The sequence below is a fragment of the Enoplosus armatus genome, chromosome 5 (genome assembly GCF_043641665.1).
Source record: "Enoplosus armatus isolate fEnoArm2 chromosome 5, fEnoArm2.hap1, whole genome shotgun sequence".
Taxonomy (NCBI): domain Eukaryota; kingdom Metazoa; phylum Chordata; class Actinopteri; order Centrarchiformes; family Enoplosidae; genus Enoplosus; species Enoplosus armatus.
In genome coordinates this window covers 16,048,580-16,192,321 of record NC_092184.1, presented here as the reverse complement: position 1 = coordinate 16,192,321, position 143,742 = coordinate 16,048,580, and the positions used below count along the sequence as shown (strand labels likewise).

Below are 143,742 nucleotides of genomic sequence, written 5' to 3'. Positions count from 1 at the left end.
CTCACTCCTCGAGCTCTTACTTAACACCGCAGATGGAAGCAAGAACTGGGCAGCCTCCTTCCTCAGCCTGCCTGAAGTACATCGTCTTCTTTTTTGACTACCTTTTTAACGTGGTCTGGCTCCCACCTTCCTGTCTGTGTCCCAATCTCCTTATCTTCTTGTCTGCTACCTCTCTGTCCTTGTGCTTGGCAGACCTCTTCCTTATCCCCCTCCACCCCCACAATCCTCCATCACTCCAGTGACACACACACACGGGAAACATTGACATTGGATTATTCCACTCTCCCTCCTGTACATCCTCTTCAAGTAGCACTGCCAGTACCTGCATTAATGTGCCATAAAGGTGCATAAAAGGGTCACGCCTTGACCTTGTGTCTTGCGTAGGTTAGCTTCAGGTCAGTGGCTCGCCTGCCTGATCCGCTCCCAGGGAATCTGCCTGTGAGTGCATTAAGAGATTGTGGAAGGAGGGGTGCGTGAGGCTTGGAGGAGATGCAGTAAGATGAATCCACCTGACCCAACAGGATGGGACCATTTTTCTTTCTGGTAGCATATATTTGAATTTGTGTGTGTGCGTGTGCGTGCACCCCTCTCTTCCTTCCTCTTTCCAGATGTGCCACACCCGTGCCGCTAGACCTGGGTGGCCTGTACCAGCTGTTGTGCCAGCTGTGCAGGGTGAGAACAGCATCACAGAAAGAGGTGAACAGACAGCTGCTGCAAACAGAGAGACGGAGGAGCATCATCAAAGGAGGACTGAGTCAATCATCAATCATTATATATTTGTTATTAGCTCACAGTTATTTTACAGCATAGAATTTATTATTAAGTCCAAACCATTTAGAATTTTCATTAAGGCCGCGTAGTTTGTTTTATAACTATGCTGTAGTCATACACACCTTAAGAAATGTCTTATAATTACAAAAAATGTTTATCCCTTTTCGGCTTTCGTGACTTCACACAATAGCTCCACTCTTGATCAATGAAACAGCTAATTGTGACCCATTAGCACCACATTAGGGCCCTGGATCTCTCTTCTGAAACATCATCAAAGTAAGAGAAGACATGGGCAAAAACGTTTCACAGTATTGTCTCAAAGGCTACATTACATTTGAATACTGTGTAAGTACTTTGTTTATATGGACATTTATCAGCCATCTTGCATTCGTTCAGACTCACATGTCGGGAGCTGGACTACAGCACCAGGCTTATGGACTTACCTAACACACTTCCTGTTCGGAGACATACATTATACTGCCAGAGGGAACATAAACAATAATCTTCTTAAGGTGTGAGCTGCTCTGTGAGCGGCAATAGCAAGTCCTTACTCAAGCAATTTACTGTGTCTGAAGAGATAGTGACTAGTACCACAATGTGTCATTGTAGTGCAGTTATCTGCTCAGTCAGTTGGCACTTAACACGGACTAATCATGATGTTTTTGTTGATTTTGGTTAAGATTAATTTCTGTCTTAACCTGCACACTTAATTCACTTGAATAGCAGAAAACAGGCTCTTTACAGTGTAAACTTTGACTTAGAATATAGAAAAGCACAGGTGAAACACATTAACATTAACAATGGCTCTTTTAGGTGTCACAGTAAGCTATATCAGTAAGTATTCATTGTACTATACTATATTATATATTATATTATACATATAGTATTATTGATTACACTTTTCATGCTATGACATGTTAAAATGTCCACAGCGCAAAAGGTCTATTGTCCATCAGAAGATTGCTGTTTATTAACTTTTTCACTCTTGCAGTCTTTTCATCAACATCAGGCAGGCATCTGCTGAGGGTTAGTTAGCGCACGAACAGCTCAGCAGGCTTTAATCTCTCTTAGCTGTTGAGGGGCTGCTTGAACTCAGCGAGCGATAAGAAAGACGGAAAGAGGCTGAGGAAAAGGCGATGGTATGATTTTTTTTTTTCACACATTTGCATTGCACAAATAATTTTCCAAATATGTAGCCAACTTTTCAATAGATCATTTTAAATGGTTATGACAGCATTATCTCTATTCTGAAAATTGTTTTTGATTTAACTTCAACCTGAACTCCAAGCAACTCCAAAGTCAATTAAAGTGTGAATGTACACTTATATTAAAGTCGTGCAGAAGTCAGTGTTGTCTTTATTTCCAAAACAAACCATGTTAAATGTTGACCTGCTGTGCTATCAAATGCCAAAAGTCAGAGCTTTGCTTGGAAGTAGAAGACTCACTGAGGCAGTCTTTCCTCCAAGGATAGGGTTGCCGGTGCCCTTTGGAATATGTAATAGCAGTCACATATTTGCACAGCATGTATAGACATCAGGCCGTTGACTTTGACCCCTAGCTGTTAGCAGATTAACTTCATCTGTTCAAGTTCCTCTGACCCTCTCAGAGAAGGTCACAGAAGTTTCCGACAGTCTTTTCAGGATGATAAATCTGCTCTCTACCTGCTGTAGAGATATTATCCCTCCGGACATCTATATAAGATCTGATCTATGTTCCGTATCAGTTCTCGTCTCGTAGTGGTGCTTTCAATGTGATGGCTAATGGAGGCTACTAGCGAAGATAAGCGTTCGAAATAGAAAGTCAGAGAACAAAGCACTAATGGACAAGATGCACAGATCCTAGATATTTAGAAGTCACAAGGGTTGTTTTGTTTTGTTTTTCAGACTGAAGTATCCTCTGGTGTGGTGTCTGCTGCACAGCCCTTGTTCAGGAAGAAGCTCCAAGGCCAGGTCTGAAGAGGTTTACAAACCTCTCCTAAATTCTTCCCTGTGGGTAAAATCATGTGAAAGCTGCTTAGGCAGATTATCCCTGCCTCGACGGCAGCTGGCAGTGAGATCCTTGGGAGTGCACCTGACTCAATACTGGTGGTGACGCAACCGCAGCCTGTGGCGCAGCGTGCCGCCGCAATCCTCCGTGATCTTTAGCCCCGGAGGGAAAAGTGCATCTTGCGGTCCAAAGCAAGCAGGAACTCAATCAGGAGATATCACACACACATTACACTAATGCACTAATCAACATACAATCTGATTACACAAAATTTAGAAATGTTTAATCTGTTACAAATGAAGCATGATAATCAGTCAATCGGATTGTTCAGGAATGTCTTTTAAGTAATTTAAATGTAATTATGAATAAATATTGAAATACTACGATTGTATGAGTGGTGCCTTCGTTTAATCTTACATTTTACTAAACACATATTTTAAATATTTAGAATTTCCTGTATTATTGAATAACAATTGAAACAATGAATGGATTTCGTATTCGGTTCTGGTTTTAGTTTATTGACAACATTCAAATATTAATATTTACTTGTCAGGGATAAGGATGATAGTTTCCTGGACTTAATTTCATCATTGTCCCTGGTGTTTACACAGTCCAATAACCTTTATCAAGACAGAGACACACATCCGATGTCTGACAAGATAGATTAGAAAATTCAAACAAAGAACTAGAAAGCTAAATCTTACGAACAAACAATAAATAAATACATTTTTAAGTATCAATGACACCCAAGAAATCACATCATAAAACACAACAGTTAGAAAACGTTCAAATGCAAATATCAATAAAGGAAAGAATTCTATAAGGGATACCATCCTGTAGCCGCTTCATGCACTGTTCTGTTTTCCGATATGGGAGGAAATGAAAAAATGTCCTCTCTACTGAATGTCTTTGGATACCCGGGCTGCTCCGGCTGATAAACAGCCCATTTGGAGTTGTCATCAGGTTTCCCCTGACGTAAACTAATCCTGCAGATTTGTAGCAGTGCACTGTGATAAAGTTTACAAAAGAGTAGACGCTACTGTGCCACACTAAAGTCAAAGAGGATTTTTTTTTTCTATATTCACTCATTTTCTAGCATGACAGACAAAATCAAATGTGATTACGTGAGTATAAAAGTGGAATGTAATGGTCTCCAGCTCTCTGCCAGCTGCTGTCACTTTTGATGCTGACGGGTATGAGAACATTATCGTATGGTGAGTCTGTCAACTGTGCTGCATTTTGTCCTCAATGTCATAAGACATGAAAAGTCTGGATTTATCTGTGGCAGCTGCTTCAGAACATTTAAAATCTGGTCAAGTGGGTTTTGTCCATGTGTGCTCAAATCTGTCAGACACTGGCAATTTAGACGGAAAGTGTCATTTTTCTAAATTAGGTGAAGGCATTAGTAGAAGAATAGTCTCTTTCCAAGTATGTTTTAATGAGATCCCAGGTGCACCGTCACCTCATGAAAACACAATGCTCTAGTAAAATCCATGTCCTATCACACTCTGTTTTATTAAAAATGAAGCGACTTCAGTTTCAGTGCTTCACACAGGAGCCAAGAACAAAATATCAGTGGCAGAGCGACGGTTTGCTGAAGGGAGAAATGCGTTTTCTTTTCAGCAGATGCAGAGGTAAACTATGGTGCTCAAAGGCGTCTCTTCATTCTCGAAAAACTACAATTTCAGGGGCCATTGCACAACCCACAAAGCTAAATATACCAAATGCACTGTCTAGACGACAGCTGTCGTCTTTGATTTGAACACTTAAAAAAATATATATATTTTCTGCAGCGAATTACAAAGTAAAAACAGAGAAATGCAAAGAAGAATCATTGTCTCATTCCTGGCAGGCAAGATGAGTAAGTGATAGAAGAGATGTGACTGGGTGCCAGCTGAAATGCTTAAATTTATGGAGTCCAGGTTCATTTTGGTAAAATTTCAGCACAAACTCAGTTATAACTTATCATTTTGTCAATTTAACCAAATATAAAGCTGCCAGGAACTGAAAATACAAGAAAAGTCACACAGGCGCCCATAAACATTTGCAAATCCTGAATAATCGCTGTTATATATAACAGTTCAAGGTTGTAAAAAAGTACATTTACTCAAGTACTGTACTGTACTATTTTGAGGTACTTTAACATGCAACATTAGTGATGCTTACACATCAATGCATCAATAATTATATCCAATAATATAATATATCTGATTTTGAAATGGACCATACTGCATGACGAGTACTTTTAATTATAGAACTTTAAGTATATTTTGACACTAATACTTTTCTACTTTTGGAATGCAGAACCTTTATTTGTAACCGAGTATTTCTTCAGTATTTACACTGAATAAAGTGTACTATAAATAAAACATGCTCAATGTGTTCACCGATTAACAGACTGCAGAGGGTTTTCTCTGTTTTGTGGAAATACTTCTGAGACAAACACATTGATTTAATAGTAGTATTCACTTACTTGATGTAGCAAAATTTGTGAAAGGCACAAAAATGTCAGCAACTTGCTCATGAGAATTAAAGAGTAATTGTAGAAATGTCAGCAGCTGAAATGTGGTGAGGTCTGGTTTTTCTCATGCTGTCTTTCTTTGTGGTTGAACAGTCTTGCACTAAGACTAAATGTGGGGGAATTTATCACCATGGTCTTGTCTTTCATTTCATCCAGCTGTTTTATGGGGGGCTGCCCAGCTTTGATAAATGAACACTAAATAAATTTATTGAAACAGTCAATTACTGTCTTCTGAGCTTTTTGTCATAGTTAACTGTGTAATGGACCATCAATCATATGAGGACCTACAGTGTAAGGAGCGCATTACTGGCACTCGTCTCTGCAAAAGTTGTTCAGCCTTCATATAAACCTAAAGCAAATGAATGTTGTTTTTCATGAATATGTTGAATGTGGAAACACACAGGTGAAAATCCAATCAGGGATGAGTCAAAAAAAAAGAAGGAAGTTGAGCAGAGGTTGGATTTGCACCAAAATTCAGATTTTTAACCCTGCATATCTAACATAATACTTCTCTAATGCCAAATCAAATAAGAAAATGTCATTAAATGTGTCACAAAAAGGTTTAAAATCTGATTTTAACAGCCAGGGATTGAGAGATTATACAAAGTAGCCTACACCCACTTACCACTGTGCTTAAACCAGAACGCATCCTGTCTCAGAGGGGCCCCTACCCGTGATGTGTTCTACACATTGCAGCCGATACTTGGCCGGCGCCGAGCTCCCAAAATAGATGGTAGTTCCAGATAGGTGGGCTGTGAGGCGAAAGAGAGAGAAAGTGGGGAAGGCAGTGAGAGTGGGACGCAGGATAGTGTAACAAAAGGAAAGAGGGCCGGTGTTGTGTGTCTGCAATCTGCTGCCTGCACCCTGCACTCCTAATTCACTGTGTGTGTGTGTGTGTGTGTGTGTGTGTGTGTGTGTGTGTGTGTGTGTGTGTGTGTGTGTGTGTGTGTGTGTGTGTGTGGTGACGTCAGTAAAGGTGCTCTTGTCAGTCTGGTGTTCTTCACTGAAGGCCCATTATGTAATTCTTTGGAAAGTCTGACCAGTCGTGGCCAGACAGCCTTGTTAAATGTCTGTGATGGGCACACACACACACACACACACACACACACACACACACACACACACACACACAGACTGAAACATGTAGATAAAGCCAAACACAATTTAACAATTTAGCGTCACCCTCACAAACACAACCACTGCGACGTGCTCCCCTTGACTCCACATAATAAAGCCGAACACAGAGGCCCATACATGTCTATGCGCTGGAGTGGGCTGTAGAGAGTGGAGGCTTACCCAACAGAGTTATAAATAACTGGACGGCCTGCACCTTAAGACGGTTTTGTCTGGGTGGAGGGCGCTCAGAGTTCAATGTAACCTGACAACTTAATCCCTTGTAAGAGAGAGAGGCAGACTGGTGATCGTGGGGCCGTCTAGCATTTCCAAGCTACTGTTGCTTATTAGCACTGAGAGAGGAACAAACATCAGTTCTTTTTTGGATACAGTTCAGCTTGCATATTCACTTATAAACAGATACACGTTGTTCTGCTATACACTCACCCTCACATTAACAGGTAGGTTACCGTTTGAGTATATGTAACATATTATGAGATTAAAGAAATTGTTTCGACGTTTTGGAAAATGTGCTTATTTGCTTTCCTGCGAGAAGATTGATGCCACCATGGAGTCTCTGCTGGTTGCCTGGCAACCTCACGGTTATGACTCCAGGAAGTCACTGCATCCAGCCGAGAAATAGTCCGACACATGACCCCTGTAAAACTGCAACTTGGTGTTTTTAATCTATGGTTTTAATTTAAAAAATACTTTACACAAATACGATTTCTCGTATTAATTAGTGAGCTTAAGAAGTGCTGGTAGGTACATTTTTTACCTTCAGACAGAGCCAGGCAAGCTATTTCCCCCTTTTTCCAGTCTTTATGCTAGGCTAAGCTAACCAGCTGCAGGCTGTAGTTTAACATTGATTGTCAGACTAATAAATAAAACCTATCTGAGCTAAATAACTGAATAGTACATTGTTGGAATAAAATATATAAAAAAAAAAATAAACACAGCTTATAAAAAAGTATGTGGACACAAACCCCAGGTCAGTGTTGCTGTGTGGCAAATGCAGACTTTGTGTGGCTGCATGGGGATATGCAGTGGTGCTGTCTTAGAATAAAACATACTGTAAGCCAGTTTGACATTAAGAGATCATTCATAAATCTGAAAAAGCATATTTAAATGTATGCAAACATACAGTACTGTAAAGATATTACAATCTTTCCTCTTACTGTAAGTAGTGAATGTAGGCCACCTCCAAGCTTCCTCTAATTTTACTGAAGTGAAACAGTGGAAACTGAACTCATCCTCTAGTGTCATCCTTTGGATGCATGCCCATAACCAGAGGCAGCGTTTGGGTGCTTTAAGTGGGAAGGTTCAGCAACCAAGAAGCTGTAACCAGTATTTTCTTTTCTTTACTTACATTCAAGACAGATAGATAGATAGATAGATAGATAGATAGATAGATAGATAGATAGATAGATAGATAGATAGATAGATCATGTAAGAGCAGGCTGACCTTTGATTTTAGCTGCATGTACCAACCTCACCAGGACGGAAAAAGTGTGTGTGTGTGTGAGTGTGTGTGTGTATCTGGGCGTGTCCCTCTCTGTGTGCGTCTCACGCATACTTGAGGAAATTGTCGATTGTTGCTCACGAAGACCAGGACCCAGCTCAGCCCCGGTCCTGCCCTCTGAGAGCACATGGTCCACATTAAAGCCTGTCAGATGCTGCCATCTCCCACAAGGGCGTGCTCGCCATCAGGTTCTCCAGTCTGCCTATTTCAGTGGTCGCCCCTTGGTGAGGAAATGACATTGCATTTGAAATAGGGCTTCTGAGTGGATAATCTCTCCTGGGAGTGTTAGCAGAAACTTCCAAGTTCACTGGGTTTGTGTTCAGTCATGCAGCGTAACAGTGGACTGTGATACTGTAGGGCTGGGATCGATGCATTATTCACATAATTTGCTCCAGAGCTCCAAAGCAATACAGCTTAGTCTCCTCTTAGAGATATACAGTGCGCCTCAAGGCGGCAAGTTAAAATCCAACTAAACTGTGCAGAAGTCAATCAACAGGTTGCACATTTCAGAAAGTACAAGCTAATGATCGCTCGTGTTCTCATTTTATAAGTCCACATGTACTGCCTCTGTAAGTGCAACTATGGCTGAGAGTTTAACATTAGCCCCAAAAGATAGCTGTATTATTACTACTATGATTTACTCATTTTTAGGGGGTAGTAGTGTACATTTTGTTGAGAGTTGAGCCAAGTTGCCAGGTTGCTACAGAGGGTTTAACTGATATATAAAATATGTGTCCATAAAATAAACACTGTGCATCATTCCAAGGATTATGAAGAAATAGAAATGTTTTACTGCACTCCCAGTTGTGCCTGTTATAAGTGAAATATCACACTTGGCTCCTGCATCTTTCTGTAGCTTCATCCATCTGCTTCTAAACAGGTAGACGATTTGTCTTAAGGGCTGGGCCAGGTTAAGTGTATTGAGGTCAGACAGGATGGCCGCTGAACAGCACCCGTTTAATCCCTTGACCCGGTCCAACCAACAGATTAGGCCAGCTTGTTGAGGGAAATACTCAGGTCGATCCTGTCGCTCTCTGTTGGCTGCACTTCAATCACATTCAATGTCTCGCTTCCCCCACTCATATCCCCACTGGCGCAGCAGAGAAGGTCAATACGGCACCGTCACATAGCCTGACCACAGCGCAGGACTACTTTAAACAATGAGCAGGATTTTGTAATGTGATGACGTCATGGCATTTAGTACTGCACAGAAACCAGAAAAGAACAGGTAACACCGTAAGAGACAATGAAACCATAAGCCAGACCAATTCCATTAACGTAATCAAGCTGGCTAACAACAGAACATGAACACTGAATAACTATTTTCCTTTGTTAATTTACCGGTGACACACCTGCTGTTTGCATAGATTGCATACTGACTGTCAAGTCAAGGGTAAAACCGTAAGAAAGGGCAGGGCAGGCAAATAAAAAACTGTCCAATAAGTTAACTTAACATTGCTTAAAATGCTTTAAATTATTTTTTATTAAGACTATTGTCAGTTTGTAACTTAGTAAAAAAGATAGATAGTTAAAGTATAATACATGCAACTTTTAGAGAGGTGGTACAAAAGAGAGCAACTTTATTACTTATTTTTGTACAAATCTAATGGTTTGGGGGTTTTGTCATTGAGAGAAAAAGCTGTGTTCTGTGTCTTACGTGAAAAAATAGAAATCTGATGTCATGCGTCTGGTATGTCTCTGGTGTTGGAAACGTCTGGGTGCTGCAAAGAATTTAGTTGGTACATAAAGTGAGTTGTATTGCCTTTAATGTGTCTGCCTTTGCATGCTACGAAATGAAAAACAGTCAAATAAATCAGGGTTTGTTGTCGTGCTACTGTGGCAGCAATGCCATAAGGCTAGAATTCAGAAATTAGGGTAAATTATATTCAGATTCACTTCGCACAACGCAGTGTGGGCGCGATTTTTAATGTCTTGACCTGTAGATTATCTTGTTTGTTTTGCATTGGCACCAATTATCTCAAGAGACTGTCCTGTGATTGATGTTAGTTTCTCTATCTGTCTGCAGGCTTCTTTTGCATTTTGATTGTCATGCAATGGTTGAGAGAGATATCTCATTGTCTTAGTTGATGTCTTAATAGTGCCATGAGCCCTTGTTGAAAGTAAACAGAAGGATTAAGTCTGCACAGGGCTGTGCAGGGCTGTAAAGTCTATAAGGTCAATTAGCTCGATTAGCTCGCAGCATGGGCACAGGAGGATTTGCCTTGTCTTTTTTAGTGTCTTATCAAAACTATACTGTCAATTACTACTAACACCACTGACAACTTCCAACCACCAGGATATGAGAAGTTACAGCAACAGATATTCATTCTCCAAATCAACCTCTTGACCTATAACCCTGCCCTTAAAATCAAGAGGTTAAGGAGGCTAAGAGATGATGTTTTAAATAGAATTGTTTTAAAGTGGAATGTAATACAGTTTTTCCTACACTAATAGGTACGGCTGGAGATTATTATTTAAGTACTTCTGGTCTCTGAGACATGTTCATTGTATAGGATCCACTGATTTTACATGTTAAAGTCAATGTACTAGTCACAGGGAGTTCTATTCAGCCTGTGAAAAAAGTATAATGTGTTTTTTATTATTCTGAAAAAATAACCCAGTGACGAAAACTCAGTTTGGCTTTGACACTCCATTTATCAAATAGAGACCAGGCGATTGAAATATATTAGCAATCTGCATCAGAGGATGTGTAGAGTCCAGTGTTCTTTCTATTGTTATTGTGTCTAAGTTCCCCATTTTAATCTTTTAAGGTTGCATCTTTCTAAACAAGCCAGCATCACCTCTAATGTGATCTGTTGAGGTTAGTTTGTAATGAAATATAATGTATCGCGTTAAGGACAATTTCAGCAGGGTATTTATGTTTTCTTGCAAAAGATCAGGACTTCATTGGTTCGTGAATACTGTGATCTAAAGCAAGTATTTTGCAATTTATTACTTATCTTTATTTTATAAGTGTGTAATGGGATGGCCATCATTTATCTATCCCAGAATATTCCCCTGTGGCCAACTGGTAACCCAGCTCATGTGATTGTGTGAACTATGAAGATGGCTGTGTCAGTGGCCATGCCGTGAGTGTGTGTGTGTGTGTGTGTGTGTGTGTGTGTGTGTGTGTGTGTATGTGTGTGTGTGTCTATGTGTGTGTGTGTATTCACATGAAGTTATTCAATCTATACTCTCACAGACCTAGATCCAATATTTCCTGTGCCACAGAGGACGCCTTTCCATTAGTGCGTGCATAAGAAACAGGGAGCCAGTTCTTACTGTATGAGCGTGTTTATGTGTTGTGTGCATTTGCCCCTTGTCCTGGCTGCTATGTATTCTGGTATGTAGCTAAAGGTCGGGGCCAGGCGGAGAGCGGGACGACAGGGGCCCGGTCAGGGGGAGCTGTGGCTGGGAAGAGCCACGGAGCCAAAGGCCAGCAGCTCTGACGAGAGCGGGGATTAGGACGGAGCAATGGATATTAGAGCAAAACAATGCAGATCCTTGTGCACACGGCTAAAAGATTACAGGTTATAGAATGCAAGAGGAAATAATCAGTTAGTGAGCTATATATTTCTAATTTCCCTCTATAGAGACAGCATTAAGTGAAACGTGTGGGTAATTTAAGAGCAGCAACTGATGTGCGCACCTCGGGAATCTGATCTAATGTGTCATTCCAGAAACTTCTCGCCTGTCGTTACCCACTGCATGACTTCACAAGACTCCAGTGCAGGCTGTTCCTGAGAATTTTGCAAGTCAGGACAGCTATAGCACACATACACACACACACACACACACACACACACACACACACAGATACGCACACACACACATAATGAGCTATCCAGCAGTACTCCCACTGGCCAGAAGAGGTACTGCAGGGTCAAAAGTCCTCAAAAGTCTCAATGGTTTAGAGAGCAGTGACTCTGACCTCTGACCTTTTTGCTTTGTATTGTGGCCAACAGTCTGCTTTACACATGTCAGACCTGTGTTTTACTGAATAGACTGGATTTATCACAAGAAAGAGAGAATTAAGTGTTGTGTTAAATATGGAAACGCTAATAGATCTGTGTTATGCAGGGCTACATACCTATTTTGTTACGTTTGTTCCTGTGTTAATCCATAGCCATAGAACAAAATCATCATTGTCTTGTTGACTCACAGCAGAGAGGCATTGGTTGGGAGGCTGCCATTTGTTATGCAATCTTTTCAGATGTGTGGCCTACAAGGAAATTCAATCTTAGAAATATGTGCTAGTGGAACATCACAAGAATTGCAAACTATGTCATGAGCACCTGTATGATCTGGTGATGAGAACTATAGATATAACCATGTGGATACATACAACTAAGGACCAGAATACTCTCATTTAACCATAACTTAGCAGACACATTGTTAAGAGCTTAGGCAAGCTGGTGATTGTTCAAATTCCACAGACATCTGTAATCTATGAGTTGTGTGCACAGCTTTCCTCCATTTTGGTCACTTTGATAAATAAGCCATACACACAGTTGAAAAAGTTGAATAGAAAATCCAAATATGAAATCCCCTGAGCTCCGAGGATATGACAGGCTTGATTGAACTGCTGCCATCTCGCTTATTCTTTTCAAATCTTTGGAGGAAATATGAGGGATGGACTGGAAATCTTAACAATTTCGCTTCCTCATCTGGTGAAGTAGAAGAGTAAAAAAACTTTTGTTGTTGTCATTCATCCGTTTCTTTATTAGTTGTCTTTATGAATGACACAGTTTGGTGAAGCCTGGACATTCACTCTGCTTAAGCAGAACATCACTGATTAGTAAACTCGTACTGATTAATTTGATTTGGACAGATCTGAATGTGCCACTCGCTTGTGTATTAATGCACTGCCTCATATGACTGCAGAAGCAGCGTCATATCAAAAAGCTGGAAACTGGAATTGGAAGAAATTGCATGACAACGATCATTGACTTTTTTGGATCATTTGATAGTACACATTTGTGCACCACATATTTGCATTGCATTGGTGCAGGTTGAATAACAACTGTGTGCAAAATGTTGTATCATTTACGTGCTTCCCTTTCTCTTTTCAAATGAAGAACTGCATTGTGTTGTACAGGTGTTGCTGCTATTCAGTCCATCCTTTTGTTTCTTCACCTGCTCAGGCAAGCTGTCATTAACTTATGATTAATGGCATCATACTGAATGGTATTCAGTGTTACAGCCATGACACACGTACGTCAACATGAAAATATTGCTGGATGACTTCCAGTTACAACATTTTTTTTGAGTGCGCCTGCATGCACAAAAGGACGAGTTTCTTTCCTGTCAACTCAGTTTTTGCTGAATAGTTTTAGTCTACCACTCAAGAGTCAATTAAGTCTAGTCACATACATACCAGACCAATCAGTGAACTTTTGGATAAAAAATAAAGCATGCTCTGCAATTTCTCCCCCCACATTTATTCAGAAGCGGATTTTGTTCAGTTTCGGAGCAAATTTTTGTTTGAAGAGAAGTTTTTCCAGATTGAAAATTGGAGGAAAAGGCCAATGACAGCATGTAGTGTGTGTCCATTCAGATAGGGTTCATACTGATGTCTAACTGAAGGAGAAAACCGTCAATCATCTATTCTACAGAGTCAGACTCCTTAAAATTACATCTGTCTCCAAGTATTTCATCCATGGCCTTCCTAGACCAAAATGAGCAAAATGAAATATCTTTCCAAGGCTATCCCAAACCAGCAAACAATCAAAAGCATTAAAACTGATTCAGTGAATGATTTTTCAAGCGAGACATCATCATTAGTGTAGGGAGTGTTGGAAAGCATCTGTAGGCTGGAAGTTTCTGATGTTTTCCTTCCAAAGTCAGAACAGATGAAACCTCTGGCAAAATGTCTCCTCTGAAGATGTTAGGAATTCTGTTATACACATTACTGATGTGCATGTGTGTGTGTGTGTGTGTGTGTGTGTGTGTGTGTGATCCATGTTTCCAGCTGATGGTACAGCCTCTGAGCAGCACAGTGTGCGCATGCCTGTGCCTCCTTCTCAATGATTGTGTTCCTGGTGTGTGTGTGTGTGTATGTGTGTGTGTGTGTGTGTATGTGTGTGTGTGTGGCAACAGGGCGGGGCTGAGAGTGTACAAAATATCCGTGCACAGTAGGTAGATTAACCATACCAGTTGTGTGTCTAAGAATGTGTGTGGGTGTATGTGAGTGCGGGTATTACTAATGTTGTGGGGACGTAAATCTGTTTACACAGTCACATTGTGGGGACTCACCTTCCTTATGGGGACAAAATGCAAGACCCAATAATGTAAATCATAAAATTTTAGGGTGGTTTAAGGTTAGGGTAATGGTGTGTGTGTGTGTGTGTGTGTGTGTGTGTGTGTGTGTGTGTGTGTGTGTGTGAGCATCTCCATGGAAGTGGCCAGGGAGGCTGTGATTCACCGTGTAGCCCTCTACCCTGTCACTTCTCCTCAACCTGAGACAATGCACACACGACACGTACGTACACAAACACAGAGGAGATGGATACTTACTGACATGGTACCTTGGTCTTAATCTGTGTATGTGTGTATCAGTGGTGTCTCTTAGAGACAAAATGAACAGAAAATAACTACCTGACTCTGCAGCTCCTCTCAGCTCCTCTTAGCATCTTTCAGCTCATTGTTTTGGTTTTACGGCACGCAACTTTACTGTTTTGGTTCACTCTCATCAACCTTGTTTCCAGCCACAGCAGGCAGCTGTTTTCAGTGAAAAAGCTCTGATAGACCCACTGCACATTACCTGCTCAGCACCAAATAGCAGACAGGCACAGTTAGAGACTAGCTAAGTGAACATATTCGATCATTCGAACATATTTAGCAGCTAAAGAGCCAAATATTTCTCACAGGAGCTGATGGAGATCAAAACCAGAGCTACAAGGAGAGTGAATATTTGACTTACATTCATCAGGTCACCAGAAACACTGTTTCCAAACAAATGCTAATGTTGCTCTGTGTCTGCTGGGTATATATAACATATATATGTAACTGTTTGCCAACACATTTGCCATAACAACTTCATTAGGTGATAATAGTTTATAGTTTTATTTCAGTTTCATGCTAAACATTGAGCCCATCCCACATGGGACTACAAGGCAGCACTATTTATCAAAAATGAATATGTCAGTGTTGTGGTTACGCTTATTACGCTGCCTCCAAGTGGCAAAAACAACAATTACAATTAAGTAAAGTAAGTAGTAAGTAAGTAAGTTTAAGTAAAGGTAAAATGAAGTACAAATCAGCAAAATCTACTTAAAGTTTCAAAAGTAAAAGCATTCATTATGCAACAGAAAGCCTCAGTGTTAGTTGGGTTGTATTTGTTGATAATTTAACATGCAGCATTTTAATTTTGTAGCTGGTCAAGGTGGTGCTGTAAAATACTGTTGTGTGTGTTTTATCTTGCTCATTGTAGGTTTAAAGATTTCAATCTGCAAAATACCAAGTAACTGCATCTGCCAAATACATGTGTTGGAGCATGTCTCCCAACCTTAGTGACCCCACACTGCTCTTCATGCATGTTCGTCTTCCTTTTAGATCTGCAGGGTCAGCTCTACATGTCAATCTCACAGCAGCGAGAGAAAGAAGGACTTTCTCCCTCTCTCTGTGGTTCACTCCCTCACTCTCTCTGTGCTTCATTCCCACAGCAGAAGCACAAAAAGGTTTACACATTCATAAACATTATGCTATGTACGTCTAAGTTGTGCGTCATGGAAGGAGCCCTCCCCCGTGCGTTATGTATATGAATGAATGGTTTTACACAGGGAACGGCTCCTTCCCAGGAAATCCATGACTGTACTTTCCAGAAATAGAGGATGACTTGCTTAAAGTGGAACTAATGCATCAGCGACGTGTTTCCAGCAGGGCTAAATATGATGGAGACCGCGGTGTACCTCCTGCTATCAGGACTGCTTGCAGCTGAACTTGTTCTCAAAGACGCGTGTGCATGCGGTTCGGCAAACGGGCACATTCGATTTCCCACGCTACAATGTACATGATGTACATGCTCGTATACACACAGAGAAATGCACTCAGACACACATAGGCAGAGCAGTAGAGGAAGGTGTAGGTGGTGTGACGCAAGCATTACTGTATGAGTCACCCTGACACAAAGCCTGTTACAACACACACCATTGTCACAGTATTATCTCCCCAACAGGTTGGATGGACTGCTGTTCTCTCCCCTCACTGGTAGGTGAAATGACCAGAGGTGAGGACATCGACACAACTTTAAATCACAAAACCAAGACCATTTGCAGCGTAATTAAACAGAGGGGTCCAGCAATGAAGATTAATCACATGTCTTTTCCTTTTCTGTGAAACTCACAGATATGATAATGACGTAAAAGGCTGTAACTATAGCAACACAAACCTGTCATCCCGAAGAAGCACCCCACCATATGCCCAATGTTTCCACAGAGAAGAACAGAGGAGCAAAATCCAGAGAGAGGAGGAGAAAAGATTATTTAATTATTTAAGTATACTGTCATTAATGTCATAATGATATTGCTCATGAATCCACCACCTCACTCTTCTACCACCTCTGCAGGGTGTTTGTGAGTGTTATGAATATATTTTGAAGCCCTGCGTCACAAGTCCAGTGAAATTAAGTTTATTTGTGTAGCCCAGTATCACATAGAAATGTCTCAAAAGGCTTTACAGGTACACGTTAGCAACATTTTCAAAATCAGGCCCAATATGATCAAGAAGAGGACCAACCCCTGCTGCACTACCAGCCACTTCCACAAGAGAGCGTAAAATCTGTTTATTGCTGGTGCTTGAAGAGCTGCCAAGTACATACCAAACTGTTGCCCAATCCTGTTTGTCACATCAATGGAAAAAAGTCAAACTTAGATAGTATGTTGCAGCACTTTCCAAGGATATAGAGGTCCTGTTTGAACAGAGATTAGACAGCAACCTTGCCTGATAAATCATGGTGAAAGATCTATTCCTCCATGTTGCTCCACAGAGGAAACATAAAGCTGTAAAGTTATACAATTGTGAGCGTTGCCAAGGTGCAGTTATGGGGTTTTCTTATTTGTGCAATTAGTACAAAATAAGGCATTAACACTGGGTAATGTTTGAGAATAATTGCCTCCTCAAACTGCTTGCAGACTTTGTTAGCAAAAACTGCAGTCTTGGAGCCTTGGATTACTCACACACACACATATACACACACTGCCCAGATGGGAGACAGATGTTTAATAGACAAGGTCAAGGAGTCCATACAGTAATTGTCTGCTCCACCATTTCTCAGTATTCTCTGCATTGTTCAGATCACCACATCCACATAAATCCAGGAAATTTCCTCTGGAATGGAAACCATGTCCTACTCTCACAGACCTATTTGTGTTTATTTTCTTTCTTCCTCCTACTTTCTCTCTCACACACGCACACACACTTTCGTTCTGGTCTCATGGTAGATTCAACAGGGTTGGATTCATCACCCACACAGACATCGACTCGTTCACCTAAGAAAACAAAAAGCCCCCTCCATATAAACCACGCATTCCAAAAAACTTAATCCACTTCACGTTTCTTTCGTTCTAACTCTCCGTTTCTCCTCCTTTCTGGATGATTCTGGGGTCTGACGGGATTCAGAGAAAGTGCTGATGATGACTGATACACAAAGCGACAGAGAGATGATGAAACATAAGGCGAGGAGGAGAAGTTTCTAATCTCATTATCCCAACCTAAACTAATCCACCAAGAACAACTCCTCCAAGTCATCCATACCCTTTACACATGTTGTACCCCACACATCATACCCACAGACTTAATCATAAGATTCTTATATATGCACGGTAATATAGGGTGATCCGTACCAACAAACAAAATGACGGATATGCAGGATACGCTGTTGCTGGGCTCAGAGGGAATCAAGAAAACCATCCTGTATGGAGGGACCGGAGACATCCCAAAACTCATTACTGGAGCAAAGGTACTGTTGGCCTTCTGTACTTTATTTACACTTTCTGATCAATCACTGATAGGCACACACCAAATGTCTTTACTTTCACTTCTAGCCAACTTAGCTTTCATCCATTACGGACTAAGTTGTCCACAGCTATTTCACTATACAGCCCATCTAATGTGCAGTTAATAAATCTAATTGAAGTCATATTTCAGATAAATAGCAGCTATGTATAGTCCTTCTATTGGACACAAATACATCTCACAAAGCTTCTTTTAATGTTCTAAATCTAATTAGAGGTACTAATAGAATTTAACATATGTAGTTAATTATAATACTGTCACATGACCATGCATAGACAAGACAGAGCAACAGCTTTTCTTTGACTGTGGTAGAACAGCTGCAAAGCATAAAAAAAAATTGTCCAAAGAATGTCCAAACAGAGGCGTTATTTTACACTCCTGTCTGTGACTATTATATAGACTTGATTTTAAACATGGCAGATATATTATTTTTCTATCAATAAATTATCTAATATAGGTTCAATTCAGCTGCGTTTGTTGTATTTCCTTGAGGGTCTTTCTAAATATGCACAAGGCAAAAAGAAGCAACAAGTAGTTTCCAACCAACAAGACTGTTATTGGCCTGTTGAAAGTATGATCGTGAAATATCCTGTGAAGGTCTGAAAGGGTGTTTGTTTAACGTGCGTGCCTTTATTACTTGAGATTTATGGATTTAATTTTCCTGCCAATTTCAAGCCGTTTCAACTGAGCTTGGTGGGTGACAGAGGCACATTCATGTGGTCCCACTGGTAGCCAGTAGAGGATGATAGAGGACACATATTACTCAATGCCCCTTTAATGAGAATATTTTCAGGGCTTAATCAATACACTTTGAGCCATCTGCATCAGGTTTGACTAAATTTGAACCAAACCTAAAGAACGCCGTTGTGTAATGTGTGTGTGTGAAATTATCTTTCACCTCCTGAGAGACTTGTTTTTCACATACAAAACCATTCTTGAATTTGAAAAGTGTGTAGCCGTGCTGTTTATACCAGCTGCTCATGACCTAGGTAGCTTACTGACTCAGTGTTATAGTTTCCTGCTTTTTTTACATATATTTTTTCCTTTTTTCTGTGAGTGGAAATCTAGTCTGTCCTGCTGCTGAAGTATTGAAGTTTAGTACCTTTAGTGAAGGTACCGTATATGAGGTCATGAAAGAGCAGCTTTTGCACCACAGTTCTGTTAAATGGTTTCACTTTCCTTGGGCGTTATACAACCATGCAACCTTGGCACGTCTGTCCTTCAGTCTGCCCTGTTGAATAACTGAGCTGTGTGAAGCTCGTGACATAACATTTTTGTTGAGACTGATGTTCAGTTGTGTTTACTCCCCTATTTCAACAAAACATGAGAAAACATTTCCTTAACGTTATGGTATTTGTGATCACCTGCATTTCAGGCACCAACTATTTCTGACAATCATGTCACTCCAGCTGCCTCGTGTTACCTGAATAATAGTTTTCACAAGCAGGCTTCATGTCGTTCTTCTCTCAACATGGTTCTTCTTTTCCATTTGTATTTTAACTCCAGGTGACGTTCCACTTCCGCACCCAGTTGTGTGATGATGAACGCACAGTGATAGATGACAGCAAAGTGGTGGGGACGCCCATGGAGATAGTGATCGGCAACATGTTTAAACTGGACATCTGGGAGACCCTGTTGTCCTCCATGAGGATCGGTGAGGTGGCTGAATTCTGGTGTGACACCATTGTGAGTGCTGAAAAACATGTTCCTGCTTGCTTGTTTTTAAGCTCAACACATTATAGTCTGTTTGTACAAACCTCTTCTGAGAAGTTTGACTGTTGACTTTATTCAGAATGACGTCACACTGCAGGTGTGGAAGTGAAAGACTCTGCTTTCAATAACAAGCAACAAAACAACACAATAAGACAAGTGTTATGTCCTCCAGTTATAACTTTAAAGCCATAAACATAAAGAACAAGCCTCCGTGGTGGCTCTCCCATTCCTGAAAAAGAAAATGAACACAGGAGCAGTCAGATAATAACAGAAAATGTATCACTCTTAGGCTGCACAGGGCAAGCAGAGTGGGGCGCTGACAACTTTTTAAAAACTGGATCAACGGGCTACCTAAAGTAGAAACACTTAGATAATAATAATAGATGCACTCATGTATTAAAAACATCAGTTTAGTTTCACTTTCCCTGCATATTTTCTTTGTGATTAATATTTTGTCTTTATGAATGTTGTTCCTGCCGCTCATATCATACATACATATATATGAATATGTGTTGATGTATGTGTTTCTTATGTAATCTTTAATTTGTTAAGTCTGGTCTGTGTTTCTCTGTGTGTGTGTGTGTGTGTGTGTGTGGCGCACACTGTCAGAGACAGATGGGTTGAGGCATACTGTCATTAATCTGCAGCAGCCTCACTTTTCCCTAATCGGCTCTGATTCCTACTGAATCAGCACTACTGACTCCCCTCCGCTCTGATTAGATTTGATGGGGCTTAGAGCATTTATTCACTCCTCGGAACAACACGGCTGCACCGCACACGTTGCTGCATATGTGGTGCAGTATCACTCCCATCCAGTGGAGGGCAAACTTGCCATAAAAAAACTGAGGAGATAGACAGCTCATTTCGTGTAGGTTTAAATTACAATTAAGCTTTAATAGGTTTAATGTATCATTATTATTATCACATGTTTCCTGTGTAGGAGAAGTGTAAGCACAGTATGAAGGGTATGATCTATATCACCATGTTACTCTTAACCAAGCAAGTCTATTCACAAGTTTCTTTTCTTGCTTTCACTGATTAAAACTAATAAAATGTCACAAAATGCTGAATCCATTATTCATTTCTGTTGTGCTTGGAATGATCATTTCAATGTGAAAATTACTTTATCAATACCAGAGTCAAGTTTGTAAGAGAAAAGATGAGGTCAGAGGTGAAATATTGTGAAATGTAACAAGATTAGAAGAATTTGAAAGCGACAGTGAGGCGTTAGAGGCAAGTTGTCAAATATCAAGACCTCTGCAGGCCATTCACAGAGAAAGTTCCTTATTACTGAGTAATTCTGTATTAAATGTTGACTCTTGAGATGCTCTCTCCTCTCCAGCACACTGGCGTTTACCCTCTCGTGTCCAAGAGTATGAGGCGCATTGCAGAGGGCAAAGACCCAGTTGAATGGCACATCCATACGTGTGGCATGGCCAACATGTTCGCCTACCACAGCCTTGGCTACGACGACCTGGATGAGCTGATGAAGGAACCAAAGCCCCTCTACTTTGTCCTGGAGCTGCTCAGGGTGAGAGAGAGAGAGCAGAGATGACCATGCAAATTTGTGTGGATGAGTGTCAAAGTGAAACTTCCCCAACAAGGGAGTGACACATTAGTGGGGTTTACTGTACAAGGACAATCCCATGCCAATAACCACAGTGTCTATCTCCCATATATATGTGTGTGATTGACAGGTGCACCAGCCCAGTGAGTACGACAGGGAGTCGTGGGCTCTGAGTGACGCGGAGAGGCTGAAGGTGGTCCCTGTGCTGCACGGCCAGGGGAACAAGCTCTACAAACAAGGAAAGTACCAAGAGGCCACACAAAAGTACAAGGAGGCCATCATCTGCATCAAGAATGTTCAGATGAAGGTGATTACATCAAATAAGTGGTCCAAAACAGAATTTTATTTGCTTCTATAAAACAGCGTGTAGAGACATGGCTCTGAACTACTTTCCTCTTCAGGAGAAAGCGTGGGAGGCCCCGTGGCTGAAGCTGGAGAAGATGGCCAACACCTTAACGCTCAACTACTGCCAGTGCCTGCTGCGCATGGAGGAGTACTACGAGGCCATTGAACACACCAGCGATATTATCAACCAGCACCCAGGTTTGGCACTGACATAAACTGATAGGATGTGTGTGACTCTACCGTGATGTAGATCATTTTTAAAGCAGAAAAGGTATATTATCACATTGCAGTGTGTGACAGCCTCACAGTTTATCCAGCCTTTAACAAGCTGGGTGTGTTTTTTCTGTGTGTTTTAAAGGCAGCTGTAAATGTTTGGTTCATGTGTCTATAAAGATCTGACCCTATGAAAGATCTGGTGCTTGTGCGTCTATACTTGCATGTGTTCATAGATGCACATGTGAATCGAACATGTATGTGTTCGTGTTTGTCCACCAGGTGTCGTGAAGGCCTTCTTCCTGCGAGGCAAGGCCCACGTGGAAGTGTGGAACGAGGCGGAGGCCCGGCAGGACTTCAGCAGGGTGCTGGACCTGGCCCCCGGCATGAAGAAGGCCGTCAAGAAGGAGCTGACTGTGCTTAACCTGCGCATGGAAGAGAAGAACCAGGAGGACAAGGACAAGTACAAGGGCATGTTTTGACCGGGTGGACAATCAGAGCAATGATGGGCTAAAGAAGAGTTAAGATGTTAAATCAGAAATCTCCATGTTTTATTTTACCTTTGATTCCCTGCAGTGACTTTTACAAGAGCTGTGAGGCACTCCCAGGAGTGTGAAAGCCAGTGTCCAATAATGTTTATTAAAACAAATCGTTCTTTTTCCTACAAACCATGATTGATACATAAGTTAAATTTAACACCTTTACAATCTTATTAAATTTGATTAATATTTGAGTGTTTAATGGGCTGTTTGTATTGTATTTATATTATATTCATATGTTTAGCGAGGCCTACAGATGGATGCTTTAAGTGATTTAAGTGTCTACAGAGTTTGTTTAAAGGTACGCTTGTTCGCTTTCTTGCTGAGAGTCAGATAAGAGGATCGCTGCCTCTCATCTGACCACTTTCATGTCTGTACACTAAATGTGCAGCTGGAGCTAGCAGCCGCTTGGCTTAGCTTAGCATAAAGACTGGAAACAGGGGGAAACAGCTAGCCCGGCTCTGTCCAACATAACCCACTGACCAGCACCATTATAACATGTTAATTAGTGAGCTTTGGAGGTGCTGGTGGGTAGATTTAGTTACAGTTGGACACCATGTTAGTTCTCTAAGTCTTGTAAGCACATTGCCCTTCCACAAGGGGGGGCTCTGACCCCAATTATTCTTCTGCTTCCACCTGAACCTTGTTGGAGAAATGATCCAGAGCCTAAGTAGCGTTCTCATTTTCATGAGGAGTCTAGGGGCTTGTAAAAATAAATGATCTGGGTTGTACCTACTGCTTGTCTCCTTCCCTTCTTCCCTTTGTACATCTTAAAAGAGCTTACTGCAGAGTGTTTGTTCCAAAGTGAGGAGAGACGAACCTTCAGAGTGAGAAAAGAAAAGAGATGGAAGGAAAGGAGGGAGTTTAATGCAAAGGGGGGGTTGTGACTCATCAGGGAAATGCCCTGGAAAAACCCATTTAATTGCACTCATTTGTTTGTGTGTTGACATAAAATATTAGATCAATAGTATGACATCACACTGAGAGCTCAGTTTCATTCAAGGAATCCCCTCATCACTATCTGCACCAGTCCGCCCCCCCACCACCACCACCACCACCACCACAGGTCACAGTGCAGTGTAGCAGTCACTCAGGGAAATGAGCCTGACGCTAATGCACCAGTCTAATGACGAGGAAAATCAATAGGAGCAGATCAAGGAAAAGAATACCCTCTGAGGATCGTGATTAAACATTCAAGCTATAGCGTCCAGCCCTTTACATATCCACAGTGGCTACTTAGAAGATTGACTCAGAAAGAGTTGAGACGTCTGGCTGTGCCACAGGAAACCTGAAAACACCGGGCTACAGGAAATTCTGCATAGCAGCACAATCCGCCGCTGGCTTTCCTCCATAAACCACTGGTGCTGATGTTGAGAAGAGGGGAAGAAAGGGAGGAGGAGGAGGAGGGGGAGGAAGAGGGGGAGGAAGGTGGAAGGATAGGAGGGGGGAGCTCCGCGCCAGACTGCCCTGCTCCATCATGAGATGCGTCAAGCTCGCCAGAGAAAGCCACTTATATACCGGAAATACGATGATCGTGCATTAAAAATAAAAACCTATAAAAATCATCATTCAATCACCATTTAACTGTTTTTTAAAGTATGTATGTATACCTCATGTACTGTATATGTTTTAAAATGTCCTTTCTTTTTCATTCTTGTATACATTTTATTCATTTAGCAAACGCTTTTATCCAGAGAAACTTACATTTTTCCATTCACATAGCTTACAGTGGGAGTAAGTGGGGTCCAGTGTCTCACTTAAGGACACTTTGACATGTGGACAGAGGGAGCTGGATTTTGGACCAGCTCTCCTGTGATTACCAGCCAACCTTCCCCTACCATCTGAGCTATATATGCAGAAGCCGGCTGTATAAGCAGGTTATACAGCCAACATTAATTTAGAGTATTTGACAATACTTTATGTTATTTATAATACTTTATGAATATTTCGTCATTTGTTCATACAGTATGTTGCCTTAGAAATGAGCACAAAAGTGTGTTTTCCCAAAAAAGATCCAAGAATTCTGTATGTGGTAAATAAGACACACCCTATTATGTGTTGCATGAATTATATATATGGCACTCTACTGAGCACATATATAAATAATGATAATAATAACATACCAACAACAGCATATAATAGAATAAATACAGTGCAATTAGGAAATAGAGTCAAAAGCGAAAAGTATTTTTAAAATTTTAAGACAGGAAAGATGCCTGATTGCCTATTAAAGGTTATTCCAGAGTTATGGACCCCTGACAACCCTACTACTCACAAAGGCTTTAATAAGAACAACAATTATTATATTTCAATTACACAAACGATAAATGTTAAATAGAACACATCATGTAGGTAATTTACTGTCACCGACTATATATTCAAAAGCTCCCTTGTTGGCAAATTAAGCTTTTATTTTGTGTTTCGTCACCGGAAGTCTGCTGTTTCAATGTGGGTGTCTTGATGATGGTCCCAAGTTGAGTACAGTCGCTGTGCTGCTGCGGCGTGGAGACAGACAGTGAGAGGAGAAGAGAGGAGGGGAAAGAGGCTCATTTGGGGGGTCTGCTTCGAGAGAGACGCCTCGCCTTCATCCTGCTGTCTTCTGAAGAGGAAGAGTTTAGGCTACTTTTCAATGAACAGACAGACTTAAAGGAAAGTGGTGGGACTGGATCAAGGCGGGCGCCAGGAGCTCCTCTGCGACTAAATTGTTTGGATGTATCAGATCTGAGCTCCCCTCGGAGATGAGTCAAACGGCGGATGTGAAGGAAAGTGATTGAAGAGGGAGAATGATATCTGCAGGTATCGCGCTGCTCTCTGATTTTATTCTTTTCTTTTAGAGGGTTTGACCTGTTAGGCCTATTACACCCGAGCTTTTTACAGCGCATCCCCTTTCAGATAATCTAATCTGTATGCACCCACCCCAAACTGATCCCAGTTTGAGAGATCAGTTGTAAAAACTTGCGCTCAGTTGTGTTATGGGATGTCGGTGTCTCCTGGCTTGTAATCAATTCTAAACCAGTTTTTAAAAATATTAATTTTCTGATCTAATTTGATATAATTGAGACTTGAACATGGCCATCAACACGGACACCGACTTCCTCAAGTCCAACTTGGGTGAGGGTGGAGGAGGCCCTCCGCCCGCGGACTCCCACGAGACGGAGAAACTCCTGACGGTGACCACCGAGCCTGGGGGGAATGGGATGAAGATGTCCACCTCCTTCACGGTCAACATGGACAGCGACAAGGGCCTGGAGGCCGACCAGAACGGCCACAGCGTCGGGGTGAGATCGGGCTCCGCCGGGCAGCTGGCCGCCGCCGCCCCCCTCTCCCCGTCCAAGGCCAGTCTGAGCCGCTCCTCCACCGGGAACGCTACAGTCCAGGAGACCCCGAAGCCCAAGGATTACCTGATCCTCGTCATCATGTCCTGCTTCTGCCCAGTCTGGCCCGTCAGCATTGTCGCACTGGTGTACTCCATCATGGTGAGTATCACTTTACTAAACTGCCCCTGTAGATCAGCAGAGCTACCGAAAAACACAAGTCTATTCCGGAAGCAGCAAAGATGGACGTGTGGATGAAAAAAGCGGTTTTGACAGTGTGATGGACAGACAACATGCTGATGATATGAACAGCATCAGCTCAGTGCTGGATGATGTGGAGGAATGGCCCCATATCTAAATCTGAAGTTCAGTTGATGGAGAAATCAAAAGGAGAGTCATAAATTGTCTCTAGTATAAAGTCTGTCATTTCAAACTTTAAAAACGTAGTAAACAGGGATATTCATGCAATATCTTTGTTGAACATTAAGTGTCAAAATCTGAAAATAAGTTGATATTTAAATAGTCATCAAACTGCTTGGGAGGGACATTCATCCTCAACAGATAAATATCAGTATATCAAGAAATATATTGTACTTTTTTCTGGGATTGACCAATAAAACAATATACCAAAAAAAAAAAGAATGACTAATTGCCCATCACAAGAGCTCAGGGAGACATCTGGCCAACAGTTTGATTTACAGTAATATAAAACAGATAAAAGCAGCAAATCCACTAATTTGAGAAGCCAAAACGGACAAATATTTAGGGTTGTTATTGGATAAATCACGATCAATGATTAATCGTTTATCCAAATAGTCACTGATACATTTTTCTTCTTCTGGTTGGGCTCTCTTAGAAATGTGCCGTTTTATTGTCTATCCCGCGTGAAAGGCATTCATTTAAACAGACACCAGAGGGACTGCAGCTGCCCAGCATTTAAGTGTAAGAATCAGATTTCGTTGTTCGAGGGCTACATTTATTTAAACATGAAGAGAGTTTCTACGCAGTTCCACCAAAACCAGAGAGGCCGTCAGATGCAGTTAAACAGACCTCAACAGAGCAGCTGTGTCAGTTCAATTCAGCGCGTCTTATCTGAATATCTCAAAATTCCTCCAAATGTTGCATATTTTACTGAAAGAAAATTGTCCACTTCTGTAACTGCAGTTGGTTCTGTGGTCCCTGATAAACTCCTGAATATCACACACACACACACACACACACACACACACACACACGAAGAGCTCAGTGCATCATCAGCTTTCCCAGTGTTGAGGCTTTAAATGATCTCAGGTCTGCTGCTGCTGCCACTCAGACTGCTGGTTGTTTTCGAGGCGCTGACACTCGATTAATCCTCTCACTGAAAGTTTCAGGATGCAAGAAATGCTGATACGAGATGCAGCTATGACACAGAGGCCGCGTCGGGCAGCCGCAGATGCTCGGTCTACAACACTCTTTTGGCCACTTTCTTGTTGTTATTGAGGGCCGTGAGAGGTTTTACATTTGGATGTGTAAAAATACAAACGTGGTGTGAAGGTCAAGTGTAACCTGACAAGCATTGAAGACTTTATGGCGCATTTGAATATATTGTAACTTGTGCAACATGTCAGCAATATTGCAGCAGAGCTTAAAAGCATCACATTTTTGATATAATAAAACATCCTGCGAGAGGAAGCTCCTACAAAAGCTGCAGAGGGCATGATTTAATTTAGGACTGTAATTTACTTTATGTCAGTATGTCCCTCCTCCCACCCATCTGATCTTGACACCCCTCCATCAAAGGAAGACTCAGACGTGGAAAGTTGAGCTTGGAAATTCACAAAGTCAATATGTGAAATAAAAACATGTCAAGGTTTTACGGGATGAGGACTGCAAATGGCTCAATATTTATTTCAATTAGGTAATTACAGACATAACTTCAGGCCCGGTGATCAATACGTTGTTTGACATTATGTACTATACGGTACTGTACTGCGCGCATAAGGTCGCTGCACACACATTTTGTTACACAGACATACTGTACATTCACATAACAGGAGACAGCAGGACCTTCTCCACAGCTGCACCTCTCAGTTTGTATTTGCCTTAATCTTCAGTAAAAAGGTCTTTAGCTGACTGACACCATTAGTGACAAACATCCAGGCCTCTGTGTGCTTGTCTGCCGCGGTATTGAAACTGTGCATCAAGTCAAATCCCCTGCTGAATCATGCAAAAGCCATTTGTCTTTTATTACTAACAAGGGCCTGCAGTTATGTATGTGTGTACTTGAACTACCGACTCCTTCAATGGGATTATGCTTCATTACAGGTCAGAGCTATATTGGAGAGTGTGGATATTTAGAAACAATCAATTCATTGTCAAATCTGTGAGATGAAGCGCCAAGTGCTACATCGCTTAAAAATCACTACACCGAAATGGGGTGCTATTTTAGAAGAGAACGTCGTAAAGGTGAAGGAAATTAAGCCAGATCAAATCATGAAATATGAAGTTTTGTGGAACAACAACGGAGAATTCAGTTTGGTTGCTAAAACCCTTTTCAGCACTTGCATTCAAGACATATTAAGCCTGAAATGAGAAAACATAACCATGAACACACACAAGCTGATCGTGTTTAAGGCTTGTAAACTACAGGAGTGATGAATGAAATATGACGCAGTGTAGGTTTGTTTACGGCAAATTTCAGTCTATAAGCAAGACTTTCCTTTCAAAATTCTACATATTTGTAATTGATTTACTCACAAAAATGAATTCGATGTCACTAAAACATTTAAGCAGAAAACACACTACTACTTCAGGCTTGGTTTATCTGTGTGTATGAGGTCTGATTCAGGGTGTGTCACCGTCACTGCAGCTAGTTAAGTGTGAGTGGCTCAGAGAGGCAGTGTTACATCTGTAGGGAGTTTCTCAAATATTGAACGCTGCCATCGTGAGATATCTAGTTCTTTTTCTTTTTTTAATTGGAGAGCATCAAAAGCCAAAGAAACCTTGCAAACAAAGCTGGCAAGGGAGTTGGAAACTGCAAAGTATCATTTGGGCTTTATGATGTACCTCCACTCCCTAAATCATTCTCTCCTGCTTTGTTTTAGCACAAATAACTGCAAACACAATAAAGGCTGTGAGCTGCACATTCACTTTTTTCATTTGACAAAAAACAGTGGATCATCAAGATCATTAACAACCAAAACAAAACCAAGCAAAGTGTCTTGTCAGGTGCAAACCTCCGTGTGTTTGAGCCGGGAAACAACAGCAGAGAAGGCAATCCTCTGTAACTGAGCAGTGTAGATAAATACGGCTTTTGACTGACCTTTGCATTAAGTATCTGGCAGTATTCTACCAGGAGTCTTTCAGCAGCATCAGTAGTAACTCTGTTGTGTCAGGATTTTAACTCCTGTTGGCTGATGGCAGCTTGGCTGCTATTGGCACAATCATTTGTGTTTTTAGCGCACTTTACTTCTGACACTGTAAAGCAGCCAACACTCAGATCCACAGAGAAACAAGGCAAAGGCAATGCAGTAAACCCATTAGTTCTGTAATATCACTCCTGTGGGCACTACACACCAAAGGGAATATCAGGCAGTATCCATGAGACAGCCTCTACTTCCCTGAGCCATCATCATGAACCCACTGACATTCACAAGTCAGCCGCTTGCTAATGGCGCGGAGAGAGAGAGAGTGTGTGTGTGTGTGTGTGTGTGTGTGTGTGTGTGTGTGTGTGTGTGTGTGTGTGTGTGTGTGAGAGAGAGAGAGAGAGAGAGAGAGAGAGAGAGAGAGGCTTTGACAGAGGGCAGAAGAAAGAAAAGTGAAGGAGGGAGAAACTGGAGCTGGCCACTAACTCAATAATAGAAGGCGAGAGAAGTCAATTTAGTTTCTCTGCAGAGGGCAGATTGCAGCAGTTAGCCAACTCTGTGGCAGCGATCAACATCCTCCCTCTTTCCTGGGTGTAAGGGAAGGGGATACGGGCCTCACAAAGCAGATCAAAACATAATTTGCTACGAGGGCAGATGGGTGTGAGAGGGACAGCAAATGGCTATAAAGTAGTTCCTATCACTGGAGTAGAAAGGAATCAAATCAGATACAACAGTGATGCCAGATAAATGCAAGTGAGCCGGAGCAGGAAAACAGAGATTTACAACACTCGCTGTGAACAATTGAATCAAAAGTAATGTGGTTGATACCACACGATATAGCCCTAGAGTGCAAGCTCACTACTAAGTGCTGATATTCTCCTTGCCCATGTGAAATGGACACTTCTGGACAGTTGAACAGAAAAAAAGAAGCTGCTCAACTGCTGTTGAAATGGCAAGAATGAGGGGAGGTCAGAGGAAACAGTCCAGACTCCAGAAAATTGTGAACAGAAAAGAAAAGAGGAAAGAAAAAGATGATGATGAAAATTATGAACTTGTGTCTTTTTTTTCCCAAAGTAAACAGCAGTGTGACATGAAATGCCACAGTAGTGAATAGTGAGTTTGCTGTGGTTACATTGCTGATGAGTGTGTAAAGTTGTCTTCAACATCCATTGACCTGGGATCAGGTCTCAATTCATGCCAATAGGTTTTTTCTTATTTTTATTTATGTACTATTATGTACTACCTAATATATTACGCACTATCATCAATTTAAAGCTGAGCACAGTATGAATATAACCTTAAAGCTGCACTAATCAATATTTTTTAACAGATCAAATGACTGTGTAATATGAAAACGGGCACTTGTAGTAACAAACAGAGAATTATCTGATCTCAGATTCCCCTGCAGTTCTATAGCGCATTTTAATCTATTTAGGATCATTGTTTTGTTGGCCTACAACTCCGCTCTCATCAGCCCTGCTTTCAACAGCAGCAGGCAGCTAATTTGAGCAAAAAAGCTCACATAAATCCACTGTACACTAACCTGCCCAGCACCAAACAGCAGATAGACAAAGTTATGGACTGAGCAGAGAGCTCAGTGGAGCATTTAGCGCCTGAAGAACCAGATATTTCCCTCAGAAGTTGGTGGAGACCAAATCTAAAAGAGCTAAAAGGAGAGAACATTACATTGGTCAGGACACAAACACAACTTCAAATGAAAGATGATATTGCTCCATGTCTGCCTGATGTGTCCTAACAACTATATAAGGTGCCAGTAGGTCAATGTTGTGTTTTCAGGTTGTTCCCAAGTGGCCAAAAAAATCAATTTATGCAGCTTTAAACTTAACCAAATTATTTTAGTTGCCTCAAAATGACCTGAACAATTCTGTCACCTGCTCCTCTCATTGTGGTGGTGACAGACACGAAACATCAAACAACGTGACAGGTTTCCATGTTTTAGTCCCATAAACGACCAGAATGAACTATAATTAAGTCCAATCTGTCGAGATCTCATTTGGGCTTGTAAAAGAGTCAGCATCTTTCACAACAGGACCGCCAAAAGTTACATCCATCATCATCCGCCACCACTTCCAGCGGCAGGACCACCTAAAAGCCAACTTCCAGCTGGCTGCCGCCACAGACCTCTGACAGATGCTCTGGTGGGGAAGGCTTGTGGCTGGCAAACACGGAAGATGTGCAGTCAATTATGGGGATTGGAGAGGCAGGGCTTTTTACTGCCCAGACCAGCCTATCCCAGTAATGGGAAGGCCCAAACTGCAGGAGCGTTATTGCGTGCTTGGCAGATTTGCCTGTGAAATATGGACTCGCAATGCTGCACTGGATGGAGGACCGTGTATGTGTGTGTGTATATGTGTGTGCGTAGGCAAATGACTTCTTATTAGCAATCTAATATAGCAGACGTAGTGGGAGAGTGGCTCATACTCTTGTTGCCAATTATATGGAGCCTATGAGAGAGAAAACTGCTCATATTATAATAGAAAACTGATTTATTTATTATCTGCAGTGTTAAACCTGTGCAAGTGATGATATTATCATTCCACAGTGTATGAGAATATATGGAAAGCTAACACTGTCGTGTTGGGGATACAACTGATGGTATTAGAGCACCACCCAGCTTCATGAGGCGTGGGGGACGGGTGCCGTTGGCCATATAGCAGCTTTTCTGATACTTAAATATCATAAAAAAGATACAGAAATCTTCAAATCCTTCAAGTAGGGGCTTTGATATTAACATTGAATGACAATGTAATAGTACCCCAACAAAATATTTATTTATTGCTGCATGTTCTTCACATTTCTTCTTTTTATTATTTTTGTTATTAGTCATTTATAACACATAAAGTAATATGGACAAATGTAACAGAAATATGTGACACTATCTGTTGCTCTTTTGGGGCGATTTTGAGATGCAAAGTACATTTGTATACCCAAAGTTGATGGCTATAATAAGTCACCAAAAGCCAGATAGTGCTTATGGATACAAGTTCTCTAGAGTGCAGTATTTTTTCTATTCTTTTATTGTTCAATATCCCTGAGCTTAAAGTATCCTTAAGTGCATGTCAATCCTTCATGCCTTCATGTCATTTGGTTTTTAGCCACTTTGCTCGCGGCGTGGCTCTAGAGACAGCAATGTTAGCCAACCTTTTTGGTCCAGACTGAAATATCTCAACAAATATTGAATAGATTGCCATGAAATTTGGTTCACACATTCAAGTACCCCCCCCCCCCCCCCCCCCCCAACTGTTATAACTTTGGTGATCCCCTGACTTTTCATCTAGCATCATCATTAGGTCATTTTGATTTGTCCTGTACTTTAGTTTATGACTAAATACCTGCAAAACTAACGAATTTCCCATCAGACTCAGCTGTACTTCGTGGTTAGTGCTAATTAGTAAATGTTAGCATGCTAAGGTGCTAAACTAAGATGGTGAATATGGTGACAAACACATCACTAATAGCAGCATGTTCCGTTAATCTTGATAACAACATAATGTGCTATGAACTACATAGTGAAACTTGGATGATCTAAATAAGCCGGTCTGACAGTGGTTCACTAATTACTGATGTGCTAAATGGAATAAGGCATACACCATTATGGCCTTGTGTTTGTGTGGTGCTAACACTCATTTGAACTAATTTGAACTGTTTGAACAAGCTAACAGAGACATAAATACAATTAAAATGTATGAGCTGCAGCAGCTAGAATGCATTTTATAGCACCAGGAATGAGAGCTTTGCCATCATGGGTCTGACAGATTTGACCATCTGACTGCATTGAGTGGTTTGCAATTTTAATGGTGATTCAAGTGTAACAACACTAGAGTTTAAAAGCCCTGTTAGCAGCCCCTAGAGGCTGTGATGCTTCTTACACCCAACCAGACCAAGGTGGTTTAAACCAACAGATTGAGAGGCCGACCAACAGCCTTGTTCTGTCTCTTTTAGGACTAAAAATGACTACAATTACGAAATTATAAATGATCCTAAACCATGAATTTTGAAAAACTTTTTTGAATTAAGTTTAAAAGCAGGAAGTTTAAAAGTTAAAAAGTACAATTATTACCAAAATGGGGGATACACCGTTAAGATGGATGCATAAAATGAAAAGTATGAACAAAAATGAACAAGATATGAACGTTTTATAGGAAATAATGGGTGTAAATGCGAATAAACAATTTGACTTTGATCAAAATGGCCAGTCTCACAGACATAACTATACACCAGCTCCTGGTTGTACACTGTCCGCCTCCACCAGGCCACTGCTGCCTCTCCATTATTAATGACAAGAGAGAAAGGGAGCACTTACTGACTTACTAGCCTCCACCTTCCTCTGCTGAACACGTGAACTACAGAGTGGTGTGTGTGTGTGGCTGGTGTGTACACATGTAGCACAATAAACACTGGACAAGACACTTTGAGGGTTGAATTTCCCATTCAGAAAACAAATATGACCAGGCTTACTCTCGCTGTGAATGAATATAGACATTCATCAGCCAAGGGAAGGGTGCCTCCCACCAACCACACACACACACACACACACTAAATCTCTTGCGACCCCTGAGGCAAACACCAAAAAAAGGCTGGGTGTATTGAACATATGTTGACATAGAAGCCTGCCCTTATTTTTGTCTCTCTTGTACATTACCATTTTTTTAAATCTACCTTTGTTTCATTGATGTTTTGTCTCTAAGTCGGCTAAAGAGGCAGCGAGTTCTGATTTAATTTTTCATTGATTTAAGCTGATGTTGCTTTTCTCTGTGATGTGAGTCCGGATCAATACAGGCTCCACTGGGACTGGGTTTGTACCATATCTTCACATTGCAGTCCTGGAAGTGTGGATAAATGACATTAACCAAATTGAATTAACTGAACTGAAGAGAGACTACTTGCCATGACACCACAAACCCTCTTACGTCTGACATTCAAGGGAAATCTCTTCTTCAACAAGCAGTGAAGATCATATTTAGTGTATGCTTCTTAAATAAATATGCAAAGTATTAATATTCCCATAAGAAACCTTTAAAAATCGGGCTATTAAACGGTAATTTTATACACACTTTTAAATTATATATACTGTTTTCATAAACCAGATTGTAATATCAGTGGAACACCTCAGGTCTTGCACTGTCCCCACCCACCAGCACCAAGTGCACTGTGGGACAGAGAGGCTCATGGGAGTGAGAGAATGAAGTCCCTAGTAGGAGATCGGGGGGATGGAGGGAGTGCTCGCTCGCTCGCTCGCTCTCTCTCTCTCTCTCTCTCTCTCTGCAGTGAAATCTTAGCTCACACTGAGGCAACCCCAACTCTGCACCCTCAGTACTGACTGAGTGAGCGAGGCAAGAAGACACACACAACATATTGTGATTTAAAATGTTTCTTTTAGATTGTTTTTGTGAGGTGATCCTGGGGAGTCCCCTTTATCTCTGAGTTGAAATTTAAGGAGCAAAAAAAATACTTATAAAAAGCAAAATAAAAGTGTATTACATTACGCTAAAAAACACTTCTAAAAATGGAATTTCATTACATTTTTCATTAGGCTGAAAAATGTTGTTTCAGGCATGTTTCAGACATTTCAGGCATGTTTTTCCACTGAAATAACTTTTCACGCTGTCTTTCCTCCATGTAAAGTCCTTTCTAATTTCACCTGTCCCTCTGTTATGCCTTTGGTATGATTTTTCATACCAAATATATATATATGTATACATATGTCATTTAATGTCAGCATAGGGGTAGTAATTATTCCGTTTACCACCACACTATCTTTATGGAGAAAAGCTCCCACCAAAAAATAATTTAATATAGATGAGTGCAGTGAGAGGTTTCCTCCTGTACTGCGCAGAACCAGCCTCTGGTTTAAAAAGACACATTCAGCACCACGGACAGCTCCTAAAGTTTCCGTCAGGCTTAAAAAGTAAAGGACGGTGCCATCACAAGAGCAAACAAATGTCCATTTTTATAACACAGAACATTTGAATGTAGAACATGAGCCTTGGATCTCTTCACCTTCTCTCTTTAACGCAGAGTATGAGTGACACGTTTCTAATACTGTTTCCCCCCGAGTCTGACCTCTGAACAGTCTCAGTTTATCAGAGCATGGAGTAGTTAAAACCACCACACAGGGATGCGGACCCAGGCTGACTCACCCCAGCTGGTCCTGTGTATATATCTCAAGTAGCTCTGGATTGAAATCTAGTGAGTGGACAGGCCATTGCATTATGTGATTTCACTGTTTTGTTCATTCATTCCTGGAAAGTACTGACTTCCTGGCATGGTGCACTATCTTGACAGAACTGACAGATGCTGGCACTGATGGCACAAAGGGACGGTCAGAAGTCCTGTAGCATTCAAATGTTCTGTGTTATAAAAAGGGACTCAGTGTGTGCCATGCAAACATAATCAACACCATCACACTACCGCCAGACTGCAATGTTTTCACTCTGCGTGATGGATGCATTGAGTCACACGACCAGAGTGAGACAGCAGGGAGTGGAATTCATCAGACCAGGCAATGTTTTTTCAACTCTCCAGTGTCTGATGTTGTTGTTCTGTACCTCAGTACAACCTGTACTTCTTGTTTAGTGCGGAAGAAACACATTATGGGTTTTCAGCACCAGTGCTGCACCCACTTAACCAACTGTAGACTTCCTCTTGGCCTATTTTAATCTCCAACCTGACACGTAGCATCATGTTTATTCACTTCTTCAATTCAAATCAATTTTGTCTTATCAGGTGAAATCAAATAGGGATTCTCTTGACCTGATTCACATAGTCCATCTATTTTGAAGGAATAAGGCAGGGAGGGTTTCTATATGTTTCTCATTGTCAACAAATCACATCACAACCAAAAGTAGTGTAGTTTTTAGAAAATGTTACTCAAACAGGAGTAAAGCGTTGGGGACTATTTTCAGCCGCGGATTAATACACATTTGGGGAGCTAGTGAGTATATACGGTAGCTGGATGGGCTTGACTCAAAATAAACTACAACAAATCAATTCATTGTTTTGTTTTGATTTGTTGACAATGATAAAAATATAGAATATCAACTGGTTTATCATTTAAGGAAAGATCGGCTTTTCAATTCTGTAATGAAAAGTACACTTTTTCATATAGTGTTTAATTTAAAGTAGAAATACATTAAGTAGCAGATATAAAAGGAGTTAAGATTTAAAATATTTAAAAGACAACAAATTGTTAAATAATAACTTAAAAAATGATCCTTTGCTTCACAAGAAAATCAATGAAAAGATGTCAAGAGCCAAACCGTGTGCGTGTGTGTACACTTATGTTTGTATCATATGCGCCATGTACAGTAGTATGTGTTTAACAGTATCACAAATTAAAAGCAGCCCAAATGAAATACAAACTGAGGATGATGAGAGGACACTGACATCAACTGCGTGAGGTTTGTTTTGGGGCTCTCACACGTAAAAGCAATGCACAATGACTGAGGATCCATCCGTCATGCCTCACACACATACACATAAATCACCCACATCTGCGGCATACATAAAGCAATATACATACAACATTAAGTTGATCTACAACCCCTTCACACTGCTGCACTCACCTACTCCATCCAATTGGCTATGCGAGTCACATCCTTCCATCAATCCCAACCTGCCAATCTGAAATAGACAATTTCAGCGTTCACAGCAGGGAATACATTGTTGTTGGCATTTTACCTTACGGGACTCTAGCAGCATTACTGTACTGTATGTGTGTCATTTCCCCTTTAAAATAACTCGGCTGTCTATTAACGGAAACGGAACGGAAATAAATATTTTAAAGTCTAACTCTGAGAGAGATGCTGGAGAGAGTCAAGTTCCTGAACTGTTGAGTGAACTTTCTCTGGGTTATATATGGGGGACCTGAACTGCACGTCCCTTTAGTTTCTGGTGTTCCTTTTTATTTTGTACCCATAGTGTCAGCGTGGTTACCGCTGATCCAGCTGAGACTGTCTTCTCTGAGTGCTTCTCTCTCACATTTTCACTGTCTGTCATGGAAATATAAAGCTTTTCTTTGTAGCTGGTTGCTTGTATTTATAAATTGAAGCTCACTGGGGAGTTGTACTTCACTGTGGAAATGTGAAATATGAATGTCACAACTGTCTACAGACTTAACTTAAGATAGAAATGGTAAGCCAGAAATAGTCCAGCTACTGTAGAGGAGTGTGGTGGTATTGTTTGGGTTTTTTGGGGGGGTTTTTTGCAACTTTATTTTTATTGAAGTGGTTGGACATGGGCTACATTTTAATGCACTTATATGTAGTCAAATTTTTTCCAGTGTTTAACATATTATCATCATCAGGTGGAGGATTTTAAGCAGATATTCATCCTGAGCCACGAGTTTGTCTGGGGTTTTGCCCAGGTATGATATGGCAAAAGAGCAGTCAATTTCTAAACTCAGAGATATTTAAGTCCCATTTAGTCCCAAATGAGTCCCATTTAAAGTGAAATCTCCTTCACAAGTCAGCTTTCGGAGTTAAGTTATAAGAAAGTCTTATGTGCGTTTAACTTAAACCCTGAGTATGTGCCTGACGTATCTAGGAGGAACAATTAGGAATACTTCTCTCTGGATTTTCAGAGTGAGCAAAGTATCATCCACAAATAAGCATATCTTCTATTCAACATCACTAATTCAGAAAAGTCCAATTACTTATAGCCTGAGCTAACAGCTCATTGAATAATGCAAAAAGGGTGGGGCTAAGTGGGCAGACACCCTCTTTCTAACTTGATGGCTTGGGAGAGGCGCCCATTGATTCTTATTCTAAAATCAATGGGAAGAATCTATTCTGTCCTTTGGGGGATGAGTAGAGTGATCTAATACATTTTACTGATCTCTCATTAAAGCCAAATCGCTCTAATACCTAGTAGAGATAACCCCACCCAAAATTAACCGAATGCAGTTTCGAGACTCATTAGCGTAGCACTGATCTTTAATCACATAATCAATCAAGTGCAGTGTTCACCTAATATTATTCCGTGTTTGTGATCGAGGTCTAATATGTTCAACCCTTTTGGCTATTATTGGTGCAAATAGTTTGTAGTCTGTATTTAAAATGGATATTGGCCTATATGAACTGCACTCCCTCTTATGCTTGCCCTCTTTAGGGATTATTGATATTATTGCCTCACTCCCATGAGCCTCTATTGCCATGATTGGGGTGTTTATCCTTCTTTAAGGGTGGGGGTGTGGTTAAAGCACCTCGGGAGCATTGCTGTTAATTCAGGCTTGGATTTCTTTCTTTATAAATAGTCCTCTCACTCTGTTGTTTGTGCTTTTGTGTGTCTCCAGTCCAGAAACAGTCTCCAGGTGGGGGACATCGACGGAGCCAGGAGGCTGGGTCGACTGGCTCGCCTGCTCAGCATCGTCTCCATCGTCCTGGGTGTTGTCGTCATCGTCGTCTACGTCTCAGTTTCAGGTACAGAAACAAAGACAAGAGGGACACATTTCATAATACAATGATGTCAACGACATTACAACATACAGTATATGTCAACACAGCACAGCTAGTTTTGATGTGACAATGACTCACGTTTACATACAGTATTTGGTGAAGCCTCCAGTCCTGTGTACTGTGCATAAAAAGTTTCATGTTTGTAGTATATAGCTTACGAATGTGCAAAGGGATATCACTTGATAAAATAATGTATGGTATGTGTGCATGTGTCCACTCACAGACACACACAGGGCTTCGACAACAAAGAATACCTACTGCATTACGATTAGAGGGTGATATATGACACTACCACACAAACATGAGATGTGTGTTTTTCTACATCCAAACTCAGCACATTTCCAAGCCTAGTGTGCGTGTGTGTGTGTGTGTGCAGATTGATTTGGCACTGCAGCGAGTGTAGTGGGCTGACTGTGCAGCAAGGGCGGCTACCATCCTGCTCAAAGCCTTTGACAGTTGAGCCACACCAGTCAAAATAATCAATTTGAGCCGTCTTTGTGTCCAATCTGACTTTCTCTAACAATGCCACGCTTCTCTTCTTCTTTCCTTTACAGTAACCCACTGACATGGAGAACCTGAGGGGAAAAATGAACCGTGGAAGCCAAACCACGGATGCAACAAGGAAAAAACACAAAAGCCCATTCCAAAAAAAAAAAAGAAGAAATACAATTCCTAACTTTATGCCACATCACAACCATCCTCAGAACCATCCTCAGAATGCAAAAAAAAAAATAGGCAACTCATGAGAGTAGGTACTGCAGCAAGTAAACAAATGAAAAAATCATTCAGAGATGCATGCATTAGAATCCAGTAACATTTGCTTGACAAAAATAACGAAAAAAACCTGATGTAGAATTGTTCGGGTTAAAACAGAGGAAAAAGAAAATGCAGATTTGTATGTGGTCATGAGGACTCATAAATGTTTCTTTTTGGAATAATGGACTTCTTAAAATGAAGAGGATGTTCTACGTATGAGGCGAAAGTGAACAATAGACGTTTTCTATGTCTGGGACGGGGCTCCTTTGGACTTCAAACTTTGGACAGCTGCATATAATCCTCATATATTCCTTACTGAACCTCTTGCATTCGAAGCATATACGGCTACAAATATATTTGAAATATGGATATATGAATATATATATATATATATATATAGATGTACATTTTATAAAATGTTTGTATGCCAAGTGGTGCTGGGTTTGCTAAGACTGTCACAATGGCTGCTTTGTCAGCACTTGGATTATCTGTGGAAATTCAAGGGTTTGTGAAAAGGGGCAGGGAACACATTTTGTTATTTATTATCATTTTTTGAACTAAAAAAAAATTTGAGACCAACTGCATGCCTGAATGTAGATAACCAAACTTCTGCCTTCGTTTTGACTGTTATTAGTTGTCTCTTTTAAGGAGTCAGAGAGGCTAACAGGTTTGCACATGGAAGACTGATTTGTGTACATTATGTGAGTCTAGCCACGGTAGTATGTGTGAGGACTGATCTAACCCTCGAACACCACCCCCCACCCCCCTTATGTTTCCAATATCTCTTGAACATTGCCTAGCTCTGGAAGAGACTGAAACGCATGCCAAACTCCCGCCATCTTTGAATTCCTTCTTTTCCTTTCACATCCTCTAATTCGTTTACCACAAAACCCGATTTAGTGGCTGCTCTCCTTCAGTTCTCTGTTGTACTCTTAAACTCCATTTTACATTTCACCTTGTACTACCTTTCTCCCCATTTTCCATTACCATTCTTACATTGTTATACATTGACTGTTAAATGCCATTGTTTCACTGAATGTTTTTTTCCGCTCCTTGTATTGGTATGAAATGTATTTATATGGGAAAATATATATGCAATATGTACGCATGCTATGGGCCAAACAGGCTTACACACGTTTATTTTTTGTAAATGAACAGGTCTACGAGTTTGAGTTTGACTGAGCAACAACAAATAGCATTTAAATAATCTTTCTTTCAAATCCAAGCACGACAGGTTGTCTGTATATGTCACTTTATCTGAGAGAAGTCACTGTATTAAATCCCTTGTGACTACACAGGACTGTTGTATTGACACATTACAGGCTTATGCTACAAGCACAGGTAACATCACTGTAAGACCATGTAGCGTTATTTAAATCCATATTTTCTTTGGGCATTTGTTTATTTTTATCTTGTGCAAGTTAAATAAGGAATCATTTGGACAAAGTCCCTTTCAAGTGATAAAAAGTGAAGCCATTTGTTGTCTGTTTAAGGGCTCATCCAAAGTGAAACAGGACAAACACCAGCTAATTACAACTGACGAGAGATAATATTTTTCATGACTATGCAGTTCTAAACTCAACATCATCAATGTAAGGCTGAACAACTGCGATCATGTCAAGTATTAACACTATATAGCACAATGTTTTGTGCAAAATGGGTTTTTATCGATTCCATTCCAATTCATAGTTGTACATAAAAATCACATTCTTTATCCAAACATCTGAAAGCAGCAAAATCCAAAGAGACCCCATGTTTACTACAAAACTAATGAAAAAACATTACATCCCACAGAGTGTAGGCTACTACTTTAGTGTTACTCTCTAACATTCAAATTTTCCATCTCTGAAACTGGTGTTTAAGAGCCAGCTGTCTAGCCTATAAGCTCTGCTCTGTCAGTAAAACAGTTCAAACCTTCATTTCATTCCTATATATTACTGTTTCTTTTCCAGTATACTGTATGTGCCAGTTTTCATCTCTGTGGTGTACATTTTGCATGTCTGGAATAAATGTTACCATGCATGGTCCAAGTTTTGCCTTTTGATGTTGCTGTTTATGAGGAGTAGTGTGTTGACGGCCAGAAACAGACTTTACAGCTGTGCAGCGACATGTTGCTGTAAAGCAGGTATAATGTTTACCATGGTCACCAACTTAGTTTAGCATGTTAGCATGCTAACATTTGCTAATTAGCACTAAATACAAAGTACAACTGAGGCTGATGAGTGTATTTGATCATAAACCAAAGTATTGGACAAATTAAAATGTTTACCTGACGGTGCTGCCAGATGAGAAGCCAGAGGATCACCAAAGTTATTACAATTCATCCTGATGGGAACATGAATAATATTCTGAGTCAAATTTCAGAGAAATCCAATATAGTTGTTGAGACATTTCATTAAAAGCCCAAAATATCAACCTCATGGTGGCGCTAGAGGTGAAGTCACCAAAGTCCATAGGATTCATCCTCAGAGGAACATGAATGTGTGTACAAAATTTCATGGTCATCCATCCAATAGTTGTTGAGACATTTCAGTTTGGACTGACTTTGCCACCTGCGAGTGAATTTCTTTCACTTACCTCACATAAGGCTGCAGTCTGCTGTGCGGTTGTATTGGATTGCACTATATTGTACCACAGTGGCTTTTATTATATCTGAGCCCTGTACATACAGCAGGTCCTGATACACAATTGTGCCTCAGAGCACACAAACACCATTTATCATGGCTGTCACAGCTATGGGTTATAGATGGCCCTGGGAGGGGTAAAAAAAAAAAAATGAAGAATTCATGACAGATTTTGCACTTTTAAAGCCAGCACCCCACACCTACACACTCTGTAGAGCAGTGGCCTGATGCAATCCTTACAACACCACAACCCTGACACACTGCATTCTTTCTTCTACCATTGAAGGTGATTGCTTTTTCTGGGTTTCAGACACAAATAGTCAGTTCTTTAATTTGCCCACAAAAACTGTTTTGCTATAAGCTAGAACAATGCCCGTCTTGAACTTCACACTCCAAAAAAGCCTTTTAACTCATCAATAAACATCTACAGAGAAAAGTGATACAGGCCATTACGTCATCAGACGAGTGAAGCATCCCTGATGTTTGTTTTCACTGCTGAAAATAGCCGTCTGATTTCTTCAGAGACACAGAGGACCAGACTTGTGTCTTTCATTTCAGCTGCTGTGAATAAACAGGCTTTGTGTTTGTCAGAAGTTACTATAGCACGACCCTTCTAAGTGAGAGGAGCTGGTGCTTAGTTCTGCTTGGGTGGCGTTCAGTTTGAGTGGCTGAAATATTCAGGAGTTGAACACATCAGCACCTCTGCAGTCTGCTGACAGCGTGTACACATGTCTGAACCACATTTAGACTCCAGCACAGGGTTTCCCTCCGAAAGGACGCGAGCTTTTCAGGGAAAGTTGGCAATGCTTGTCTGGCTGCTGTAAAACAGAGAAAAGGCATTTAACTTCCGTCTGCCAAGTGTTCTATACTTGTAGTGTTTCTAAGTGAGGATGGCATCAAACAGAGGGAAGAAGACAAATTTATCCTCTTCTTTACCCTTTTTTATTTGGATTCCAGTCGAGTAACAGCCTGAAGCTGTGAGACAAAAACACATTGATGTTTCTCACACAGCTGCCTTGCTTCCACATTCCTACACCCCCAACAACAAAGTAAGACTTTAATCTAAAGAGTCAAACCCAGCCTGCGATCATTCCCCTCTCAGATGAACGCTTTAGTTCCCACTTTCAAATGCACGTCGCTTTGATGTTTCGGGTGGATTGATATCAAATAGAGGTTCATGGTCTCTGCCAGGTACGCTATACTAAGAAATGTGCAGAATGGTTGACTCATTTAATAGCTGATCAACACAGTAGTGTTACGTTTTCATTTCTCTTCTATAGAAACCTAGAAGTAGGCCACTACAGGCAACAAAACTGTCGGGTTTGGTGTTGGAGATATTTCACCACTCTATAAAAGAGATTCATCCAAGATGCTTATTTCACATTAATGTGAGAATTCTGTCATGGCTGCCATAATGTGACCTCAACAACTCTCAGTGAAGTTATTGGAAATGCAGATATGAATGTAAATAGGACAATTAATGATTGTTTTCATTATCGATTCACCTTTGGATTATTTTTGTTGATTAAATCGTTTGCTCTATAAAATGTAAAGAAATAGTGAAGAAAGTCCATCACAATTTCCCAGAGCCCTTTCTGACTTGTCCAAATTGTTTGTTTCATCTAACCAGCAGTCTAAAAGTCAAATATATTCAGTTTACTGCATTTTAAAACAAGGAAAGGCAGCAAATTTCCATATTTGAGAAGCTGTTTGGAATTGGTTTGAAAAAGTACTTTAACAATTAATAAATTATCTAAATGGTTACCGATTAATTTTCTGTTGTTTGTCACATTGATTATATCAGAGAGTGGGCGCCTTGCTACCCTAGGAGGTTAAGGTGCGGACCATAAACCATAACGTGAGTAACATAAGTAAAAATGATTTATACGAGCCCTGCTGTGGCATCCTGGTGGGAGAATTTTCAATACACTTTTCAGTAGAGTTCAAATCATATATTTTTTAAAAATAAAATATTTTAAATGCTCAGTATCTAGTAGTGTCACACACTTTTTTGCACATACTGATATGAATAATTTATTAATTCACATTTTACAGCCCACAATCCATCCCACTCCATCAATTAAAAATGACCATTCAACTAAAAATACTTCAAACTGCATCAAAAACATTATGCATCACACATTCACAGTCTCTTCACACTTTCCTCAGTTTCTGTCCAAGCGAGTTATCAATATAATTATTTAAAATCTTGTCTTATTTGTAGTATTTGGTCTCCCTTCCCTTGTTGGCAGGACAGCACCAAACCACCAGCCCTCCATCTGTCCCACTGCTAAATACGAGTTCAGTAGTTCATGTTGGCCGAATTTGTTCCCGTCCAAGAACTGGACCAACTGAATGTCCTTCTGCTCGGGAGCCTCTAGGGTCCTCCAATCACTGAGCTCAGTCTCTTGGGGCTCCCACGCTACAAAGAGCAATCCTGTTCCCTTGAAGACTTCACCGGGCCGGGCTTTCAGTGAAAAGCATAGAGCAGGAGGAGAATGGTGCAGACGCCGATCACTGTGCCAAGGATGAGAGAGTCCCGCCTCTTCCGCAGGTTGATTCGCTGGATGAGATTGTTGATGGTTGGGAAACGGTCTGGGAAAGTCAAAAGCTAAGGAAGATCACAAATATTTCAATTCCTGAATTTCCAACCTGATATATAAGAAATAAAATAACAAAAAACAGCTTTATTTATTTATTTATTTATTTATTTAAGAGCACTGTGATTTGAAAACTAAGGAAACGACCTTAAACCCTATTATCGTATCCTAACTCTAAAGTTCTGACAGAAGACATCTTACATTGGATAGCAGGCATGGATGGAAGATGTCAGGACCTCTCACAAACAGAAGGATTCCAATTGGGGCTTAAAAGGCAATTACTAATAGACAAGACATTTGCTGTTAGTTAAAAATTACTTGAGGGTTGGTCTGGAGACCCTCTTCAAACTGCTGCAGCTCTTTAAATCAGACCTTCTTGTATTATTTGGCCTATACACAGTCAAACTTTGGTGTAGGACCAGACTGCCTATGAATCTTGATAACAAAGAGCTACTTTCCATCTTAGAAAAGCAATATGTGAGCATTGATTTCTGAAGGACCAGTAGTGATTTCATACCAGGAACCCCCCCACACACACACACGATGCACATATGCAGCATAAAGGATACTGGCCAGCGTGTTGACCCTGCTCTGTATGGATTTCAGCATGCCCCTTTGGGAGGTCACGTTCTCCTTGGTTGCCATGGCAATACTGAAGAGACAGAGAGAGAAGAGAGTTGAGAAGTGACAATATACTGTATGTGGTTAGTACTGTAAAGTGCCCTTGACAGCAAGCGAGTTCACATGATTAGAAATTCAATTCCACCAGGGGATGTATTTGGAGAAATGAGCATCCAGTTTAAAGGATAAAAGGTGGTGAAGTTTAAAGCTACAAACTGTCAAGGGGGACAACAGAACCACAGAAAAAATAAGAAAACATCCTATAATCTAAATTAGAGGTCTAATTTAAGTCAAATTGTATCTCACTCCAGTCAGTCAAATTTATCCAAATTAAGTGTCAAATATCAGATATTCAGCCTGCTGAGAGAGGTTACATCTGTACAAGGAAGGGAATCGTTCTGGGGTGAAACATAAGTCATCCTATCGCGTTCTCCTTCAGCTTCATGTGGGTGCCTACAGCGTGTGTGCAAGTCGCCCAGGCTTGTAGAAGGAAGGTATAGAATTGCTGTGATATTGTACCTCTCTTGCTCTCAAACTTGGGCCTCAGCAACTTTCAGTGCAGGAAAGTGCAGCTGGGCATTTGGCAGGAAAAGTTTCAGGCTCTATGTTTGCCCTCTGTGGCATCTGCTTACACACAAGAATCAATAGCAGCTACTGTGCCCACTTTAGAGCCCTTCACTGTAGGAGCATTTGAGTAAAAGAAATCAGCTCCCCCAAAAACCACTCAACAAACGAAAAACACTGACGCAAGTTTAGTGTTAACACACTCAAAAAAACAGATGGTACAACCGTTTTGTTCTTCACTGCACGTAGCATTATGTAACTCTTGAACAGAAGGTGACAACCAGTAAGCACTGGCCACAGGGGACAAACTCCTCCCATCCCAGAGTGGCAGAGCCCCATAGGAGGCAGGTCAAAACAAGGTAAATGAAATCACCACAGTTGTTTACTCTTTCGGCAAGTTGATGAGCAGCGGCCCTAGAGCGAATGTGTGTGTGTGTGTGTGTGTGTGTGTGTGTGTGTGTGTGAGAACTTGAATATGGGTTTTGTGCGAGTAAAGACAGAATTTGCAGTGTGTAAGTATGAGTGTGTGGGTGAGGTCATGGCATCTCCTGATAGCCCGCAGTCTTGGCCTGGAGCAGTGTTTTGGGGATCATGTTCTCCTCAGTCAGGAAGAAACACTCTGCTGACTCCAGCAGCCTCGACAAGCCTTTATCTCAATGTTAACCAGCTCATGAGAATCAGAGCTGGAGGGGGAAGATTCCCTTCACACACTGTATCGTGGTTTAAAGTGGTCCCAGGTTGACAAGTAACCTGTCAAGTCAGTGGAAGTCAATTTTATTCATATAACCCAAAATCATAAATCTGCCTTCAGAGGACTTTGAAATTTGTACAACATACGATATCCTGAGAGAGGCCCATTCAGACAAGAAAAATTGCTTGTGAAATTAAGTACTGTTAAAAAAAAAGGTTTTCTGTGTGAAAGCACATCACAGCATTTGTTTTTAAGGTGGATTGTTTTATGATATGGAACACAGAGAAAAGGAAATTAGGGTCTGAGTAGTTAAAGAGGTTACCACAGGAAGAGGTCACTCCACAGACGTTTCGTTTTAATAATCACCTAACAAAGCAAAAAGGTAGCAAATCCACAGAAATGCTTTTAACTGGTATAACATTCAAATTGCAGATAGAGAGCTATATGGATAAGACCATTTTATTTATCAAATAGCTATGATTTGACATGTGACCAAACCTGTAGTCTAATGTAAATCATAATCTGGATATGACACACAAAATACCTAGTCACATTGACACAGCAGTTTACACAGAGTATAAATAAAACTGGCATGTTAACCAACACTGAACTGAACTCCTTTACGCATTACATCTCTCTGCTTCACTAATACACCCATGAACAACCACAACCATGCCACAAAAGTGCCACTTCAGATTGTTCACATCTACAGAAAATCTATAAACTAAAATGAGCAATTAAAGGAAGGAAACAAAAGTGGAGAAAACTCCCACAGCATCCTCCACCGTTTCAGAGACAAAATCCACCAATCAGGCCGCTGTTCAATCCAAACCCCGGGCAAACATAGCTTACAAGACGCAAGGACTGGAAATGCAAAAGCCAATGTGTCGGATGGGACCAAGGGAGGAAAATGAGAGAAAAGAGGCTGGAAGGAGGGCAGGGAAATCCTAAGCAACATATTTGTCATTTGTCCAGGCCTGAAGGGAGAAAAGGGAGGAGCGACTGGTAAAAGATGGATGACGCCTATAAATCAGTGAGGAGAGAGGAGTTATTCTGGGCATCCCGGGCCGTTCATTTTATGCACAGATGATATTATGTGAAACAAAACAATACACATAAAAACTTTGGGGAAGAAGTCAACCATAACTCCTACGGAGCACTACAGTAACAAACATATTAATTTAGCAAAGAAATAAAGAAAATGGTTTCCTGCACTGCTAATGGCAGGCAGAGATTTAAGGTTAAGTATCGTAGAAGTGTGTGAATGCATTCAGCAGTAAACTGATTCAATTTCAGATTCCGGGTTCATTATTAATGAATTCAGCGGCTATGGTTAGGTGTTTTGTCCGGACTGCAGCAATAAAACATGTTGAATTTGTTGCAGCTCTGTTTGGCAACTCTAGCTGGCTAGCTAGTATTTTCCATAACAATAGCTGCCGAGCCTCATGGGTTCAGTAGTATTTAGAGACTTTTTCCATACCAAACAGAAATGTCTTGGAAATTAATCTGAAATATTTATTATCATTGAGCATAACATAACACTATATTATAATTAAATTATCCAGGAGTTACCTGTGTTTCTATGTAAGGAATGTTAATGTCATCATTAATATACATTTTTCAAAAGTGAACGTAGAGTGGGAAAAACAACTTAAAAAAACTGCAGCACTGCCCACTCTTTTACTTTGCTTTTCAGATGACAAAGGCTGAGATGTCAAAAGGGTACTGCTCACACCTTTTTCTTTGTCAGGAATATGTGTCCTTCAGAGACAAAGAGTATATTCATTTTATTTTCTTATATTACTGAAGGATGAGGCACAATAAACAGCTTTTGGTCTGGGCTCAAGAGGACCTGTTATGTTTGACATATCCACACCATGTTAAGGTCCTTTTTTTTTTAAGTCAGGTTCAGCAGGTAGATAAGACAATGGAGAAGAGGGAGTGGGAGCTGTCACATACGCAAATATATGTCCTCCCATACGCACAGGACAGAAAGCAGGTCTTACCTTATTGTATCATCCATCAGCCGGTCCGAACTATAACAGACAGTGGGAGAGGGGGGCGGGGAGAAAAAGAGAAAGAGAGGTTAACTATTGACATGAGGCAGTGTAGTAAAAACATGGAATGGTAATAAACAACTGACGTGGGAGCAACCATCGCTATCAGTTTCAGATTGGCAGTGATCAATGCTGAATTCTGATCACGTTCTGATCAACACTGAGCTAGACAAAGAACTGAATTTAATTTCATTGGACTGGATTTCCTTTTCTTCTCTTCATATCATATCATCATATTAACTCCCACACAGTGACTGACTGGCATTCAGTCTGGCAGAACACAGCATAAAATCATTAGGATCTTCCCACATCACGTCTCTGTATGTGCTTCTTGCTTCAGTGTTGTTCATGTCCTTTGCTTGTGCTAATTGACACAAACAGAAAGTCTTATTTGTAAAAAAAAAACTAAATTCAGCTTCTTTTTTTTTATTCAGCCTTTTGGTGAGAGCAGCCTCCTTTCAGCTTTTATCAGAATGACTCAGAATGTAAGTCAATGAGGAATCTATGCCATTGGTCACCCATTGCTCCCCTAATCTGTAGTAAATGTAGGAATAAGTACGAGGACAAATCATTTGGCAACTGAAATTTAAGTTTCAATTCCAAGTAAAACTGCAAACAAATAATTAAGAAATAGCAAGAAATAGCATGACTGTTTAGTTATTTGTTTGGTTCACCTTGTCCTTATGGCTGATTCCCTAAATGACAGGGAGTCTGGACTAAGTAGACCCAGAGAGGATTCCACCTCAGAGATCCTGGAGCTTAATCTTCTGCATAGCTACTTCAAAGAGGGAGTGTGAAATGTTTGCTTTTGTCCTACAGTAAACACTGGAAGGTACACACACACACACACACACACACACACACACACACACACACACACACACACACACACACACACACACACACACACACACACACACACACACACACACACACACACACACACACACACACACACACACACACCTTATGTTGTAACGCCAGTTTTGTGTCTCAGGTTGCTGATAAACAACAATGCTCTCAGCAGTTTATTCCCTAATTGGAATCAATTTGGATAATGTTCCAGAGAGCTAAAGGAAACCAAACAAGCAAAACTGCATGGGTTGTATTTCATAGCTCAACATCCATTCAACAACTCCACATCCTCATTGTCCTGCTCAATGTGGGGTTTCCATTAAGCTTCTAACATGCTTATATATCCAGATAAAGTTACAGGAAGAGATGGACAGTCTCTCAAAGCTTCCTACCCAAACTTTATCCACACCAAACCCTTACCTTAACTGATCCTATACACCTGTTCTAAGTGAGACATTCATACATTCTGATCAACTTGTTTTTATTTTGGCCTTGAGAGAGCCATGTCTCTTTTTATCACATACTTTAATTTGAAAGTAGTCATTTATTTTATCACATGGTAAACTTTCAGAGAAAAATGGGTGAGTGTGTATAGGTCTCCCTCTCTGCGCTGCAGTTTTTTTTTTTTCATTTTAAGTGATGAGAAAACATACCACCATGAGGCTCCGCATGTGCACATGCATTGTTGGCAAGTATGTGTGCTGAGATAACAGTTTTTTTTCATCTAACAGATGCTGGGCAACCCTCAAAGGAGTTTCAAAGATTCAGTTTATCAAAAACGATGAATTCAGGAGAGACCTAATAATCTCAAAAGAATAGCAAGGTGATTATTACAGAAGGAGCACTGCAAAGCTCAAGAAGCAAAACAGCTAAAAGGCAGCTCAAGCTTTGATTCAGGCAGACCAAAAATGACAGTATCATAACTACACGACCAAGTAACACTATCAAGAGGTTCTAACTAAATTTGATTGTGGGCCACACCAGTGACCTTGTCCAGGTCAGTGTGGTCAGTATCAACCAACTGATCTCTCAGAGGACAGACAATATTCTGGGTTATATATTGACGTAATCACTTTGAGATTGGTCCTGCTAATGACCTGTGAGGTTAGGGTCCTTCTCTTTGCTGATGGGCCAAATAGGATTGACCTCAACCAGTAAATGTGGATGAGTTTAATTGCTGCAATTCCAATTTTTACCTCATCTTAACCTCATTTGACCAGTTTATCTGAATTTTCACTTGTGAATGGCACATACATATATCTAATTTCTTCCTGCAGAATTTCGTTTTGGTCTACATTTAACAGTTGCTGAAAGGTTAGTGGAAAGGTAGGAGGGATTGCCATGAACAAAGAATGCCAACAAATGTCAGTGGAATGGAGCACCACTTATACAATCACAAAAGTGTTGCTCATGAAACTAGACACCGCACCGCCACGGTGTGTCCTGGACTGCCTTCTGTTCTTGGATCATAGCTCGCACGCAAGCACCAAACTGCTATTTGGCAGTAGTTTGTAATATCATATCTGTTGTCTTTGTCACACTGAAACAAAATCATTTACAGAAATCAAATAATTTGGTGAAATGGGAAGGTAATTCAGAATGAAGGCTGGCAGGCAAGTCTGGCTAAAATGGATTGTGGGAGCAGGTGGCTGCAGCAAAGAATACTGCAAGTAATAAAGCCCTAACAAAGGCTGTATGTCTGAATCACAAAAAAACGACAACTTAAGTAGAATGTCGTTAGGGCAAAGGCAGACAAACAGCCACATGACCCTGGTCATGAATGATCATGGTGGACAGACAAACGACTGACAGAGAAAACTATAGCCTTTAACTGTCTGCCAGCAGACTGTGTTCACCTTATAAATCATGAGCTGAGGAGCAAAAGAGAGAGTGCCTGTAAGCTGAGGTGAGCCTTGATTCATGGAGTTTTTATATGCAGAGATGAGATGGGGCAAAAGATTTATGCTTTGTTCCCTCCATCACCAAGACACAGCTGTCATGGTGAGGTTGATTGTGCCATCACGTTCATGTATATGCGGCCTTCTGTGGTTTCAGCTTTGAGTGGGTTCCTTCCATTTCCCCTGGTTAGTGGTGTTTTGCTGCAGTCATTATATCGCTCATTAGCTCCAAGCTAATTGCTTTTCCCAGTGTGATGAATCAACCCCCCCCCCCACACACACACACACACACACACACACACACACGAACACACACACAATCCATTTTTTGTTTGCATTGAGAACTGGTGTACAATGAGTGTTATGTATGTTATGTTATGTAATGGCAGTGTTATGAAGGTATCACTCAAAGCCTAAATCACTACAAAGATGAAAAGATAATCAAAATGACGACTGACTCATTTTTTTTTCTGTTGACTCATCAATTATTTGAAGTGGCATTCTAAAAGAAAATACTTTCCAGTACTTTCTGTGATTTTGGGATGGCTTTTAGAGCAATATGAAGCAACTAATAGAACCAGCCAGGTAAACTGAAACATTAATTACTTTGCAGAGGAAACAGTCTTGCAAATCTTGGCAATAGTTGCATAAAGCAAACTGCATCAGAAAAGAGGAAAAGTGGACACAAATCAAAGCTCAGAGCTGATTCAAAATCCACTGCTATATACTCAGCATTTTTCTTCTCAGAGATGAACATTGTTTGAATGGGAGGTTCCTTGGGCAAATAAAACAATAAGCAACCAGAGGACAATCAGCACATACTGGTAAGCAGCAAAACACTTGAAACCCGCTGAAATCAATGTTAAAAAAAATGGCGTCTTCTTTCATAGCAAAGTGGCAATAAATGGTACACAGTCTTAATCTTGATAATGTCTTTAGGAGGAAAATGCACTTGTGATAGCTCATAATGGACTGTTCAATATGAGCAGTGAATATGGGGGATTGACCTAACAAAAGCTGTGTCATTGAGGTGCTTAGGTCCAGCTCTATCCAGCTTATCTTTACAACAAAAATGCATCAGACACTTTCACATTCTTGTTGGGTAAACCTCCGATTGAACCTCTAAAGTTTCTGAACTGAATCTGAACTTAACTGTTTGGATCCCTCTGGGGAGCCAGGGAGAGAAGGGCAGCACTTTACCCCGAATCCCCAGAGCTCTCCTCTACTGATTACATTAGCATAACAGGGACCTGGCAGCGCAGACAAAACTTCTAAAGATGGGCAACAGGCCAGGCAGACTAAAAGCAGGGGTCTCAAACTTGGGGACAAGAAAAGACAGAGAAGGAAAGGAAAATAGAGAGAACAAGAGAGAGGCTGAGGCAGGTGGCCACTGTGGCAGGTAAACAGATGGTTTAAAATGCTAGGGAAAAAACTGTTGGATGATGAAGCACCCACAAACATATCTATATTTTTGATTTTGCCAATTGTGTCTTTTTCATCTGCAGCACTGCTCCACTATGTACCACACTTGCAGCACAACTTGCTATACCGTTTCAAATGACACTGCTTTTACATTATATAACAGTTTGTTTCAAGTAAGACCTTGCACAAAGTGAGGCAGATTGGAGAAGTGGGTAGGGTTATATTGGCCATCAGGGTTCTGGAAGTCCAAATTATTTTCTTTCATTCATAACTTCTGTTACTGGCCAGTTGAGAATTTCACTCTTTTGGATGGGCAATAAACTGTTCTGGTTTAATCATAGCTACTGAATTGAAAAAAGTTCTGGTTTATTGGAGAAAAAAAACGGGTACAAGACTGTATACATAACAACTTCAGAAATAAGTCAACCAAGACAGCTGAGAACTGTAGTTAAAGATTAAAGATTCACCCCCACTACATTTCTGCATCGCCAAATAGGGCTTTCAACAACTGGTTTGTACGATCAAGCAGGCTCAGATGTCCTCAGACAGCGTACAGTGCCAGGAAGCGATCCAGCCTCTAGAGGATTGTTGAGTCCAACTTTCATGCAAAGCCAATGGAAAGATGTAGGTTGATGAGAACAGACGCAGATTTGCTGTAGGCAGCATGAGCTGAGGTGAAGACTCTTCCTTTATGAATGTACAGAGCCAAAACGTAAAAAGAAGAGCACCTGGACGAACATTACAGAAAGAACTGAACTTCCTGGAGAGTTTTGAACTAAGCATTTACAGTCGGTGGCAAATAAACACAGCCAGCAAACACATTCACATCAAATGTTTGTCAATGTGAGGTGTAAATTTGCCTCACTTCACACTAACACCATTGTGGTGTCAAAAAAATATCCTATGTTTGACAGGAAGTCCTTATCAGAGTGACCACTACCATTAGAGCCGTTCCAACATGAACTTCCCTCCCTCTAGTTTATTCATGAACACTGACCTTTACGGCAGAGAGAGATGGAAAAACAGATAGAGAAAGACACTCACCAACAGCGACAGAAATATCAACAGCACATAGAGTAACTCTAAAAATGAGACAGCATCAAATTTAAGTTAAAGTTGCAACAATTGCTAAAGTAATAAAGCGAGCAGCTGCCGCCTGGCAAAATTGATGTTCTGTTGAATCGGTGGCAGCAGGACCCCTCGCTGTAGTTTCTGTGGTTACTATGGTCACACAGCAAGCTGCGGTGGCAAGTCAAAAAAATTGAACACAATGGCAAATAGCTGTGTGCGCAGCCGCCCTCCCTCACCTTGCCACTGCTGCCCGCGTTTGCGGTGTTTACATAGAAAACAATCGAGACGACAGCAACCGCTCCCTGTCTGAAAGCACCTTATACGTCACTCTTATTTACCATCATCTCCTGCAAAAGCTTTTTAAACGTAAAATTTAGGCAGGTCTGACTGATGTGGAACTATACAAGGTTAATCAATACCCACAAAAACTAGAGAGGAGGCTATCTTAAAATTTAATCAAGGTATGTCTATCTGTCTAATTCTGCTGAGAATTAATGCAGGCTGGCAAGCACTCCACCCACTGCAGTCATTTGTGGATTAATTGGAAGGGACTTGTTTAGTTTATTTTACGTTGGAAAGTGATTAGTCTTAGCTGATCAGTTTGGCAATGCTTGTACCATCACTTGCCAATATATTATACATCAAAACACACACAAACACTATACAATGCCTCCTACACTGTTAGTGCAAATTTATAACCAATCATACATTAGATTATCTACCCTAAAACCATTGTAGAGACAGAAGATTTTAGTCCTCATGTAGGCTCACTTGCCTAAGGTAAAAAGGCAAGGGCACAAAACAGGGCCCAACTTTGGTTGTATCACAAGCTGAGCTGCAAAATGACAACTCTATAGACACCTCTCTATAACATAGCTGTACCATTAAATTTAAAAAATATGTCAGAAATGTTTCTAGATCACATACGCTCACATAAGGGACACCTCATTATTCATAAAACTGCTTCTGAAAAAAGAGCATCACAGACTGTGTCTGGAAGCATGAAGCATGAAAAAGATTAAGAGCAATTTAACTCAAATCTCTCCTCTTTATCGAGTATCCGTGCTCTGCCTTCAGACCATTGCTCTGGCCACTAACACATTTTAGTCATTTTCTCTGAAGGCCCTCTTTCCTGTTTTATGGCTCTAATAGGATCAATCAAGCGTAACTCGATCCTCATCTCCAATCTCCTCTTTCCCCTCCCATCTCTGTCAACGGTCTGGGGAAGCCCTTTAATATAGGTTGTGGTTTAATAAGTAATTTTATTATCGATATCCTGATCAATTGTGCTGGATTGGCACAAGAGCTTGACTGCTGGGAATGCACGTGGCTGCAGCAAGGTGGAGGAGGCTCAGCACCATGCGTCACTAGCCAATCCTGTTCTCATTTCACATTTCTAAGATTACTGTATCGTCAGTATTCAGTTTGGTTATTTGGAGCGCAGTTTGAAGAAATTACGAAAGAGAGGATCTTATCTTCTATTTCTTGAAAAACCACATTATCTAGAAAAAAATCTCCACTTCCATTAAGGGCCACTCCTTTAGTGACAGGACAGGAAGAATGATTCTCCCTCTGCTTCGGTACTTCAATCCATTAAAGCTTTCATTTGGGTCTTTCCTAGTAGTGTCATAGTATCACAATAAATTGACACAATGTTGGACTATCTATGTGGCTCTTGAAAACCCTTGTGGAGCTACACAGACAGAATGCTAATGCAAACTAAAACTAAAACTAAAACTTCATTAATAAATTCAAGAAGTCATTCTGCAGCTACATCACTCTTAGTAAACCTCTTTCCTCAGAGTCCTGAACCTTTGTTTGTATATCACTTTGCGTGGAACGCAATCGTTGTAAACCATTAAAAGGCATTTGCACTGAACTGCCGATGACTACAAAAAGATGGACTGGTGAATCCTGGTTGGTACGGCTGCAGGAATCCTTCAAGGAACATTGAGTTGAAATTATGTGGTCACCAAATCCACCAACTACATGAAGAAGGGCTTTCTGCACAGTCAGACAGAGATCACCATACACTACAGATCCCTTGTTATGTTACTGTCACAGCATGGCAGCTGTTATAGAACCAGGTCCAAATAGTGGACTTAAATGGTCCATGACAGGGCTTTTCTAAGTCATATTTCTTTCAGTTGAAAATGTTGATTTTGAATAATTTTAGAAGAAAATTTCAGCCATAAAATGAAAAACCAAATTACAAGGGCCCTGAAGATTGCAACTACTCAACCCTAAAAGAAAATAGGATAATAAACGGTACTAGAACATTGGCAAAATAGTTTCTGGAACAATGCAAAATCACATTAGTGTTTTTAAATGTTTTTTACATTTTTGGGAATTTTCAAACACTGCCATGGGATTGCAGGATTCTTTTTTTTAGACTGCACTATATTCTAACAGTGTTAATGTTGTTTAACTCCTGTATATGAGCCACTCTATAAACACCTTTTCATTTCATACATTGAGAGATAAACATTAGCCATGCCACATCGGGTACAGCCTTAATTAATTAAGAGGTCTTTGATGAATGAATAATTGAGGCATTATTCCTTTGAGAGGTTGAAACAGGAAACAAACATTTAGCTAAAGGGAGAATCAATCAGATCAGATGAGATCCTCAAGCCTGGGCAATGTTAAAAGCTCTACTGTGGTTTATTTGTGTTTTGTTTGAGCGTGTGCTTGTGTGTGCCCTGCTGACTTCCAATTTTACTTTCCACACAGGGTACCTCTCACACCTCATACACACAGGTACACACATACAGATCTCACAGTGCTTGAGAGTCAGCCAAATGATAGTGGGACGTTAATGTGGTTGCTGGCAGATCATGGTTTGACCTACTGTGTCGGTATGAAAAGTCTGCCTAACTTTTTACAGCTTTAAGGTGCAAAGTTATGCAATAATGTGTGTTATGAATTAGCTTAGCTCATGTGGTGAGACAATAAAGTGTAAATCACCGACAAATAAATCTAAACCTGCCGATATTTTCTTTCCAACAAGTAACGCACAAAAGGTTTTTGTCTCAACTAGCCAGGAAAGCACTCAGATCCGATCTACATTTTTCTCTATCCTGAATTATACAACAACAAACGTGAGATTAATGGATGCAACTTCACGAAAAAATGGCCTCCCATCTGGTAGAGAATAAAAGCATAAAGAGATAAAGTGCCACAGGGTGCCAGGTCTTGCAACATCAGTTACCAGAGTTATTCCAAATGGCTGTGCTGCACCATCAATATGAGTTATCCCAGCTTTGATTTCTGGAAAGCTGAGGCTACTGCTTTGCCAGGAAAGACTGTATAGCTCTGGGAAAATGGCAGGGAAAGATAAACCAAAACAAACTAATAAATATCCTTAAAAAGTTGGATTCTTTATTACTTCAAATTCTTCAAATATGGCAAAGAAAGGTGATGGGAACTTACTTTCTCAGATGCTCATGCTCCTTTAGAAACAGCTCTGTTCTTCTGTTGTTGACCCCGGAGCCACTCTTGTATGTCCTGGAAAGGGCATGCAGATACACTTGTAAAAAACAACAACACTGTCACTCAGAGAAGTTTTTCATCACCACCACAACCTTTCTGTCTACGCAGGCTCTTTGAAGCCGCTTGTCGATGGTCAAGACCCTACATTTGCACGTATATTGGATGTACCGATTAGGGACCTATTGGCATGGTAAAAGGCATTGCTCACCTTAATGGTGTGGTGGAGCTTTGCTGGTTCACACAAACTGCAAACACATGTGGCCTACAGCTCTTTATCTAACTACTACTTCTTCTTTTACTATTCCATTTAATCAATTTAATCTGATCACTGACAAAAAGCACTGGGGTAACTGCTGTGTAGACCAATTTTTATCAAATAGCAGTCGGCGCCAATACCACTGCATTCCTTGTACCTGCTTTACAGTAAAAGCCTTCTTGTGGTTCACCAATGGAAAGCTTTAATGTGAAGCAAGCAGCAGCTGCAGGAAATATCCGGTTTGTATCAGTCAACTTAACACAGCAAATCAGCAAGCACCAGTGTGGCTGTAGTGGAGCAGATCAGAAAGCAGACTGCTATTGGTTGGTTGAAAGCAAGAGCAGGATGGTATGAATGAAACAAACCACCATACGTTACACAGGAGCTTACCATGGCGAAAGCTGAACAAAGCAAGCCTTCTCTCTAGACACCTGAATAGCCACGCAGTTAGTTTACTGCAATAACAACTTGGAAGGGCAGAGATGGCCTTCCTGTTCCAAAGCAGGGCCATATATAGCAAGCCAGCCTGGTTCACCCCCTGCTATGAAGCAGCAATAGAAATGCCTAAAATCACAGCTCAGCATGCCACAACACAGCTAAAAATGCCCCACTGGGCAGTGGTAATGTGCCAAAGGAGCTGCTTGGCCTAACCCTCCTGTCAACACTGATTGATTTTGTTTACTATGGCTTACAATTCTTATGCTACTCTGTGCATCGTCTATTTAAGAGACCACTGAAGCCATGGATCAGAAATGAAGCAGTGTGCTCCATTACTGAGCTATCTGGTAGCAAAGCAGTTAAAGTTAATGGATGGGTTGTTATACCACTCACAGAGCGTACACATCACACCTTTTCTCTTTTCCTTGATGCCCCTCTAGCTATCAGCATCCCTGAACAGCAGACTCCCAATGCTCTCCTGGGTTTCTGGTCATTTAACACAGCACCCCCCCCCCCTCCATCCTCCTGTTGGGCGACAACAAGATAAAAAGCAGGGGAAGAGGGGGAACTGGGAAACGTATAGTATGCACACACATACTTATCCTACCCAACCCAGCTAACTGCAAGCAGTTCAAGAACAAATGTGCATACTTCATCCCCAGTGTGCCATCCAAAGCCGTTGAATGGAAATACTATATTCAGTGCACACATAGCACACTCCACAGCATGCTGCCTTGAGCCCAAGCTGGCCACCCCACCAGCAGAGCTGATGCCTTTGTGGGGGTAGAATTGCCTCTACTGACAGCCAGCTTCATCACTCCAGCAAGGCTTTTTAAAAGGGCACCAATGTAAATCACAAGCGAGCTGTCATTTTTGTTGCTGACATTTAGAATCAAAGCAGGAGCAGAGGGAGCGTTAGGTCTGAGCTCAGCTCTGCTCCATTCTACTGTTATGAATGACACAGCTGTGTGTGTGTGTGTGTGTGTGTGTGTGTGTGTGTGTGTGAGTGACTGAGTGAAAATGTTTTGCTGATAGTCTGCAAGCACACTGAAAGATATTGATACAGTGTTAGATTCTTCATATATGTTTGCATAAACGAAACAGTGTGCACGATCTCTCTCTCTAATCAATATGGATTTTTTGGGGTGTGCAGTGTAAACAACACCGATACACCTAAACAATTACAGTGAACAGCGTCCTGTCCAGGTTCACTTCATGGCCAAGACCTCTACTGCCCTCTACCTGACAAAAGGGACATAGGGCTCAGCTGCAGCAGAAACATCCATCACTGTATCAATGGCACGAAACAAGTTCATCTGCAATATATTACATTAAAAAGTTTTAAACACTGTGACTATTATCACTTTTATTATTATGCTTTTGTTATGATGCAAGTTCGAAATTAAGCTGCTCTAGCCAAGAACAAAATATTGGGCCCCCGTTTTTTGTGATTTGGGGAAAATATTTGTAGTTTTTATTTTTCACTTTTACTTGACAACACTACTGAGTAAACTTAGATAAAACTGCGCTCATTGATTTCCCCCATATCAAGTCCTGAAAAATAAGAAGCTAGCCTTCCAGCTGTCCAGGATACGACTGCTGTCATATGTTCTCAAGTCCTACCATATCACTTTTCCGTGCCCCACCTGCAAAGGTCAATAAGGCAAATTGCTCTTTAAAAAAACTGTCTCATGTAAAGCATGATTCGACATCTCATTGCACTGTGCCATAGCAGCAGCAGCAGCAGTAGTTGTAATTCTCCTACCTGTAAGCTCAGACAGTTCCCTCATTAGCAGCCCCTGGGCACATTAGTCATCGTTAGGGTGAGCACTGGGTCAACAACACTGGCTCATTTCTATGCATTAGATTCATCAGCACTGAGCCTATTAGTAAGGTCAGTGAGACTCCTTAGCAATGTGATCTAATGAGAAGATTGAGTAAACTGTTGCATGTAGTGCTGACCTCATAGGATGTTACTAACTACTACTAGTAGATATACAGTTATAATTTGATTGCTTATGTGCAGCGTGACTACAAATTATCATTAGAAAATAATGGTTTGGTGGTGCATTGATACAAGTGGTTTTAAAATAGGTTAACTTAAAGAATACAATTACTTGTGGTATAAGAAATAATGCACTATCACGACAAACAATTGTACTTTGTTCATTTACGCAGAAAGAAAGAAAGAAAGCTGTTTAGGGGAAACGTGGTGTCTTCTAGAAATGAATGCAGATACAACAACAGCATAATTTCTTAATCTTGATATCAATGGGACCTTTCTTACTACAATAATCATACCAATAACAGCAGCAGCAACAACAACACCAGCGGCAAGCTACTTTAGCCACTATCTGTGCATGTCCCTGTACGTATATGTAGTCCCATCAAGTCAGCCCCAAATCCAATGTACAAGTTTGTCTATGATTACACTAAAATAAGATTTTACCCGTAAAACCAATGAGAATTATTTAGTAATATGGAGGACTGACAACCCTATCATGAACAAGACACGCCTTCAATGGGTTTATGTGTGAAGATACTTTCAATATACAGATAACCCCAGGAGAAGACATTTAAATATTGCATTATGAGAGTTTAATGATAAAGAGTTATGATATAGAGTGACTGTGAGGCCTATGGAACATGTATGAGGCATCCGCAGTCTATCTGCATACTAGTTGGATGGAGGGGGATCAATAGGAATCCTGCAGTGCTCACCATATGCTCACTGCTGCGTCTTACAGATCAATAAGCCATTACAAAAAAAACAAAAAGAGTCATGGTCTAGGGGAGCCTCCATCTCATTTCAATACACTCACTCACAACTGAGCCAATCTGAGGAGAGGACACACTTTCTCAATACAAGGCCAAAGAGGCCATGAATCTTCTTAGGTTTTAATGGCCAACATTTTTCAAGAGAGTGCCAAGTGGAAGTCAAGGTTCAACTATCCCTCTATGGAATAAGGTCTACAACACAGGAGCACTGTGAATAATGCTTGGCAGTTTTTATTCCTCCACAGCCATTAAGATCAAAAACAAGCAATGCATCACATGACAATACTATTTGTTTTGTATGCAGTGCCGTGTACAGTTTCATGTGAGTGAGACAATAAGATGGTATGAGGTGGCTCTGACCACCCATTTACTGTAGCTTCACCAGTCAATACATTTTATCACTCATCAATCGTTATGTGCATTGGAAGTGTTTTTACAGTGTGAATAACAAACTACAAAGACCATATAATAAACTACAGAGACCATATTCACATAACTGTGAACACAATGGCCAAATTAATCATGAGGTGGTGTGACTGGGTACTCACTCAATGTCTTTCCTGACAGACCCTAGGAGGTCTTCCCTTTCCCGGATGGCCAAGAAGTTGCCTTTGGTTTTATGGAATTCATGTGTGTAATCCTGCATAGAAAACAAAAGTCAAGATGATGGAGGGGTGGTGGAAGAACAAACAGTAAACACCAAGAGGGCAAAATGGAAACACTAAGGCATGTGTGCTTCATAAAATAGTTTTATGGAATTTAGTAAAATTAATTTACTTTTTCACAGAAATGTATAGTAAAAAACATAAAGAATATAGAAAATAGATGAGGAAGAAGAAGAAATTAAAACAATTGTGAAGAGTAAGGGGGCAAACCTGTAGGATGTCTCTGTGTCTCTGGAGCGTGTGCATGAGCGCAGCATTGAGAGAGGCCGTACCCGGGGTGTTGGTGTACTCCGCCATCTTGTCATTCACTGCTGTCAGCTGACAGAGAGATGGAAAATGAATGGATGGACAGATGGATGGTCTGCCCCATAAGTAATGAAAGGAGTATTACGAGTCTTACATTTTTGAGCAGAACTGAATCTAATTAATTTAACCATTCTCGGGTCTGATGGAAATCCTGTGTAAAACTGGAGCCTGCAGTCTGCTCTTTCCTTGATGAAAGACAAGAGCCTTGGCATAAATCCAGGCCTGTTCCTATTACAGTCTTTTTGCTGCCCTTTCACGGGCCACTGGTCCATGAGAATTTACTTACTTTGGCCAGCAGCTGTTCAATCTCCACTGACATGGTGTCAAACATCCTGTCCTGGGTAGAGTTGTTTAGCAGTGGGGTGGTGTCTGACCTTGAGGAGGAAAAACAAAGAATGGAGAACAAACAGAAAGTTGACTGAAAGTTGTTTGGTTGTACAAAGTTTTAAAAATCTTGCATCATTAATCAGAGTTGTTTTCCTGATTAAATGATACACTGGTGGAATAAAATTTTAGGTTCAGCACAAAAATCACAGTTATTACAGTGAGTAGGCATGCCCTACAACATTCCTCTGGGAAAATACACTACTCACTCCATTCACAGATCAAGTGTGGTTGACATTTTTTAGATTAAATTACAAGGGTAGTTATGGGTGTCTTAGCTGGTAATGGTTTAGTGAATGTCCTATGTAAGGAAATGTGTAATAAATGTGAGCTGGTTGTTGCATGGGCCATATGTTAGACCTCAAAGTTTTATCCTTACAAGTAAAAAAAGAAAACAAAAGGTGCACTGATAGTGTTATAATAATAAGAACCATGGGGAAGTTCTCCTTCATTTGTCACCTTCCAAGGATATTATGGCTAGTGAACAATACCCTTGGAGTTGGTATGGATTAAATGTATTGTTCAGACCCTTCCTTCCTGCAGCCAACACTTTCCTGTGCAGGCAAGCCTCCACCCACATATCCAGGCCCTCTGACCACTACAACTCTGGCCACATTTGCACCTTCATGATCCTTGAGATTGTTAAATAAATGTTGGGATAATATCCTTTGCGTGATTGTGACCAGAAAACAGTTTTTGACTAGTAGCTATTTTTGTAATTCTCACCAAATCAAGAACGTGACCTACATAGATTATTCCCCTATTAGTAGTTTAGTATTATGCACGCACACCTTCACTAACACAAGTGAGAGGGAATTTGGTCCATTAGGGCTGCAACTAACAATCATTTTCATTATCAATTAATCTGACAATTATTTTGTCTTGGTCTTTAAAATGTCAATAAAATAGGGGAAAATGTCCATTATTATTTCCCAGAACCAAAGATGCTGTCTAAAAAATTACCATCAATCCAAAACCCTATGACATTCAGTTTACTATCATATATGGCAAAGAAAAGCAGGAAATCCTTAAATTTGAGACGTCGAAATCAGAAAGGTTTTTGTATTTTTGTTTGAAAAATGACAGAAATTATTAATCGATTATCATAAAATTCCTTCATTTTCTTTTGATTGACTAATTGATTAATCTACTAATTGTATCAGCTTTAAAATGACTATTTTAACCATCACATCAAGGGAACTCAATCTATCAATCCAAATCAGGTCAAATATGTTCTTGCCTTGGTTTACGTAGTAGTAGTCAGAAGCAGTTTGATTCGCTGTGTAGTGTGTAGTCGCCAGTCAAGCTACCCATATACTTCTAAATATCCCGTGACCTATATGACTGAGAATCTGTACAGACTTTTGCCTTAGTCGGTTGTTAACTCTGCATGTGTGTCAGGACACTTGATCTTACGTGTCTCCCCGACGTCCATCCCTGGAGCTGCTGTAGCTGGTGCACAGTTTACTGAAGGAGACCAGCTTCAGGTCAAGTTCATTCTCCAACTGTCTTGCCTGCTTTCGCAGATCTGTAACACAGGCACATACACACACCCAGACAAACCGTTGTAACACTCAACAACGGCTCATTTTAGTTGGCTGCCAAAGCCAACGTAATTACAGCAACGCTCATTAACTTGCACTGCATTGGAGTAAACTGAACAAGCTAACTAACTTCAACATGATCGGAGAGAAAAAATAAAGAAACGATTTCTACCGATTACCATTTAATGAGTGTGACGTTAACGGCTGGCACAACTGACTCTCATTGTGTCCAGTTGATAAACCGTTTAGAGTGGCGACACAGATTCAACGGCTTAAGGAATAACGTTAACTTAATTGGCAATACGTTAGCTAGCTTGAAGACAGCTAGTCGCTGTAGAGACACGTTAGGTTATGTGTTAAACCATGGCTGTATGAGCCAAACGCGACGACAGTGACACCAGCAAATGAATAGTTGACATTATGAACACTATACTAGATGTTGCTGCGAACACAGTTTACTGTAAATTGAGTCAAATTTTGCTACTTTACCCTCCCAGTAGTTGCTGCCTCCTATGCCTGCCATCTTTGTTGTTCTGCGACGTCACCAAGTTCCGGGGTGTGTCACGTGCCGATAGAAGACGTCTACTTACGACCCAAAAACATTGAGAGTTTTTATCGCCCTCCGCTGAGCCTCTCAGGTAGCACACCACCCAGGCTCCACATGGCTCCACATGCAGCTCCAATAATATCAACAGCGTCGCCTAGAGGCGATTGGGGTTTCCACAATAAGTTTCAACAATAAAAAAAAACAGTTACGTCAAGAAGCGTCATATTGGTTCAGAAAAAGCAAATCTTGAACATGCAGATACACAATATATTATGTATTATATTATGTATACTGTCAAACTGTGTGATTTTAATGTTACTTTTGTTTTGTTGTTTTTTTATAATGTAAAACTACTAAAAGAAATGTTAAAGGTTAAATATGTTAGTATTGCATCATATAACCAGCAGTGAATAGCAAGAGCAGTTTGTCAAAAGACTACAGCAGAACCAATCATTCTTTTATATTTTAATACTAATATTTTTGTGTATGTGTGACTTTGCACACACACCATTGCCCAGATGGTCCAACAAACAACATCAACATTTCATTAGTGAATGTTAAATGTTTCAATCAATTTCAATTTCATCACACCTTCCTAGCAGGGCCTCTTTCTTTTCAGTTGCTAAAATACTGGCAATATCAAAAGGATTAATATAGAAAAAATATCTATTCTGTTACACAAATTCAAATGTTCCTTTCCTTCTTTACCGCTAGACGATCTGTTGCACAGAAGTGTCACAAAAAATGAATAGCAGTACCAAACAATGCAACACAAAAGCAAGAGAGAAGTTGTGAGAGGTTTTATTTTATTGTGTTTAATCATGAGGTTTTGTGCATGTCACACGGAGGTTCTTATGAAATGTTTTGTTGAGTGTATTCATGGTTAACATGAATCACACTTATTTTCCCCATTCACAATTGGCAAACATTATTTACAGTTGACTCCAGTTTATATAAAATCTTCTCACCAACACTGCGTGACCCTGACACACGCTCAACTTTCAAAACTCATACACACACATTCACAGATACAGAATAAGAAAGAAAAAGGTAATATACAAAACCCGTCTCTCTATACAGATATCAGGTTTCACTTTACTGATGACAGCTGCATTTGTTCAGAGAAGGAAAGAATCTCTTCTCAAAGTAACTGGAAGGCAAATTCTTTAGTGAACACATGCGTTTATGTATGTGATGAAAAACATGCATAGCATCCCCAATTTAAGACCTGATTTTAATAACCCAGTGCAACAATTTTAATTCAGTTAGGAATGGTTACATGTGGATGTCTAGTGTAAAGAAAACCACAATTTTGGTTTTTGGCAGTTCACCTGATTTGCTTGAAGATGCTGAAAGTTAAATTCTATGGCATGTTGGACATTCCCGCACAGGATTACCAACACAGAGGTCTCCACACCAACCTGCCTTCATTTGTCCTTATACCCCACTTCAAATGTTGCAATCCGATGAGTAATGGGCACCTTTAACATATGAAAGAATTACTGCATTATCATTTCACACCAGACTACATTGTTCTTTACAGCCACTAAGGCAATCTGTCAGTAGCCTCTTTTTCATAGTCTCTGACAACAGGCTGAAAGACTGAGTATCTGTATCCTGCACATTAAACCTCAAAGCAAGTCAAATTTACACCACAATGGTAGGTACGTACCGAGTACCTTTAAACTTTTGTGTGACAAAAGTCTCAACTGTAGGTTTATTTACTAGCTTTTCCTCAGCTTTCAACCACATCTCACAGTCAAATGGATTATGATCTATCTATAGTTTGAAAAATATGAGTCTGTTTGCACTGGACCTTTAAACCATGTAGAATGGGCTGGCTCTGACATTTATTCTTAGACCGTGATCATTAATGGACGGACAAACTTGGTATGACTTTTTCACTCCAAAGTATTGTTTAGTGGGGGAACAAACACAAACATATTCAAACGAAAACAGAATTGATATTCCTTATTGTGAGAAATTATAGACAAATTAAATTATAGACTGATCAAAAATAGGGTGCAGACTCTATGTGACATGCATGAAAATCAGCAGTAACTTTCCATGTACAGACAGTTTGGAATTGTCATACAACAAAGCTATAGTTTAAAAAAAAAAAAAAAAAAAGGGAAAAACAACAAATACATTCTTTTCATGATTACATATTTAGAGGTTCATAGTTAGTTTTTTTTCCTGGCCTATGATATGGGACAATCCTTGCTCACCATTTAGTGCAAGTGACCTCATGCATGCATTAGAGCACCCTGCACTTACTGGGAAGGGTTTCATTCAAGCATTTCATTGGTAACAGATTCTCCCTGATGCTTTAAAGCTTTTGAGAAGCTTGCTCCCATTATGATTTTGGCCACAACATGGACTCCCTGGAAAAATACAAAACTGAACCCAGGTCGGCCAGCCTAGAGTCATCTGTGCAGAAACAGTGCAACATTGGAATTCAGCAGTCCATAATTTCTCTCTTTTCCTACCACCTGAGTATAGGATGGATCAAATTCCAGCACGGACCAAGTATAATCTATTCACTATGTTGCTGCGTTCTGTTACATACTACAGCCCGAGCGGACTGTAAACTTTACAGAAGCCAAGGCACAGTATTGGATTCAGTCTCCCGAAGGCTCGGACACTTCCATGTGGCAATGCTGTCATGGATAAAAGAAACATATCATTTCTAATTTCCTAGCTCAAAGCAGTTTTGAAAGAAACGCATGATATCTGTGGGGAGATTGTGTGAGATTAAGCACATCCATCCAGACTTCATTACACATCCACTAAACAAGAGTTTATTTGGACTTATCGACTGGAACCCCTCAGCCAGGCAGGACAGGTAGCGGTCTAAAAGAGCGCTCTTGCGTGGATCGGAAATGAAAAAGCTGCGGGACTCAAAACCTGGACGGATGACGTCCACAGTGGACCGAACCTTTATTTCTCTCTCCCTCTTTTTTTAATCACCTTCTCTTTGTCTTTTTCTCCTGATCCAGTCAGGTAGAGATGGAGCAAAAGAAAGCCAGCCCTTCAGTCCAGACACCAGCAGGATGCTCTTTTAAGTATTAATTGTGTAGCACTAATGACTGAGTGACTGGAAGTGAGCCCAGCTTCTTGGTATAACAGAACAAAGTGTCTTTATCACTCATTTCTCAGTCACAAAGACAGACGGAGATGCTGCCTGGAGTTCAACCTGTTCCTTGTTGGCCAGGGGTTAAATTAAAAGGGGGAGATCAAAATAATATATTGAGCAGTCAAATTAGTGCAACAGTTCTCAGATTTTGTTGGCATACAGTGTCTCCTCATCGCTTTCACTCTCGTCCTGGAACTCATGGGCGAGCAGCGACTTCTTGGAGCCCATAGAGGTGAGCCGGATCTCATCTTCGTAATCATCTCGGTGCTGCCGCAAACGGTGGAAGCCATCTTTTTGACGATTGGACTTGGCTGCGCACACACACCAGATGATGCACGCCGTCACCACCAATGCTGTCATGGAGGCTGCTGCAAGAAGGACGAGAAACACACAACTCAGCATACACACAGAACATTAAAAGACTTGATATCGATCAAACACCTAACAATGGAATAATGTGATTATGTTTGCTTTGATGATTAAGTTAACTAAACATACAATTGTACTCCTCAAGTGTCAATGACAAAGATCCTGTGGGAAGACAGTGACTTCAGTGTCGACAAAGAAAATGTCTTATACTCAAAGCTCTTGGTTTATTTAAAGAGTTCAAAAATGTCAGAGTACAAGACTAGCATACTAGATGGAGTCAAAAAACATTTAAGAAGAGCAAGAGTTGCTTCAAAAGAGCTGCAAAGCATGGCAACTGTTTTAGGTTTTTAGCAACCTTAAATCAAAACATCAACATGAAACTACAGGTTGGAATACTGTTTTAGCACATCACAGTAGCCAAAGTACAAAATGATATGCGATAGAGGCTTTATTTTTATGTGAACAGGTCACATAACGCATATACTCAACACTGCTTACCTGCACTGGCCACCACAAACTCTCTGGGCAGGCCAAAGATGCTGTTGTCCATGTCAAACTCAATGATGATGGAGCTAGCAGCTTCATAGGAAGACACCACCACCTGCAACACATCAACAATTCTTCAGTAAGCCTGTGGGCATTCCTGAAACATGGTCTGATTTCATTACAGTTTAACAGCAAACATTCCTAATGGGGTGTGTGAAGTGTTGGACACAAGAACATCAGAATCTAAACGTTTCTTCTGTACTTGTTTTGGGTGTGGTAGCTGCTGAATATAAACTGCAAACTGCTGCAGTCAAGGTAAAACATAAACATTTTTAAAAGTAGTGGCAATGTCAATCATGGTTCTTAAAAATACTTGTTTCTAGAATTTCACAAACACTTAGTTAAAGTTTAATAATAGTTTAAGTCTGTAGCTGCTCTACCGCATCTTCTTATCCATTCTGGCCATTTCTTCAGATGGAGGTGAAAAGCATTTAGCCGTCTGCTAAAGCTCCCTACAGAAGTGGGGTTTGTTAATGACCTAATTAGCAAGCCTCATTGGCAGGTGTGACTGCTTAGTATAATCTGGTGCAGGTTGTCTTGTATGTCTACAATAAGATTTGAGTGCTGGCTCATAAAAATCCAAAATGATTCAGCTATCTTCTGAGAGGTAAATTACAAGGATCTCAGAAATCACTTTTTGTAACTTGCTTGATTTTTCTGGAGAAGCTAGAGTGTCTCTCATATATTCAGTGTCATTATGTAAGTGCAGTTTTAAAAATGTGGAAGCTAGACTCAAAGCTTGGGGAAACAAGGATTTCAAACCATGCGGTTTCAGACCTGATTCAGTAATGTGGTCTGAACACACACCCATAGAGTTGTTGCCAAAGAGTAAGTGCTCCACCTAATTTCTTTTTCTTATTATCAATATAGTTTGCTGGCAGTTTTCTGACAGCAGGACACAGAAAACCTACAGAAGCATCCGAATCCACTGAAACTAATGTCACATTAATTTCCAGAGGAATGAAATGCGTCCCTATGGCCTAAGGCGGAGTATTCGATGTCCTAAGAAATATGGGGAGACTATTAAAGAGAGAAAGTACATGTTGGCTCCATGTTACGATCTGGACCTTGTGTGTGAGCAGAGTGAAGCAGACCCCCAGAAACCCCTGGATGACAGGTATGTAAGGAACGCTGCTGTTCTTCCACATCTCAAACCACCGCACAGGGACGGAGCCCTCGCTACTCAAGAGAGGACCTGCAGCAGCGGGTCAACTAGTCAGCCGGGACCTCTGATGATCCACGGCTTCACAGTACCCGAGTACCAGCAGACATATCATTCAGTGGTGGATCCCCTGCTCTTTGGTCCATGTGGAAAGCTCACAGCCTACAGTCTGGAGCTGGGGCGTAACATTAAGGAACATCTGTTTAAAGAGCTGGCCTACCCCACGCTTCAAATTTCAGAGCAACTAAATGGAAAGGTGGAGGTGTTGGAGAGATTTTGTGTGCTCCGCCCTACACCTTTCATAGACATAGACAATAAGGGGGAACCAGAGTGATATTCTCCCACAGACTTTCTATGACATGAGTGTGCTGTTTTTGTTTTTGTTTGTTTTTTTTGTCTCGTGATATTTCATTGAGACACTTTTTTTATTTTCCTTGTAGTAGCTGGATTTATACTTCAAATCCTTATTGAAAAAATTTATGTCAAAGGTTTGACATTTTGCAATGAAGCTCCTCTTTATAAACAGTTTAACAAAGTCAAATTATGCAAGAGCTATGGCGCTAAATATCTGTGAATGCTGCAGTTCTAATTGGGGTTTGTATCTGCTTGAACTCCAAGTCCAAAGTGCTCAGCTTATCAAATAATTTGTTTCAAAGTTTGTCAACCACTAAAATAATGTATTGTATTGTATTGTAGTGTGTGTGTGTGTGTGTGTGTGTGTGTGCGATCACCACCTGCTCAACAGAGAACATGTGGTAGCAACCGGAGCACAGCTGATTTCTGCTTTCCAACATTTTGATAAAAATCAATAGTCAAAACTGTTGTAAGCCTCTTATTTCACTCAGCATTATCATCCCAATTAAATTCTTCCTGTGTCACATCTTCAAAATGTTCATGGCTTAATATAAACTTACATTTACTAGCCCGTATAATACATGGTATGTATATAACTGTGTACCTCTTGACGTTGTTGCTGGTAGCCATCAGCAACAGCTTCAATGTTGTGGTTGCCAGGAGCCAGCAGCGCATGGAAGTAGCCGCCCTCGGCAGTAAAGACTCTCACTCCCCCATTCAGTACAATGATCGCCCCAACAATGGGCTTTCCACTCTTGTCCCTCACCACGCCACGCACCCCTTTATGGACCTGAATGAGGTAGAAATTAAGGGAAAATTAAGACTGTATGACAATTGGAAAAATTATCATCTTAAATAGTTTAATTTGAGGATTATAAGACGAGCATAATATTAATTGTCTTTAAAACACCTGTTTAAAGCTAGAGCACTCACTAACTTCAAGTTTCCATAATGCTGCATTACTTTCTGAAAATATCATTTAAAATTGGTTACAAAAGTCATACAATTGTTAAAAATCTGTATGTAGCAATGTTAAACAAGTCCATTAAAGGTCTCCATGTCGCCGAAAATCTTGCATCATACCTCCACCAACATGCTAAGGAGAGCCTTCTTGTTCTCAGCCCAGAGTGTGGCCAGCTGCTCAACAGGTGGGAACAAACAGCAGCCAGTATACACTGTGATTTCTGGACAGTGGCCGAAGTCCATACTGAAGTCCTAGGAGGACACGTAGACACAAGGTGACACATGAGAAATGCCCATTTTTGGCTTTCACTTCTCATGTGACTTGACGGATCTCCAAACTAACATGCCTTTTCATTTCAGATCATATCTTGTTAAAATACTACGTATGTACGGCAGCAGGTATCGACCTTACCTTCATGCTCCCCATGTGACTTTGTCTCTCTGCTGCCCTCATAACTCCATCTGGGATGTTGCCCACTGAGTAACAGAAATGTTCCATTAGCTATTAACCACTATCATCTTATTAATGACTGATATTCAATAACAACATAACCAGGAATTATTTATAGTACTTAAATTACATACTCTGACCATTATTTGAACATCCAGTGTCCCCGAGATGCATCTTAGGGTGGTTGTTGGCATAAACACTTGCCAAGTACTTCAATGTGCCCTCATTTTCAACTGAAAAAAAAGCTTAAATATAACCACACAGCCAAACTCAGTTCTATTGAGTAGAGTTTCACAGCAGTGTGGAGATGGTGTATCATTTGTCCCACTCAGCAGATTGCTGTTATATAACATATGTTTAAAAAAGAAAAAGAAAAGCTTGTGAAGTCGATCTGTAGGATGTGAGGAAAAGAATATCCACACTAAGATTTTGCAGCAATCTGGCCACAAGTTGTTAAGGTAATTTGCTCTCGACTGTGTTGGATAAATGGCCAGACCCTGGCCACTGGCCTAAAGGGGGCGATCTTAAATGTGTGCAATCTTAAAAGTGGTTCCATTTCTCCATTTCGAATGTTAGATAAACTGATTTTAAAATATTAATGAGCAAATACACCATACATTATATAACAATTATCTAACAAGGTATATTCTTTTTTTTGAATGATTCAAACAAAAAGCAGTTTTCTGCATTGTGGTTTTACCAGACTGGACAGGCTTGTCATAAGGGTAGGTAGCAACAAGGGAGCCTCCGTCGAAAGCTACAGATAGAGTGTAGCTCTTGTCCATAATCAAGTCCATCATTGCTCTGGTCTCTGGTTGGGCCTCCACCACACGCTGTGATGCATTGCCTAAAAAAGTAGGAAAAGAGATGGTGGACAGGAAGAGTTGTTAGAGCATGCTCAGACAAGTGTTTGTATAAGCAATGATATTTATTTGTTACATTCACACCACGTTTGACAATTATACTTTGAATAAGTAGATCGTCGCTGCACACACACAAATCCATACAACTGACCAAAGAAATCTGTGTCCAGATCCTTCCCATGAGCATTGCTCAAGCCCTGTGTGGAGGTGCACTGATTCTCAATAGCCTGTTCTCGTCCATCTGGGTTGATAGAAGGCACAATGACAATCCGGGTCTCATTGATCAGCTTGGGAAGGGAAATAGAGAAGGAACAATTACAAACATGGCTGAACCATACACGGTATTGACTGGGACTGGTTCTTTCCAGTCAAGACAAAATTACAGTATACACTGAACCTAAACCCAGATATAGATTTCCTAGAGAGCAAACAAAGACTGTTGTGTATTCCTATGAATACTACTTTTTAAAAGGTTCCATTAATGCTTGCTGAACACAGATGATACATATACAGCCCAGGCTATCAAACACTATATTTCCTGGGGGGGGTTCACTCACCCTGGTGATTGCTGGGTTCTCGCCATAGTTGATACACAGGAAGGCAGCAAACTCCAGCAGCAGGTCTGTGCCCACTGGGGCATTGCCATGGATCCCTGCTACAAAGCGGATCTTGGGCTCAGATGGTTCAGCTTCCCCTGGTTTGTTGGAGATTTCCAAAGCCCAAATGGTTCGAAACTCTACACTTTGGCCCAAACTGGACACAAGAGAAGAAACCAGAATATATGTCAGTATTATAATAAAAGTAACTGATGTTATGAAATACAGAGAAGATCTGGATAGCATTGATCTTAACAAACCTAACAGCATTGACTTTTGGCACACAGAGGATGAGAGCTATAGAGGTGGGATGTCAAACATGTATCCTTAAATGAAAGTTATGTTGGCTGGTTCAGATACAGGGTTTGGGGAAAGAAAAAGCCCGCCTACCTGTGCAAAGAGGTAATTTTGGGAAAGTTAAGTGTGAGGCCTCTCACAACGCCAGACAGCTCTTTATAGCGTCGGTAACGGAACTTGTTGTCTGCAGCCGTGTTCCTGACTAACTGCTCCAAACCCTGGCCTAGAGAGAGGTCCTTGATTAAGCTCTGGAATTCCATCTCAGATGGGTTCTGTGTGGGTTGGGGGCCCTCGACAGACTGGCCATTAGAGTCTGAGTGTACACGTTTCAGTCTGAAGTCCACCACCTCTACTTTATCCTTTGAAACTGTGGCGTATGTACTCATAGGTTTATACCTGGACGACAAAGACAGTTAATTAAAGTTAATAGCACTGGAAACACAACATGCGTATAGAAATAATTTGGTCTTCTTCTGAAATCCAAAACTTACCCATGGGCAATGGCAGTGATAGAGTAAGTCCCAGGGTTCAGTAGTCTCCAGTAGTCTCCAGTACGAGCCGTGGTGACGTTGTGGTCTATCTCCTCCACACTAATGGTGGCATTGGGAATTACTGTACCATCCCTAATGTCAGAGACTGTCCCCTTTACTCCACTGTGGACCTATAAAGACACATAAACATAAAAATATGAGTAGATGCAAAACTGAGTATAGTGAGGAGAGTGCAGGGTAATGTTAAGATTACCTGGTGCATAAACTGAAGCAAGGCTCGTCGGTTTTGTTCCCAGTACTTTGGCAGGTCATTGGCCATGGGGTACTTCACACAGCCCAGCTCGATGGTCACCTCAAAACAGTTGGTGTTTAAGTAGTTCCAGTCCTGCATGCCACCTGGAGGAAAAAAGCTTTTTAAAAACGTTCTCTTAAAGCCACTATGTGTAGAGGCTTTACGTGATTATAGCATATATGATGGGATACGTTTTTCTATGTAGAACAATTAAACAATCTCAGTGAAAGGGGGTGCAGTTTTTGTGTTGCTTTCAGCAGTGTCCCCAAGTCTGACCTGATCAAATTCAACACACAACGGCTTTAGTTAAATGTCGTGATCAACTGAACACAGACAGATTGATTTGTCTGCAAAACAATCATCAAAATTAAGCTACTGCAGTTGTAGGGTTCAGTGTGGACACAATATTGCAACATAAAGGTCAATTAAAGGCTATTAAAAAAGTTTGAATTGCCAAAATAGGTGTGGGCCAAGCTTATATTCTACAAATAAACAACTTTTCCAAAATATATGAATACACAAAAAATCTCAAATATGAATGGGCGCTTTGGCTGATCTCCTGTGGAATAAAAATGAATGTGGTGAGTGCCAAAGGAGGATGAAAGGTGCAGGCATACCAGGAACACTGTACCAGTTGGCACCATTGGTGATGCCATCCTCAAAATATTCATTAGGGTACAGGTCCACACAAGGGTGTCCATTGTGCATCAGAGGGTTCTCCTGCACACACATCACACACACAAGTGAGAACTCAACAATGAGCACTATTGTAGTCAAGTTTTTTGTCAGGCTTTGTATCAGTCCTAACTCTACGTTTCTTTCTACAACATGAAACCACAAGCAGACATTATTCCCAGCATGAAACAGATCCGACAGTGTCCAGTTACCTGTGAGTAGGCTCTAGACAACTGCTGAAATAATTTGTCATCAGGCGACTGGCTGTACTGACTTGGGGAGTTTTTGTCATCATCATAGGGGTAGTTGACCACCAAGGAACCTAAATTCAACAACACAAACATAAGACAGAGCTAACCAGCAAAAAACATCAGAATTGGTGGTTAAAATAAACTTCAATATGCATAACTGGTTAACTTTTCGTGAACTAGCCTAATATTTATATTTACGCTGTGGATCTATAGCAGTAATCCTTTAAAGTTATTTTAAAACAATTACAATTATATGTCTTGTTACTGTCTATTAAAAAGAAAACAAACGCGTAAAAACATACACAATATTTTAAACTGTAAATAGGATTAAGACCATAACTAGGTAGCATTGACAGTGACAGACTACAATCTTAAAAGCTCAAAATAGGACCGTGCCTCCATGTAAGTTGGCTGACAGGACAAAGGGGATGCTCTTCAGCCAGTTCATCACAGCTATAGTCTCTGGCTGTCTGGGCTCTGTGATGTTGGTAAACTGGTCAGGGAAGTTGCGGTTCAGGTCAAAATTGTTGCTGTTGTTGCGCCCTTTGTAGCCCTTTACATCACCTGTGAGGAAACAAGTGCTAGTGATGAGTCCCCTACATGTATCTCTATCTGTAACCACAGCATGTTCCTGCTTGAAGATGCACACAAACTCAGCTCCACCTCCTCTACACTTCCTGTTCCACATCAGCAGCAGCTATTGGCTAAAAGATATTGGTAGATAGAGGAAGTGCTTTGTGAAACCCTTACAAGTGTTCAACCTGCCGTATGTAATAGTAAAGATATGCTATTTCACAAAGGAATTGTCTACCTCCACGTATAAACATTTAATTTACACAGGGCATATCTCCCCTTTTCTTTGTGATCACTGAAGATTTCCCCTGTATATGAATGTGGTCTGGTCATCCTGCAAGCCCTGTTTCATTTTCAACGGCTGTAAATGTGATAGCAGTTAGCAACGTACACTCAAGCAATGTTAGTCGAGAGATCAAATTACTGTCCTGTAATGTTACACCTTCGCTCATGTATCCAAAGCAATATATCTAACACCTGTGTGACCTCTATACTAAAATATTTGCCATAATAAGTCTTTCATATTTCATACAGTGCAGATAGTGTTACTTTGGTGTGTCCCTTTCTCTTACCTTCATTGGCTACTTCATAGCCGTCGGGGTTCATAGAAGGCATGATGTGAATGCGGGTATTGTTGACCAACTGAGTGACCTCTGGGTTAGTACCATAGTTACGGCACAGGTACTCAATGAGGTTGAGCAATAACTCTCTGCCGACCACTTCATTACCGTGCATGTTGGCTATATACTTAAACTCTGGCTCGCCTGACATGGAAACAAAAAGAGGAAGTCAGAGTTAATAATAATAGATAATATAAGCTCATTAATAATAAAAGCTAATAGTAGATAACATTAACATAAAGTCAACGGTGCTAGAATGCACACATTACCACTCAGATTATTTAAAGGGCAAAGTATTAATGACATGTAAACAAATGGGAGTATCCCGTTAAGACATACCGTGCTCATGGACCGTGGGGTTGTCTGAGATGACCATCACATAGAGCTCACGGTCTTCCACAGATCGGCCAACCGAGTAAAGATGGACAATAGAGGGAAACTCGCTATTGTACTTGCGTAAGAACAGCTCCATGTCTGCGTAGTTGTGGTGACGGAATTCCTGGGGCTGGATGGGCTGGTTTTCAGGCGGAAGCAAAGGAGGACTGTTTTTGTTGCCTCCAGAAGAAACCACATGGGTCTGGGTGGAGTTAGAAGAGTTGGCAGTGGTGGTGGAGATGTTTGTATCATTGGTGGATGGCATCAAAGTGGTGCCAACTGCAGCCTCACTGACCACAGGTGCCAAAGTAAAGTTAAGTTCTATGGCTTTGCCCTCCATGACCTGGACACTGTGGACTGTCATTGATGTATACCTGTGCACAAAAAACAGAAACACATGCACCAAAAGTAGATGTCACAGACACCATACCAAAAAAAAACACCAGTGCAGTTTCCTTTTAATCCGTCTACAAGGAAGTCACTTACCAATGAACTTCTTAAATACATTTTTCTTCACCTAAGTAACAAAGAGTTACTCTGTAACTCTAAAAGGGAAGTAACTGATGTTACGCATTTCTTTAGGGCAGAACATGTGGGAAAATTTGGCTGGGACATGGACACTAAGCTTCATTGTCTGGGAGACCTAACAAATATTGCATTGTTCATTGTGATCAGGCAACAATCGATTGCATTTCGCTCTGATTGTACCTTGAATGATTATATGTGACAAATAAATTGATTGATCAACAGGCAAAAAGCAGCGATGAACATGGTATTTTTTAAGTGTTGTTTGAAACACTTGTTTTTGAAAACCTGCTATGCGAAGGAAGAATCAGAACCAGAATCAGAATCAGAAATACTTTATTGATCCCCGGGGGAAGTTCAGTGGTATTACTCACCCTGGGGCCACAGCTGTGATGTTGTATGTTCCTGGGAGTAGGAGGCGGTAGTAGTCCCCATATTTTCCTGTGGTCAGGTTGTGACGAATGCCTACCACCTCAATGCTGACATTAGAGAGGGCAGCGCCATTGATGGCCTCTTTCACATAGCCACGGACACCTATATGGACCTGGAAGACAACGGTATTGTTAATACCAATGACATCTTGCTGAACTGGAGCAATAACATACCAAAAGTATCAGGCAGGCTTTGATTGTGGCATTATTCTTTCAAATAAACAAAAAACAGAAGGTACATAATAATGAATGCTGGTGTATCATTACTCCTTTAGTTATGAGCTCTACCTTTTCAATGTAGGCTAGTAGGGATTCCCTGTTCAGTTCCCATTCCTTATGGAGCTCAGTAGCAAAAGGATATTTGCAGCAGCTCAGCTCCATGGTGATTTCCAGACAGTTTCCATAGAGGTAGTTGTAGTCCTGCATCCCTCCTAGATAACAGGCCAGCAATGTAATAAACCAGTCATGCTAGATATGGCATAACACATTCAATCATATATTATATAAAAGAGAAAGATATGTCTAAATCCAGGAACTAAACTGATGTGTGAAACACGTCATCATAAAGTAAATTCTTAAACATGCTCTCCTTACTAAATTTGACGCCTACTGGTGCCAGGCAAATCGATTAACAGAGAAAGAAGCTCTGTCTGGAAAGGCATGAGCTTGCCTTTGTCTCTTCAATGCCACAGTTTAAAGATAGTGTTTAATGTGGCAACAGGCCATGACATCTGCAGTTTGCCAGCCAACCTAGCCCTGCAGTAAGGCAAACAGAGAGACACACAGGAGGGCAGGCTGTTCGGCTGGCCTTCCCACTGGAGCGACAGCAGGCAGCCAGAGGCTCCCAGGCTGGAGGGTTGCCATGACTGCCTCAGGCCACAGGAACCCAATGAAACAGCCACCATTTGTCACCTTGTAACAGTCAGTGTGAAAGGCCTCACACACCAAACACTAACAAATAACTTAATAGCAAAGCAACCAGCCTCCCACCAGTCTCAATGAGGAAGTCATCAAACACACCACAACAGAAAATGCTGGTCTTTGCACACAAGCTTTAGCTATCTGTGAGGCACAACAAAGACCAAGCACATTCTTTGACTTATGATTCCAGAGGTACACGTAAATGTATTTACAATGTTTTACTGAAAGTGGTACACAAAACACCCGATATCCAGAACCCCAAGACTTAACAATATTCCAACACCACAGTGCTATATGGGGCTTTTTATGCATACAGCTTTTTGCAACCTATTTTATTAAAATCCTTTCTCTTGTATTATCACTGAACAAAATCCAAGTGTGTTGCCTGATTATGAGATCACCCTGAGAGTCACATTACTAACTTTGGATGCAGTAAAAAAAAAAATCGCAATGCAACCCTTACAAGCTAAGGGAAAAAAGTGGTACACGCTTTTGCTCTGAGGGCAGGCGTACCAAAATATACGCCACAAGCACAAGTTCTTCTGAGTCGTCCCCGGTCAACCAACAGCTGTTCAGCTGTCTGAAACTTGGCAAGGGAGACTGGCTGCCAGGTCATTCACTAGAAACTATAAAGGGCAACTTGATGTGATAAACTCTTAACAACTCATCGGAGTTTCAGACGTTTTTTTAATTTGTCCTTTACGCATTGGTCTGACAGAACAGATTCATTTTTAATAAATACAGGAGAGGCATCCCAATTGTATGCCATCCATCATCCATCAATACTGAACTGGTGGGTACAAACATTCACACAGGACAATAGGGACCATGCCCTCTGAGCGTATTTGAAGATGGGTGGTATGTAGAGATGTGTCGGGGTAATTCATTAGAGGTTTTACCCCCTGTGGTGGCAGCAGAGACAGCAGGGTGCTTTGTCAACCAAAACCAAACTACAGCTTTAAGAAATCTCACCTGCTAATGATGAGCAAATAACACTAGACCGTGTGTGTAAATTCATACTTGGCTGCAACGACATGACAAACAACATAAACCCCCTTTTCTCCGCGTCACAAGACTTCAGGCGTCGCCCTGTGCTGAGTTACTGTAAGTAGTTTAAACTGAATCAGGTACCATTCAATTAAAGTCAACACCTCTCATATGCTGAAAGAGCATGACAAACACACAGACAGACTATGACAGCCCCAACCTTAAATATCCTGTCTATGTACCGGATCCAGTGACACACCTTGAACTTAGCAGGAAACCACTGGCCAGACAATGGAGCCAAAGTCAGAGCTAGTAGCTGAACTTGCTGTGTAGGACACAGGGATACCTACAATACAGGATGACTTTAGGGGTTAAGTGATAAAAAAATATATATTTTTAGTCAAACATTTAAAATGATAATCCAGGAGGAAAAGCTATTTAAGAAAGTATTACTGTCATATGACTGTCAGCAGTTTACAGTAATGCAGCATGGAAGTATGGCTATCAGAGGTCTGAACATTCACAGGCACCTCCAGGGCCTCAGATTATAACTGCAACAGAGCTGTATTTCCATAAAGTAAAATGATATTCTGAACTTTGTTCTCTTGCATGTCTAAAGGCATTTAGACATTTTCTTTCAACACATATGAGATTACCGTAACCTAGGCCTACATCTTTGAACAAATGACCCATCTTAAACAGTTTAGATTCTGAAACAGAGGACCATTAAACAAACAGTTCAAAAGTAAAGGCCGTCCTCCCGAGAATAGACTGTCTCAAAAGATTATGAGTCAAGATAATATGTTATGATGAATTATTATTTCAAGCCTTGACTGCCACACAAAAAATCTCCTGTTTCTGACTCCTGGTCCTGGCGCTTTGCCTGGCCCACTCATTATGTCACACAATGTCCTGGCCGTTTCTATCATCTGCCATTAGCCCAGTTTTAGCCGTGACGTTTCGTCCACTGAGACATATCAGACAGCCACAGGCATTGTCCATTCAACTGTTTCACTATCTTCGTCTTGAGATACAGACATTGTTGCTGCTAAGAGCTTTAATAACTGGCTATTACAGCCTGAACCTTCTCTGCCTGAATACTGGCTGTTTTAGTTGAGAAACCGCAACAACAACAAAAAAGTTAATCTTCAGCTAACTAAGCTTCACCTTGAATTGTCGCTGTGTGTCTAGTTTCTGAAGACAATTAAAGCCAAGATTTACACAGAGTGTGTGCTCAAAGCTTTGGTAATGATTTACAGCTCCAGTTCCTTCTGGTGGTAAAGGGACAGTGTGACATGTAATGACATAATACCAAGCTTAAAGTGACCTGCAACAGGGACAAATACTAGTTTTTTTAGGAATCCTGAAATTAGTGTCAGTTTAAAAGTGCCATATGTAACAATATGCAATAATTGACTTTAATTTCGATCTGGCCTTGGTTGCTTCGTAACGTTAGTTGATGAATAACTTGCAAGCCAGTTTGTATCACGGAGCCAATGGTCCAAACTAAATATAGGAACATTACATATAGGAACATTACATATAGTAACGTTATTCTTAATGTGATTGTAAATCAGTCTGGTGTATGTCACTTCACTGTTTTGGCTCACTCGCCTTCAGACAGCAGGCACGAGCAACGATGCCGTTCACTTCACGGACACAGGTGTCGTTAAAAACAAGCTTCTTAAAAACTCCATACAGGACCTTTAAGTACCTACGTTACAAAATTTGGGGGTTAGTGTAAATTCAATTAGCAGGAAACCAACTACTGAGCCTGTGGCTTTCTCCCAAACATTTGGTCCAAACAATCATCATATATACATACGATCATCATACTGCCACTTCATAACACCACAAACTCAGAATTACACTCATACTTAAAAAACATGGACTCTAAACTGATTTAACATTGTCCTGATAGATCAGTCAAGTTTGAACTGAATTTTAATTACCTAGTTGTAACTTGGGAGCAACAAATGGTACAAGCACATGGAGTAGGCTCCCCTAATGATATCAGGATATATACACACACTGAACATCTGACACACTTGAAAAAGCGAGGTAGGGAATAACATGAGAGCAAACAAGGTACTAGTTCTGGAGAGCTACGGTTTAATCAAGCCAATTCATGTGACCAAGGCAAGTGCATGCTAATCCATGGGAAAATCACCAATCTGAAGATATTCTATCCTTACCTCAAATTTACTACAACAAAGCACATCTCAACTGAAAAAGCAGTGTGGTAACCTGAAGCTGCCGACATTTCACATCACTGCCTCCCAGCCCCCCCGGACAAACCAACAAAACAACAGCAGAGAGTGTGCTGATCAAGTTTCTGACCAATTATTGAGAAAACATGGATGATGCATTTATATGGTGAGTCAAATGATTAAACAGACCATAAGTCACCATATGCCCAGAGTGAGCTGTAATGATAAACCCCTCTACTGTTCTAACACCTCCAGTAATTATAGGCTTTAAACATGAGTAGTGCACTCTGAGCTGAAGTGTTTACTCTGTTTCAGCATTTTGACACCTGGCAAACTCAAAAAAAAAGCCACACTATTCAGCGCTTCAGTGACGGAAATAACTAAAATCATTTTTTGGGTCATATCCAATTACCAATGTTGAGTATGAAGAATCAGTCTATGTAGCTCTATTCACAAAACATTGAAACTGTATATAACAAGTTAGGCTCACACTAGGTAAAGTGAAACAGTACTAACAATAGCAATGAACTGCACCTGACCTCACCAACAATAAGATGTCACATTCTTGGCTTTCAGATGAGGAGATATCAAGCAGCAACACAGGTTAGACTGTCGCCATAAGTCTTTTTAATAGGAGCTGTACTTGGCTGCTGTCCACAACTAATATAAAACTTTCAGCAAATGAGAGAACACTGACTGGACAAACCATCCTCTTATACAACAATAGGTTAATTCAAAGACACAACACACCTATTCCACTTGGCCATCTCCATGGCAACACACAGCCTAGATGTCTCACTTCAGAAAGTTACATCTTTTAGCTCTATGAAAAAAAGTCAGAAGTCCATATTACACACAGGATGTGACCCCCAGAGTTGAACTCGGTCTTAAAACTCACTCCTGGATGTCCTCACCTCCCAACTACAATGATTAGTTCTCAGTCATTAAACTAGGCAAAAATGGATCGTCTTACCAGGTACATCATACCACTGCGCCCCATTGGTGATGCCATCTTTAAATGTTTCATCCATGGCATCTGGACAGTTTGGCTCACCAGTCTTCATCACAGGGTGGTTCTGGGAATACACCAGGGCTAAGTAGCGAAACAGACTGTCGTCCTCTGACTTGCTGTAGCGGCCCTGACGCTGGTGGGAGGCTGAGTCATCAAAAGGGTAACTGGCAACCACAGTGCCGCCATGCAGGTTCCCTGACAGCACGAATCTGGAAAGACAATGGCATATTTAGAAGCAGCCCTAAAGCATAGGTTCACATATGTATGTATATGTATATGTCCATACAGGCTGTGAAGCAAAGAGGAAATTGGGCACTAAACTTGGGAGATACCCAGTTCATTTGCCTAAATCAGACTGCTGTTACTGGATGAACATTTGTGTGCATGCAGGGTTGAAGTTAAGTCTTCCAAGTAAACCTCAGTCTTACACACCCAGAACCGCAGCGCTTCCTGACTTTAGTATGAGTCACACCTGATACAACCAGAGGCCCTAATAAACAAGGAAACTGAGGAGGAACTAAGTAAGGGCTGCAGCTAACCATTATTTTCATTAACAACCTGCCAATGCGCATTAATTATTAATTATTTGGTCTATAAAATGAAAATAGTGAATGTCCACCACGTCCTTCTGAAGCCCAAGGTGATGTCAGCACTTCTTGACTTTAATATGAGTCTCAGCTGCGTACCCCCTGAGGTCTCAACAAAGGAGACAAAGAATTGAGTTGCTCACTGTGACATAAACGTGTGTCACTCTCCAAATCCTCCACTGTGAGATACACATTGACAAATAAGTGTTTTGAGATCAGTGAAGTTTACTGAAGCCATTCCAGTCTGCGCTCTGGGCAACACAACCTCAAACAACTGGATCATGTGTGCTGGGGCTCTGAGGAGACTGTTTGTGTGTTTAATAGAAGAGGGAGACTCACTTTTTCTCCTGGATCCATCTGATCACAGCCATGACCTCGGGGATATTATCTGGATTGACCCTCGTCCCATCATACTGGTCAGGAAAGCTTCTGTTGAGGTCGTTATTTTGGGCATTATTTCGACCCCCGTTCTCGCCGCTGCAGTCTCCCTCTCTGGACCTCTCAAAGCCGTCTGGGTTCATGCTGGGCATGATGTAGATATCCGTGGTGTTCACCAGCTCAGTAATATGCGGTTCCTCCCCGTATTCAGTCAGCAGGTACTCCACGAGGTACATCAACACCTGCCTGGACACGGTTTCGTCGCCGTGCATGTTCCCAACGTACTTAAATTTGGGTTTCCCCGGTGTGTCTATGTTGGGGTCCTTTGTGATCCGCATCACCCAGAGCTCCCTGCCCTGCACGGACTGACCTATGCTCGACAGGTTAGCAATGTGAGGGTATTTCTGGGCTAAGGACTGCAAACGCTCGGTTAGCTCAACATAATTGTAGTATTTGTTGTAAGTTTCTACCGTTTCCTCAGGCGAGGGGCTGACGCTTCGTGTCCGGTGCAGCCTCGCGTCACCATGGGAGACAACAAGAAAGAGAAGAAAGGCGAAAAGTGACACCCATAGTTTCGGCGTCGTCGAGAGGTGCTGCCAAATGTGTACCATGTTGATGTATCTTCTACTTCCAGACCATTCGGACTTTCAAATCAAAGAACAAACACCAGGGTCGAATGTTTTATGAGTGTTTGTCTCCCGAGCGTCAGACGTATTTTCGCTGTCAGAGCCAGTCTGGCCTGTCTGTTTCCATCTACTTCCGTTCATCTCACAGGAGGCGGGGCTTTACCATGACGTCACATTTTAAGGTGGACCCGTGGAGTTGTTTTTTTGTTTTGTTTTTTACCTTTTTGCCTGAATTTCCACGTTGACAGCCACTAAAATTGACCGCGGTAATCGATTTGAATGTGTTTATTCCCTAGGAGTACAATCTGAGTGTGTTTTGTCGACTTGAATTCCGTAATCATCCACACTAACATTTAGACAGTGAATCCTTAATCAGAACATCAGATGTTGACTTCTACGTGTAGTTAACAAGTGTCGTTAAAAACTTAAAAACGTTAAAATCATGAGAGATTAGAAACATTGTATGTCTCCTTTTTGTTTTAGGAGACATTTGGCTTCATGTCATAAATTCAGTGTCATAAATGACATAATTTCTAGCACCCCTATTTATTTATTTGTTTGTTTTGTTCTTTACCTATTATACACCTGCCTATACAAAAGATATCAGCTTTTGCTCTACAGTATACACTCAGTGGCCGCACAGTGTAATGCAGTCCAATAAAATTTCAACTCTAATTTTACTTTAATTTACTTAGCGCCAAATCACAACAATATATGACACTTTACAAATAGAGCAGGTCCAGACCGACCCTTTCTAATATTATTTACAGAGACCCAACAGTTCCCACCATGAGAGGCACTGTGGAGACAGCTGTTATTTCACAGTTTCCTTTTATATCTCTATAATGTTCTGTTTCTGTTGGCACTGTCATAGAGGTGTGATTTCAGTTTCATGTTTTAGCATTGAGGTTATAGTAAGTGATAGTTTCTCATGTCCTTCATATTTACATTCATGAGGGGAGCAGAAACACCTCTCAGTATAATGTAGTCCAGAATAACACCACCTTTAACTACAACTTCAGTTTTCACTCAACATAAACACCTTAAAGGTAGAATTTATAGCAGAGCTGTCGTATTGAATTGCAATAGATTGCACACCTAATAAAGTGGCCACTGAGTGTATTCTCAGACATTAGATGTTAATGTTTCTGATGTGCCTTGTTTTAATTGGCTTACCTGAATTTGTACAATGCCAAATTGTTTGAACTGTTTGTTAATTAAGGACACATATGTGTAAAGCAACACCCTGGGGGCTTTATATTATTAGGAAATATACTGCTGCTGCTGATTAGATGTGATTTTGTATGACTGTGGGTGTCAGATTTGCTTTATGCATGTTTTAAGACTCAAAACTCTGAGATGGTTTCCTGATCTGAACTGTTTGCTCTAGTCTTTTCCTATGGCCTCAGGGCACAACTTTCAGCCATTTTCTGTTGTATTATTTTAGTTTGAAAATGGTAAAAATTTAAAATTTAAAATTAAAAAAAAAAAAAAAAAAGGAAAAGTACTGATATCTCACAAGCTTGACAAGTTTTGTGTTTCTCTATGCTTTGGAGACAATACCTAAACACATATGTTGCTATTAATGTAGCAGCAGGTATATGCCAGTAACTCATCAAGTGACTCCACAGATGGACCACAGTTGACTTTATCAAAAAACACCCAAAGCAAACTCTCTTTCTTAAGGGAATCTGAGTTTTTGTTCAGTTTGAGTATTGCATTCTTTTTTTCTCTTTCCCTCAAACAAACATTAGGGACCTAAGTGAAAACTAATGTGTGTTTTTCTTTATCAATGCTATGCCATTAACTGTTATCAGTAGCCTTTGTGCAGTGGCTTATATTGTGTGTACAGGTGGAGCAACCACAATACATCTAACTTGATAGCATTTTGAAAATTATGTTTTAGTTGTTGATTTAAGTATTTAAGTGGTTATCCTCTGTGACAATGATATCAGAGGGTGGTATCCTTACAACCAGTGGCACTGACTACATGTTGGAAATGTAGACCAGACAATACGAGAATTATTCTAGTTTACACTGCTCAGCTGTGGACTGTTCATGTGGACTTTTGAGCCCTTTTTATGTTTTTGGTATAAAGCAAGGGGTAACCAACATTTCATGTGAATACAGCATATCTTGACTGTAAATGGTCCCAATCAAATAGAGATGGCTTAGTGTAAATGTACAGCAACATAAAACTTCCCGAAAGCGAAGTATGAAAATAAATCACAACTGAGCACCATGGAGTTTAGCAGCAGACTCTTGTATTTCTGTTTATTTTATGTTGCCCATTCCGTCTTTATTGATCACTGGTAGCACCTCCCACGAATTTGAGGAGCAATGACTCTGAGTGACATCACCACGCTGCCACCATGAAAGCTTTAACTTCCTCCTCTTCTCTTCTCAGTGGGGCATCAGTCAGGAGCTTCTCTTCAGTGGCGTTTCTTTCTTTCTTTAATGCTTTCCATCATTTCTCTTTATTTTCATTTGGCAACAGAACATAACAAAAGTGCAGTAAACATCTTAATTGTGAAGCACCAGGAAGTGTCAGCCTTAGTTCACTAAGGTCTGACAGATCTGGCTAAAGCTTGGAATGACTGGGTGAAGGGAGGAGGAGGAGGAGGAGGAGGAGGTGGAGCTGGAGGAGGTAAAGAGTGAGAGGTTGGGAGAGGAGGCTGCAGGTCTCATTGCTGGATTCGACGCAGCGACTGCACCTGGAAGGACTGAGCATGGGAGCCCCACTCTCTGTAATGTTTGTACTCGCCGCCATGACGATCACACTCCATGATGTACTGGTAACCACGGTAACCTGGAAACTGGTAGCACACCCAGCTGGAGGAGGAGGAGAAGAAAGCAGTGGTCAATGATAAACATATGGTTTACACAGTAAGTGAAGCCTACATGACATGAAATGCATTTAGATTAAGACTAACATCGCGTCAAAACTGTGTGAGACAAAAGCAGCAGTTAAATACAGTCAGCCTCTTTAAAACTGCTATTGTGAGCATGTCGCTCACTCCATCGAACAAAGTGGAATATGAAAGGTGGACACACAACGTCAGGTTAGGATAGTCATTTTAAATTGATGCATTTTGACTAAATATGCTACGAGCTTTGTTGGAGTTGATTACAATCAGAAAATGGTGTCATCTATGTTGCACATTTGATTAAATATATTATTATCAGTCAAGTGAACAAGACTGAAATGGGAACTACTGTCAATCATATTTTTTCTTAAAGGTTACGCTGTAATAGGATGGGTACGTATAAAAAACGATAAGTAACCTAGAATCTTATATTATGAGCATCTACACTATATAATATAAACCCTGAAAAAATACTGATATAATACATTTGACACTTAGCTAAAAAAGTGTATTGTTGAGACACTAATAATCGCAAATAAAATGACAAAATGAAGTTGCAATAAACAATGAAATACATCACTTGCACCTCAGGAATGGGTGGTTAAGGTGTGTCTGCAGATTGGTTGTGTTCGCCTTGTTAAGTACAGTTTTTGCTCTTGTAACAGCGAATATCTAAAGAACACTGTCCTTTGATTTATTTATTTTCTATATCTTTTTCTATATTGTGCCATATGGGGTTTTAATGTAGCCTTTTGGTTAATGCCATCCTGTAACGAGTGGTCCACCAGAGTGCAGAGGTCGAGACTTACGAGCCGCTCTGAACTTGCATAGATCCAATCTCGTTGTTGCCCCAGCCCATGGCCTGCAGAGAGGGGTAGTCATCGTTTATCTCCCACTGACGTCCCATGAAGTTCTCCTTCTCAAACAAAATCATCTTGGACTCCTTGTGGTTCTATGTGCACAGGACACAAGGAAAGGCAAGCCAGTCTCTGTCAGAGTTATTAAACACAAAACAACACCAGTTATACTGTATTTGTATTGTAGACTACAGAGGGAGCAAGCTAGCAAGCTAGCAGTGATGTTGCTCATGTCACTGAACACAGTAATATACCAAGTCAGGATTAAATGTTTGTTCAGTCGGTGATACAAACACTTCTTAAGCCATTCTTCACAAGGTAAGGCCAATTTGTTTTCTACTTGTATAATAGTAATAAATCTGTACGCATTCATTTCAAATACGGAGACGTTGAAGAAGGCCTTCCCGGCAGGAAAAAAGTTATAGAATCTTTATCATATTCATCTAATTTATGTGGGATGTCCAAATTCTCATAATGCATAAGATCCACACTGCAGTAGTCTATTTTGAGCTGTAACCAGCAGCTGGCACAAGTCACTCTGTTGGCTCATCACACAAGAAACCAGGGTTCTAATCCAGAGTGAGTCAATTTGACGAGTCAAATTTAGTGCCTTTTAACACTTTTCTGGAGACACATGAGAAGTCAGATAGAGGGTAAACAGAAGCCTTTGGATTGGGACAGAGACTCACAGCAGAGCAGATGGGGCGGAAGGACATCATCCTCTCAATGTGGTAGGCGTTGCTGCCGCTCCACGACTCCCAGTGAGGATACTCGCCTCTCTCCAACACAAACTGCTGTCCACAGAAGCTGGAGTGCTCATATCCTGCCCAGCTGTCGACAGCAAGCAGACAGACACGTACACAACATGCAGGACCATTAGGACACTGGTGAAACAGACTGATCATCAGACAGTGAACTACAGAAGATGTATAGACTCACATTGGGTTCTATTTTGGCAAAATAGCATCAAAATCAAATTGTGGCTGAATTTTAAGAATATATATGTATTGACAGGTAGATCTGTTTACTGTAGGTAGTTTCCTCCTGTGTGAAATATTCTGCAGAGCTCTTTGTTTGACTTACGCTCCACACTCCACCTTGAGGGAGCGGATGTTGTCAACGCCACACTCCATGATGTTCTGGCAGGCTGAGGTAAACTCCAGACGCTTCCCCTGGAAGTTCTCCTGGTCATAAACTGTGATCTGGAGAGGGCACAAATGCATACATGTAGTATGCACATGCCGCACGCACACACTGATGTGTGTACAGACACACACATCATTGACATCATCAGGCCAGGCATGACATAAAAAAAAAATGTAATCAGCTTTTGTTAATCATCCATGGCAAGACATCACACTCACCTTCCATGGTCCCAGTGGGTTGGGATTATTCAGAGCCATGCTACTGTGTATCTCAATGCTGATTCACCTGCAGTGTCGAGAGCAGGAAGAATCATGTTTATGTTCATATTCAAAGGCTAATTAAAACATTACACAGTTCAAACACAACCCGTCGCCTCCTCCGCACCAACTAGCACGTGTGTTTTTGAGATAATGTTTATTATCAATTGCCATGTAGGAGGCATATTTTATATTTTTTGTGTTTGCTTGTTTTTGAAGTACACTTGAAAATATATCACCTGATACAGCATCAGTGTACAAATTCATAAAGTAGGAAGAATCTTGACCTATAAAAACAGACCCCCTATTGCATGTCATCTGTTTGGGTATGTGGCCTTTCTTGAAGCTACTACATGCTCACACTTGATGGAGCCAGCTGTTGATGTGGGCACAATACTGTTTGTTCCCCCAGTGCATGGTCAGTATGTCTATGCATTTGCATGTCTGACCTCAGTCTATACATTCATGTGGCTCAGCACAAACAATGAAGACAAAAGACACACGAATGTAAATTGACAATGGTCTGCAAGTCTATATATAATGGATTGAGATGGAGGGCTTACCTGACCTGGCCCCAAAGAATAGCAGTGCAGTGCTCACAGGGGGCTCCACAAAAACGATGTCCTGACCCCAGAGTAAACGGACCTATTTATACATGCTGGTACTGAAAAGCAGCTGGGCCTGTGGGTCGGGGCAGGAGTCAGCACATTGCTGTTCCAGTCATTGTTCAGCACTGAGCTGCTGGGCTTTAGTTCGCCGCAGTGGGACTGGATGGAGGGCACCGTGCCCAGTGCAGATAAGCACAAGTTCTAAATGGTCCATGACCAGTGGGCTGGACCAAGTCCTGGCACAGTCTGGTCCAGGAAACAGATCATCACAGATGTGGATAGTCTTGCCAGTGACTTTGGTGCAAAAGGAAAAACACATTTAGTGTTCAAGTGTTAAGCAAAAACAGGAATGAAACAGAAACAGTTGGTGCTGGTATTTAAATTCTGGATCCAAAACGACAAAGGTGTCTGATAAATAAGGCTTTATTCTAATAATGTACTTACTGAGTTTCTCCCACACTGCGCTGTGCTCTGTCTCCCAACTGAGCGTCATGTCCACCTCAACTGACCCCACATCTCTGGTCCTTTCACCTTTTCATTCACCCCTATATACACACATGCTCAGTCATGCACACACACGCAAAGGCCTGTTCATACAGTCGCACATACATTCAGAGCATCCAGAGGAACTCAAACACTTACATGTTCACACAAATCCATTTAGGTGGTAACAACTGACCTTGTAGTGTACTTAAGTAACTTCATCATTTCATTTAATGTTGTTTTTCTTTATGAAGATCAGTGTTTTCAAAGCAGTTCACCTAGCGTATCTACATTTTTATTGCTTGTACACATATTACAAAGCTATATATACCTTTAATACTCCCAGTTGATGAGGAATTAAATAATTGTCTGAAATAGAAAACTTGTTTCAGTGTGCATGTGTTACTATCTTTGTATGGTATTAATTCATATTTAAGTGTAATATTTAATATAAGAGCATCCTTTCCTGTGTTTAGCGCGAAGCTCTAAGCTCGTGAGCGAGCATGTGCAGAATATTGTAAGCAAGCAAAACTAATATAAAGACCAATGCTGTTGTCACTGTAAATGTAGCATGACTTGCAAAGGTGAAGTTAAACAATAACACAGAGATAAATAATCTTAAGAAACACATCTAAATCTGTTTTTTTTTAAAGTGACATAAGTGCCTCATGTATTGCAAATGTGTACAAGCAAGTAGGGCTACATGGTGGTAATAAAAGCATCAGTCCTGTAGAAGGCAACTACAGATAACTACATTTTCTCAGCGGCAGCTAAATGATTAGAATCAGAGTGAAATTGATCTAGTTAAATCTCTGTTCTTCTTCCAGTGTCTACTCTATAAATGTCTAAAATAGCACAGATGTCAAACGTGTTGATATTGTTTTTGTATTTGCAAAAACAAAAGATGACATTTCCTGTGGGTTCTTTTTCCATGCTCTAATAATCCATTTTATAATTCATTTTTATATTTGACTTTTAAACACAATCGGATGGAAATGTTCTTACAATGTTCCAATAGTTTTGCAAGCATTTAAAAGATCATAGTGCCACAGGTGTGAGAGATCCGTGATCAAATATTCACACATCTTACATGTAAAATGATTAGTTTATTAGAAAACAGAAACAGCAATCAGACGTGATTTGGTCACATGATTAGTATTTTAATCTATTTTCATAAGTCACAAAGAGAAAGTGTTCTGTTTAGCGTGCATTGCGTGCCGCTGTGCATGTACAAGCGCATGTGTACATATGACATGGGTGTGCAGGGGGGTATGAGATGTGTATGTATGGATCCAGCCTGTCCAGCATTATAATAAGCAAAAGAGTGTCCAGCACTCGCCTGTCTAAACAATAGAGAGATGGATGCCGCTCCTGCAGTCAGCACATTGCACACACAGGGCTCAAAGGCTTGGACCTGCTGAACCAAGGATCAAAAGAAAGAGAGAGAGAGAATATGGAGCTGAGAGGCAAACCAGATCACAGGGAAACTGGAGAAAATGACAGAAGGGAAGGAAAATAGAACAAGAATGTAGAACGAAAGAGACAGAGCGTGAGAGACATGGCTGCTGAAGTAACTGTGTGTGTTTGTGTGTGTGTGTGTGTGTGTGTGTGTGTGTGTGTGGGTAGAAAGGCAGGCAAACTTTCTGCTGATGGCAGTGACTGTCCCCGGTCCCCCACAATGGTGCTGGACAACAAAACATGCAGCCGAGTCAGCATGACTTGTCCACAGATAAGCAGTGTGACCTTTGACCCCATACCACGCTCAAAACAGCTCGCAGCCAATGAAAAGTCAGAATCCTGCCTCTATAGGCTCGGGCTGGATGTGAATGTATATATATATCCCCGCTCAAAACGCCTGCGTCCATCACTTTCTCCAAAGGTCGGTCCGTTTCAACCTGCAATTGTAACTGTAAGTTTCCACTCTGAAGTCTTCTAACTGTTTAAGAACTGCTAGAATCACTGGATATTAAGGGGAATGTTGTGGTTTACCTGTCTACTCACACTTTGGACTAAAAGAACCAAGCAAGGATTGGCTCTTCTCTTAAACGTTAAAACTTTGGACTGAGTAGATGGAATATTGACACAAAATGCAGCAGGGTATGATTTTATGTTTTAGTCCTGCTCGCACTCGTTCAGTTGCTCACCCTGAGGTCATGTGGATGAGAAAGATGAGGGTTGGTATCCAATCCTTTAACCTTAAAAAATGGATCATGGTAGGTTTAGACAGATCTGTTCTTTGTGGCTGGTTAATGAGTGTTCTTGCTCTCATGGAAAGGGGCATGATCAGATGAAACCATTTTTGCTAACAAAAGGTTGTTGGGGTGGATTTGAGCAAGCAAAACATTAATAGGTGATCAGTTATACTCCAATTTAACTGGAAACGCAGAATGATGTACAAAGAACAACATCGTTTCACAAATGCTTGCATGTACATTATTGCAGAAATATGCTTACTTTTTCTCCATTTTGCTTTTCAAATTGAAAACTGGTGAAAAAAGAAAGAAAAGGCACTCAGCCTTGAGGTTTATATTCAGTACGTTATAGAAGAAGTCCAAAAGAGCAACTTAACACCCCGTCAAAATCTTGTTTTTGCTGACTTCCAGTGGTTTAACATCTCACCTTGCTGCAGTGATGTAGTAGTGTACTCCAGGGTGTGTCAGTCCACCGTGACGTCATTGTTGGGTGTGGTTACAGGTGCAACAGAGCACACCCGTCAGTGATTCTGATTATGGTCAACCGTGTTAGTTAACTCTTTAAAACCTTCATCAGGACGCATTTTCACAAAATGAAGGTACATCTAGAGATCAATTATTCTCCTATGTCGCTTTAAAGGTATGTGAACATCAACAGCAGAGCTACTGTATGAAGAAACAGACTGTTCCCTTTTAGCACTAAGGCAATTAAAAGGGTTTGAGCTGATTTTGATTATTTTAACGACCTCTTCATATCGACTTTCATTACATTTGAATATCAAAGGTTGCTTCAGTTTGTGGCATTTGCTGAGGGCCTTTGAACAGCTGTGATAGCGATGGCCCTGACTGTTAGATGAATGAACATGAATGTCGCCTTGTGCAACTGAAGGATCCCTCCAGTGACTCTTATCAACAGGAAGAACCCTTGTGCTCACACACCTGCCATTTTACACACCACTCTCACTGTGTTGGAGTACAAGCTGCATTCCAGCAGTCAAGAAACAGTAATTACCCTCTTCATAACCCCACAGAGATCTCTGAAAATGGCTGACTGACTTTGTGCTTCATCTCTCTCTAGATCTGATCATGTCTCACTCAGGTGCTCAGGGCAGCATTGGCAGCCACTCTGCCATCGGGCTGCGCAATCACAAGGTACTACTTATTTTTAATCAACCAATCCTAAAAACTACAAAAACTAATGGTGCATATTTGACTTCAGAAATAAATGCATTCAGCTACTTTTTTTACTTTCCAGATATACCTCTATGAATATGAGAACTTCCAGGGCCGTAGGATGGACCTGTTTGGAGAGAGCCGTAACCTGCGTGAGAAGGGTTTCGACAGAATCGGCTCCATCAGGGTCGAGTGTGGACCGTAAGTCACCAAACCCGCCGTCCAAATATATGTTACGACACTATATGTTTTCCCTACCCGATTAAAAGTAACATTTCAATCTGTCTGTCTATCCAGCTGGGTGGGTTATGAGCAGCAGAACATGACTGGTGAGATGTTCATGCTGGAGAAGGGAGAGTATCCCCGCTGGGACACCTGGTCCAACAGCTACCGGTGCGACCGCTTCATGTCGGTCAGGCCCGTCCGAATGGTAAGTTGGGATCAGCCTGCAGGGGTTATTTGTGCCGCATTACCTATCTATAGTGGCTGTGTGGTTTTTACCATTGTTGTCATCTACCCTCTCACCCATCTTCTATTGGCTCAAGGGAAAATGCTTTTTATGGTCGCAGTTTTATGCGTATTTATATTATTTATATGCTCATTCATTCAAACCAATAACCAGCATTACATAACAATAACTGTTTTCATACATACTTTTATACTTTATCTAACCTTAGCGGTCCTGACTGGACGTTTCTTGTTTTAAATCTCTTTATTGGTTAAAATCTGGGACAGAGAGTGAACCAGAAGCTGCACCAACAACATCTACAGTATCTGTATGAAAAGTGGTAAACATTAACATACTTGAAAGGGATGTTTACACATGTGTGAACATTTGCACATTCCATCCTCTTTGTTTTAAACACTGTGCTTTTCAGTTTAAAAAATATATATTTTATATATCTTTCATATTCCTTTCATATTTTTTATTGTAAATTCCAATTTTATTTATGATTGTTGACTTTTTCTGGACTTGTAAAATATTTTTATTTTACTGTGTTTAATGTTATGCACAAAATCACTCAGGCAAAAGTGTATGTGAAAACCTTTTTGGCAATACACCTGATTCTGATGTTTGTATGTTATAGGATCCCCAGGACCACAAGATTTGCCTGTATGAATGTCCAAACTTCGAGGGTCGTAAGATGGAGGTGTGTGATGAGGATATTCCAAGCCTGTGGTCTTACGGCTTCCAGGACCGCGTTGCCAGCATTCAGGTCACCGGTGGAACGTAAGTGATTTCAGAGAAAACTGACTTAAACTTCACTTACATATTAATATTGGCATAGTAAGAGAAGAAGTATATCTATACAGGTTAAGATTCCTTCTTGACAAAGTACAGAGAATTACATGAAAACTAAAAGCTTTTAGTCAACATCAGTAGAGCTTTGTGGTTCACATGTGTTTCTCCGACGCAGCTGGGTGGGCTACCAGTACCCTGGCTACCGTGGCTTCCAGTACGTGTTTGAAATGGGCCCTTACAAGCACTGGAATGACTGGGGAGCCCACCACCCCCAGATCCAGTCCATCCGCCGGGTGAGAGACATGCAGACGCACCGCAGGGGCTGCTTCGAGATGACCGCATAGAGAGGAGTCCGGCAGACTGTGGGCCAACAGGAGGGAATAGCAAGGGGTCAGGCTCGCCACGCTGCTAATCATCCCTTGGGAATTCTTCAACAGCCACTTAGCCACACAAGCTAATGGCTTTTGAATATTGTTATTGCTTTTACTGGTAGGACTTGGGAGTATGTGGCATCGTGAATGCTTCTGATGAGATGTTCTGCTTGTCACAGACTTCCAGAGTAACTGTAACACCCGTAAAAACGGTAGCAATGCTCTCTGTCTACAGACCTCATAGAAAGATGATATGATTTATCATATTTATGAAAATGGGATTATAGATGATTGGTAGATTTAAGGTGAAAGTTTGTGTTTATTAGTTTGTTTCAATGCTATTATAACCCTTTTATTTTATTTTTATTTACCCGCCTATGTGTTTCTAGCTGAAATGATGCCGATAAGCGCTCTCCTTCTCCTGAGATCCACAGATTTTAGAGAGTAAAGGGCTAAACAATCATATCACTCCTCACAAAGTACTACCATGGACAGCTCTCAGCTCTGCACATGCCCTGCAGTAAGATTGCCTAGCAGAGGGAGGCACTATCTCCTCACCACAAAGCAAAAGGCTCACTTCAGTGATGGGAGGAGGGGACTGGCCAGTCTGTGATTAAACAAGACAACGGTGGCTGTGCAGGGTGGTGTTTTGCAGATGTGAATATCTTTTGGCTGGCCTGTTTCAGCTCATTGATGGGGCTGTCCAGAAGATTTGCATTTTACACTTTCTCAGGGATGCTGGCATCTGGAAAGCAACTTTCCAATGAAAAAAAAAATGAAATAAAGATATTATAAAGCTGACAGATTGTCTCATCTCCTTCTTTGTTTCCCTGCTTTTGTGTATTATACCCAGGTGTTCTAACTGGACATCATTTCAAAGAGTCACTAATCAACATTTTTTGTTAACAATGGATCAAATATGTGTAATGTGAAAGAGGACGTTCGTAGTGACAAACCCACAGAGAATCATCACGCAACTCTGCAGTGTCTCTCAGCTCTAAAGAGCGTTATAGGGCCTTTCAGCTTTCAGTCTCACCGCTCTCATTTCCAGTGGCTGCAGGCAGATGTTTCCAGCAAAAAAGCTCTGATATACCCACTGTGCACTACCTGCCCTGCATCAAACTACAGACTGTTAAAGTATAGCTGGTGGGCATAGTGGAGCATTTAGCAGCTAAAGAGCCACATATTTCCTGCAGGAGTTGGTGACGACCAAAACTGAGGTAGAAGCAGGGTAAATATTGGACTTACATTCATCAGGAGGCCAGAAACACGACTCCAAATAAACGCTAATGTTGTTCAGTGTCTACTGAAAGCAGAGCATAACGACATTTTAAGGGGACACGTCAATGTTATGTTTACAGGTTGTTCTGCTGCCTCCTGGTGGACAAAAAAATATATATTAAAAATGCATTTTAAAAAAACAGCACACTTGATGATACCTTACCTGTTGAGGTGTATAGTGCTACCTCAAGAAGATATTGAATAAAAGCTTTAAGTTTTTGGAAACTTCAATGCACGGTGTGAACATATAACCTATAGGCTACTTTTAAAGGAGAGAAACTGACGTTTAAACAGCTTTCTGATGAATTAGCTCTCTGCTCTCCTATCATTTCAACATGTCATATCTGACACCAACTTACTTCTGCTTCACCGGAGGTAGGAGCTCATACTGAGTAATCAGTTACTGTTCCTGAGTAAAGCCCAGCCATGCACGCACTGGTGTATGAGCAGATGACGAGGCGCGCAGACTGTCAGCCACGCACTGCTGGTCGGTTTAAAGCCACAGGATTTGGATTAAATAGCTTGTGAGAGAGCCGATGAGCCTTGAGCGCGGGAGGGAGGGAGCTAAGGGCTGATTTTTATCTTTTACCGGATCGAGAAGGGGAGGAGGCACGGAGAATGAGTTATTCTTGTAGCAGCACAGAGCCTGTGTGCCGTAAGGTGTAGCCAGCGCGCAACTAAAGGCTGCGACGCAAGTAAATCGGCTCCCGCGGCGACGACGCCGAGAGCATCAGAAAAGCATCAGTTCCTGTCAGGTTGCACACCGAAACAGCCCTCTTCTGTTGGACATGAAAGTGCAGCAAGGCTGCAACTCATCAGACATGGGGATCCCGGTTACAACTGAAGAAGAATTGCGCAGAAATACCGTAATAACGCCCGAGGATGTGCTTGGGTTACAGAAGATCACCAAGAGTAAGTAACCTGCTACTGTAATTGGCAGGATGGGAAGAGTACTTAAAGCCTTACAGTTAGAGGAGATTAGTGCAACCCATCTGCTGCTGCTTTGTCTCTCGGTATGTAATGTAACACATTGCCTGCGTTAATTTACTGTATTTATTGGCTGCCTCGAGGAACCACACGTAGGTACCATGGACAGCGACACAGTCTGTCAGTCTCCATAGCTTTAGAGAAGACTTTCCACTTTTAACCAGCGTGTGTTTCACTCAGTGAGCAGTTATACTGTTAGGTCTCACACGAGGACAATTACTAGACCTTAGATTGCACGTTGAGTTCACCTCTGTTACTTCTGTTTGTATGTGTTTGCATGTTTGTGGGTGTTTTGAGTGTGAGTGTGTGGGCATTGGAGGAGAGAGCAGGTGACTGTATGTACTTCCTGGTGTGCTTCTCAAATCCTGCTGAAGGAAATCTGGCTCTTACTACGTCCTCACCTCAAGACACCTGTGGCTCTGAGGTAACAGGTGGCCCGAGACGTGAGCCGCTGATTATAGAGCTCGTCACAGACCGTAGTCAGCTGCAAGAGAAGAATACTATCAGCCTGTTGATTAACATGTTATGGAAACTGTCTCCATGTTATGTCATGGTAACAGAACTGAGACTGTAAGTCAACTCATAGGCCTGGTTTTAAGCTCCTGAGAAGAGTCAGAGAGGAATTTCACCAATTCTAAACTTTGCAAAGCTATCTACTACAAAATATGCCACCTGGATTATTTATTTATTACTGATTAGCTTTTGCTGACCCACGTAGCTGTTGTGATTGAGGGTGACAGAATGGGTGAAATGGTGTGAAGCACATAGAGGTCTAAGTCAGGGTAGTATACAGTATACAGTTTGTGGAGTAGAAAAAAATCTAATTACTAGATTTTTTCTAGAGCTTTCAACTACATCTCAAGATCTTCATCAGCAAATGAGAGCAAACTCTACTATTAGTTACTGTGAGAGGGGGTTGAAAGCTCTGAAAAAATCTGGTACAGTGGACCCTAAATTAAGAGTGTATAATGATATTCTGAATTTTACCCCCTCTACTTACCTAAACTAAATGTCTGATTACATAGCATAAAGAAAACATCAGATTTAGCTATCAGTAATCCACTTGCCACCAACAACAACAGGACTGAAACCTGCTTTCATTTTCAAATTGATTAATTGTGAATGAACTGACAACACAAAAAGCAAATATATCAGTTATCATTGTTTTTCTGATGTTGTAAACAGTTAATTTCCATTCATTCAAATAGCAATGATTATCTAAATGAACCCCCCTCAAACACAAAATCCCCCACAATGTTAACCCCATCTCTCTGCCCTCATGCCCTCTCAGACCAGCACATCTATTTTCATCTGGTACCCCCTCAGTGGAAAAGCAATAGTAGGGCTCCGCCAGTGCAATTATACTTAAATCACTCATGATGGTGCAGTAATCTCCGCTCTCCATTCACATCTAAATAATCTGGATTATGTCAGGAGGGCTGTAACGCAGCCTTCTGCAATGACGCGATACACCTCAGGCAATTAATAACCCTGGAGCTGAAGTGTGAGTGAGTTTGTTTACAGTTTCACATTGGAAATGTAGTTGTTGTGTTCCCTATCCATTCATTTACTTCATTTACACAGCTTCAAATTTTAACAGAAAGATGAGAAAGATGTAATATGTGTAATATCCACAAAAAAATGTTATACTGTCATAACCTGTCAGCAATTAAATTTCTGTTCATTTGAACTACGGCTGGACGATATTTGGATTTATACCGATGACCTGATGTTGAATCTGCTTCCTTGTTTCTCTCCAAGGCCCAATCATTTTAAACGGCAGACCACACAAAAGACCCACACCACAGAGATAAGCATAGCGCGCCGCGCAATTCAGGCAATCATTTTCTGCTGCAAGAGAAAGAAAATCACAGTTGGAAAAGAGGGGAAGAAGAAAATGCCTCACCCTACAGTTTAAATGACTTCTCCAGTTGTGTTTTTGGGAGGTACATGCCACCATTTTGGGGCGGCCCAGCTCCAGTCTGTCACGGTGGTTCAGTGCTGATAAGTGAGGCACCGCGCCTCATTGTCACACCGGCGGAGAGGAGAAGAAATATAATCCAGGCAGGAGAGAAGCGCCACTGAGATATGAAAAATGGCACATTATCAGTTTTCTGTTTACATGATGGATATGATATGAAGACAGGCAGAATGAACAGAAATACAGCTGTTACCGGATAAATGTTACGCTTATAATTGACATTTTGTAAAAAAAATAATAATAATTACTGATGGAAGTGAAATAGAAGTATCCTTGGTTAAAATCAACATTTATTTTTTGAGAAAATCTGGGATGGTTTTGTGCTGAATATTGTTATTTGTGTCTCTGCTTCTTCTCTGTTGTACCCACTCTCCTCTCATCCACCATGTCTAATTGTGTTTCCATGTAAGTGCACTGGAGTGAGCAGTCAGAGGAAGAGAGGGTGAGGATTTCCTGTTGATAAAAAGTGAAAAGCAGGGGGCTGAGTTGGTGGGGGCGTGTTGTTCAAGGTACCGGTGAGACAATGAAATACGATCCAGGAAGTTCAGATATAAGATTAATGCGTTTAAAGGCTTATCAGACGCCAAAAGACTGCACAGTGATTTATAACACTCAGAGACCGGATTGTACAACTCTGGAAAGTTATCACGGATGCAAATACAGCGTAGTCCAACAGCGTGTTTGCATGTATTTGATTGGCTCACAGAGCGCTTTGCTGGATGACGTTGTGCAGTAACAAATGTTGAGCCTGGTTCAGCTTTTTTTACCAGACGACCCTGCGTTGTTTTGCCGGAGCTGCGGCGACAGACTGCCGCCTGTCAAATGAACAAGAGGGCTGTGTTTCTAGCCTTAAAGGATTCACAGTTGTTTCGGTCTGTCTCAAAACAATACTCACATGTCCATATGAACATTAAAAGAGTTTTTGTTTGCTGTAATCATTCCTCCTGTTCATACTGGCCTTCCTAAAGAGAATTCAATGTAAGTGATGGGGCCAAAATCCATAGTCCTCTTTCTGTGTAAAAATGCTTACCAAAGTTTATCTGAAGTTATTATTAGGCTTCAGCAGTCTGAGTTAATTGAATCAAATGAGTATCTCCTGAAGTTTCTTTTTTTGCATCCCCAGACACATGCTGAGCCGCCGTGGAGGGACAGTAACACCAAGAGGGAATTTTGAAGTTATGTATTTGAGCTATGTTGGAAGATAATCCCTTGGCTGTCTAACTAAGACTGCCAAAGCCGCATATTAACTTCAGATAAACTTTGGTGTACATTTCAGCACAGAACAAGGGATTAGAATTTGGTCCCCTATCACTTCCATTGGAAGAGCTTTATACAGGGAACTCTTAATGTCCAGGATGAACAGGAGGAAAGATCACAGCAGCAAAAACTTCTTTCAGTGTTCTTTTGGGCACCCGACTATTGTTTTAAGACAAAGGTAAAAGTGTTCTAACTGGCCTCACAAAGGTTGGGCCTGCCGTCACAGGATAATGGTGCACACTTAGTTGTACACATGAAAAGTGAAGGAAGTAGGTCTAGTAGAGCTTGAGAGAGAGTTTGAAGTTTGAATCCCTCCTGAGGGAAGTGGATTTGCTTGTCAGTTTCAAAAGTTACAGAAATTGTTGAACGCAACTCTGATGTCAGGAAGGTGTGAGGGGAGGGAGTGTCAGACGCTGCTCAAAGATCTGACAAGGACTCGGTTTAAAAGCATACTGATGCCTTTAAGGATGTGAAATGAAGCGTCCATCAATATCAAATGAACTGTGAAAACAACCATTTATGTTTTTTAATCTGCTGTCTGTTAATATTTTATTCTTTAGTACTAGTGGTGCTCTAGTAAACACTGAATTATTTGCTTTCAAAGGCGGTGAGTTACAATCAGTGATATTATTTATGAAATTCTCAAACACTCTTGATGTCTTGCATCAGAATTTCTTCGCTATTAAAGTGAGTGCATTTCAAAACATTTCACAACAGCAATTCCAAAATTCTTAATAAGAATAGACGCAGATAATTAGAGGAGAGATGCCTTCAAAAAATAAAAACAAAATTGGAATTACTGTGTAATGGGATGCAGAAGCTCGACCACACTAGATGATCTGTTGTACTTTGGGTATTTTTGGCTCAAAGGACCCACATTGGTGTGTAATTTTGCCTCATCCGGATAATTTACTCAGAACAGTCCGGTTCCTTTTACATTAATGGGTGATCAATTATTTGGCTTTAATAAGTCTGGGACACAGAGCAGTGCTTTATCTGCGTCGGGCGGGATTTCCACTCTCTGTGGCTGCCAACACAATGGATACAGCTTTAATTAAAATTGATTGGTGCTGCCGGTTCTTAATCTCCCATGCACAGCTGTCACAAGGTTACTTTTTCAGAGTGATTTGACATGGAGAGAGACAGCTTGTTGCTGCATCCACATCAGTCATCAACACAATCTCATGCTTGTGCTTGGTCTTACTCGTTGATTCAGGCACTCGTTGCCAGACTCAGGATCAGAGTAACTAAATATTACAAATTTTATCATGTTAAAGGTGCATTATTTAAGATTGAACTGTCCTATAGTCCAAAATCAGTATGAATACTGAATACTGGCTGGTGTTGATATTTCTCCTTGAGGTGAGGCTGAAAGCTCCTTCACATCAGTCCTAACTGTGTGCATTTTGGATTTCAATTGACAAAACGGGGGAGTTGACCTCTACTCTTCAAGGTTTTGGTACTAGATAATATTAGCTCAGACCAACATGCAAAGAAGACTCAGAATGCCTTCTTAGTACCAATAAGAGGTGAATAATCCTAAAGACCTTGTCACTGCTGGAGGTCAGACGTGAGACACTCGACTTGTGGTCTTTGCTTGTAATCCCCCTTGAAATTTCTCTGCATAGAAATCAGACACAAACAAGAGCAGCTGCAAACATTTCTCCACAGTCAGATGTTCCCATGGCTCTCTATGTGCCAGATCACGGATGATATACCTCTTACATAGCACAAGTGGATTTTCAATGGCTTGCGTATGATAAGTACAGTATGTCAGCTATGATCCAAGCTGAACATTGTTGAAAAATGTTTTCTACATTAAGATGCAAGGTCTTAACCAGAGGTGCCCAACCTTTATGGCTTGTGACCCCTTAAGACAAAGCAATGTGTCTGTGAGTTAAGACCAGATCAACTAAAGTGGGAATTGTTCTTCTTCCTGTTTTACTTGAAGAATATTTAGAGACCTCAAAAGAGGTACGCTTAGAGGAACATCATACTGCTTTCTGTTAATTCTCTCGAGTCCTGTTAGATTCATCTTATGATGCCTTGGCCCTGACCTTCAGTTTGGGAGCCACTGGCGTTTAACACACATATTAAAAGTGATTTGCGTTTAGGACATTGTGTCGAAAAAACATACAACAAACCTAACCATGCAATCAAACACTCCTTTATGTCACGTTCTATTCATGCATGACTATGTTAGTTTATCTGAGACAGTGAACGCCCCACCGTCTCCTGATAGGATGAAGTTTCTGAAAGATCTAAATCAGATTAAACAGGGATGATCCTGAGCAGAACGCAGCCAACCTCATTCTCTATTTTAGCTGTTTTGCATGTAGAGCTGGGAGCCCTTACTTATGGTTCAGTTTTTACTTTAAATACTTTATCTGTACATTATTATTACTCCTACGGGGCAAAACTATGTACCCAGTAGATTTACACTAGTCTAGACTTACCTTCGTTCTCATGAGTGAAATTTACAGACGTCATGAAAGTAGACATCTATTTAGATATAATAAAACGACAAGTTCTTTTGGGCTCCTGGCCGTGCAGATAGGGATAACTTGCTGTAGTTGCTTCCAATAACCTGTTGTACAAATGGGTTGCAAGTGGTGACTTTTGCATAAAATATACAGTAGATAAAGACATTTAATTCACAAATATTACACCATTCTACTGAATTTTACTGAATTAATAATCAGTCTAACACAAAATGTTAGAACTTTGACGTAAGCTGTTCAGTTAAAGGCATCAATACTTAGTAAAAATCATCATGTATTTCCTATTGTTTGAATGAAACCTTTTTAATGCGTTTTTTTGTTCTGAACTTTCTGGGTAGAAACTGTCACTGTCCGCAAGGCATTTTCTCTTTTTAGATCATGCCCATAGAGAGGAGGGGAAGAGAGCAGGGAGGAAGACAAATCATTAGTGTCCCTCCAGGTTCCTCTCACAGCGTGACCCTAAATGTGACAGAGTGGTCACAGTGTGTGTGTGTGTGTGTGTGTGTGTGTGTGTGTGTGTGTGTGTGTGTGCCTGAGGTTAGATCATACTCTGTAATGAAGTAGTGTGGTTCACCTGAAGAATGGACACTTCTTACTGAGCCACTGATACATTCATGCAGGGTGAGCTGCTGCACAGTACGTATTTCAAAGTTGTAACGATAGTTTGGTGATTACAAAACCTGTTGTTCATCGCTTTTACATGTCTTTGAGCCCAAATCTTCTTCAGCCGAGGAAGTTTTTCTATTGATTTTACAATTTAACATTATCTCATCCCTTGAAGGAAAAAGTATGGAAGGAATACTACCAACATTTGGGGAAATATGCTTATTTGCTTTCTTACTGAGAGTTACAGTAACACTAAATGAGAAGATTGATACCACTCTCATGTTTGTACGGTAAATATGAAGCTACAGCCAGAAGCCAGTTAGCTTAGCTTAGCATAAAGACTGGAAACAAGCTGCTCTAAAGCTCACTAATTAACACGTCTTGTTTGTTTGATAATTAGTGTGCTTTAGAGGTGGTGGGAGGCAGATTTTTTTTCCCTTCAGACAGACTCAGGGTAGCTGTTTACAGTCTTTATGTGAAGCTAAGCTAACTGCATTTAAAGTACAGACATGAGAGTGATACTGATCGACCTCCTGGCGAGAAAGTGAATAAGCATATCTCCCAAAATGTCATCTTTTTTTGTCTTTCCATGAATGGTTTCGCGGTTCAGTGTCATTCTCATCCAGGCAGCTTAGATCACAATATCTGTCCTCATAAAACCCTCTCACTGAAGAATGTTTTTGTTTTTTTTCCCACTTGGTGATGCAGGCCAGAGACAGATAAGAGGAAAGACTCTCATCTGCATTCAGCTGCTCAGAGTGCAACCTCTGCATGAACCTCGACATTTGCCAGTTTGCCTACAGGTGCTGTTAACCGAGAGACATGAAGCAGCCTGTCGTACACAGGTGCACTGTACATCATGATGTGAACATCAAGGTGTGATGCTGATGTCACTAGCTGCCTTGGGCTATGAATTATCTTAACGTGAAGGCAAATAAACATGTATTGCATTGTTCTTCCTCATGTTCTGGGATTAATTCAACACACGGTGAGACCACAGAGTCAAATGAAAAGAATAAGGCATGTGAAGTCAATCCCTGCGGCTGAAAGTCTGTAACTCCAGGCTAATCTTGGGGATTAAGAGGCTATAAATGGCAGCTCGCTTGCTCTTTATGAATGCCACTTTGGTGTCAGACAGGCTCTGTGTATCTGAACACAGGAACACAGCATGACTCAAGACCTGGTGCTAATTTTACCCGCCATTGAGGGGCTGCTGCCAAGGGGATCTTTTCAGGACTGTATTGACTTTGTATTCCAGCAGAGCGAGAATTATTATGTTCAACAAGAATCTGGTCTTTGGGTCTGTGACGAATGTGTGTGTGTGTTATGGATAAGGTAGAAACCACACATCAAAAACCTTTGTAAGGCTAAAAACAAGAAATTAGATAAGATGTGATTTACCAAGTGAGTGTAGACAGACCAGTGTGTCATTGAGGGATAACACCTGTCCTGAGAGTTAATGACATGTTTCTCCACAGAGACAATAACATATATTGTAATCAATCAAGTCATATTATAATTGAAGTCACTGTTGGCACACACCCTCTTAATATTCTGCATTAAAATCTGCAGATCCTGATTCCTCCTGTGCTTCAATGCTTATAGGAGGAATCTATAGGAGGAGGCCTCAGGTATACCTTCATCCGACGTGGAGCATTTCATTTGCATACCACTGATGCCTAACCTAAGATACTCTCCTTTGATTCGCTGCTGCACCTTGTTGTTGCGGAGAAGCCAGGTGGATGAGGGGAAGGAAAAAGACACGCTGATCGAGCTGGCACACTATCAGAAGGAGCGTTGCTAGGTGACAGTGTTGAAGGAAGTGAAGTGGAGCACTTTGCGTGTGTGTGTGTGTGTGTGTGTGTGTAGATGAAAGAAAGAAGGCAAAAAGAAAAAGAACTGAGGTATGAACATGTATATCATGGTGTTTTGGGAATATTGTACAGGAACATTTTACCCTCATAATTTCAATACAAGGTGATTCATGTAGTTGGGAGAGTAATTAACTGACGTTGAACTGAAATAACTGAAACGTTATTTCTTTGCATGGATGCACAGTTATAGCAGGGAGAAATTCACTATCTTTTCCTATAGAGGAACAGCGACTTAGGCAACAATGTGTGCAGTATGGTTTTCCTTTGTACTGCGAGGGCTACTTGGTGTTGCAGCCAGAGCAAATTCTTAAAGGAATAGTTCAACATTTTGGGAAATGCGCTTATTCGCTTTCATGCCGAGAGTCAGATGATTAGATGGATACCTCTCTCATGTCTGTACGATAAATATGCAGCGGGAGCCAACAGCCGGTTAGCTTAGCTTAGCATAAAGACTGGAAACAGGAGGAAACTTGTTAGCCTGGCTCTGTCCAAAGGTAACAAAATCTGCCTACCAGCACCTCTAAACTAACACAGTATGTCTCGTTTGTTTAATCCGTACGTAAAGGGGGGTTAAGGGCCCGACTATTTCATGGTCAAGCTAAGCTAAGCTAACTGTCTACTGGCTGTAGCCCCATATGGAAAGGACAAACATGAAGGTGGTATCAACTTTTGGCAAAAAAGGTGAGTAAATGTTATTACAAAAATGTCGAACTACTCTTTAAACAATTCTTCATGTTTGCAGACATGTTTCCTTGTTCCATGTTTTGGCCCTGCCTCTGGAGTGCTTTCTCCATTTCTTCACCCACCTATTCATAGCATGCAATTATGTGTTTGTTTTAAGGTGAAAGGGAAGTATTTATGCCCACTGGGTAACATTCAGCGATTGTGCTAATGCTTACAGTGCACTTTAGAGTTGGTTACTAAATCCTGAAAACCATTGTGCCAGATGAATTATTTGATTAATTCACTCTGACAGACACGTGTAAATGAACAAGGATCACTTGTCCTAGGATTTGTCCCAACTATATGTTTCTAGAAACAAGTTTATAATCTATCTACACTTTGACAAATGAGAATGCTTTTCCCAAAATAAGAAATGTATGATGTAATAATTCTAAATATTCCCAAATGAAAGCCAAGACATCTGTTATTACTATGAAACAAGGGCCTGGTCTACATGAGAAAGACTGAGACAAACGGCAGCCTGCAAAAGAGGTTACATTCATCAGATATAGCAGTCAAGACGTTTCACAATTGTTTCCCCTCAAATATGCATCGTTTTTCTCTGTATCCCATGTCTGTCATTGTCTCCATGTTTCTCCCTCTCTACCCCCACAAACTGGAAATGACTCTCATCATTCAGTGTGTATTTTGTTCCTTTTCTCCCCCCACAGCTCACACCTAATTTTTCTGTCACTACATCTGAAAAAAAGGGTCAGATTTTTATTACTACTCCTACAAATCTCTAAAAGACAAGTACTGCCAGTCATCATCAGTCAAGCTGCTCCATGTGCAGAGGCCATGGAATCAAATTGTACTCTGTGGTGTAGTTTGGAGCTGGTAACAAGCTTCGGGTTTCATAGGACTGTAGGAGTGGACTTGGTTATGTGTGAATACTTCCGCTCGGCTGGGTGAAAGTGACTTCGCTGGCTGTGCTATCAGATGAAATGCTCCATCTGTCTTTCTTAGCAGGCTTGGCAAGTAGCCGTCTCTGATTCACAAAATACGTCCATCGATCAACTGCCCACAAAGAGAGCTGCTCAGTGACATCTACACAAGATGCATTCAGTATTCTGCCAACGGATTTTCAATGAAGTGCCATTTTTGTCAGAAATGATAAATTCAGTGGGTGACAGTTACCTCGATTGATATAATGTGGCTATAGTTCGGGGATGAACATCGCTGCCTGCAGTTAGAAATAATAGAATAATTAGCAATATGGTTATGATGCATTTTGTATTGTTCATTCACCTAAAACAAACAGATATGTTCAGACAATTGTGTCGCATACAGTGATTCTGTTGATTCTGTAATTATATGGTAATTACAATTAATAAAATCCTACATATTGTATTGATTAATCCTGTTAATTAACCCTTTATTAATCACATTAAAATATATATGTTGATATTGAAAGATTTCACACGTGACAAGTTGGAGTTGGTGGTGTTTGTTTACAGCATGATAACCAGGCCCACTTGACAGGTTTCAGCAGTGTAACACGCAGACAAACATCAATATAACATATTACATAAATCCTCCACTCTGAAAATCATGTTGCGATTACATTAGCTAGTTTGGTTTAACCTCAGTGCACTGAAATAAAAAACACTCAATCAATCAATCACTTGGCCTGAGACCAAGTGTACATGCGCATTACATCACTGTCACATTAAATGGGAGCAGTAAAAAAAATGATTGCTGGGTATAAATCATGTTAGCAATGCATGTATTTTTAACATGAGTGGTTAACACTGTGAATAGTGTGATTGAATGCAATGTTCATTTCTGTGCACTGAAGAGAGTTGTAGTATTATATAACAGCATTTGGTCCCGTTTATGATTGTTTGAAGCTTATCTTCTAGTCAAGATGATTTGAGTTAATCTGTGGCTAACTCTCTGCGATGATTACCTTCAGGCCACGTAGTATCCAAGTACTCTATAAATAGCGTGTGAAAGTGTTTTCCTTGCTGTTGCTTTAGAAGAAACACAGTTCTAAACTAACAGTAGGCTTATAGTAATATTCTCAAAGCAGATAAGCTCCTCACATCAAATGAACTGGCACTAGAGGGCACTGCATCAAACAGCAGCTCTCTAACCCTCTTACTGTAGTTTGGAAGGCAATATAAAGAGACTTTGCCTTTTTGAGCCAGAGCAGCTTTTCATGGAAACGTCTTGACCGGTTCTTGTGATGTTCACCATGGAAACAGCTCATGTGCAGAAGGATGCAAGTATACATACTCGCACACAAAAATACATATGTATACATAAACATGTGCAAGATATACATGCATTCTCTGCACGCACACATGCATATAAACACAATCCTTAATAAAAACATCCCTCCCATCAGAATTTACACAGCCAACCGCCTTTTTACAGTTATTTCTGATTTGTCCATGAGTTCTTAACATGTTTCTATACACATAATCAGCCAAGACATGTGGTTATTTATGGTTAATAACTGGGGCTATTAAATTATTCTAGATATTATTTTTTGGGAGGGATGCATGTCATCTAATGTGGCTAACTTTAGTATCAGACAAAGTGAGTGCAATATTTCACATTGGTGACCATCAAAATACATGAAAATGATGATCACACAAGACATAAGCTTCTTAACTTAGGTATAAAAAGGTTATATACACATTAAAGAATTTCAATTTAAATAAGATTTGGTCTGGTCTTTTGTGCCTCATGCAGCTGTAAAATCAATTTAGTGAATGCTGTAATGTAGAATTCATAAACATGATTTACACCTGTAACCAATAAGAACCACATGAAGAACTCTAATGATGATGATGTGAAAAGAAGAGGACTTTAGACGCTGCTATTAGGGCTACGTTATATGTTTTTAAATTAACATATCACAAGATCCATCAGTATGATGAAGCATTCTGAAACACTAAATACAATGTTCAATACAATGTACAAAAATGTTGACAAGGTTTGTCAGGTCATGCTTGTGGGTTGACCATGACGCAGGCTGACTCAATCACATTAGTAAACCACAAATATTTGCATTTAAATTATCTAATTATTCAATTGCACTTTTGTCTGCAACTTAAGAAAAGAAAGACACTAGATGTTCTGTCATCTTTGCTGTAGTTTTCAACGTCAGCAGATTTCAATTCAATTCAATTCAATTCCTGATGAGATAGTAGGTGTGTGTGCGTGTGTGTGTGTGTGTGTGTGTGTGTGTATGTGTGTGTGTGTGTGTGTGTGTGTGTGTGTGTGTGTGTGTGTGTGTGTGTTTCCTAACCAGTCGTTCCATGTGATGGTAAAACACAATAAGCCTCTTAGGTCTAATCCTGCCCCATTGGGAGGGGAGTGTCTCACACATGCTTACACACACACACACACACACACACACACACACACGGTGCTAGCATGTCCAAATCTGTCACCCTGCTCGGGGTACTTGAGTTTCTGTCTTCCAGTGGGCTTGTGTTCATTCAGTCAGCAATATTATAGTAAGGCGGTGTGTGTGTGTGTGTGTGTGTGTGTGTATGTGTGTGTGTGTGTGTGTGTGTGTGTGTGTTTGATGAATTTACATGAAGCAGAACAGAAACCTCAGGACGTAACATAACTTCACGAGAGACACAAAACAAGCAATAAAGAAAAAACATAAAATGACCACTAAAACCTTAATGCATAAAAAAGGAGAAGTCCAGGTTTAGTGCCGGGATGCGATCACCACCATAAAACAAATGCTGTGCAGTACATTGCAGTATATATGAGCTGTAAATACATCAACGCTTCATTCTGAAAATTGTGCGTACCCTGTTTGTGTTTTGTTATGTGCAGAAATAAATAAGACACTTTGAAATATGTTGTAAGAAGGTGAGAGAACAATCCAGGTTCAGTGTCGGCAGACGATGTGTTTCTTCTTTCCTCTGCAGACAGGAAGCAGCGAATTAATGAATTAATTAATCTTTTTGAGTTTTATGAGGTTCTTTGTAGCTAAAAAACGTTCAGGCTTGTTGCTCCTTTGACACTAGCTGACTTAATCCCATTGTTTTCTAGTCTTCTAAGGAGGAAGGACAACAGAGAGAGAAACTTTACACTGAATAACACTGAGATACTCTGCACACAGTGAGATCATTTAATCTGTGGTATTTCTGTCCGTCCCGGAAGAGGAATCCCTCCTCTGTTGCTCTTCCTGAGATTTCATTTCCAGCTGAATGTTGTTGTGTAGGTGTCATATGTTGAAAAGAAAGCAAATTTGTGACTTTGTAATTTTGGGCTACGTACATAAAACAATTTTGAAATGTATGTGCTAACTGATGTGTTACCCACTCTGAAAATACAGAGATGTAGTCCACACACTCACAACAGAAGGATTTAGACTGATTCTTTGTTCATTCTACTTTACATACTGTAGGGGTTATATGTATAAATGTGTGCATCCATCCCCTCGAATGAGTCTGAGAGTCCACAAAGTGTGACCTGAACTACTGTCTGAGCTTTTATTAGTGCGGCCGAGGTCTTCAGAGGGGATGTGTTATTGTTGGTGTCGTACCTCTGCCACAGAGAAAGATGTGATGTGTAAAAATAAAATACCATCCTTGGCCTTATTGTGAGGTTACAGTGGTGAGCATTCAAAGAAAGGTCAGGAGAATGTATTCAGCATGGAGCAGGCTTGAATAAGATCAGTTCAGACATGCCCATAGCAGCAGATATTACTGTGTCTTGGCAGAGAACTACAGAGGAGTCAGTTTCTCATTAATTAACAGCTTGCTGCCTGACATGAAAGGTTTGCCTCATTCACAGTGATTTCATGAAAAGAGGAGAGAGAGACTGTTTGTGGTATTGTGTATGAGAATACTGCTTTTTTAGGGTCTTTTATCTCTTTTTTTTTCAGATTATCTTTGTTCTCCAGAAGAAAATGTCCACATGATCGACTTCACCAGGTTTAAGATCCGTGACATGGAAACAGGGACGGTCCTGTTTGAGATTACTAAACCTCCGACGCCAGGTCAGCACCGACCTCACACACTAGATGACAGATTATACCTGACGAACTTACATTGACCCCCCCCCCCCCCCCGAACACAAACACTACTTATACGTTATATTAACGTACATCACCCCTGTCCCCCCTGCGTTACATTAACGCACCCACCCCCTACTGGACACTTTATCTGGACACTTTACTTTATTCTGGTCACTGCACTGTTGTTATTTATCTTATCTTATTTTTATTTTTATTCTTATTTTAGCTTTTATATTCTACTTATTTGTATCAAAACAATAGCACCTTCATACCACAGCAAATTCCTTGTAATGTATGTTACTTGGCAATAAACAGTTTCTGATTCTGATTCTGATTCTGATTCTGATAAGACAGATCACATATTTTGTAATACTATATGAGCTGAAGTCGATGTTTTGTTGTATGTGAGCTACTTGCTTTTTTATCTCACTGTCCACGGTATCTTTTTGAGGGTATTTTACTTGTTAATTTCTATTACATGATATTATTGTTGTCCCCATGACCCTGCAAAGGTTAAGCGAGTATAGACAATGTAATAATGGATATTATTCATGTCACTGAGAGGAAAAAACAGTTTGTAAAGTGAGCTGTGGTTCCAACACAAAAGCATTTGTCTAAATAATGAACTGAGGAAATTATTAAACTAAAAAAAAGCACCTCTTTTCTTTTAAATGTCTCTTCTTTAGCAGGAGGCAGAAAGCACTGTGACCCCAACGCCGGCCGTTTTGTCCGATACCAGTTCACCCCGGCCTTCCTGCAGCTGCGGCAGGTCGGAGCTACGTAAGTTAACGTTCGGCGTGTCTTTGTTACATCCAAATGGCAAATGAAGAGAGACGCGTGTCCTGAGGTCTTGAAAAAGCTGAATGATGATGATGCAGTATTGTCCTTCAGCCCTGATACACTGACAGAAGACACATACCGGATGTAGGAGGCGTGTGGGCTTCAGAGTGGGACGACAGGCTGACGATGATAACTGTGAACATACAGAGCAGCCCGGCCCACCTGCTGTGTCAGCCTCCGAATAGTTGTCAGTGCTCCTGAGCGGTGTTCATCATCAGATTCTTACTCTGTGACAACTGAGTCATCTCGATAATCGAGGCCTAATTTTACAACTTAGGTTTTATTTTCACAATTTTAGCCATCATTCTTACCCATAATAACAGCATTTTAACAAGTTACAGTAATTGCTGAGATCAGGCTATCAGACAGGATGTAAACAAACTCCCAGGCAGTCAAACTTTTTTTGTATTTCCGTGATCCCACAGATGTGTCCTGTGGCGGCCACTGCCACTTGTTACATTCGTTCAACGCAGAAGAAACATCATTCTGGACAAAAAGTAGACATCTGTGAGATCACTAAAATAACTTTGGAAGTCCTGCTTTGACTTAACCCCTAAGGTTTGCATTGGGATTAGATCACAAGTAGTTGTGCACACAATTATTCTCCTTTGCAGTGACGTATCATTATTGCATCTGGGTGTGCACACTGCTCATTTTTCTTGCCCCGATGGACTTTGTTGTAATGATGTTGCTGTGTTCCCATATGTCAGCAATTATTTTGGTAAGTACAATGTTGTCATAACAGCTACAAGAATAAGGCCCAAGTTGAAACTAACTGGATTTAACCTTTAACCTTTGAGCAGTCCCAAAACGTTGTATTATCATTTGCTTCCAGGCTGGTAAATGAATTTCCTCCCTGTGTCTCTGCAGAGTGGAGTTCACGGTGGGAGACACACCTATCAACAACTTCCGCATGATTGAGAGACACTACTTCCGCGACCAGCTGCTCAAGAGCTTTGATTTCGAGTTCGGCTTCTGCATGCCCAGCAGCAAGAACACATGTGAGCACATCTACGAGTTCCCCGCACTGTCTGAGGAAATCAGTGAGTGTCACAATACTGCAACACACATAACCACGAGAGACGAACACACACACACACACACACACAGACGTTTTATTAGATCTAACAGGATTTAATGACGCAAAATCCTGAGTGCTGTGTGTCTCTTCTCTCTCTCAGTGCGTGAGATGATCCTGCACCCGTATGAGACACAGTCTGACAGCTTCTACTTTGTGGACAACAAGCTGGTGATGCACAACAAGGCAGACTATTCCTACAGTGGGGGGCCATAGGAAGAGCACCCTCCACCCATTCACTCCTCCCTGCTCTAGACATTTTCCACAAACCACGTACCACTTCAGGACCAGAAACAGATGAACTGATGGACAAGTCACTGGCATTAAACGCTCTTTTCTCACTCGCGTTAACTTCTTCAATTTACATTCAGATATTCAGCTGCCAGACCAATACATTCCTCTCTTTGCAGGAACATCGAATTCTGCCAGTTTTATCATCAGTTTGCATCAGTGTGTGTTTGAGTGAGTGTGTGGGCAGCAAACACATGCAGTGTCTGTACATACTGTTGATTTCAGTCTGTATATGTGGGTTCCACTTGATCATCAGGAAAACTTTTTTGTTTTGAAAGCTATTCATATGACGAGGCAGAGACACACCATGAGACAAAGAGAGAAATTACCCTAAAAAAGTTCAGTAATAATTAATCCATTCAGATGTACATTTATATAGTTTGTATAGGAATCTCATTACGTTTTTACTCCTGAAGTTTCTTAAATTTCTAGTAGCACACATCTGACTGACTCAGTCCTCCTCCCATGATCTTGGCCTGTCATCGTTCATTTGAATGACAAACAGAAATGTGTACTTTGTCAATGTGAATGTGTCATTTGTTGTATGTTTTCATGTTCATAGAACTACTACTTCAGGAGTATTTTTTAAATAAATAGCCATTTTGAAGTGTCGAGAAGTGTTGAGAAAACTTACGTTAGCTAAAAGTCAGATACCAATTTTGATATCCAGTACGTTCTCTGTAGTACTGAACACTGTGTATACTTTAATTATGATAAATGTTTTAAGTATAAAATGAAAAAGTATGTAAAGTTTTGACAGCGGAAATTCCATCACTGCAATAAATATGGGATTTTTTCGACATCTTGATATCCATTGTTTATTTGTTGAAGATGAAACGCTACGCTGAACAAAGAAAGTAAACAGCGTGGTAAAAATCATGTTGAGCCGACAATAGATTATCAAAACAGTGAAGCACAAAAAATAATCAGAATAAGTATAAACAAACAGAGTAGACAAAATAAAAGGAATAAAAAACACGTGAATATAAGATATTGGTAAGGTAACAGAATTTATTTTGTCAGCTTTGTTTCTCTTTTATTGGTGAGATGGAGAAGATTTATTCCAAAATGCTGATTTTGCCTGATTCAATAATTCAAATTTATACAGTGTTCTCTCAAGGCACAGACACAGGTTTGGAAATGTACTTACATTTTTCTTTAAGAGCACTGATGAAAGATCCCTTCCAGACAGCTTTTAAAGATATAAGAAATACTTCGCTTGGCTCTGATAAGGTTTTTCCACAGTTACCTAGTTAATAATCTACTACTTCTCCTTCAGTGAAACAAACTGAATATGTGCAAATGTTCTTGATTTTTAAAGTTAAGCTACTGGATGCAAGATGTCTCCTACTTCACTGAAAAATAAATCCTGCTTGTGAAGGTCAAACAACCAAGTCAAGAAACAATGAGGAAAACAAATGTATTTAAAAATTACACTCTTTAATCAGTTTATCACAATACTTACATAAACAGTCGTTATTGAAACTCACCCAAAGTGCTAAAATAATAATGATATTAAGTTTGCAGATGGTCTATATTGTATTTCCCCTCATGTTTGTCAGGCTGCTTAATGTAGAAAACATAAGTACCAAATCGCAGACAGAAAGTACAAGATGTGACTGTTACATCAGAGGATAACTCCTCATGTGGAACAAGCTGCAGGTCACAAAGCGTCTTTGCTGCCATCTTCTGTGACAACAGTCTCACTGCACTGTTGCCATGACGCCACTTATCATCATCCATCAGGCATCCATCAGGCATCAGTGCATCAGTGCAAACAACTTTTCTCATGCTGAGCCCATATTACAGTGGAGCCAATGGCTATCTCACAGGTTTGTTTTTAATTCAAATACTATTGTATCATATTGAACATAACAAATGAAATTATGAATTTGATGAATATAAGTCCAATATTCACCTTCTGTTTTTGGTGTCTACCAACTCCTGAGGGAAACGTCTGGCTCTTTAGCTGCAAGTCGCTAACTGTGTCCGTCTGCTGTTTGGCACTGAGCAGGTAGCGTACAGTGGGTTTTTACAGCTATTTCTCTGAAAACAGCGGTAAGAGGGAATCGAAACAGTAAAGTTGCAGTCGGACAGCAAAACAATGAGCTGAAACGTGCTATAAAGCTCCATAAAGCTGAGGGGAGCTGCGGATTCATGGGGTAATTCTCTGTAGGTTGGCGATCCCTTTCCCCCCTTTTTTGTTTTCTCATTGTACTCTGATACATTGTTATTATAAAAATATTGATTATAGCTGCTTTAAGCATCCAAATAACTGCTCTTTGTGTGATATTTTCTGCCATCTAATCACTGCAGACTGAAAAGCACTCATAATCTGTCAGGTAACAGACTCCATTTAGATTCACATGGGGAAAAATAGAAAACAAAGTTATCAAAACATTAAAAGGGTGAATTTAATTAGTTCATATAATCCAGGCAACTGTACATTTGTTCCAGTTTGCAGCCAGGTCATGGTAAGGTGCTTAAGCAGAGGACATCAACAGCAATTTATGTGTGTTTATGTTTTTTATATGCTAATATGAAGGAACTAAACCCTTGGAAATAGATACATTGAAATTGAATATGAAAATTGATTCACAAAGGACAAAATAAAACAACTGGTGTTTTTTAGAATGACTTATAAATACATTAATTAATTAATTAATACCACAATAATGTGAAATTTGTAAATCAATGTGACAACATTGATTTGTCAAAGGTAAATAAATAGCAAAATTCACAAACATATTTAACAATAGAGTTTTCAATAAGGAATTTAATTACAATTTTACTTTAGAAGGTGTTTACTTTTACACTTATTAGCATACGCTAATTCACCATATAGCAGAGGGTCTTGCAAATAAAAAGCTGGGGGGAAAGAAATGTGTGAGCCTAAACAGTCAGGTCTTTATATTAAGGAGATAGATGTAGTACAGGAGGTCAGATACCCAGCCAGACTCTCCACCCCTGAATAAACCACAGGATGCAGTCCATTCAAACAGCCATGCTGCTCTAAGTTTCGACCACTGCCTGTGCTTTCGTCCTCATACTCTGCTTTTCGTCGACTAACTGAGGTCACCTCTGATGTCTGATTGACAGGAGACGTGACCTGCAGGCAGCAGGTCTGGACGTGGTGGTCCAGCAGGGCGCAGGTGGTGGAGGGGGTTGTGGTGGTGACTTGTGGATCAGACACCAGGCTGTCCTCCCTCAACTCCTCCCACAAGTGACCTGAGAAAAATGAAGAAATATCACGTGTATTTTGGGGAGCGCCACCCAGTCATTGTTCATCAGTAAACAATCATGCTGGCTGCAATCCCACAAGAATTCACTTCCTAATCATTTCCTGTTCTGCCTGCTTTTCACCACAGGTTGCGTGTAAAGGCCAAAATGTGTGATCAGCTTGCCAAAAGACCTTTTTCACCACAGACTTTCTCACTTGTCAAGCACAGGCATAATTCATGGCATTAAGGATAGCTGTGGTGCAATTAGATGTGCCAGTGACAGGGTTCAGGTAATGTTAATGCGTTGGACACAGAAATGGCACAGGGCCATTACCAATCAAGTGACAAATTCAGACTTTGTATCCAAACCCAGCCAGTCCAGAAAGGTTTTACAGTTGGAAAATAAACATGTCAGTGCTGCCTGGTGGACAAACTATGTAATTGAGACACTGTTTCTGATTGACCTTAAACAGGTCTTTCATATTTCTACCGATACACATTTTTTTTCCATCCATCATATTGTCGTATCGTATCTGACTCTCGTACCTTGCAGCTGCAGGTCAGTCAGACTGGGGTTGAGCGTGTCGATGTCATAACTGGCGTCTCCCTCCAGCAGAAAGTCCTGCATGCTCCTGGGGCCAATACTGTACTCAGCCTGCAGGGCGGCATTGTAAACAGGTGGCATCTTACCAGCCATGGGTGAGGTCAGGCTTCCGGTGGCCGTTGGCTGTCCACAGGATGAGTAGAGGGAGAGGGAAAATGAGTTGCTGGGGTGAACAGCAGCGGGGGGAAGGTAGCAGGGCTGCTGAGGTTGAATATTTGCATACTGTGGACGCCGAATGGGTGGGCAGGGTGTTTGAAGCTGGGCTTGGGTGGAAGACGACAAGGCAGTGCCGTAGATAGGGGCCATTCTGGATAACAAAGCTGGGCTGGTGTAAGGTGGCAAAGACCTGAGTTTATCCGGTCTCTCTCCCAGTAGACGATCAAGGTCTTCTGTAGAAAACGTGTTTATTAAATGAAGTTTGAATCAAATACAATGTACTAAAAAAAAACATCCAGCTTTTACTTTTAGAGTAAAGGTCAGATCAGCAAAAAATGATTAAACAACGGACCTTTGATCTTTTAATCTTTTACTGTAATGAATTCATGGCAAAAAATAATCTTCTGAAAAATTTTATTTTCCACTTCATTTGCTTAACGTTCCCACCTGGCCTCGCCATGCTCCTGCGAACAGTGACAGGGTCCTTGCGACGCCACTTGTGCAGCTCCTCCTGCATTCTCTCCACCTTGGCTGGATTGAGAGCCCACAGGCAGCCCTTACGGGACGAGTTCCCATTTTTGTTTTCCACCTTCACAAAGCACTTGTTCAGGGAGAGGTTGTGACGCACAGAGTTCTTCCATCCATCTGGAGCTGTCTGAAAACAGAGAAGGTTGGATAGATGCAGAGGATGGGAAGGCTACTGTCAGACTACTTCATGGTATAAGAGGAAAAGCTTATTATATGTCAATCGACTAAACGATTAATCGACTCATGTTTTCAGCTCTAAGCATGCAGTTGAGTTCCTTTAGAAAGTGAAAAGTAGCCAAAGCGGTGAACCAACAGACCGGCATTCGCATCCATGGTGCTACGCCGTTTAGTGTTGCTAAAAATGTACCGTTACTGTTATATTTTAATTTGTTTCACACTTTTAAAATATGAATCATACTTAGGTGATGAAGAATGAAGTATCTTCAAGTTCAGTAAAAACATCTGCCTGAGCAAATTCACTGAAATCCAAATACAGAGACCAGGACACCAGCTCCTCCCTGGAGGGAATATTTAAACATGTATTCATTTTTCCACCATCTGCAATGTTTGATGTCTGCGTGCCATAGCAAGTGTCCACTGAACTGAACTGAACTCAAAGATACTTTGACAATATTCAGAAAGTATTTCGATGTATCTCTAAAAAATACTTTGACTTTCTTTGGTGCATCACTTATCATCCGCCTCATGTATTTTCTGGCCCTGCAGCCAGTGTTTAATCTGACAGGCAGCTGTTTGGAAAGCAGCCATCTATAAAGCGCCGTCTTTAATATGAATGGCAGCAAGTCTTTGAGCTCCTTCCAGAGGTGAGTCTGAACTTATTTGATTTGTGGATGCCTGGAAATGTATGGTATTTGTGAGACCTAATCAGAGGTTGAACACTGCAGCTGGCTAATTTAATAGTATTAAAGCACAGGGGCATGAATTTATAGCATGTCTCTAATCTGCCAAGTACCTTCTCAACAATATAACAAGTACCTGCCTCAACAGGTTACTACCCAGCTGGTCCAGCTGGTCCTTAATTACCGACCAGTAAGTGTGACGGCCCAAATGCCAGCTCAACACACGTGAGAAAAAGAGCAATACGTCAAAACTAAATGCTCAAATAAGACAGCTAATTGGTGACAAAATGACTGGGTGGTCAGTTCCATCATCCCTCTGCAAAAACACAACTGCAGCTCCAAGCTTACTGCCTTCCACTTGCAACTAAAAAGATTTACATTAACCAGGAGCAGCCCAATAGAAGTAGAAGAAAACATCTCCAGAAACATGCTGTCAATGCTATGACCAGTTGACTTCAGAGATCAAGCAATGTGTAAGAGGTGAAACTAGTTACTAGTTTTTTTTTAACTATATACAGTATTTTTAACATTTGACAGTATGTGTGATTACAGTTTTTTGGGGTTGTTAAAGTGTTGTACTTCTCAACCAAACATTTCTTTCAGTTCTGCTTACTCCACTGATGAGCCTCAGGGTTTGTTTGTTTTTATTCAATATGTGATATGGAAAACATGAATTGTGATACCTTGAAATAGGGGAAGTGTTCAGTCATGAAGCTGTAGATCTCACTGACTGGCAGGCTTCCTGTTTTACTGTTCTTCAGAGCCATGAAGATCAAGATGCTGCAGTCATTAAGCATTTTATGTTTTTTGTTAGGTTTGCCGAAAAACAAAGCATTTGAATTTAAGGCACCCCACCCATATTCACTGGAATTGCCTCATTTTTCTAGCTAAAACAAATGCTGTCAGATTAATTTGAAGTTGATAATCACATAACAAACATAACAAAAATGTGTTGAAATGCAGTGTTACCTGTATGAGTAAATGGGCTTGGGGAAGAGGGGCTGGGTAGTGGGCTCCTGGTGTGATTGAGTGGAGAGAGAATATTCTGAGCTGCTGGACTGGTCGTTATCAGGGTACAGTCTAGGTGAGACCTGTAGAAGACACACACACACAAACATCATGACCTGAAAACCAATAAAAAGACAGATGTGTCGTTCAAAGCCACTATTCATGCCCGTTTCCTTCATTTGCTTTGGCTGAGTCATATATCAACTGTTTTTATCTTGGCTCGCATAGATTATTGTGATACCCTCAAATCGTAAAGGTAAACTTACATATATAACTCCATCCAACACACTCACTCACCTGCTGCAGAGGGCTCGATGAGTTGTAGGATGGATAGCTTTGAGTCAGGAAGCAGGAGGGCTCTGCTGGAAGAGCTGGTAGTTCTGGGTACAAACTCTGCAAGTATGATAAAATAAAAAGAAAAGCCATATAGACTGTATTATAGTTGTGCAACAGTGCAGCACAATGTGTTTTATGTAATTAATAAAATTTGTATTGAAATTTGGCCTAAAATTGACTTTGTTGCGTAATGTTTTTTGGCCACTTCGAGGCAGCAAGTTGTGAACACATCATTGATATATTATCACAGTTAGCAAACAGCTGCCTATTTACACATCCAGCAGTTATAGAGCAACATTAGCATTAACTTTGATTTTGTCTCCACCTGATGAATATATGTCCAATATTCACCTTCTTTTATCTCTGTTTTTGGTCTCCACCACCTCCTGAGAGAAGTATTTGGCTATTTAGATGCTACATGCTCCACTAACTGTGTCTATCTGCTGTTTGGTGCTGAGCAGGTAGTGTGCAGTGGCTTTTTAGTGCTTTTTCTCGGAAAACAGCGGTGAGAGTGAATCAAAACAGTAAAGTTGCAGCCAGACAGCTAAACAATGAGCTGAAACTCAATATAAAGCTCGGTAAAGCCGAGGAGAGCTGCTGATTCAGGGGATAATTCTAAAGTGACACCTTTCACATTGTCACATTGTTTTCACATTTGACACATTGTTATTGTTAAAATAAAAACAAATTAGCCGCTTTAAAAGATTCATTCATATATCAAATTGATTCTGCTATGTCCGTAATGACTGTAGTGCATCTTTTACACATTTCTGGTCATCCACTCTGTTTATTCACTCCCTTTCTTTCCAGTAAGCCGATATCACCTTGTTGTTTTGGATTGCACAAAGCCTAAACTGAAATAAAAGGTGTTGATAAAATGAGTGTACCATAAGTCTAGAAACCTGAACGCTGCCATTGTACTGCTCCCAGGATGTTGGTGCCTCGCCGCTTGAGCTGTTTGAACGAGCGTCAGGGCTGCACACCTCCTGAAGACAGCTGAAGGAAGACGAGCACTGTTGGAGACAACCTGAAGCCGTCACTGCTCCATCGCTGAACTGTCGGCGGTACGGATGGAAGCTGTTAGAGTTAACGGGGCCTCGTCCAGGTGCTGATCCTGACACTGAACCGATGGTCCCATCAGCACTGTGCCTCCTGTTTACAGCTGCAGTCCTCGAGCTGAAGGTGTTGCTCTCTTGCTGGGTGAAGCAGATGTCCCTGCCCTCTTTAGTCTACGGTAATATCATCAACACAGAGGATACAAATCACTAAAGTTGTAAATTACAATCTAAACTAACTGTTGACCTGCCAGTAAGGACGGGGCTCAATGTGTATATCTTGTCTCCATTCCCATTTCTAGACCAAGAAGCTGCAAAAATGCCTTCTAGGAATCTCCTGAGGCCATTAAAACCTCCTCTCTCATGGTAAACAAACCACAGAGAACTGTCTCAGCCATTCATGTTCACATACTAAACTATTTCTGGGGCAGGAGAACACATGCGTTTTATTTTACTGTGATATGCAATACTTCCGATAGGGTAAAGAAGTAGTTTGACATTTGGGTCTTTTGGCTTTGTGTCTGAGAATTACATGCTACAGCCCGCAGCTGGTTAGCTTAGCTTGGCATACAGGCTGGAAACAAGGGGAAAAGGCTAGCCAGGCTCCATCCAAAGATAAAAGAATCGGACCCAAACCCAACCAAGAAATGGTCCAGCATTTTTACATTCCGGATTTTGTCAGATTAAACAAACACTATTTAACATGTTAATATTGTGCTTGAGGTGTTGGGAGAACGCTTTTCTTTTTACCTTTGGACAGAGCCAGGCTATCTACATGTTTCCAGTCTTTATGCTAAGCTAACTGGGTGGTGGTTATAGCTTCATATAGAGTGATATCAATCTTCTAATCTAACTCTCGGCAAGACAGCAAATAAGCTTATTTCCGTGAATGTCGAACATTTCAGAGTTAAATACTGTATGTTCCCTCGGTGTAATTAGTTTGCCTTTAAAAAAGAAATATCGATCAATGATAGGTTAAAATATTTGTCCTTGGAGTGGCCATTTGTCCATGTACATTTTAAAACCAAAGTGTGTACGATCTGGAGCGCACACAGCAGCTAGGAGCGACTCAAAGCAGAGTCAGAACAGATTTTCTATATTACACACAAGAAGCTGCTTTAGGTTGAAACAGAACGGCCTGAGGCAGCTCAGTACCTGCGATTCTGCCATCTGCTGGCAGGAGGTCCCACAGGGCTCACAGGTGTGTAGGTTGGCCTGAGGGGCTGTTGTTTGAGGCTTGCCACCACTGGGGTAAAATGGTGGGGACTCTGACATTTTGCACCAAAATCTGCTCCTGTGAAGAGATGAAAAAGAAAACACAGGCTACATTTAAGATGGGAGAGAAAAACTGTCCTCTATCCATCTTAGTTAGCGGATGAATGATATTACTGATTGGCCCAACAGGGGTCTCTGCATAGTGTGAGATGAAAGTTTCAGTTATTAGAATCGTCAGATGCATCAATTCAAATTAAAAGGTCACACAAAGCTGTTTAGGAAATAGTTAGCGCTTGTTCACTGTCTTGCTGAGAGTTCGATGACAAGATCAATACCACTCTCATATTTGTGCAGCAAAGCTAGCCAAGCTAAGCTAACTGGCTGCTGGCTCCAATTCCATATGTATATTTCCCAAAATGCCAAACTATTCCTTTAAATTGCAGAATTAGATAAGAGAAGAAAATGCAAGCTGTTTTTTATTTTACTTTTAATTTATATTGCTGTTGGCACAAGATGGGAAGCATATTGTTCGTGTTTTGACAAAGTACCTCTTGTCACTGATCCTTTCAGATATCTACTGAGTCATTATTCTGCTGTAAATCTGCAAGATACACTATACTGTGTCCTCTCACAGCATGAGTGCAGGCGTGGGAACAGTTGAGTTCATTAAAGTTTATTAAAACACAAACGTTCGTGGATGTACATGGGTCAGGGGTTTATCCGGCTGAGTGTAAAGACGTGTCATCTGATCCCAGCGGAGGTGACAGACACGTGGCCCAGGTTCCTGTAAAGGTAACCTCAACCCCCGACATAAACCAAGCTCATTAAAACTGCCAACAGACCATGGCTGTTAGGTCACGTAAAGCCAAATAACGCTGAGGCAGAGAGATCGACCTCGAAGTAGCAATCATAGCTCTTTCTGTTCAGTTTAAAGGAGGCTAAAGTGTCAAAATGAAAGTTGAGAGATTGCTTTTTCACCACTGTGGCAACAAATCCTCTCATCTGCTTGACAGACAAGCTGCCACCAGCCAGAACGGATGCACTTACAGCAAGAGAAGCAAAAACTTCAGCAGTGGAGTGTGTGTGTGTGTGTGTGTGTGTGTGTGTGTGTCATGTTCTTATCATTAAGACCATTAAAAGAAACTGAGCTGAGCTCTGAGATGACCCATGGATGCAAAGGTTTAACATGTACAGATGCAGCCCTCTCACACTACATTCGACTCACAGAGCTAAGCAAAAATAATGATTTAATTATAAACAACACTTACCGCTGTTCAGAAGGTATTTCCAGAATGCAAAGACTCTTCTAACCATCTGGATTAAAAAACATTCTGCTCAATAAAAACTATTTTCAGCTGTTTGGTGGTGGTAAAGATGGTAGCCAGGAACAACTATTGCTATTTACGTATGCATGAAGAGCAATTACATGTGTCATGTCATGCTGCCTGGATACAGGAAATACAGTCGCTACTTGAACAGGACAGAGTAGTAAGACATGCCCACTTTACATTCCTTAGTAACTGTGAGATGTTGATGAAGGAGTGGTTCCAAAATGTCAGATCAATCACAAAGTGCTTCTCAGTTTTAAACCCATTCTTATCAGGTAAACTGTTTCATGTCACCGTACATCACTGTTGAGACAACATAGCTAATTTGGTGTTGGTCATTTTCCTGTTTTTATAATGATTTTATTCTCTCTGTTGGATCTTGGCGGGTTTGAGAATTGGCTAGCCTGCACTTGTTGACTGATACAACTAACAGACTATAAACACCCACTTTCATGCAATGTTTTACTGAAACAAGAATGATTATGTATTCTTGTTTGAATGTAATTTTCATAGATATTGACACAAAATATCGATTATCAGCAGCTTGTGTGTATAAGTGTATATTGGTTTCAGTGATGCTGACCAGAATAAACAGCACAAGACATATTACATGCATGATGCTCCGCATAAACTCGTTCAAGCGTCAATCTGTAAAGTTCACCCACAGGACTGAAAGGCAAAAGTTCTCTCCACCATTTACTCCTCCTGCGCCCAGATCTTTAAGGGTAGTCAGGTGCCTGAACGGAGATTAAAACCGGTTTTGCTTGCTGTAATCCTCCTGTTCACACTGGTCATTATTGAGGCCAGTGGTACTACAATGCAGAAAAATGTCCCCTGGGACTATACTATACTATTATATGTTATATCATTAGATTATTATTACTGATGCATTAATGTAAAAGCAGGATTCTACTGTTGGCTGAGGTGTGGAGCTAATCTAAACAATTAAGACAATTATTTTCTCAATCAATCGATTAATCGTTTGGTTTGGAAAAATTCACGACCCCAGCGACCCAGAGTGACACCTTCACAATGCTTGTTTGCTCCGACCAACAGTACAAACCTCAAAATTATTCAAAGCAAATTATATTTATTGAAAAGAAAAGCAGCAAATCCTCACACTTCGAAAGCTGAAACCATGAAAATGACCTGTCAGTTAATTTTCTCTCAATCGACTAATTAATTAACAGTTAATAATCATTTCATCTTGTGTATACTGTTGGGTAGTTTAATTTATAACAAAAGATCATATTCCATAAGCACTTCATATGTTTTGTATGCAGACATTTGTAGTAACTAGTAACTAAAGCTGTCAAATAATTGTAGTGCAGTGAAAAATACAATCGCGTCAACTCAAAGTATCTCAAATATGTACTTAAGTACAGTACTTTAGTCAATGTATTTAGTTACAATCCACCTCTGCTACTCACTTGACAGAAAGATTTTACACACAAAACATGTGATCATCTTTTAAATATATAAAGGAATTAAAATGAGCCCCACCTCCACCAGCTACAGCAGTAAATTGCTGGTTATATGTAGATGTACAGGTATTTTAGTTTTTAGTTTTGTAAATGGCAATGGTAAATTTTGTTGGCACAAAATATTAGTTATTAACAACTTAAGGAAAAACAGTCTCTGTCTTTAACATTCACGTTGGTCGACCACTATATGGTTATTTTCTGCACATTAGGAAGTTGTTACATATATTTTAATTCAAGTGATGGTGAACAGATGCCCCATTCTAAACTCTATCTGGATGCTTCAAGAAAAACCTCATACCACCCTTTAAATGTCACATACCACTGCCATTATTCGCTCACCTCGGGCAGTGCCATGATCCTAATATGCAAATTATGTTTTTCATACATCAGAGCCAGACAAAATCACTGCCAAGGCCTGGAAGAAAGCCAACAAATACAACAAGTGAAAGCCAACAAGTTGTAAATAAGACAGTTTAGCTGTGTCGTATTTTGTCGATCTTTATGGTTTGGATGAATTAATAAAAGCTAGCTGGTTTGGCCTTTGCGATAAGGTTTGAAGGTAAAATACCTTTTTGGTCACAATACAGTATCAGCAGTTTCATGAACCCCACCTGGGGTTATGTGGGGTTTGGAGTCAACCTGCCGCATATTGTACAGTGTGTGTGTTTCACAGTGGCAGAAAGTAATTAAGTAAGTACAGATTTAAGGTACTTGTACTTCACTTGAGTATTTCAATTTTGTGCTACTTTCTACTTTTACTCCACTACATTTCAGAGGAAAATATTGTACTTTTTACTACATTTATTTGATAGCATTAGTTAGAGTTACTTTGTAAATTAAGATTTTGTATAAAAATAAAAACAGCTTATAAAATACAATTTGTTAAAAATTAAACCAGTGGCTGGTCTAGTTTGGCCCCCATTGTCACATCTCAGATGTCTGTGAGTTGTTGATGGTCCTTTTCCCCTCTAAACCTTTCAGATGGTTTAATTTAAATATGTTATCCCAAAGAGATCAAATTATCCAAAAATTCACTAAGATTCAGAGATTGGAGAAAAACATTTTTAAAATTTGTGTCTCAGATCTTTGTTTTTCCTCTTTTCCTCTCCCATTAATTATTACGACCTCTCAGTTGTTCTGGTGACCCTTCAGAGGGACCTGATCTGTAGGTTGGGAGCCACTGGACTAAACTACCAACCTTCACTGTATAAGACAGTTAAAACTGGCTCCACTGTAAACTAGTCACTGGTCCTAACTGTACTCACTGCTAGGATCAGATGTCAGGAACAACTCATGTTTTGAGAATGCTCACCGATCAGAGATTTTTGTTTGGAAAGTTATTCGGATCCACAATATCACCTGATCCCTGCCTTTGTCTGCTTAATGGTGCCTCGTCCTTATCTCTCATCTTAAATCAGTGTAGACTACTGCTGGCGGGCCTTACTGCAGCAAAAAAGACCACACTGACAATGTGTTTTTGTCCCAAACTTCTTTTTTGAATGCTGGATGGTGTCCTACAGGTGTATACTACCACTGTGCAGGCATGGTCAGGCATTGTTGTGTCCATAAGAGACCACCTGAGAAGAAGGGCTGCCCCCCACCCCCCCCCCCCCCCCCCCCCCCCCGACACTCCTCCACACCCTGAAGCAGGACAGCTTTAAAAATCAGTAGAAATGAGTGGTTGTATATTGATGATTTGGTTTTTGTTTTTTCCTTTTCTTTTCAGTCTACTGTTATTTGTATTTTGTTTGGGAATTTCTGCCTGTCAAATCAAATAGTTGATCACAAAAAAAAATTCTGATTATAATACTTACTTATGTAAAAGATCTGACTACTTCTTCCACCACTGGTGTTTTGGGGCATGTCCACAGGGATCTTCAGCCTTGGTGCCATTTTAAAAGTTAAAACAAACTACAATGCCGATCACATTTAGAAAAAGAACATCTTGTAGTCTGTCACTGACAAGGTTTCACATGTACAGAAACTCAAACTGTACAGTCACTCTGATGACTGTCACTAATTGGAAAATGCTGAAACATGAAGTTATAACCCCTTTAAAAAGTAGTATGATGGCGCTACAAAAGAGTGCAATTGTGCAGTTCTTGTCATGGATTCAGGATGTGCATCATCATCAAGAACATGATCACATGTATTCTGGATCTTAAATCAAATATATTTTATCCAAAATAGTAAAATCAGTGAAATGCACAAAAAGGCAGGGAGAAAAGTTTGAATATCTAAAACAGTCCGTGATGCTGACAATAATATAATACTGTCAATAAAAGCTACATGACAAAAGTTCATATATTTATAGTTCAATTAACTTCTAAACTGATTGGAAAGATGTCTCACTAAAGCAGCATTTTCAATAAAGTGTTTCTGAGCTCACACATCTTAGCAGTGACAACTGTCAGGATCCCAGTGCAGCTATTAGCACATTATCTCTATGTTTCTCACCACAAGCTAACCTTTACACAAATGTTTACGCAGTAAATTCTTGGTTATCAGTAGACAAGAACAGTTATATCTGTTCCTCTTACGCCTATTTGTCAGGATTATGTCCTGACAGTGTTTTGTCAGTAGTGTTGACATGAGAAGACTGCCGCTCGGAGTTCACAGAGGTTAACCAGCATTCAGCACCTACAGCAGTGCATCAGGACACTGCTGTGTTCTGTCTTATTTAATACGTAAACATGAGGTTAAAAAGAGTGTAAATCAAGTGTATATCAGAGGAAAAAAGAGCAAAATTGCAGCAGGAAAGCTGTTTAGTGAACTCACCTAACCTTTGCGATCAATAACTGCCCCCTCTCTTCTTGGTGGATCTGTAGTTTCAGTCAGATTTTCTCACTCAGACCTCTAACCTCTGTCAACATCTGAGCCCATTTCCCTCGTGGACCTGTGCACTTCGCGCCCCCCTTCACCCTGACACTGTGGCACTTCGATTAGATTGACTGTCTAAATATGTATGGAAAAGGTTGATGGGCTGGTTTCAGGTTTTGGCAGCTCAGAATATCATCCTCATTCTCTGTGCGCGCATATGTGTGTGCATGTGTGTGTGTGTGTGTGTGTGTGGCACTTGTCCAGGCTAGTCCAGGAATAAGATATACAGAAAGAAAAACCTGCTGCAACAGGCTCCAAAAGATCTTCTGGTGCAGTCATTGGCAGCTGGCAGCGCTCTCTTCCTTCTTCCATCAGTCTTTCTTTGCCTGACTGAATGGTTACTTGTCTGAATGGGACATAAGATACAGTACTGATCACAGCCAGTGGCAGAGAGCAGGCGCCGTGCCCTGGTTTCTGAGCTCGCCCATGGCAAAGGCTGTCTTATACTGTGAATGTGATCCACTCAACTGTTGCACATGCAAACACAGGCAGCTTCACTTGTGCATTTAAATGCAAGAACGCATGCAAACCAAACCAAACCAAACCAAAAACACGGCCTACTCTGACAAACAGAAGCTGTCCATCTGGAAATTTCAGTTTCTGATGCAACCATTAGGAGTTGATGTCAAAACTAATGGACATACCCACTAATCAGGCTGTTGTGGTCTGCAGGGTGTGAAGTCAAACTAATCTCAGAACCATCAGGCAGCTCCCGCGCACGTTGTAGGATGCTCCACGGGGGGCGTCTTTTCAAGCGTTTTCTTTTTTCTTGAGAAATTTAAACTTGAGCTCCTCTCTGAAACTTTGACAGCGACAGTGTGAGGCTCACTGAGTAAGGGAGGCAGAGAAATAAAGGAGAAAGTGAGAGAGGGAGAGGGAGTAGAGGTATGTCAATACAGGTAGATTCCTATCCTATCCTCCCAATGAACCAGGAAAACAGTAATAGCCTTAGCTCGTAGCTATACCTTGAACAAACCCTGTCCTCAGTGAGAGGGTGAGGCAGAATGACAGAGAGACAGGGGATTAATTACAGATTGGATAAACTCTTGTGTTACAGTGCAAGGCCTCTGCAGAGCGAAGCTTCTGCTCGAGGCTCTTTCTGCCAAAGACGGAGTTCTTGAGGAGGGCGTAATGTGGGAACAGATTCCAGGGGGCACTTCAGTGAAAGTCTCATTGTTTTCTGGAAAAAGAAAAATGCTCAGGTGTTCTCAGGTGCAATATCAGGTTTTGCAGAGCGAGAAAATGTTACTGACCCTTTTATAGTTTAAAAGCAACAAAGCTGTGTTCCTTCATTCCGCACTAATCATCGTCAGTCGGTACTTTTAAGTTTAAGTTACAACCCTGAACTTCACCCAGGACTCTAGTAAACCCGATTTTAGATATCAGCTACTTGAGTCACTAGCCGCGCACAAGGGTTAGGCCCATTTCTAGTGTAATCTGAGAATGATACACCACCTAAAACTCTGTTCAAAAACAAAGACGTAAATTACAGTGACAGGTAACTGTCAGTGGAAGACGTAGTTATGCTTATCACTCATCACAAATCATCAAAGTGGAATGGAACTTGCCTGCTTTTATATCACTGACTGTAGCCAGATGTGCAATGTGCTTGAAAGTATCCAGCATTTAAGTGCATTAAGCATTAAAGTGAATTGAATTGAATTGGCAAGGGAGAAGGGGACCTACTGTATGGGCTATCTAGTTTAGCCTGCTGCCACCTGATAAACAGCTGAAAAAGAATGGATCAGTGATGAAATTAAACAATCATAACCAAACCTTACTTTGATCAAAGTAAAAACATCATAATCTTGGTACTTTTGCATTGCTTCTTAACTATTTTGTCCCCATAAAATGAAGCTTTGTCTACTTGTCACAGGTCACTATACTGGGACTGTATTTCCACAAGTGGTGGCCATTTCAAGCAAAGCGTGTTTTGTCCTTCTCAGATTGTTTAAGTCTTCAAGACTTTTTAAGGATGTGAAGGATGAAGAATTATCCGGTAATTCACAAGCAATGAGAACGAAAATAATAAAGTCTGAAAATATATGAATGAAGGTAAAATATGAAGACAATTTTGTGTGGCAGGAAAATGCTTCTTCTGCTTTCTCATTGCGTGTAACATTCCTGAAGATAGGATTTATTGCAGGACTGTTGTGTTAGATTGTGACAGTTTTAGATGGATGTACCTAAGAAATTGTAAATTAAGCTTATAAAACTGAGCTTTTACTGACAGCAGACAGTAAAGACACAGGAAACAGGGGCAGAAAGGGGGGGGGGTGAAATGCAACAAAGGTCCCCAGCCGGAACCAAACCGCTGACAATGACATTATGTATCTGGACTCTCCTCTCTGGATGTTGAGAGAAATGTAATGGCAGTGGGTTCTGGTAGATAAATACTCCTGGATTGCACTAAACATCAAAGATTCTTGTTCAGTCAATCTTTATCAGTTCAAGAATATCTTTGGGAGGATTTTTCCTTCAAGAATGAAGTTATCCCTCTCAGCATCAGCCCTACCCTGGCAGATTGTTGCATGAGAGGAGTGTGTTGATTGATTTTCTTATGGACCACGCCCATGCAGAGGCATGACAATAATACTTTCATCATCTATTGAAGGATGATCTCACATGAGCCCACACCTTAACCTGCAGTGTGCCAGCAACATGTTTGTCACTTTACGGCCCATTATTTCTTTTATTAGTTCCAACCCTTCTAATGATTCTCTAATAAGGATATTCTTTAATCAAAAGATGAGGGTAAGATAAGGGCTGACAATGTAATTCCATATGTTACGTCATCAGAAACAGTGACTTTTGAAAACTAAGAGGAACACTCCCTGACTCCCCATGGCAGCAAGATTTATCACAGAACACTTCACTTTTTGGCTTCAGGGTGAGGTTATATAAATTCAGCAATTACTTTGCCTTTCCCAGGAATATTTCATAATAAAATGTGCAGCTGTCTTCCCAAATGACTGTTCACAGTATGTTATATTCACAATTACCATTCTGATTAAAAAACAGGCTCAGAAATGCAGAAAAGTACAGGTGGTAAAGATTTCCAGGGGGTATGATAATTGAAGATGCATCATATTGATTCACATCTCATTAAAAATAGTTTTTGCACATGGTCAGTAACCTTACACCAAATACTAAGAATCCGCCTGAGCTTTTAAGCAGATGTACTGCAACATTAGGCTATTAAAAGTCACTAAACACACACTGGGACAGGACTGCTTTACATTATGATTGGAAAAAGACCAAAAGGAATGAAAATGAGACAAGACAGAAGCTAGCATGACGTAAAGATGTTGTCTTACCTCTTATAACGGACATCCATCACACCTCCATTCACTTCCATTGCTGAGAGAGAGACTGAGATAGTTTTTCCTTTGAATGATGCCGTCTTTCTGTCTTTACCAGAAGAATGGTCGCTAGATTAAACAAAACTGTTTTTCATTTCATAATCGCTTACTCTTTTGACCTCTGTGTTCTGTAGTTTCACCATTTTAAAATCCCTTTTGCTCTGGGCCTTCACATACAGCAGATATACGGACCCCTGCCAAGGAGTTCAATTAAATGTTTTCAATCAGTTTTCTATAACTGATTTCCCTTACCTTCAATCATTTTGCATTTCTCCCACATTGACCCTTGAAGGGATTTGCCTTCTATCCTCTTGGCTCTCTTTAAATCAATTGGGGACCCAGTGGTCCTAATCCTATGGATGTCAATGAGATTTGAGCCCATCATTCAATTTAACAGTCTCAGTCAAAAACTACAGTGACCCTGCAGCATCTCTATTCCAAAGATTTATTTTCTTGGAAGGTGAATATTCTGGCGTTGACAGGCAACACAAATTAGTTTGAGTAACTACAGTGTATTCAAAACTACATTTATTACAGTGTGTGATTTGAAAAATTCTCTCCACTCAAAGAACCATGGTTACACATGTAACCACCATGTTTAATGTTTAATAACAAGAACACTTCACGTACCTGCCCAAAATAATTATAACATAGAACATGATGATACATTAGTATGCAAATTGGAAAAACTAAATAATGCTTTTTATTAGTTTATTACATGAGGGTAGTGTAACAATGTTTATTATAGATGCATTACAGTTTGGCCACAATATACTTCTCATTGCAATCCAGACTGGGGCCTGCTTGCATAAACACTTGTTTTTATATATCGTGTCTTGAAGGCAAAAAAAAACAGTTAATCTTATATATACATGACATTGTTGGTTCTAAAAGCATTAAGTTCTGATCTGCTTGGTTAAATTTATCTAAATGAACTGAACTCGGTTGAGTCAAAATGTCAACAAAAGGTGCTCCTATGTTTCCAGTCAGCATGTCCAGCAGGTTTCTGAAGAACATCACAATATGAAGGAGGATATAAGATTGGAAGCCGCATAGAAGAACCTGTGTCAGCACTCAAGGACAGGCCTCGGTGCACATCAGGCTGTCCAGGCTGAGGTATACAGGGGAGCCACCTGCATGTCCAGTCCTCCAGAGGTGGAAGACTGATCAATACACAGATATTGTTCATCTCCCCAGTTTCTCCCCTGTTTCCATTTTCCTGAGTTCATATTCAAGGAGTTTTGGTGACATTAGCCCAACTGGGGAAGGTATTCAGCTGGAACATGGCCACGCCCCACGTGTTAATGGCAATGTTGATGGTTATGACTCCAACAAAGTTCAGAATGAATCCAGCTTTGGCCTGGAACAACCACAAAAACAATACAACATAAACTAAATTAGATTTGGACCCAAGGCAATTCAGTGTTTTGTCAACATCCTATCAGAGTAGGTCTTATACCAATCTAATAATATTAATACCAATTTGTCGAGATACTGAGGCATGTATACATTGAATTTTGCTGCTCAGTATTGTATTATTATTATTATTATTCAGGATATTGTGTGTGTGCAAATAGATGATAATGATTAGATATAAGGATTAATATAAGCTGCTTATCCGGATATGGATATAAAACTGGATATGAGCCTTTATCCAAAACACTGTGTGCACGTCAACACACTCACTTACAGGGTCTCTATCTTTTCTGAAAGATCTTACCATGTCCATGACTTTAAGGTTGCCGTAAGAGAAGGCGATGGCGTTGGGTGGAGTGGCTACAGGTAGCATGAAAGCCAGTGAGGCAGAGATGGTGCAGGGAAACATGACGTACAGTGGGTGTATCTTGATGGCGGTGGCCTGGTTAAAAAATCAACAGCAAGCACAGCAAGCAACTGTCTTTGATCTCAAGCAATAAAATGTTTTGTTTTTACACAAATATACAAATGCTTTCATAGATAACATATCATCAGACTGAAAAACCATGAAATAGATGCTGAATAGATGTGATTTGACTTTCCTGCCAGAAATGATAAACAGCTAAAAGGCAGACAGGATTTTTATCTAAGTACGGCCTTGTTTTTCCAGGATTGTACAGTTTTATGTACTGGATATCTATGAAATTGAGAGAGTCAAAAAAATAGTTTCACATTTTGGGAAATACAGTAATTAGTTTTCTTGCCTTGGATGAGAAGAGAGAAGAGAAGAACTCTCATATCTGTGGGTTAAGTATGTGTCTAAAGCCAGGGGTGATTATCTTAGCTTAGCATAAAGACTGGAAGGGGGGGCAGCTAGCCTGGCTAGCCTTCCAACACCTCTAAAGCTCAATAATTAACACATTGTATCTCATTTGTCTAACCTGTACACAAACAGAAATGTAAAAAAAAGAATACTATGTTCTGTCTCACCATGGAGGCCAGTATTGGGAGGAAGAGAGTGGTGGTGGCAGTGTTGCTGGAACATTCTGTGAACATGGCCACCAGCAGACACAGCAGGATGGAGATGGCAAAAGGAGGGATGCTCTGCAGCGGTATGAGGCTTTCTCCCAGCCACAAAGAAAGCCCAGATTTCTTATGCAGGGTGGGAAAACACACATCAGCGTCCAAACATTTACAGAAAGGATTATCTTCAGAAAAATATGGACTTGTTGATCAACTGCATTACCTCACTTCCGTGGGCCAATGCAAAACCTCCTCCCAGAAGCAAAAGGATGTTCCAAGGCATCTTTTCATGGACGATGTCCCAACTAAGAAGAGGTGAAGGAGCTTCAGCAGGGGCCCCTGTTAGAACAAGGAGACAGAAGAAGAAAAGCTGAAATCTTTAGAGCTGACAGTTTATTTTCAGCTATAGGTTAGGACAGTCATAAATAATGATAAATCTAACCTAACTGTAGAAAAGTCTAGCTTTTATTGTCTACAGATAAGATGCTTTGACCATAAATGCGCTCTGTAAAGATAAAACTAAATGTGATAAACTGGTCAGCCATCTAAATCATAATTAAAATGCAGTGTTGTAACTGGATTTGTCCTGTTAAACTAACTTTTCTCTTTTCCAAGGTGACAAATGGACTTCGGCACCTCAAAGTCTGCGTCATTCCTTTTAAACTGCGAGAGTGTTAATCATTGTGTCACTCCTCTGTGTACAAAACACACTGCTTTTCCACTTTTTGAGGAGTACCAAAGACCTTGTTGCTTATAGGCAGGAGCAGGACACGCTTAACTTAAGTTACCATGGGAGGAAAAATATTCATTGATACAAAAGTAATTTATCTCAGGAAACAGCACAGCATGAACTGTTGCACAGGCTTGACCTTGGTGCTATCAGGCTACAACTCAGGAAGGAGTTGGGATAACGTTTACTAGAAAGCACTGAATCAGCGAGATGAGTTGTCAAGGGCAGTAAAAGTTGTTGACTGTATCTTTGTTATAGTGCACAGATAGAGAGGACAGACGTGGTTCTAAAACTGCACTCCTATCAGAATCAGAATCAGAAATACTTTATTGATCCCTGGGGGGAAATTGTACAGTACCAGTGCTCCCATTCAAGAGTAGAAAGTAGCATAATTTAGAACTAAAAGTATGTACAAAATATAAAAATAAGAAATAGAAAATAAAAAATATACACATTTACAGTATTTAGGTAATGTAGTAAAAAATATATACAATAACAATGTATATGTATACATACATATATGTATGTATGTATTGCACTGAAGTGTATGACTATATATGTATTGCACTTAAACACTTAAGAATAAATAGTGAGGTAGTATATGATGTGTGACAGACTTTGTGTGACAGACTTGCTGCAAAAACAAAAAAAGTGGTGCAACAGTGAGTAAACACTTTGCACTGCGCTTTCCAGATGTACGCAGATGGAGCCTTAAGGTTCCTGCCTTCTTGCTTCAATTTATATGGTCTTATTCCTCTTAAAACATGTTGATTTATGTATTTTTCATCCCAATATCATTGACGTTGCTCAACAAACGACAGCATGAACATGAAATTAGAGATATACTACTCAAAATGGGCACCACGGTCTTACATGAGTTTTAAGACAGCAAGCCCTTTTATGATCCTCAAAAGATGCACAGTTATACCAATGAACCTGTTGCACACACGAAGTGATCAGAAACGTGCCAGCTGACCTACCGTCCTCAGACTTGCCGCAGCATCTGGGCAAATTGGACGGGATGCAGAAGAAGAGAGCTGACATTAATATGGCCACGGTGCCGTCTGTGACGTACCTGATGAGAAAACACATTCAAAATATCTGCATTTCATGTATTAACAGTAATAAAATAGACAGAGGATTACAGGATTGGGTCATCAATTCAAATGTCTGACACTGGACCATTCAAAGATAAAACAGCTACAGACACTCAGCACCATGGAGACCAAAGTTAACAGTAGACCCTTCCTTATTTTCTCCTCCTAGGCTGAGTCAGTCCCTGACTAAGGAGTTTTGAAAAGCTGTGTGACAAACAAGTCTTTGTACTCACGGTTTGTCTTTGTTGAAGAGCACAGTGGCCCAGCCGGGTATGAACCCAGGCTCCCTGGTAAACCACAGAAGAACCAGCAACGTGAAGATAATCAGCACACAGCTCTCAGCGAAGCTCATGCTGCCCAACTTCTTGTACTCATCTTTGATTACCTGGTATGCCTCCCTGTCACCATCTCTCTTTGTGCCACAACCAAAGGACTTTCTCAAGCTGTGATAAAAACAAATTGAAAGAAAATGACTGTTTTCATCATGTGGATGCTTTGTTAGTAATAATAAAATATCAGAACAGAGAATGACTCCAGTCCATGAAACTTACTTGAAGCCCAAAAACATGAACTGCAGCCACAACCAAGACAGGGCAAGCATTAGCAGCATGTTGGGGAATGAGAAGCCAAACCAGCTTGCAAAGTTGATTACGCCGCCATTTTTTGGGAAGAGTCTGTTGATGATACAAGGAAAACACTGAGATCAGAAAACGGCATGACTTGGCTGAACTCTGAACTCTTGGCTGAACTCCTTGAGAGGAGCACGTCTACGAGGGCTTAGATAAGAATTATTTGGTTTTATAATTTTTAATCATTATCAGTTAGTAGTTTACATGTTCTCAGTAGTTTCATTGCTGAATTTACTTGGCATGGTTTAAAAATGGAGAGCACTTGGCAACTACAAGAGTGATCTTACACATTTTAAATCCAAGTTATAGTAATCCAGTAAACCACCTATGTGGAAGTGAAAATATTAGTTATGACTCAGACTGTTCACTGTAAATGTCCATTAACCTTAAAAGTTGTGAGTGAGATTTGGGTTAGGGTTAACCCTAACCCTAACCCTGTTCTGTACCTTGGATTAGCCTACCTGCCAGCCCCTCTTTGGCTTTGTTTGCCTGATTTAACTGACCTCCTGGTTTTGAATCTAACCAGAAAACTAAACTTTCCTTGCACTCTGTCTGTCTCATTGTTGTGCTTTTGGGTTCACATCTGCCAGTACCAGCAAACGTTACACTAGTGGAGAGTCGCACGTTAACTTACATGGGAACGTGTTCCAGAGTCTTATGGTTTCAACGCCATGTTTATCATATAGGCTACACATATTGCCTACCTGCAAGTTACCTGTTAAAATACACCTACATGTGCCTACTTGTTTGGAAAAGCGTTTCCAAGATATGGCTTTCCTCCCAGATCTCAGTATAGGCACGAACTTGCATTGTACTGTTCTTGGAATACAGAGCCACACCATAACAGCTTTCTGTGCCTGGTTGGCTGCCTGGCAGTGGACTGCACTGCGCCTGCACTTTGCTCAACACAGCAAAAAGCCATTTGAGGCGCAGGCCTCAGACAAATGTGTATAAAATCCCTGCTCTTAGGGTGCAGACCAGAGAAGTGCTGATACAACAAGTAAAATGTTATCAAAACCATTAAGAATGTTGTCAAAAACCCTACTGTAGTTGTGAATGAACAGAATTTCGATGGAAAGAAGTCAATCTGGCCCATCAGGCTAAGAGTGAAGAGGATGATATAATCAGGGATGTGGGTCTTTGTGAGTCTAGGTCTGAATTCAACAGAATTTTGTGATTCTCTTTACAAAACTCCAGGACCAGAAGATGAATCTGCATCCAAGAAACCTGCCCATATGTATGGGCTGTGTGTGTGTGTTTATTTGCATATTTGCAGGTCATACTCATCAATCTGGCCTTTCAGGATGACATTGGGCGTGGTCCCAGTGAGGGTGGCCGTCCCACCGATGCTCGCAGCGTAACAAACACTCAGGCTCATGCCTTTTGTCAGCTTCATATATCTCTGCTCCCTCTTCAGTCTGCGCTGCTCGGCCTCTGGACTCCTGTCACAAACGTCTGGGGGGAGAGAGCTCAGACCGTCAGCATTGACAACATCTTGATTTTGAAGTGTCTTGTATGTAACTTGTGCTTGGTCTTCCACGTTTCTTGTAATTGTGACGACAAAGATGCATTGTTTGACACATATCTTCATTAAGGCAGCAGCTCGTTTTTTGCTGACATCTTGAGTGACTCAACCAAAACTGCTTGACAAATAAAAAATGTATAAACTTTCCGTAAGATTAAGATTTGTATTTTAAACCTCATACACATCACAGCAAGAATACATTTGGCCTGTACTGTGGCACTTTTATTCCTCTACTTCTACATTCTGTTTAACCTTTAATATTATTGTTTTAACCAGGCCGTTACGTCAAAGGCAAAGATAAAAAACTTACTTGAAGTGACATCATTTTCCTTCATGTCCTTCATGTCTTTGCTGTCATCATCTTGATCTGCATCTCCGAAACACCATTAGAACAACAGTAAATAATAGCAACCAAAAAGTAAAAAAAAAAAAGACGGTCTCACACACACACCCATGTTGATGCTCCTGTCCTTTAGTTTTAGCTCCTTGTCGTTGCTTTCTTTGGTGTCACCCATCTCGAATGCCTGGTTTTCCTGACCGTCCTTTACAGCAGTCACGCCATAATCCCTCTCTTCAGCATTGGCCTCTGTGTCACACAGCTGCTGCAGCACAGCGTTGGCGATGGGCAGCATCATGGCTGTGGAGGCCGTGTTACTGATCCACATGGACAGAAAGGCTGTGGTGCTCATGAAACCTATCATCAGGCTGGAGAGGACGCAAGACAAAATGATCAGATGGAAAGTTGAAGAAAGTTTGTGGACACTTGAACATCACACCCACATGTGATCGTTGAACATCTCATTCTGAAACCATGAGCATTAATATGTTGCTATAGCAGCCTCCACTCTTCTGGGGTGGCTTTCAGGGGTGTCCACATACTTTATATTGTGGCTGCAGTATTTATATCTAGGTATGTAAAGAATAAAGTTTCTTACAGAGACGGCTTCACCCCCACAATAAGCAGAACTTGAAGGGCGATCCTCCTGTGCAGGTTCCAGTGCTCGACAGCGATGGCCACCAGCAGCCCACCAATAAAGAGCATGTTGGAGTCTTTCAGGTACTGGATACAAACCTGGACAGGGAAAGAAAAAGGCTCCAAATAGGTTCATGTTGGAACGTAAAACTGACTCCTTGATCCTTGGAAAGAGGCAAAAGACCCTGTGAAACCAATTCCAAGAAGTGACAAATTAAAACGAGTTGGAAATGATACCTCGCCTGATTCCATGATGCCCATCATGGGGAAGAGAATGACAGGCAGCAGGGCAGTCACAGCCAGAGGGATACACTCTGTACACCAGTACAGTGCCATGAGGATTATTACGTAGCCACATTTTGCCTGCTGTAATGACAAGACAAGGACAAGGTGTTGTTTAACATGCTTAATACACATAATATAAAGGGAACTACAACACACCAGAAACATCTTTACCTTGGCTAACCTACTACAGCTCAGTTAGCCTTGTTTACTATTCTCTGACAACTGTAGTGATCAGTTTGAGTAAATGTTTTCATAACTAGAAAAGGCGCCATTTTCTGAAATGTATGTGTGATCACTGCTGACATTTTACAGTTTTTCTGAAGCCAGTAGTTACTGTTTAATTTAGCACTAATGTCCTCCTAATAGCTTGTAATTAAGGGTAAACACCCAAATAACTTCTGCTTGATTCATTTTCTTGACAAAAGTCAAAGAATAAGGAAAATATATTACATTTAATGATACTTCACTGTGTTTGATTGTTTTTTGCTGTATGTTCTATTTATATTCATGAACTTTGTTAAGTTAGGTGCTATACAAAGGAAGTGTATCATTATTTGTTATTGTTTTCTGTGTTCACAGTGTTTTATTATTCTGTACAAAAAGGGAAGAGCTGAACAAGAACAATCAAAGAACCAAAAAATGTTCATCTCCATTAAAATGTACATGAATTGTGACGAGCTGAAAGGGAACAGAGATTGTGGTCTTTGATTTAATGGGACTGATTGAGCCCCAATTTATCATAGTCAAAGATTACATGGTACAAAGGGTCACTGGATCATCCGGATACAGTACTACTGCAACTCTGTCTGTCTTTCTCAAATATACTTTGTGGATTGAGTAGATTCTCATTTGATTCTAAACACCAAGTATAATCATTTTCTAAGTGAAATTGTATAAATACAACCTCCCCAGTGAATTGCATGTTAGTATGTATTAGAAAATACTGTATAATACTATATACTATAATACTATACAACTCTGTTGCTGGTGTTCGTTTGGGAAGCTGCACCACAGTCAAATCATAAAATATTGAGGTTCCTAATGGGCCTCTACTCTTCTCACGCCTGACTCCTCAGTGACATTTTCAATCACTTTCATTACTACAGTCATGGACAGAAAAAAGCCCTTATTTGCCTCATTAATAAAGTATTTCTGATTTCTGATTAACTTCTTAACATTTCTTATGCCTCTGCATGTCTTATATAATTTCAGTATGTGTTCTTATTGCAATACACATTAATAAAACTATTGTATAACTAAAAACTGTCTCATATCTAATGGCCTTGAAGGACTCTGATGGACTCTGGATTTGGAGAATCTACAGTACTGAGAGACTTCACTGCTCATGAAGTGATAGAACTTGTCTGTAGTAAATCTAGACCTGAGTGGTGCTATGTCGGGCATCTATGGTATTCATGTATTAGCCATAATGAGCACTGTGCTTGAGGTAGTTCATAACTGATTCTTGGCATCAAAACAAAAGCCAAAGGGCAAAGATCAGATATCATAAAACTCCTATCGTCAGATCTGTTCTTTAATATTTGACCTGTGGCTATATGTTTGGGTAAAGGGAGGGACGGACTTGTCATCTAATCAAAGTCAGATCAGACAACAGATAGAACGCTTAACTCTTTTATTTTCTAATTTATTTTTTGTGGCATTTCTGCTTTATTTGATAGGACAGTAGAGAGAGACAGGAAATGCAGGATGACATGAAGCAAAGGGCCTGAGCTGGATTTGAACATGTGATAAGGACTCAGCCTTGATGTGGTTTGCACTCTACCAGGTGGGCTACATGTGCAGTGAGTGTGACCTGGGGACACCACATGTAACACACCTTGTCTAGAAATGTTTCAGCTCTCACTTGTCATGCACCTACATGAGAAGATTAATGGGTGTTGGAAGAGATCTGTGCTCTTCAAACAAATCTACCATCCCATATCAAGATAATTTAACTAAACAAAAATAGCAATAATACTAAAGCACAAGTCATTTTGCGTACTCCATCTCCAGGAAGGCTTCCAAATCAGTAGCTCTACAGATGATACACAAGCCAACCCTAATTCAGCAGGTCTGGTGTCTAAAATATGTCTCCTACGGCAGAAATACACACATACACATGTTCATTTTCTTACCGAGGTCGGGCTGATCAGCGGCAGAGGCAGAAGTAAAAGAGGTGTCAGGACTATCACAATGTAATTCCTATACCTCCACAGCCATGTAAGGAATCCAGCCATGATCCACCAGGTGTGATGGACATCCAAAGTATGGAGGAGTCAGAGGGAAGAAAATAATTAGTGACACCACCGTACTATCTAAAAGATACTAACAGGCAAAGCCCCAGTATATATAGCAGTGTATACAATATGTCACCCTGAAAAAAAGATTAAAAATTAACTTTAGAGTAAGGGGCCTGCATGTACAGGGTGTGCTTCCATGTGTTTAAAAGGGATAGATAAGATGAGCAACCAGGAGCAATAATCTACAGAAAGATGCATTTTTTTTATCTTGACTGAAGATATGACAGCTGTTTTGTCTGTGTCAGCTGTAAAGGATAAACTAGTATTACCGCCCCGCGGTTGTATCCCTCCACCAACTAGTCAAGTCGCAGTCTACATCCATGCCTGTCCAGACTCATATAATGCATGTGGTGTATATTTGGAAGGAACTGAATATAAGGTATAAAGTGTATTTTTGGCTAAATGGAAGTTATCATTATATGGATGATAGATATGTATGATCCCAGTGAATATACATTGTTGAACTGATTAATGGATTACTATAGATGTATTGGCTGAACAGGTACTCATGTACTTGATTAAAGATTGATTCTAATAGAGAATACCTAAACAAAATGCGGTGTTTTTGTTTTCTCCTGGCATTTTTAGATGCAAAGCCTTTCTGTGAGCTGTAGGTGAATCTCACTCACTCACAGGATCATGATTAGCAAGGTGCGCTCCAATACGTTGTTGATTCCAATGACGCTCAAAATTCAGAATGAGACAGGAAGTGAAAGGCAGAATGGACGAGATGGAGGAAAGCCCTACTGTGCGAGTTATTGTTCATTCATTGTCATCCCAGTCAACATGTGTATGAAATCTGGAATCACCCAATTAATTCTTAAATTATGGCTAAAAACCTAGTTTGAGGTCACGATGACCTTTGACCTTTGAGTCAAAAGTGTCACCTTTTCAGTGTCTGACCAAATGTGAAATATGGTCATAATCTCCCCTCCTGAGGTACAGTGTTGAATAATGGCCAAAAATGTTTTCCCAGGACATTATCATGTCACAGTAAAACTGGTGAAACACAGTGAAAAATGTCATCACTTCATCATTGTATCCCATTAAGCCTCTGTGTGAGATTTTTGTCACAATTACCACATCAGTTCTTGAGTTATAGCTACTCTCTTTCCCACCTATTGGAAGTTGATGTAGTGGTGGGAAGAATAAGGCTTAATTACTGGTTGTCAAAAGTGAGCAAGACACAATGGACAATTTCCTGAAATAGCATGTCGTGTCTTAAGATGTTTAACGCCAAAATAAACTAAATAAAATCATCCTGAATACACCTGATAGGAACTACAAAGTGATAAGTGTGTTGTCCATGTCTCATAGAAGGAGTAGCAAAGGGCAATCTGTAAAAGTTCCATTAGATAACAAGGTTAAACCCTCGTAAATAAGTCTTGTGGGCGTAACTTACGAAAAACCAATGTTGTGATTCTTAGGAAAAGACACACAAAGACCAAAATGCAGACAAACCAGATCATCATCCTCCTCCTCCTGTGTGTGTGGGTACGGGTGCGTGTGTGTGGGTGTGGGTGTGTGTGTGTGTGTGTGTGTGTGTGTGTGTGTGTGTGGGTGTGGGTGTGTGTGTGTGTGTATAAAGTGAAAAGGTGGAAATGTTTTGCAGGAGAGTGATGATTGATGTTTTATTGCTTGAGGCAACCCTAAGTTTGAGTTTGTATGTAGTCACGGTCAAAGACAGTTACTGGGAAAAATACTTTCAGAGTTAAAATAAAGTATACAAGTAAACCATTGGTCATTAAAGTTTTGACTTCTATATTTGTACATAATTCTCGAATAGACTAAAAAAAAAGGAAATAAATGAGGAAAAAAAAGGATTTTAAAAAGGGCTCACCAGTGTTACAAAATGCTTTTAAAGATAAAATAATTTACAAAAATAATAATAATAATGTAATAAGAAGAGTGTGTACTTGGGTGGGATCATGGGTGTTGTGTTTAAGGTTGAAGTATGGGTCAGAGGATCAGAAAGTTATGATATAAATAAAGAACAAGAAGTTATTTGTGAATGAGTCTATACCTATACATGCCACACAAACTTTTCTGATGGATAATTTATTTGCACTCCTTTAGACTCAACATTTTTCATTTTGTGACCTTGGAATAAAAAGCCTTATTTGCTTTTTTCCCCCACTTTCCTGTCAGCCAAAATGATCAAAGGCCAGTTCTTACAGATTATAGTTCAAGCATAACATAAGGTACATTATAAACCAATAAAACAACTAGCCATCAATCTCCATGCTCCAGGGATCAAGTCATAAATACGTTCAGAAAACAATATGTAAAAATACATTTTATTTTAAAATATTGCATGTTTAATGATTAATATCAGTTTGTAGCAGGACTGTTGAGGATGTTGTGCAAATTTTCGTTTTTAGAAGCTGGGGGAAGTTGACACTGAGTTAAAGACACTTGGT

General features: G+C 40.6%; 9 protein-coding genes across 11 annotated transcripts; 4 read left to right on the top strand and 5 right to left on the bottom strand.

The window, feature by feature from the left end:
• Positions 1-17,766: 17,766 nt before the first annotated feature.
• Positions 17,767-22,330, top strand: aipl1 (aryl hydrocarbon receptor interacting protein-like 1). 3 transcript variants are annotated; one of them, XM_070906239.1, is made up of 6 exons: positions 17,767-17,871; positions 19,434-19,613; positions 20,983-21,171; positions 21,338-21,514; positions 21,609-21,750; positions 22,048-22,330. In XM_070906239.1, the coding sequence occupies exons 1-6, from the start codon at positions 17,767-17,769 to the stop codon at positions 22,245-22,247; spliced, it is 993 nt and encodes a 330-aa protein (XP_070762340.1). In that variant the 3' UTR covers positions 22,248-22,330. The 3 variants fall into 3 exon arrangements, with proteins under 3 accessions (XP_070762340.1, XP_070762341.1, XP_070762342.1); XM_070906240.1 differs by having other exon boundaries at positions 17,776-17,871; positions 19,458-19,613; XM_070906241.1 differs by having other exon boundaries at positions 17,776-17,876; positions 19,493-19,613.
• A 2,712-nt stretch (positions 22,331-25,042) lies between these two features.
• LOC139285477 (trafficking regulator of GLUT4 1) lies at positions 25,043-38,446 on the top strand. Its single transcript, XM_070906043.1, has 3 exons — positions 25,043-25,070; positions 25,365-25,780; positions 38,276-38,446. The coding sequence occupies exons 1-3, from the start codon at positions 25,043-25,045 to the stop codon at positions 38,444-38,446; spliced, it is 615 nt and encodes a 204-aa protein (XP_070762144.1).
• A 5,430-nt stretch (positions 38,447-43,876) lies between these two features.
• On the bottom strand, positions 43,877-63,983 carry gosr1 (golgi SNAP receptor complex member 1). The gene is made up of 9 exons (XM_070905721.1): positions 63,950-63,983; positions 63,333-63,444; positions 61,819-61,906; positions 61,437-61,544; positions 61,110-61,201; positions 57,030-57,104; positions 48,301-48,330; positions 44,988-45,070; positions 43,877-44,413 (listed from the first exon to the last, which is right to left on the bottom strand). The coding sequence occupies exons 1-9, from the start codon at positions 63,981-63,983 to the stop codon at positions 44,289-44,291; spliced, it is 747 nt and encodes a 248-aa protein (XP_070761822.1). The 3' UTR covers positions 43,877-44,288.
• A 2,840-nt stretch (positions 63,984-66,823) lies between these two features.
• cpda (carboxypeptidase D, a) lies at positions 66,824-83,474 on the bottom strand. The gene is made up of 22 exons (XM_070905392.1): positions 83,034-83,474; positions 82,069-82,316; positions 77,266-77,408; positions 76,921-77,090; positions 76,238-76,395; positions 75,986-76,165; positions 75,599-75,790; positions 74,850-75,017; positions 74,415-74,524; positions 74,145-74,247; positions 73,489-73,631; positions 73,236-73,405; positions 72,838-73,140; positions 72,409-72,604; positions 72,003-72,138; positions 71,689-71,835; positions 71,123-71,221; positions 70,950-71,014; positions 70,658-70,789; positions 70,179-70,364; positions 68,011-68,113; positions 66,824-67,511 (listed from the first exon to the last, which is right to left on the bottom strand). Exons 1-22 carry the CDS (start codon positions 83,408-83,410, stop codon positions 67,285-67,287), a joined length of 3,756 nt encoding a protein of 1,251 aa, XP_070761493.1. The 5' UTR covers positions 83,411-83,474; the 3' UTR covers positions 66,824-67,284.
• Positions 83,475-86,382: 2,908 nt separating this feature from the next.
• On the bottom strand, positions 86,383-88,825 carry cryba1a (crystallin, beta A1a). The gene is made up of 5 exons (XM_070906554.1): positions 88,787-88,825; positions 88,506-88,624; positions 88,112-88,253; positions 87,375-87,517; positions 86,383-86,530 (listed from the first exon to the last, which is right to left on the bottom strand). The coding sequence occupies exons 1-5, from the start codon at positions 88,823-88,825 to the stop codon at positions 86,383-86,385; spliced, it is 591 nt and encodes a 196-aa protein (XP_070762655.1).
• A 2,886-nt stretch (positions 88,826-91,711) lies between these two features.
• Positions 91,712-94,868, top strand: crybb1l3 (crystallin, beta B1, like 3). The gene is made up of 6 exons (XM_070906555.1): positions 91,712-91,825; positions 93,187-93,260; positions 93,364-93,482; positions 93,579-93,711; positions 94,370-94,512; positions 94,700-94,868. Exons 2-6 carry the CDS (start codon positions 93,195-93,197, stop codon positions 94,866-94,868), a joined length of 630 nt encoding a protein of 209 aa, XP_070762656.1. The 5' UTR covers positions 91,712-91,825; positions 93,187-93,194.
• A 2,096-nt stretch (positions 94,869-96,964) lies between these two features.
• Positions 96,965-113,232, top strand: unc119a1 (unc-119 lipid binding chaperone a1). The gene is made up of 5 exons (XM_070906136.1): positions 96,965-97,088; positions 110,967-111,080; positions 111,788-111,878; positions 112,809-112,981; positions 113,120-113,232. The coding sequence occupies exons 1-5, from the start codon at positions 96,965-96,967 to the stop codon at positions 113,230-113,232; spliced, it is 615 nt and encodes a 204-aa protein (XP_070762237.1).
• Positions 113,233-116,192: 2,960 nt separating this feature from the next.
• foxn1 (forkhead box N1) lies at positions 116,193-127,897 on the bottom strand. The gene is made up of 9 exons (XM_070906363.1): positions 127,881-127,897; positions 122,231-122,369; positions 120,923-121,249; positions 119,982-120,077; positions 119,646-119,767; positions 119,360-119,456; positions 117,736-117,943; positions 117,075-117,521; positions 116,193-116,535 (listed from the first exon to the last, which is right to left on the bottom strand). The coding sequence occupies exons 2-9, from the start codon at positions 122,348-122,350 to the stop codon at positions 116,216-116,218; spliced, it is 1,737 nt and encodes a 578-aa protein (XP_070762464.1). The 5' UTR covers positions 122,351-122,369; positions 127,881-127,897; the 3' UTR covers positions 116,193-116,215.
• A 4,678-nt stretch (positions 127,898-132,575) lies between these two features.
• On the bottom strand, positions 132,576-141,259 carry LOC139284977 (solute carrier family 13 member 2-like). The gene is made up of 12 exons (XM_070905381.1): positions 141,158-141,259; positions 138,975-139,103; positions 138,700-138,836; positions 138,276-138,469; positions 137,523-137,694; positions 136,162-136,284; positions 135,844-136,053; positions 135,494-135,588; positions 134,007-134,122; positions 133,751-133,912; positions 133,065-133,202; positions 132,576-132,704 (listed from the first exon to the last, which is right to left on the bottom strand). Exons 1-12 carry the CDS (start codon positions 141,257-141,259, stop codon positions 132,576-132,578), a joined length of 1,707 nt encoding a protein of 568 aa, XP_070761482.1.
• Between the last annotated feature and the right edge of the window lie 2,483 nt (positions 141,260-143,742).

Excerpts from the sequence above, each read along its gene's own strand:
- aipl1 (XM_070906239.1), top strand. The coding sequence starts at position 17,767 with ATGACGGATATGCAGGATACGCTGTTGCTGGGCTCAGAGGGAATCAAG. Across the intron at positions 21,172-21,337 it reads TTGTCCTGGAGCTGCTCAGG|GTGCACCAGCCCAGTGAGTA; the intron begins GTGAGAGAGAGA and ends TGTGATTGACAG. Across the intron at positions 21,751-22,047 it reads TATTATCAACCAGCACCCAG|GTGTCGTGAAGGCCTTCTTC; the intron begins GTTTGGCACTGA and ends TTTGTCCACCAG.
- LOC139284977 (XM_070905381.1), bottom strand. The coding sequence starts at position 141,259 with ATGGCTGGATTCCTTACATGGCTGTGGAGGTATAGGAATTACATTGTG. Across the intron at positions 136,054-136,161 it reads TTCATGTTTTTGGGCTTCAA|CTTGAGAAAGTCCTTTGGTT; the intron begins GTAAGTTTCATG and ends TTTTTATCACAG. Across the intron at positions 133,203-133,750 it reads TCCCAATACTGGCCTCCATG|GCCACCGCCATCAAGATACA; the intron begins GTGAGACAGAAC and ends TTTTTTAACCAG.
- cpda (XM_070905392.1), bottom strand. The coding sequence starts at position 83,410 with ATGCGGATCACAAAGGACCCCAACATAGACACACCGGGGAAACCCAAA. Across the intron at positions 76,396-76,920 it reads ATCACAGCTGTGGCCCCAGG|GTATACATCAATGACAGTCC; the intron begins GTGAGTAATACC and ends TTTTGTGCACAG. Across the intron at positions 74,525-74,849 it reads GTCAGCCAACTTACATGGAG|GTTCCTTGGTGGTCAACTAC; the intron begins GCACGGTCCTAT and ends TGTTGAATTTAG.
- unc119a1 (XM_070906136.1), top strand. The coding sequence starts at position 96,965 with ATGAAAGTGCAGCAAGGCTGCAACTCATCAGACATGGGGATCCCGGTT. Across the intron at positions 97,089-110,966 it reads GTTACAGAAGATCACCAAGA|ATTATCTTTGTTCTCCAGAA; the intron begins GTAAGTAACCTG and ends TTTTTTTTTCAG. Across the intron at positions 111,879-112,808 it reads CTGCGGCAGGTCGGAGCTAC|AGTGGAGTTCACGGTGGGAG; the intron begins GTAAGTTAACGT and ends GTGTCTCTGCAG.
- cryba1a (XM_070906554.1), bottom strand. The coding sequence starts at position 88,825 with ATGGCTCTGAATAATCCCAACCCACTGGGACCATGGAAG. Across the intron at positions 87,518-88,111 it reads TCCGCCCCATCTGCTCTGCT|AACCACAAGGAGTCCAAGAT; the intron begins GTGAGTCTCTGT and ends CTGTGCACATAG. Across the intron at positions 86,531-87,374 it reads ATGCAAGTTCAGAGCGGCTC|CTGGGTGTGCTACCAGTTTC; the intron begins GTAAGTCTCGAC and ends CTCCTCCTCCAG.
- LOC139285477 (XM_070906043.1), top strand. The coding sequence starts at position 25,043 with ATGAGTCAAACGGCGGATGTGAAGGAAA. Across the intron at positions 25,071-25,364 it reads AACGGCGGATGTGAAGGAAA|ACTTGAACATGGCCATCAAC; the intron begins GTGATTGAAGAG and ends GATATAATTGAG. Across the intron at positions 25,781-38,275 it reads CACTGGTGTACTCCATCATG|TCCAGAAACAGTCTCCAGGT; the intron begins GTGAGTATCACT and ends GTGTGTCTCCAG.
- foxn1 (XM_070906363.1), bottom strand. The coding sequence starts at position 122,350 with ATGTCAGAGTCCCCACCATTTTACCCCAGTGGTGGCAAGCCTCAAACA. Across the intron at positions 120,078-120,922 it reads AGTACAATGGCAGCGTTCAG|AGTTTGTACCCAGAACTACC; the intron begins GTTTCTAGACTT and ends TCATACTTGCAG. Across the intron at positions 119,768-119,981 it reads CATCGAGCCCTCTGCAGCAG|GTCTCACCTAGACTGTACCC; the intron begins GTGAGTGAGTGT and ends TGTCTTCTACAG.
- gosr1 (XM_070905721.1), bottom strand. The coding sequence starts at position 63,983 with ATGGCAGGCATAGGAGGCAGCAACTACTGGGAGG. Across the intron at positions 48,331-57,029 it reads GAGCATGAGCATCTGAGAAA|TTCGGACCGGCTGATGGATG; the intron begins GTAAGTTCCCAT and ends TGTCTGTTATAG. Across the intron at positions 45,071-48,300 it reads CTGATGGATGATACAATAAG|TATTGCCATGGCAACCAAGG; the intron begins GTAAGACCTGCT and ends CTGTCTCTTCAG.
- crybb1l3 (XM_070906555.1), top strand. The coding sequence starts at position 93,195 with ATGTCTCACTCAGGTGCTCAGGGCAGCATTGGCAGCCACTCTGCCATC. Across the intron at positions 93,483-93,578 it reads ATCAGGGTCGAGTGTGGACC|CTGGGTGGGTTATGAGCAGC; the intron begins GTAAGTCACCAA and ends CTGTCTATCCAG. Across the intron at positions 93,712-94,369 it reads CGGTCAGGCCCGTCCGAATG|GATCCCCAGGACCACAAGAT; the intron begins GTAAGTTGGGAT and ends TGTATGTTATAG.